At 40.2% G+C, this 140,571-nt stretch overlaps 8 protein-coding genes and 2 long non-coding RNA genes across 22 annotated transcripts in view; 4 read left to right on the forward strand and 6 right to left on the reverse strand.

Annotated features, from left to right (window-relative positions):
* Positions 1-4,171, forward strand: part of chn2 (chimerin 2) — a 23,629-nt gene extending 19,458 nt beyond the window's left edge. The window contains exons 8-13 of the mRNA XM_079343074.1: positions 222-306; positions 1,476-1,649; positions 1,794-1,871; positions 2,055-2,192; positions 2,285-2,390; positions 2,811-4,171. Coding sequence (XP_079199200.1) covers positions 222-306; positions 1,476-1,649; positions 1,794-1,871; positions 2,055-2,192; positions 2,285-2,390; positions 2,811-2,982 — 753 coding nt within the window. The 3' untranslated portion in view covers positions 2,983-4,171. The remainder of the gene's footprint in view (positions 1-221; positions 307-1,475; positions 1,650-1,793; positions 1,872-2,054; positions 2,193-2,284; positions 2,391-2,810) is intronic.
* A 1,863-nt stretch (positions 4,172-6,034) lies between these two features.
* On the reverse strand, positions 6,035-7,891 carry fkbp14 (FKBP prolyl isomerase 14). Its single transcript, XM_079344305.1, has 4 exons — positions 7,544-7,891; positions 7,157-7,308; positions 6,940-7,067; positions 6,035-6,854 (listed from the first exon to the last, which is right to left on the reverse strand). The coding sequence occupies exons 1-4, from the start codon at positions 7,738-7,740 to the stop codon at positions 6,696-6,698; spliced, it is 636 nt and encodes a 211-aa protein (XP_079200431.1). The 5' UTR covers positions 7,741-7,891; the 3' UTR covers positions 6,035-6,695.
* A 161-nt stretch (positions 7,892-8,052) lies between these two features.
* On the forward strand, positions 8,053-16,366 carry plekha8 (pleckstrin homology domain containing, family A (phosphoinositide binding specific) member 8). Its single transcript, XM_079344304.1, has 13 exons — positions 8,053-8,245; positions 8,670-8,786; positions 8,881-9,036; positions 9,823-9,944; positions 10,204-10,362; positions 10,474-10,514; positions 10,775-10,881; positions 11,477-11,822; positions 12,771-12,856; positions 13,746-13,804; positions 14,007-14,208; positions 14,302-14,363; positions 14,449-16,366. The coding sequence occupies exons 1-13, from the start codon at positions 8,206-8,208 to the stop codon at positions 14,644-14,646; spliced, it is 1,695 nt and encodes a 564-aa protein (XP_079200430.1). The 5' UTR covers positions 8,053-8,205; the 3' UTR covers positions 14,647-16,366.
* A 976-nt stretch (positions 16,367-17,342) lies between these two features.
* On the reverse strand, positions 17,343-25,418 carry colq (collagen-like tail subunit (single strand of homotrimer) of asymmetric acetylcholinesterase). Of its 2 annotated transcripts, none has more exons than XM_079343698.1 (17): positions 25,205-25,418; positions 24,514-24,623; positions 24,151-24,252; positions 23,368-23,412; positions 23,162-23,188; positions 22,319-22,390; positions 21,960-22,022; positions 21,830-21,856; positions 21,700-21,744; positions 21,574-21,609; positions 21,403-21,483; positions 21,120-21,216; positions 20,440-20,570; positions 19,972-20,091; positions 19,719-19,845; positions 19,511-19,613; positions 17,343-19,423 (listed from the first exon to the last, which is right to left on the reverse strand). In XM_079343698.1, the coding sequence occupies exons 1-17, from the start codon at positions 25,299-25,301 to the stop codon at positions 19,354-19,356; spliced, it is 1,353 nt and encodes a 450-aa protein (XP_079199824.1). In that variant the 5' UTR covers positions 25,302-25,418; the 3' UTR covers positions 17,343-19,353. The 2 variants fall into 2 exon arrangements, with proteins under 2 accessions (XP_079199824.1, XP_079199823.1); XM_079343697.1 differs by having other exon boundaries at positions 19,719-19,860.
* A 1,059-nt stretch (positions 25,419-26,477) lies between these two features.
* On the reverse strand, positions 26,478-32,601 carry hacl1 (2-hydroxyacyl-CoA lyase 1). The gene is made up of 17 exons (XM_079343857.1): positions 32,183-32,601; positions 31,848-31,952; positions 31,714-31,754; positions 31,547-31,627; positions 31,375-31,447; positions 31,219-31,296; positions 31,001-31,095; positions 30,797-30,909; positions 30,521-30,656; positions 30,102-30,207; positions 29,782-29,865; positions 29,537-29,638; positions 29,297-29,451; positions 28,330-28,488; positions 28,128-28,235; positions 27,843-28,029; positions 26,478-26,699 (listed from the first exon to the last, which is right to left on the reverse strand). Exons 1-17 carry the CDS (start codon positions 32,231-32,233, stop codon positions 26,667-26,669), a joined length of 1,707 nt encoding a protein of 568 aa, XP_079199983.1. The 5' UTR covers positions 32,234-32,601; the 3' UTR covers positions 26,478-26,666.
* Positions 32,602-33,544: 943 nt separating this feature from the next.
* On the reverse strand, positions 33,545-49,635 carry ankrd28b (ankyrin repeat domain 28b). Of its 2 annotated transcripts, none has more exons than XM_079343883.1 (28): positions 49,105-49,635; positions 44,816-44,899; positions 44,183-44,261; positions 43,637-43,707; positions 43,339-43,539; positions 41,938-42,025; positions 41,701-41,843; positions 41,317-41,529; positions 41,021-41,099; positions 40,773-40,887; positions 40,525-40,607; positions 40,297-40,360; positions 40,145-40,213; positions 39,905-40,045; positions 39,160-39,271; positions 39,035-39,061; positions 38,736-38,810; positions 38,441-38,642; positions 38,152-38,239; positions 37,938-38,055; positions 37,495-37,714; positions 37,105-37,192; positions 36,933-37,016; positions 36,523-36,668; positions 36,338-36,420; positions 36,093-36,175; positions 35,833-35,924; positions 33,545-35,142 (listed from the first exon to the last, which is right to left on the reverse strand). In XM_079343883.1, the coding sequence occupies exons 1-28, from the start codon at positions 49,129-49,131 to the stop codon at positions 34,859-34,861; spliced, it is 3,159 nt and encodes a 1,052-aa protein (XP_079200009.1). In that variant the 5' UTR covers positions 49,132-49,635; the 3' UTR covers positions 33,545-34,858. The 2 variants fall into 2 exon arrangements, with proteins under 2 accessions (XP_079200009.1, XP_079200008.1); XM_079343882.1 differs by having other exon boundaries at positions 43,631-43,707.
* On the forward strand, positions 49,441-62,999 carry LOC306823944. Of its 4 annotated transcripts, none has more exons than XR_013779073.1 (7): positions 49,441-49,512; positions 50,049-50,814; positions 50,927-51,077; positions 61,751-61,834; positions 61,929-61,975; positions 62,724-62,865; positions 62,988-62,999. It is a non-coding gene; the product is annotated as an uncharacterized lncRNA (long non-coding RNA). The 4 variants fall into 4 exon arrangements; XR_013779074.1 differs by having other exon boundaries at positions 50,933-51,077; XR_013779075.1 differs by having other exon boundaries at positions 50,049-50,365; positions 50,570-51,077.
* Positions 63,000-68,356: 5,357 nt separating this feature from the next.
* Positions 68,357-104,852, forward strand: hdac9b (histone deacetylase 9b). Of its 5 annotated transcripts, XM_079342705.1 has the most exons (15): positions 68,357-68,397; positions 69,183-69,248; positions 69,453-69,494; positions 72,853-72,916; positions 81,094-81,244; positions 87,988-88,229; positions 88,560-88,725; positions 91,572-91,695; positions 91,828-91,949; positions 97,372-97,503; positions 97,842-97,957; positions 99,495-99,617; positions 100,230-100,407; positions 100,544-100,758; positions 102,931-104,852. In XM_079342705.1, exons 5-15 carry the CDS (start codon positions 81,136-81,138, stop codon positions 103,267-103,269), a joined length of 1,866 nt encoding a protein of 621 aa, XP_079198831.1. In that variant the 5' UTR covers positions 68,357-68,397; positions 69,183-69,248; positions 69,453-69,494; positions 72,853-72,916; positions 81,094-81,135; the 3' UTR covers positions 103,270-104,852. The 5 variants fall into 5 exon arrangements, with proteins under 5 accessions (XP_079198831.1, XP_079198829.1, XP_079198830.1 ...); XM_079342703.1 differs by lacking the exon at positions 72,853-72,916 and having other exon boundaries at positions 80,399-81,244; XM_079342704.1 differs by lacking the exon at positions 72,853-72,916.
* Positions 104,853-121,845: 16,993 nt separating this feature from the next.
* LOC306824483 lies at positions 121,846-128,120 on the reverse strand. Of its 3 annotated transcripts, none has more exons than XR_013779143.1 (3): positions 127,943-128,120; positions 123,203-123,364; positions 121,846-121,876 (listed from the first exon to the last, which is right to left on the reverse strand). It is a non-coding gene; the product is annotated as an uncharacterized lncRNA (long non-coding RNA). The 3 variants fall into 3 exon arrangements; XR_013779144.1 differs by having other exon boundaries at positions 121,846-121,958; XR_013779145.1 differs by lacking the exon at positions 121,846-121,876 and adding an exon at positions 121,975-122,895.
* Positions 128,121-129,476: 1,356 nt separating this feature from the next.
* On the reverse strand, positions 129,477-130,858 carry twist1b (twist family bHLH transcription factor 1b). Of its 2 annotated transcripts, none has more exons than XM_079343418.1 (2): positions 130,293-130,858; positions 129,477-130,007 (listed from the first exon to the last, which is right to left on the reverse strand). In XM_079343418.1, the coding sequence occupies exons 1-2, from the start codon at positions 130,704-130,706 to the stop codon at positions 129,969-129,971; spliced, it is 453 nt and encodes a 150-aa protein (XP_079199544.1). In that variant the 5' UTR covers positions 130,707-130,858; the 3' UTR covers positions 129,477-129,968. The 2 variants fall into 2 exon arrangements, with proteins under 2 accessions (XP_079199544.1, XP_079199543.1); XM_079343417.1 differs by having other exon boundaries at positions 130,174-130,858.
* Between the last annotated feature and the right edge of the window lie 9,713 nt (positions 130,859-140,571).

Consider the following 140,571-nt stretch of genomic DNA (forward strand, 5'->3'; position numbering starts at 1 on the left):
CGTGTATCCGATTGCTCAGCAGCAGATGCCAGACACATTACTGTAAAATCCTTTAATCTGCCTTGTATATACAAATGCTCTCATTTGGTGAGGGGGGGCCATCCACTGTAGCTGTGGCTCAACATGTAATCTCTATCCAGTACATCACAAATGAAGCTTCTTTAATTTGGACTTGACAAAGTAATGACTTATTGTATGATGCATGTCCTCTCTAACAACAGGTACACACCTTCCGAGGGCCACACTGGTGCGAGTACTGCGCGAACTTCATGTGGGGCCTCATCGCACAAGGTGTCCGCTGCTCAGGTAACCACAAACTCATCAACTTTAAAATCACATGAGGCGGATTATACACAGAATGTTACTGAAGTCAAGGGTTACACAAGCGATGCACAATCTGAGGCAGACTGTGTTCTGTCATGCATGTTTCAGTTGCGTAAGTGCATATGTTTTTCCCCTTTTTATTGGCGCCGTGATTATGTCACTTTTCATGCTTATTTCTGTTTTATATCTGTGACAAACAAGTTGAGATCCGCCTGTTTCCCTGCAGGAAAAAAAAAACGATGCACGCTCGGTACAGAGATTTTGTGTATCTGTCATTCTTTTTGAACACCAAGAATATTAAATCACAGTCATACCTCAGTGTAAATAAAAAAGTTAATTAAAATCACCTCATATAATCATGTAATTAATTATGATAACTGAGATTCGATGTGATTGGACACGTGAAATGTTTTGTTATTGTTGATCACATTTAGACGCTGAACTAATTGATGTGCTTCCGAATAGAGTTCAGCTGAATGTTGAAAGCCCCACTGGTCACAAGATTCATTCTCTGTGCACACACAGCCCTGAAACCAATGTGCACATCAGTGGACTCGCTCTTTTTCCTCTTAAACAGTGCGTTTGTTGTTGAGACATTCGGCATGCTGATAAGCCAGAGGGGAACACTGCTATCATCAGACACCTCATGTGCTAGGGGAAAAAACAGGAGAGACTTTTCTGTCCTCGCTTGCTCAGTCTCGAGATTCTATTTTTCCTTATCTCCTGCTGTTCTGTGAGCACCCACTGAGTGCAAGGAACCCAATCAGCCACCCAGTGCTAAAGTCGCTCGGGCAGCAAAAGCATCGGTGATGAACGATTTCAGTCAGAAAGCCCTATCTACAGGTGCTGCTCCTTCAAACTCTCTATTCAAAGTTCCCTCTCTGCGCTTGCCAGCTGTTTAGCCTGATCCATGAGACTAAAAGTGCAACAAAACTCTCGGCCCATGCTGCGTTGTTTGCTGTTACCAATCTCACGCTCATCTCACCGTGACAGCTTAGCTGCGTCTGTGCCGGCTGACAGCGCTGTTCATCACAGACTCTGGGAAACCTTTTCAACATGTGTCCTTAAGCTGCTGTGATGGTTGTGTTATCATCTGTCTGAGATTAATCTCTCTCTCTCTCTCTCTGGTAACCTACCTCTTCCTCCTTCAGATTGTGGGCTGAATGTACACAAGCAGTGCTCTAAACTGGTTCCCAGCGACTGCCAGCCAGACCTGCGCAGGATAAAGAAAGTGTTCAGCTGTGATCTCACCACACTGGTCAAAGCTCACAACACGACACGGCCCATGGTGGTGGACATGTGTATCCAAGAGATAGAGCTGAGAGGTAGAGACACTGAGAAAAGACATCACATAATACACGATCAAGGACTTCAGAGAAAAAGAATATAGAGTGCAGTAAACGGGGAACCAAAAAGTCTGTTACATATGAGAAAGGTTTCTCAATGTTTTTTTGGTTTTTTTTTTGCAGGTATGAAATCTGAAGGTCTCTACAGAGTGTCTGGATTCTCTGAGCACATAGAAGACGTGAGGCTGGCATTTGACCGAGGTTTGTTGACTTCACATTTATGTTCCCATTGAACAGGGTCTCTACGACAAGGAAATGTAGCATAGCGAAAACAGCATTCTCACTTGTTTTATGTCGCACACGAGAACATTCAGCTGGTGTTTTTGATTGGATACAAATATGTAATGACGTGCAAGTTATATATTTTCTCCTTTTCATGGACAGATGGTGAAAAGGCTGACATCAGTGCCAGTACCTATGCAGACATTAACATCATCGCTGGTGCTTTGAAGCTCTACTTAAGAGACCTTCCTATTCCAGTCATTACGTTTGACTTATACTCCAAGTTTATTCAAGCTGCAAGTAAGTGCTCCTCTATATTAATTTATGCCATTACTTTGTCACCAGTTTTCAGAAGTTTTTCTGATTTTAATCATGTTATTCATGTAATGTAGAAATTCCAAATGCGGAATCCAGACTGGAGGCCATCCATGAGAATTTGCTTCAGCTCCCTCCAGCCCACTATGAGACTTTACGATACCTGATGGCCCACCTCAAGAGGTCAGTTGTAAAACACAGGTCATCAGAAAAAGATTCTTATGTTGCTCAAATTCATTAAAAAAAGAATTGCATGCATGATACTTCTCAGGGATGTAAATAAAGACGATAATAACGTTTTTAAAGCCTGTCCCATATATTCTACTCCATTTTCATAAAAACTCAGAAGCTTGGAAATTGGTTAGCCTGTTAAAAAAAGCCTCTGTTAAACAGATGTCTTGAATATTCCAGTCATGGTTTTAGTCTTTTCATGGGGTTGTTGAAAATATCCGAATAGCTTAATGATGTCAGCCTTATCCTTGAATTGAAATATTCTTGAGGTGAATGACGAGAGAAAGAAAACCACTTTTTAATATGTTTCTGTTTTAGTATTTTGCTGACTTCGACTGCTCTAACAGACTGCTTATCTTATCTGCTTCACAGAGTGACACAGTTTGAAAAGGACAATTTAATGAATGCTGAGAACCTGGGAATTATCTTTGGTCCGACACTTATGCAGCCAACGGAGCTGAATGCCTTGACAACCCTGAATGACATGAGGCAGCAGAAACTGGTGGTGCAGCTCATGATCGAGAATGAAGACGTTTTATTCTGAGGACTGAAGCGTGCACGCCTTCTTACAGACACGAAGGACAATTATTTATTCTGTCAAAGAGGAAATTCAAGCCAACTTAATTCTAATGAAGTTTCCGATCAGTTTGTTGTCAAACTGAACTTGAAACACTTCTCTCGCATGACTGTTTTAGTTGAAGTTGGTTTAGTGTTGACATAGTCTTGTTGCTGTATGTTTTGGGATTTCTTTCTTTGGGCAAAGACTATCCTTTTTTTTCTTTTCTTTACTTTTGAAAAGTAAAGTATACTGTATGTTGAACTTCCTACAGTGCTGTTTCTCCTCTGTTTAAATGGAAGACTACCTGGTGTAGACTTAGTTATGACAGCGCTGTGTGAAATCTGCCCCAGGCTCGTTGTCAATCAGTGAAAGTCTGGTGTTGTGTAAACCAACCTCACTGCAGCAGCCAAGCCAACCTTCCCTTAAGACGTGTGTGAATACTGTGATTTCAGTAGGAATGCTGGTTTAATCTCAACTGTCCATAGAATCAGATCAGATCATGTAATGATCCTAATGTTAACTGTGTGTTCTAAAATATGAGCGATGAGACTATTTGGCGCTCATGAAGCACTTTTTTTTGCAACAAGTGTACAGATTAATTTTGTAAAGATGTTTATATTTGTCTTTTGCTCCACACCATGTTCTCTTGTCACACTAATACAAACTGTTTCATGATGTTTGTTGTACTATGTGCTGAATGTCTATGGTTGAACAGAAGGGGGCTGGTGAATGTGCCATTCTCATTTACAAAATGCTAAATGTTATGGCGAAGAATACATAGGTGGTCATTTTAATGCACATGTCATGTTTCAGACTGTGTGACACATGAGAAACATTCTCCTGCAGATAGGTTTGTTTCAACTTTGTGGTATTTCTGTTTACATTCTGTAATCTGACATTTTCAGGTGGAAAATAACATCCGGGCCCTTTTTCTTTTTGTATGCCAGTAACATCGCTCGGTACAGCTGTAGTGTCCTTTAACTTCACAAAGCCATAGAGGTAAACAGTCATACTAAAGCTGTGCCGAGTGTGTTTCTTTCACAGTTCATCAAATGTGATATAGTTCATTCTTTCTACAAATCCATTTTATCAAAACGTATTTTTGTGACGGTTGCAAATGTAATTTATCAAATGATGATTTATTAAAGGAGAGAAAACTTCCGCTTGAAATAGATTGACCTGAATTTCTAAATGTTGGTCTTTATTCAACATAGTCTCACACTGATAGTCTTATTACAGTGTGAGAGCTATAGAGGAGGTGAAATCAGAAGAAAGGCAAAGTGAAAGATGTGAGCGCTACATTGTGACAGCTACATCTCAGTTCCTGCCAGTGATTCTGTTACCCAGAAGGTACATTAAATATCAGTCTTGCGATATAACCTTCCTACTCCTCCAGTTTTACCTGTAGGAGGTGTGGTGAGCATGGTGGACATTTTCCAGGTACTTCATGACTTGCAGAGGGGAAACTTCACCACAGTGTTCACTCTCTAGGTGCTACTCTGAAATATGTCTACAGTTTCTTAAAAAAAAAAAACATTACTGGTGCATGTCAGCATTCATCAAACATTTTAACAGGAAAAGACTGCATAACAATGAATAAATAAAAACTTTTATTGCTCCGAGGGGAATTTGTGTGGACAATGGGCAGTTGCGAAAGTGCAGAAAAAGTGGTTTAATTTTTTGTTTTTAAAAACACAAGCATTGGCTACAGAGGAAAGTAGTGAGTTAAATACTAACATCATTTAAGTGCAGATGTGCAGTATCTCCTACAGTACTGTCTATGCGCCAATACCGGTCACTTATCCTGGTGTGATAGTCATAGATCTCCTTGATGGAACTTACTGTAAGTCTTACTGAGGTATTAGTTCTCAATAAATAGGTTATTACTGAGTAATTAGCCTTGTTTGTCAATGAATTTACTGTAATACTGAAAGTCTTTTTTCTTTATAAACCTATTTTTTGCTTTGTATCAGTTGAACACATTAACTGAGACAGTCTATGGTTGAACAGGGGTAGCTCATATTTTTAATGTCAAGATTCAATCATCCCAAATCTTCCAGGGCTTTCATTTGGAGGCCTTTGCTGAAAATATAATAGAACGAGAGCAGTGACTGCTATCACACATCTCTGGCTTATTTGATTTTGACACTACATGCTTCCTACTGATGCTGCCTGCTATTAGATCAGTGAGTCACCGTCACCATTCCTCTCCTTGTGCCTGTAGAGGATTTATCATAAAGTATAATGGTGTGAGAAACTATCATGTTGTAATGAACATTACTGCAAGCTAAGTCATATACTACAACATTATCCTTACATCCTGCTTGATGAAAGTGAATGGTAAATGTGATTTTAATATCATGTAGATCATTAGGTTTGTCAGGGACAGTATACTATAGAGGCTGTTGTTTCCAATACAAAGGTGTTGGGCAAGACTGCCCTCTAGTGTTTAATAAAGACATGCACAGAAAGAAAAATATCAACCATCTCATCTTCAAGGTTTAGATTCCAGTCATGGGTGTCACAGTGGGAAGAAATGTGAGACTGACTGGTAAGGGTCCCAAAGGAGGAAGAGGCTTAGGATATGTTGCAAGGTTTTTAAACAGTCAGCAAATTCTTCTAGGGGACATTTGCCTTCTTACTTCTGACACTATGTTTGCCTGAATTTCATTGTATTTTTGAAGTACTTAAAAAAATTTGACTGTAGCAAGAAGTAAAATGAATTTCAAGTCTGTGATGGGTTTGAAAAGGACGGATTTTAACAACAACATATATCCATTGGTAATTAGGCATACTATTTGCTCAGTGAATGGTGATACTGCCTTGTTTATCAACAACTACTGGTTTGATTCCATCCTGTGGTGAAAATCTTTTGATATGCCAATTGTTGGGCTGTCATAAACTATTGGAGTAGACAGAGATTTCAATATTTGGCAAAGGTCCACCTTGAATGGTGAGGATTGTGGAGGATTGTCTTTGCAGCTAGTTTATATGGTTAACTCTATAATGAGCAAAAAAGATCTGCACACCAAGAAACTCCTGTTGGAGGATTTATTAACACGTGACATTTTAAATCAAACTGCTTTTCTCAGACTTGAAAAGAGAACATAAAGCAATTAGTTTGTTCATGACTTGAGATGATGCTGACAAAATGAAACACTGTCATTTCTGTTGTCATTGAGCCCCAATTTAAGGTGGAGTTTTTTTTTTAACAGCTTTTCATGGGTCATATGCGTGGTGTTATAGTTATAGTAACTGGGTGGAGGTGGCTTGGGTTGTGGCATGTTGGGCTGGCAGTGATGTTTTTTATAGCGCCCAGAATTTCTTGCGATGCCACTACTCACAGCGCATGTATCACAAAGATAACAGACAAATATAAACTTGAAGTTCACATATATGAAATGAAATAAAATAATTTAATTTAAAGAGAAGCAAAAACTGCAGCCTTAATACATCTGTGGTGACATTGTCAGTGCATGAGGAATGTAGATGTATAAATGTATGGATATCATTTTCTTGAAAAAACCTAAAAAACAATTAAGAAAGTGTATTAGAGTTTTTCCAAAAGTAATACAATGCAGAACAACTGTCATGTGAAAACAGCCCGGTGATCAATTCATATTTCCTTAATTTTTGTCATGTCCTGATGAAACGGGAACAGACACTCTGGTCGATAAAAAAAAGAAAAACAGGTGAAATCAGAGCTCATCATGCTGGTAGGTAAATTCTCTTGCAGATATGAAACCATCTTTATCCTCGTCCTCATTTTTGAAAATGTCATCCACCATCACTTCATGATGTGTGTCATTAGGTGAGTATCCATGTTTCTGAAATTCTTTCTTCAAGTACTCCTTCACCTGTTGTGTGGACAATAATAATCACTTTTAGCAATAATCAAACCCGTCATACAGAAAGGAAAAAGCATAATAAGACTTTTCAAACCTCCTGTCGAGAGAGCTTCCAGTCATCATTTAGATCCATGTCCCGGAAAGACTCATGGGACCTGGGACCATTTTGGATGTCCATGAGCTCGATGTCAAAAATGAGGGTACTACCAGGAGGGATCTTGCCTGTAAAGATGATTAAGGTATGATTTCGGATTAATTTTGAATAGGGGGTCTTTGATGCAAGTATACCATGCTTTTATAAACTATGTTACCTTTTCCTTCCTTGCCATATGCCAGAGATGGAGGGATGGTCAGTTTTCTGCGCTCTCCTGTGCACATGTCTTTGAGACCCTTATCCCAACCTTTGAGCACTTCCTTGATCCCAAGAGTGAACCACACTGGATTCTTATCGCCATCATTGCGACTGTCAAGCATTACAAGGATCGATCAGTTTTCTTTGAGAAAGAAGAGGTCAATGGACAATATAATAATATCACAAACATTTAAAGTAAGGCTAGAATAACAACCACCTTACTTACAAAGAGAAGTGATGAGATGTAGTCCATTAGATACATTTACAGCTATAGTTCTCGTGCAATGTGATAGGCAATTATCATAGGCTATAGATGAGACTTTGTAAGTTTTTAGTGACAAATTACCTTGAATGAAACCTGGTGCCATTGCTCTCCAAGAATCCATCGTAATGAACAAGAAGCATGTCTCCGTATTTTGACTTACGATAGCACATGAAAGGTTTGTGTAAAACTTCTATTTTCACTTCTGGCTCGGGTAGTTTACCCCCAGTGACAAACATAAAAAGTGAGGGCAATATCGAACAAATTGGAAAAATATTCATTTTGATAGACAAAGAAAATACTGACTAAAAAAAAGCATAAAATGCTAAGTTAAGGTTTTAAAATACAGTGACTTAAAATAGATGCATGTTAGGAATGCCAACTACGTGGCAGACAAATTCTGCAATGAACGCAGCCACTGTTTAGTTTTCTGCCCTGCTCCGTCTTCTATTGGATAACGGATTTCTAAACCCCACCCCTTTTATTTACTCTCCTATCCGAGCGGTCACAATTTGTGTCAATCACAATAATCCACGCCCACAACATCTAAGCCCCTCTGATGTAAAATGGGAGGGACGTCATTCATGAAAACTTTACGCACTTTTATCGACGTAGCTGAGATACGGAGCTGTGGACGTTACTCCACAAATCACACTCGGGGGGCCGATGGAGTCGCTGCAATCAGCTGTGCATCATTTTCTTGTGATGATAAACAAGTAATGAACGGCAAAACACGTCATTAAACGATGGAAGGAATGCTTTATAAGTGGACCAACTACATAAGCGGTAAGATGAGGGCGTAGTGGTCGGGTGGTTTGTGTCATGGTGCTCGTCGTTGCTAGCTAGCATGACAACGTGAAAGCGTACTTGTACTGAGTTTGAGATAACTGGCAGAGGGTGAGCTAACGTTTGCTAGTTACAGCTTGTGTATCATTATAAATAATAATAAAAAAAAGCTTCTTTGTTAGTAAAGCAAGTTACTTCAAGAACAAGAGGATAACTTAATTTGTGAAGAGTTCAAAGGTAGTGCTTGCTAGTGAAGGTAGTTCCCACCATCTGTCATTTTAATCTGACTTAACTGATTAGCTGTAGCTAACATAAAGTAAGTAAGGGTAACGCAGTGTTTCCCTGACTTTTACTAAATGATATAGTGATTACTTTTTAAACGGCACCATACAGACTATGTTCAACGTGTTCATTTTTCTTCCAGGATGGCAGCCACGTTGGTTTGTTCTTGATGGAGGAACTTTGTCTTACTATGACTCTCAAGAAGATGCCTGGAAAGGTTGCAAGGGCAGCATTAAAATTTCAGTTTGTGAAATCCAAGGTCAGTATTTGACTCACTTTGACCACTGTGTTTCATCGTGCAGTTTGTGTTTATAAATAACTTGACCTCTTGTGCGGTGCTGTGATTTTCTCAGTTAATTCCTCTGACTCTACACGAGTTGACCTGACCATACCAGGAGAGCAGTACTTTTACCTCAGAGCCATCAATGCAGCAGAGAGGCAAAAATGGCTGGTGGCACTGGGAACAGCGAAAGCCTGCCTGACAGACAACCGGACAAAGAGAGAGAAAGGTATGAAGATACCCTACAACACTGGTGTCCAAACTTTTTGTCTCGCAGGACAAAATTGTTGCAAGAATCACTCGGGGGCGAAAGTTTTTTTTTATTTTTTTTAAAAAATTGTTTAATTAATGTTGTAAGGAACTTTTTCTATTTTGACCTGTTAAAAAGTAATGTAAATACACTAACGAATTACAGTGAGAAACATTTTTTTCTAGTTTCTTTGAAAACATAGTAAGGCTTTGTAGATCAGACTCAAAAGTTCCACAAAAGGAAACCTTAAAGAAAAAGACGTCAACTACCTTGAGTTTTTTGTAGTTTTTAATTGGTCTTTTATTTGTTTTTTCTCAGAATCAAACCTGTAACATGGTTAATTTTTCTTGTAAAAGCTTTCTGTATTTAGCTCAAGCTATTAAATAGTGAAACAGTCTGCTTATTTCCAAAAAGTATGCATAGGTTCATTATCATAGTTAACTAAACTGTGGATAATAAACAAAGCTGTTAAAAAAAGAATAAAAAACGCATATGTTGTACTCAACATTTTCTATTTTAGGAATATCTTTCAGCCCTTGATAACATGAAGAAAAAAAAAAAGCCATCTGAATGAGGCCTTGGGCCAAAATGTTTTAACTCTTCGATTTGAAGTCGGGGGTCACAAAAAAACCCTCTCGAGGGCAGCAAATGGCCCCCGGGTCACACTTTGGACACCCCTGCCCTACAATTCAAATATGAAAAACAAATAAGAAACACAAAATATTGTTAACACCTGTCTTCATGTTGGACCATTTGTTGATACAGAGCTCCAGGAAAACACAGAGGCGCTGAAAACGAAGATGTCCGAGCTCAGATTGTACTGTGACCTTCTCCTGCAACAAGTAAACAGGATCAAGGAGAATGATGAGCTGGGAGACACAGCAGAGGTAAGGTTAAAATGTGGATGAACTGACGAAATAAGAGAAGCTACTGTCTGCGTTTAACTGCTGTATTGGGAGGCTAGCACAGCATTAAATGAAGTGTGCCAGTGCTTGTAATGCCAGAGAGGTAGCAAATGTTAGCACGAGGGCAGTTTAATAACCTTTATGGTTACCCCACCAAATATCATAATTGCGTCCCCCAGAGTTTAGAGTGTCGATTAGATATGTGACAGTGCTGACTGATTTTGTATGATGGCTTTTTCAGACAGGCATAGACACGGGAAACATTGTGAAGTCTACATGCACCACTTTCCTCAAGACTCTAGAGGAATGCATGCAGATAGCAAATCGTACTTTCAGTACAGACATGGCAACGCAGAGTCCACCAGGATCTCCTACAGAAGCAGCCATCAAACCTCTCAAGGTATGTCACCACCCCCGTGTCAGTCTTATAACCCCAAAATATCCAGTATAAGCAGCACGGCTCTAAAGTGGTTATATATTAACCATCTCCTGATTTCTTTATCTTTAACAGATTAAACCTGGCAATCATTTAAATCTGAATCTTGAGGAAAAGTAGGTGACTTTTTTTTGCCCTTACATATTCATGTTACGTTTCTTTCTATCATTTCAAAGTCACTTTGATGTCCAAAGTAGCATTCAGTACAGTGAAGCAGAAATGAAATACCCTCTCAAATGTTTTACTGTTCACAGTAAATGATTAGATTATTGTTTCAATTCAATGGCTGTAGATTAAGCTGCCTGTTGTGTTTTCCCCCCCAAAGGAAAACAATCCAATTTCTACAGCTAACAAATAGTTTTCCTATTCATTCAAGATGGAGAGATTTACCTGAAACAATTGCACATGAAAACCAGAGCCTTGACCCTGGAGCAGAGGGACCAGATGAGCCTGACAGACCGGATCACTACTCCACCCCATCAGGTGAGTCTGCTGTCCTAACAGCCACCCTGAGGTAACAAACCTCACAATATTACTTAAAGTAATGCTCCCATGTATTGTTTTGGTTTAACATTTACATACACTATTTCACCTTCTTCTTTCAAGGTTTTTTTTTTGCTATCGTGCCTTTTATATCTGAGAACAGGTAGAGCTAGTGGGGAATGACATGCAGGAAAGGAGCCCTAGGTTGTACTTGTGCCCGGGCTGCCTCCATACTTGATGGACTTAAATGCTAACCTTATTTCACTGTTCATACTTCTTTGTCAACTTATTTTTAAAATCAATAGACAAGTCTCATCTAAGTCTATTTGGTATGAGAATTTTGATTTAATACAGCACTGTGTCTGAATAATTTAAATTGATCAACAGACTACACAGTGTTCATCTGACATAGTTACATTTTTATTTTAAAAAACTATTTTGATTTGTTTTAAATAAAAAAAATTTGATGTCTCGTTTATAAATGCCTTAGTGTTCTTTGTCCGGTGTTTTTATTTCATGTCTTGACTGTGACTGCTGTAACAGTGTGCTTTTCTTGCAAAGGATTAATAAAGTATCCATCTTCCGTATCACGCAGACAGTGAAGCAGCAAACGGCACTGGCTTGCTCCTCGAGGAGCAGGTCACTCCTTCATCGCACACTACCCAGAATACCTCTGACATCGAACAGTACGAGCAACCGACCGAGGGGGGTGAGGGAAGCGGAGAGGACGACGACGCGAAAGAGACGGAAGAAGAGCAGAAGCACAAAGTGGACCAAAATCAAGATCACGACAACAATCACCAGGAAGTGAATGCTGTGCAGCCTCAGCACCAACAGGAAGCTCTTCCTGACCAAGAGGAGGCTCAGCAGGAAGGTGACACTTCAACAGAGCAAGAAGACACAGGGCAGGTGGAAACTTTCTTCAGCACAATGAGTCACAGGTATGAAAATGCTACTCAGGAAGGTCACATTCTTTAGTTCACATACACACTGTATGAAGAAACGGAACAATGCTCTGTGACATTTCACTCTTACAGTATTAACATGATCCAGTCCGAGCCGTATGTGTAGAACTTTTTGTCTTTGAGGCACTGCACTTTTAAGACGTAGTTAATGTAAAGAATAGTATGTGCTACAGTGTTCCACAGAATATATGTGACATAACAAGTCTGAAAGATTTGAACTGAATTCAGATGTTTGGATGAGTGTTTTATATTAGTGTGTTCTCTCTTGATCACATGACACAGAGAGAGGCCCTCAACTGATAATTGGGTTTGTAAAGCTATATTCTGTTTCACTCTTTATTATAAATATATCAGACTTTCCTTCTTTCTTTCTTTCTTTTTTTTTTTTTAAATTTTGACGAGTGTTACTCAGCAGTGCTCTTGAGTTCTTAAGTCTCTTCTGTATATTTAAGCTAGAGTCTAAACCAGTACACTTTAGAACTTTTCATTGATACGATCCCTGCAGAAGAAGCCCACACACACACACACACACACACACACACACACACACACACTATTATCTATCCAGAGGAAGGGATTTTTATTTGTGTTAATATGTGCAATTCTACTTTTGACAACCTCAGAGAAGACCCCCCCCCCCCCCCCCCCCCCCCTGGATTTAACCAGTCTTTACCTCAAGGTGGGGATCATTTTGAAGCATAATCATGAACAAACAAGCAAACACTGCTCTGAAGCTGTAGACTCAGTAGCTGCATAGTCTCAGGTATGGTCAGGCGTAGGATTGCATGACACTGTGTGAGTCATTTCTCTGGCTTGATTTTGATGCTTGTATCTTTTTCTGTTTGATGCGATCAAATAAAAACTGAAATGGCATACTCGGCTCTAATATATTCTCCTGTTTGAATCTGTTCTACTTTTTTTTAGATTTAGTGATATAAGACTGGACGACGACAGTGGTATCCCTACTCAAGAGTTTTTGGACTCATGCTATGCAATAGTGCCTGTATTAGGTAGGCTGCTCACTTTTAGTCTCCTCATCTTTAACCTGTTCCTCTTCCTCCTGACACCACACACACACACACACAGACACACGTGGTCACCCTGTCAAACGTTTACATGGAACACGTTCTTCTGGTGCTTTCCTATCATCTCTGCATGCTCTGTCATTTCTCTGTATTTGAGTAAGAGCATCCCTTTTCTTTCATCTTGTCATAATTTCCCTCTGCACTCGACTGTTTTTCCTCGTTTCTATTACTCTTTGTGGTCTGTTATATGTTTTATGTGTCCTCGTCTCTGGCCTACACATGGGTAAGGTAAACATTACAGCTTCAGTAAAGATGGAAACCAGTTCAAGATTTTGACTTTTTTTTTTTTTTTTGTAAGCCAGTTGACCAAAAAACAACCAAGAATATGGAAATAAGGATCCTTCCTGTTGTGAGATTAATCAGGCAACTCAAATATATTTGAAGTAGAGATGGAGTAAATATAAAAACTTGGCTGGTTGGGCTGGAGATGCATCTTAACGGCCATCTTTGATTTTTGCCCATGTGTTACATACGATCTCTAACTTATTAACAATCATCTGCACAGGTCCTGGACATACTTAGATACCAGGAGATAGCAGTGTTTGTTTAAAAAGATTGAATTACTCATCAGAAGCAGTTTTTACAAAGGTCCGCTAAATGTATAAATGTCTATTCTCTATTAATATGTATAACACAACTATATATAACGTGTCCCACAGAGAGTCGTACGCCTTCATATTCTCTCATACAACATGTAGAACTATATTTACTGAAGTCTGTAGACAGGATTTCCTCCTTTACAAAAAAGCAGCTTAACATTCTTCCTAGTAACGAAACAGCAACAAAGAAATGATGATGGATTTTATCTCCTCAGACAAGCTGGGCTCCACAGTGTTCGCTCCAGTTAAAATGGATTTTGTTGGAAATATCAAGGTATGTGTACGCATTGTTGATGCATCATCTTAGAAATAACTACACATTTCTACTCGAGTCATTGTCGTCAAGAAATGTCCCTTAAACGATCTTGTTTCTTCACATTGCATAACTTTTATACAACATCAAGTTTAAGCCACGTTTTAAAAAACAAAACAAAAAAACCCAGAAGTGTGTGTGTGTGTGTGATTTCACCCTTTAGAAAATTCACCAGAAGCTGATGTCGGACCCTGACAGCTTCCCCACACTACAGTCCATCGTGCTGCATGAAGTCCACAGAGACGTTGCCAAGGTTCGCAACTCGGCCACCGAGGCTCTGCTGTGGCTCCGACGAGGCCTGAAGTTCCTCAAAGAGTTTCTGTCAGAGGTCAACGCTGGAGAACAAGACATCCAGGGGGCACTGAGTGAGTCCGATTTTTGAAGAGGCAGTCTACCAATACACAAATCTATGTCTATTTGTATCTATCAGGATAAATCATGCTCCGTCCTTCACTCAGATAACGCCTATGGAAAGACCCTCCGACAGTACCACGGATGGGTTGTGAGAGGCGTATTTGCTGTAAGTATTTCTCACTCTGGTCTGTCCTTTGAAGAGGCTGATCTGTGCTTTGAGTTCGACCTAACTTGTTGCTGTGTTTTCCCAGCTGGCCCTACGAGCTGCGCCGTCTTATCAAAGCTTCAGTGCCGCCCTGGTGTCGACAGAAGGTGACGAGCTGAAGAGCAGCTTCATCAGCGGCTTGCACAGAGACCTGGGAGTGTACCTGCCCGCCATGGAGAAGCAGCTGGCTGTCCTGGACGCTCTGTACGATGAATACAACCTGGAGTCAGATGAAGTGGTGTGAACGTGAACACGGAGACCAATCCAGGCTCAAGCAAGAACAGAACCTGACTGCTGAGGGCAGAGTTATAAAAACTGCTGAAGGAAAGGGAAAGATTCATCAGTGTGTGTCTCCTGTATAAAACAGTGTGGGCGCGTCCCTGAAAGGGCTTACCAGTGGTTCTGGACTCTCCCACTGTAGAGGCTCTAGTTTTGAAGAAGGTATTGATGTGGGTGTTTGGGAACCCACAAAGGGGCACAGCAAGCATCAACAATGAAGGCATTAATGGCTGACAAAATGTAGTTTCTGGGTCTTGTTTAAAAGACTCTATAAGACAGTGAAGGGATTAAGCCCTGTTGTGCAGACTCCCACCCTAATGATTCATGGTGACTATTTTGTGTAGATTCTGGTATTGTGGCTTTTTATGGACTGTACGTGTTTTGAGGGTACATAAGCACAGGGAGTTTGGTTCCTGTAAGATCCCTGGAAGATAACGTTTGATTGTCTTTGATATACAACAATTATTTTAGTCCTGATTGTCCTGCCCCATGGTTTTATGAAACAGGGGAATCTTGCAGCTAACAAAAGCGCTATTTATTGAAAAACTGTCAGGTTGTTCCAAAGCCCAATGTATGCCTAAAGTATGTAATGAAATTGCATAATGTGCTAACATTAGGTTTTTTAATTAAGTAAGCAAAATGCACTGATAGTTGAAGTTAAGAGGAAATATTACACAGCTATTATATGATTAATATAATCAATAATAATTGTGTTTTATTCCCTGAAATCTTAGTCTAAAGCCTGCAGTTTTTGGCTGTATTGTTTTATACCGCTAACATGCTATGAGCTAATACTTCAGAGACTCTTCACGGGACCAAAAAGAAACTGTCATGTGAATGGCTTTAGCCCGAGCTGCCTACAGCACCACAACACTTAAGAGTGAAATAACACAGTGTAGCTGTTCAAGTACTGACAACTGCTGAATATTTATGTCGGCATCCTCTGCACAAACTTCTGCATATTATGCATTTTCACAGTGTCTGTTGATCATGTCTTAAGTTATGATGTTTATGTCATGCGGACTGTGAGATATGGGCGGAGCTTTTGAATAAATGTATAGACATTAGTAGCCCTAGAGCATGTGGATTGATTGCATGATTTTATGTATTAAGTAACATAGATGCCATTGGAACATGATTATAGGCAAAGACCTATAATTAATGTAAGTAAACTGGACATCTTAAATGGGACAGATTTATAAAAGTTACCTTTAACCTTAAGGCTGTTCTACAGATTTTCATTTTTCTTCACCATTTCATGGTGGCACTCTGCTGCATTTACTTGAGTGTTTCTACCAGCCATACTCAATATTTGATGATGTCGATTCAACGTAGACGTGGTAAGACTCCACGTCCTGGACAGGTTTAAGTTTGTCCACAAATTCACTGAGCCATTCACACGCAGCAGGAACATCCTCATAGGGCTATTATTCACAAAGACGCACCGCAAAGTATTTTTCACTTTATTTTGATTTTTTTTGTTATTGTTTGAGATGTCTGGAATGCAGTCAGTAATACATTGTCAAGTCGAGAATTTGCAGAAGTTTTACACAGCTGGGATGCAATGTTGTTTAATTACCTTGTTTATCCTGAAAGTATGTTGTTGTAATAAAATGTTTTTTTTTTCTATGATTGTATATAAGATGCTATTGAATTTTTACAAAATAAATTACTAAGTTGTCCAAGTGTGTATTAAGTCCTTTTGTAGTCAAATACATTGTCATCTAAATCTCATTTTTAATTGGCCCTCGCTCAGTTCATTCTTCACTGATCTTAATAACAGCTGCATTTCTTTGCCATCTGTTAAATGGGTGTTTTGCATGTGCTGTGGTGGTGTATCCTCTGCCAGGACTACAGCACTCTGCATGCCAGCCATGGCTGCCTATAGGTCAGGGATTTTCACTCAGCCTCTTCCAACAGCTGGGTCCCTGCCTGCCTGCCTGCCTGCTGTCCCTGTGGCCTCTTTTGCATCGCCCCCATAAGAGTAATCCCACACCACACTACCTGCACCGAAATAATCCTTTTGTTGGAAAAAGTATTTAAATACACTCATCAAGTTATACCTGTTAATACCTGTGAGGGGTCAAAATAGATCCTGCTGACCACAAGCTGAACTTCATGACCGGTGTCTTTGAGAGAGTGTTGATCAATGTCGACTGCAATCAGCAAAAGTTCATAAATTCATTTGAGTGAAAGAGAACTGTTCAAAAATCCTCCTAAACTTTGTGGATTCTTACGTGTGCTTAGCAGATCTTTTCATTACAGAATCAGTTTGGCCTCTGTATCTTCAGCAACATTTTACTGAGACATCTGTGGTACAAATCTGATTGGCTCGGTCAGGGGAATGCACATGATGGGATAAATATGCTAAGGTAAGCTATTACTTGGGCATCTCAGCAGACAAATTGTCCTGATTTGATTTGGAAAAGAAATAGGGCACCCTAATAGGGTTATATGTTCAAATCCAGCCGTGAACATCTCTGCTGTAACAGTGCTGCCTGTGCCCAGCCTGTATCGCTGTGTCACATCTCCAGGCATTGACTCCTTTCTGATGGCTTTCATGGCATGAGAACAAAAAGCTACTATTGCCAAGAGATCAGTGTGGTTTGCTTACTATTCAGCCTAACGCTGCACTTTGAGCGGAGCTGCTGACAGCATCTTTTTCCCACTTGATAGATATCTGCTTGTCTTTTTTTTTTTTTTTTTTTTTTTACAGTTAGTGCGTTGAGAAAAACATCAATAGCATCTCTATCTCTGTCTCTTGGAGTATTGCACAGCACCTAATCACTGTCACCACAGAGAGGAAACAGAGATGCTGACAAACCCTTGACTTCACGGATAAACGAGAATAAAAGAGTGAGGAAAGCTTTTTAGGATGATCATTTTATTCCATTTTTAATTATCCACAACTACTGTATAAATCATATAATAATAAAAAAGACTGTCACAGTGCATACTATGTTTCATTAGCCTTACAGTACGTTACCACATGCAAGTTATGTTTAAGCAGTGTTGTGCATACACAGGACAGGACACAGCACAGCAGCACAGGCCACAGACACAACATTCAACACAGTTCCCAACAGGTTTCTGAGCTTTGTGCATGGCACAGTTCATCACTAGGATATAAGAAGTGTCACACATACAGTACTTCTTAAGACACCTGCTATGCTAACAAACGCTACAATAATTTACAAAATACTGCCTGACAAAGTGGAAGCGTTTCACACATGGTAGCAAAAGCATGCGGAGTTGATAACAGTCTTCATTTTTCAATTGCTTACACGTCACCTGACAACATCTAAGTATGGCTGAGAAAAGTCTCCCTTGGCACTGCGACTCGTACAGTAGCTTATGACATGTCAGCTTATATATCGGAAAAGTCTTCTTTTTTTTTTGTTTTATAGCCCAACACACAGCAGACGACATCTAGACTGTTAAGTTTACTGTTGAGCTTCTCTGTTGCTGTGTACACTGTAAGACAGAAAGACTGGATAAAGAGGTATTAGAGTAAATACAGTAATGACCATAGAGCAGGCTGGAATTGAATTTCCTTCCACCTTTAGCAGCTAAACAGACGACTCCTTGCCTTTTCCTGTGCCGTGAGAAAATTAAGAACGTAACAGTTTTAAGCCTTCACATATACAATATTTCATTTCTGGTTGAAGCGCAGAGAGGAAACTCGATCATGTGGACACTTTAAAGCTTTTTTTTCTGGAGTGTTCCTGTGCGCTTCAGCATACAGTCACTGTCATTTCATTTTACAAAGAGAGTAGAGGAGGTTGCCTGTGAAAGGTGATGTGTGGATCTACATAACCTGTTATTTCCTGAGTATTGTTTATATGTTTTAAATCTTGTCCAGACTCAGTGTTCTTGTTAAGTCTATTACCTCCACAAGCGAATGAAGCCTCTGAAGTATGGCCTCCTGGTATAACAGTCTCACAGAATTATTACAAGTGCGTTATCCATATATCATGTATTATTCCCTCTATTTACACTTTGTATGTGCCAAGTTTTACTTCACAACTGACATTCTGAATTTGATACTGACACTACACAGTTCAAGCCTTGTTGTGGCAATAATAAGGAAAGAGTTGTTTACATGCTTGGAAAGTGACAGCTGCTGTCGTGGTTTCAGTAATCCCAGCCTCATGCAAATGCTGTGCACTCATTCACACTGCAGCTGAATACCTGAGGCCAATGCTCTGGATGCCCCGCTGCCCCACTTTTTTGTTTTCCTCTTTCAGAAACTAGGTCAAGATCAATGCACTTCTGGCTCCTCTGCAACATCTCCATCCTTCGCTTTTTTAAGTCGTTGCCTCGCTGTCACACAACTGTGCATCTTGTTTTCAGTCCATTTAGGCGGGGTGAGGAGGCTGGTCTTGAGCCCTGCTTGTTAAGACAGAGAGCAGTTGTCCTGTGCATTTCCTATGTGTGAGCGAAGGCGTTCCACCTCCACTGATTGGCTAAAACTCCAGAGTTTTACACGAGGAGTTTTATACATGTGTTTTATGGGGGGGTTTTTTTCATCATAGAAATAGAAATTTCATCACTGGCCTCTAACTTCAGAGTCCTTTGCTTGGATCATCAATATTTTTTTTGCATCAATATTCCTGTTATGTGTCAAGCAAATAACACACAGAGGATCCCGCTGCAGCTTTCAGCACTCTCCTCAAGTGAAGTACTTGCAGTTTGTGGAGTCAATAACACAGTATGGTGTGCATTTGAGGTGACCATATGACCTAAAAACACAGTAAAAAAAAGCTCATTTTACCAGGTGTAACCTTTCAAAAATACATTTTAAACATATAGTTTAAGAGTTTGCTTACCCTGGAAGGTATGAATTACATGTCTGATATCCAAAGTCCTTCCCATCACACTCCTCAGCCCCCTCATAGCGGTACCCATCTCCACAGTAGGCATGTTTACACTCTGTGTAAAGGGGAGACAGCAGAGGTGGAGGTGTCATGTTATCTATGTGCAGCAAATTAAAAGCTAGCTATATTATTGACCACCAATCACGGACACATGACTTACTAACGCAGCCGTCAGTGACGACTCGATTTTTGTCATCACACTCCTCCCCGCTGGATATCTGCACAATCCCGTCACCACAGTAACCTTCGTCATCGGGAGCATTTTCCATCGATTGGAACGGTGTCAGCTGGAATGGAAAAGTCTTTAACAGAGTTTAAAAACTTGACCACATTGGAAATAATTGCTTGAAAATGAAAACGTTAAAAAAAAAGACAAAATAGTCAAAAAATATAGATATATATTGCAGTGATACCTGGATTGGCAGCCAGCCATCGATGTCTTTGAAATAGAGAGATCGCTCATCTTTACGGAATGCAAGAGCGTTCTCTATGTTAAGACGCTCCAGTTCTTCCTCATTGCTCACAACAAATATCTGAAAGGAAGCAAAGTGAGGAACTATGTCATGCTTTTATAACTGAGTGCATTTTGAATGAGAAAGTTGAGTGCTGTTGGAGGGAAAAATCTTGAAATATTGAGCCTCAGAATGTAATATCCTGGGTTGAGATACTGTCTCAAAGCAATATCCTTCTTAGTCGTAGTAATGTGATCTTATAGACATTTTTTTTTTTTATCTTTCAAAATGACAAAACCCAGTGTGTCTTAAATGTAGTTAAAGTTGCATCGTATCTGATATTTCTCAAAACAAAGCAGAATTAAATTAATTAAATTAATTAAATATAAATATTTCATATCTGGCTTAAAGGATTCCGATATCACTCACTGCTGGAACTTTGGCATAGCTTCCTCTTGAGGGATAATCATCATATGGGAAGCTACTGAGAGAGCCGCAGCTACACTTTCCAGGAGGCCCTGGTGGACCTCGTGCACCCTTTGTTCCTACCATGTACAGTCCTTAACATAAACAGACAGGAAACAATATGTTACACACACATACAGAAACAAGGCAGGAACAGGTAAGATAGCATGCAGGAGAAACAATGAGCTACAGTGACTGCTGAAGAGCGCTCAGGATATGATGTGTTTTTTTAAATTACAAATAGCAACACACACAAACATCTTAGTTCAAACTTAAACCTGCTCAAAGATATGAAATGTCATGTGCATTATCAGGTGACATAATGCTTGAGTAAGTAAGAGAGGTTGTCAATCTGTAAATCCCTTTTAGCCTTTAGCATGATGTCATAGTGAAAGCATCGTGTTTCTCCTCAGCGGATAGAGTCTCTCCTCTTACACTTGTCTAAGCCCTGCTTCCTTTTGCTGACAGAGAGTTTATTCTCACTCTGGTATCACAGCGTGTCACTTTCTCACTGAGCAGAATACGTGCTGGGTCACACACAGATCCACTTATTTAACAGAGATGTAGAATACGTAAAGCCTTAAATGAACAGGACGTCTGTGTTTAAATCAGCATTGTGTTGAAGCTGTTGAAAATCTTCCCACCTGTAGCAGGTGAACCAGGAGGACCAGGGTGGCCGGAAGGTCCCTGTGGGCCTGCAGGTCCCATGGGACCCACACTGCCCGAGTCTCCTTTCATTCCCTGATACACAATTATAGCAATGCCCAATGTGGTCAGATTAATCACACTGTGTTGTATAAAGTTTCAGAGATCAAAAGTGTGAAAAACTTGAAGTCAATGTTGAGTCCAGAAAAATATTTTTTCATCAATAATACAATTACAGAAACAAACACACACCTTAAAAATATATATAATGTAACTCCTCACCTGCTTGCCTCTCTTTCCTGGTCGCCCAGTGGGTCCTCTGTTTCCTGAGATTCCAGGTTCTCCTTTTGGACCCAATTCACCCTGAAAACATGTAAATCTACTCAGTATTCTGTTTGGTGAGATTTGGAAACATAAACTTTTGTTATTATTTCTTGTTTAAATGTTTCTCACTTTCTGTCCAAGCATTCCCGGGAAACCCATCGCCCCCTGCACATGAAGAGCAATCATTCATAACTTTGATTGCATACAGCATTGATTCACGACAGTGCATTTATCCAAAACATTATCTCTGCCTACCTTGTCGCCTTTGACTCCACTCTCACCACGATCACCTCGAGAACCCTGAAGTAGCACATCACAGTGTGTTACATAACAGATAATCAATATGTCTTATTGCATTTTAAACGTTTCTGAGACAGGTACAAACCTTTTCCCCTTTATACCCTGGTAACCCCTAGAAATAAAATGAGCAGAGACACAAAATGTTCAACTAACAGGTGGAAGAAGTGTTAAGGTAAGATTATGACATATTGTAGAAGGTTTTATGTGGATCGTACCCGGGGCCCAATTGGTCCTCTGGCACCAGGCAAACCCATCAACCCGGGGTCTCCCTTCTCACCCTGAAATGTTAAAAAAAAAAAAAAAAGTCAGGACAGAACATGTGTGGATTGGCTTCGTTGTTTTCTATGACGTTCTCCAACGGTTAATTAAAAGCAGACTATAAAAAATGATTGCAAACTAAAATGCTGAAGGTATTTTTTTCCCCACAAAATGTCAAGCATATGTTACATAATAAAGTATATTATAATATACAGTTTAAGCAAATAATCTACTCTACCTTATATTTGCACTTACTGGTCTCGTGGAGTGTTATATTATTGTTATAGTCTCTCGATGTGAGTCTTGACTTACTCACTTTGGGCCCAGTTGGTCCTGGCCATCCAGCTGGTCCCTGTTTCCCAGGAAGTCCAGGAGGACCTGTCCGCCCCTAAAATCAGACATCAGTTTTCAGCGTCTCAGAAATAGAAATACAAGTTAAGGATAACAAAACAATTGCTGCAACAGATAAAGAAGCAGCTCTCTGTTTATAAATAAACGACTCTAATGCGTGGCTTCTCTGCTGCCTAAGCTTACAGCCTTCTTGCTCCAGTATTTATCAGTCACTGCTGCACATGTAGGGGGAGAATGACTTTAACGAGCCCTGTCACTTTGCTCTCTTTAATTAAATGATGGGCTGTATATAGAACAGTAGCCTGTGCTTGTGGGAAATAAAATGATTTATGACCTGGCTGAAGCACTAAACTAAATTGCACTGCGGTGCTGCAAAGCTGCTCCGTCAGACCACCGGCCGGTGAAGCTCTCCCAGTGGGCCATTTTAACAGCTCGACCACAATGTCTGATCATTCAAGGGGATCAATCGCTGTGCCCTGAGCTTTCAATAAAGCTGTGTGGGTTTTCATAGAGAGGAAGGGACAGCTGACAGGGAGGATGGGTTTCTTTGTTGGGTCAACAGCGAGAGGAGACCTGCATGTTAATCATCAAAACAGTCCATCTCAGCATCTCTGAATCCCCTGCATCCTGTCAGTGTCTTTGCTGTCTCCTGTCAAGGTTGTTCTCTCTCACAATCTCTCTTGTACACAGCCAGGGAATGGCAGTGCTCGCTCTGGAGTTACAGCGAGCAAGCGGGCAGAGGCAATGCATCTCGATTTTGAGTAAATCCACTTAGCGGGAATATGGAGTGATTAATGGAGACTCTCACCTTTTGCCCAGGTCTTCCGATTTCTCCCTGACGACAGGATGCGGAGGAGGGGACAAGGACAGGAGTTGTTTAATGGGCTTCTAGGAAGCATCTTCAAATCATGTGCAACAGGTTTATTAAAGTGAAATTATAAAATGATGTGTAGCTTGTGAAATCCTTTTTGAGATACATAAACAAGAATAATCACGGGGAAGTAAACTGCTTACCTTTTCTCCCTTTGGCCCTCCTATCCCAGGTAATCCAGGTGGACCCTGATGATCATAAAAAACAATACCTGACATATGCTTGTAAATCATGGAGATATTTATCGAAATGAGTTTATTGTCCACATCCCAACACAGAGTCATGCCTGCTCCTTGAAGCCCACAGCTGCAGTTTCAATTAGCTAAAGGCTGAGTGGTCACTATTGATTTAAAAAGTGCCTCGCGGGGTCTCTTCTGATAAACTGGGACTGTAACAGCCTGAGCTGGGCAAAGCTTTGACAATCATTTAGTGATTCTGCATTTCGCCTACAGCATGCTTGGCTTACAAGGAGATTCGATTTATAAGAAACATATTGAACAAAACTGTCTAAATGTCTCTCATCACCAGAGTACACAAACAAACGTACACATGCTTGTGTTGGTAATCCCTGGAATTTACGCAGACCAGTGTGCCTTTCCAGACAGACAGCTCTTTGGACAATTTCTGAGGATGATGTGTGGCGCACTGGCAGGCAGTGGAAAAAGGCTATTTGTGTCCGAGCTAAATGTAGAGCGTTAATGGGTCGCTGTGTTGCATGGGCCAGAGAAATCCCCAACTCCTGCCCTGCAGGAACTCTCAAGTTGGAGAGGAGACAGGGGTCATATAGTGCTGGAGAACTAACCCTCAACACCTTGAAGACTATACAGACCTCAGCATGGCTGGGACGGTCTGACAGGGAATCGTAGCTGGGGAGATGTGAAAGTGGAAATGGAAATCAACGGTAGTGGAAACACTCCTGACCCTACCTCAAGACCAGGGGGACCAGCTGGCCCGGGGAGTCCTCGGACGCATGCAGAACCTTTGTCCTCACTTCCCGACTCTCCACGGTTCGATGAAACGCTTTCCATCTGTTTTTTTTTTTTTTTAAAAAGAAGGTACTTTTAAAGCTCTTTAAAGAGAAGAAAGTCAACAGTTTTATCTTGACATGGTAAACTAAAGTTTGTAAGTGTCTGTATACATTTCAGACATGTTCAGCCATTCCTTCATGTAAGTGCTTTTACTGTGTCATTCAGGGGTCAAAACACACTAAGAGAGGGGGCCGATTGGACGCCATCCAAGGACAACACACTGATATTCCACAATAGACAGTCACATGACTTTTGACTCACATGAGCGTGGCGGCGCCAAAGTGAAGGGGGTGGAGGAAACAGTGGGGGTGGCGGAGGACTCAGTAAACAGCATGGGTTGAACCTCTTCTGCTCCTGCTGCGGTCTGAGAGCTGTGAGATGGGTGCATGCAGTCAGTAACAGGAGCAAATAATCAGAGTCAGAGGAGGCCATGTTATCTGCAAAGTCTGCACGTGAATGATCCCTTTTTTTCAACATCAGTATGCTTAAATTATAATTGCACATGGACATGCACATGACATTAGAATCATCCCATACATATAGAAACTATCTGAGAAATGAGAGGTGACATGCACGAGGAGCATGTGCAACGGGGAAACAGGTGCAAACTATCAGATCCTGACACCCGTCCAGCAGAGTTCCCAGAGTTAGACACAGATATGAAGTGCCTGTGCGTCTCACTGAACGACTGGAGCAGGTCCTGGCTATTTATAGAGGCATTTTTAGTCTCCCTCATGGACAACAAGAAAATAAAAACAAGAGTATTTTTTGCAAAGAACATAAGCTCAAATGAACCCTAAGACTAGACATTTAAGGAAAATGCGTTTACAGCACCACACTTTCAACACTTGTGCATGCATGGTACTGTAGTACAGTATAACACACATACACAAACACACACACACACACACACATGCAGGATCAATCAGTCTCAAGATATAAATGTTCTTACCTGCTGGGAATGAAATAAAGCTGTCCAGAAAAGAGGACTGAGCCAGGCCATAACAGAACCACAGAGGCAGATACAGTCCAAGCGTTAGAGGAGTCATGCTGCTCCAGGTAGTTTCCTGACTTTTATTTTCTGATCCACAGCAGCCCTTCACACACAGCTTTCTTCTCTCCCCCTCTCTCCTCACTGTCCTCTCCTTCTGCTCCCCTCCCTCTCCCCTTCCTCTCCGCTCTGTCTCCTTTACGCCCTCAGAAGAGGGTACGCCGACCAATGCCCATTAAATCTTTCCTCTGCATCGGTGTGCGCTAAAATTACAGTAGACAACCCGCCAGCTGCTTCGGGTGCCAATATTAGATCTCTACTACTGCAGGGGGTGCCTTTTGTTGTTTCCACTCTTCTCTCGGGGAGCTTTATCATGACTGAGCTAAAGGGGACTTTTCTGAGAAAGGTTCAGTCAGGCTTCTGCATGACTATAGCATATGTGCATGTTGATTTTACCCGTCTTCTGGTTGTTTTTATATAAATATTAACACAATACCATTTGTGCATCCCATTTGTCTGTTGTTCATTAAGTGCAGGCGAGATTGGTTTGATTGCCCAGTATGTCCCACAACACTGTGTGCCTTCATTTCTTAAAAATCACTTTCAGTAAAGTCCTTCAGAAATAATTTTTCGGCCATTTACACAAAACAGACATGCACTGTCGTTAAATACCTTAATTTAGACTTAATAAGGGGGTGCATTGTAAAGTACTGATATAAAAGTATGCGTCATAAGTTAAAAAAAAAAAAAGATTACACTGTGCATAACTTTATTTGAAATACACATGCATTAATGAATAAAAAGTTTTCATTTTGTGATATCATTTTGTTACACTCTTATATCTAATCTATTTATAAGTATGTACATATATATTGCTCTCTTTTTAATTATCTTTTTTGTTGTCTTTCTATAACTGACCTCATAATTGAAATATTAATAATTAATAATTAAGACAGCAGAATTCCACTCGCTACTTGTGATAACATGCGTCAGGCAAGGTGGGAAATCAAAAGGGTGTACATTTCTTTTACTGTATGTATGAGAAAATGTAAATACTGTTGACCATCACGTTTTACTTTCCACTTTCCTTTTCATAGTTTAGGGAATCAAAGTTTAACCGTAAGATAAACCTAATACATCATATTAATTAATTGATTAGAGTTCTTATATTTAAGTCATTTTTTAATATCACTGACTTAATTTGAGAGAGAAAAATACAAACAGTGGTCATTATAAATTAAAAAAACATTTATTGATGTTTTCATTGTTATATAAATTTTAGTACAATTAAGTAGTTAAAAAAAAGTTATTTCATGGAAACAATCACGAAAATGAAAGGGCAACTTTTCCACTTTGAGTTAAGAGAAAACTTCCTCTGCTGTTCTGATCATGTTGTGGACAGAGGAGTGGACGCCTCTGCAGGCTATAAATTGGAGCGTGTGAGCCACGGGAACTCCTGCAATACAGACAAAACAGCATTAGATCACTCTGAGTTATATTTCTACGCGCTACTTGTGTATATTAAGTTTCCACTTCAATGAAAAACAGAGTTTAGCGATAGAGCTGAGCACCCCGGAGACAGGCCTCAACACAACCTTGAAACACGTCTGCTGAGGGTTGCGAGGATACATTCAACATAAACACAGAGGGTCATGCTTTCTAATTATGGGGGCTCCGAAATAGAAAGGTCAGATTGGTGTGAGGTGGAGGGATTGTGAGAGGAATACAAGAGTTCTGTGGTGCACCTGGACTGTATGGATTACTGTTCAGTAAGGCATGTCAGTCATTTAGCTCTATAAGGATGAGCTGAGAGTCAAGTAAACACCGAGCTGCTTGTTTGCTCTGCACTTATCATGAGCCCAAATGCAGCTGCATTAATCAGGCTTTGTTTGACTGCTGCAACTGTCAATGTCAATTAAGTTATTGTCCATCTGTATTCTGTTCTGCCTCTTGCGAAAACAAGGTGAAAATGAATCAGAGGCTGAAACAGACTACCAGCATGAAGTCGTAAATTCTGTGACGTGTGATTTTAAGTGCTCATATCAAGCACGCAGGAGGCCCAGGGTGATCAAATGTAGGACTGAACAAGACCAATGATAAGTTTGTGATTCCTCAGTTCTCACTGCAATTCCGCAAAAAGCGTGGATGACCTGTGACTTGGAAATCCTCAGGAGATCAATATTTCACCTGAAAACTTGTCAAAGCTATGAGTGCTCATAAGTCAGAGCATTTTGACTCAGCAATTAATTGAGCTAATGGTTTCTTTTCATCAATCAACATTTTTCTTCTTCTGATCACATGGCAAACCACATGTATCATTGCAAGGACATATATTATTAAGTTGCCTGAACTAAACTCTTTGATGTAGTTGAAGTCATCAAAAAATATTGCAAAAAAAATTAATTTTGCTTGTGTACGACACAGAAACCTCTGACACTCTTTGTAGCGATCTGTAAATATCAAGCATGTAAAGATAAACGGCAGAGCACAATCTTTGACTAAAATCACTTTGATTTGTGCTCATATGAAGTGATCGTACCGTCTGCTACACCAGAGAGCAATTAAGATGAATTTTACCATGTACAGTCCTGACAGTTACCTGCTGTTTTCTGTCTGAGGACGGGTCGATGAGCACATTTAGGAGACTGGGTTTCTCCCAGTCACTGAGGCTGAGCTGTAATGCACTGCGCAGCTCCTCCACCGTCCTCACCAGGAACCCTCGTCCTCCAAACGCTGTCATGACCTCATCATAGCGAGCCTCAGGTAGGAGAGTCACAGGGGGGGCTCTGATGAGAAATGTGATGATGGGGATCATTTTTTTTATGACATCACAATTGATATATTTAGTGTATTGCGATAATCTTCCTGATTATACATGACGCACATTGACGTCAGATCTCCCATTTTGGCCATTTCTTTCCACGTCTCAGGGTCCACTCCACTGTAAATACCGTTATTATTGACCACAATGATGATCACAGGTAAATTGTACCTGTTAAAGAGGAAACAATGTGAATGTGTCATGTAGAAGCAGTGGAGGAATGCAGTGATTGTGTTGAATAAGAAAAGGAAGAAAACCAACACACCGGCACATGGTTTCAACCTCCATACCAGAGAAGCCAAACGCACTGTCCCCTTCAACACAGACGATCCTTTGTCCTTTACTCTCGCTCCTCTCCACAGCAGCTGCTGCTATAGCAAAACCAAGGCCGACGCCCATCGTCCCGAATGTACCTGCATCCAACCTGCACATCAACAGCATAGACTATCCTCAGTCTATTGGAATTTACAAAGACTTAAACACACTTCAGTTAAAAGATCTTTAAAAACTTCCTCATGTGTGAAAAACTTACTTAAACTGCATTTTTGCTATTCTTCTTTAAATCAAATGCTCCTCAACTTGTGAGTATGTTCACGTCGTCCTGGACTTTTATATATCTCTTCATCAGGCACAGAGGCAGTATGAGGAAGGGGGGCTTACAGAAGGGTGCAAAAGTAGCTGAAGCACCTGTTATAACCTGTAAGTGTAGAACTTGATAAAAATGTGCATATTGCACCTTTAAATGAAAGGATTGCTGTCTTCGCTGGAAAGGACATTTAGCTCTCAGCTTTGTAAATATATTTGCTTTGTCATTTAAACGTGCGTATTTCCATTTTTCCAGGTTGTCTTTTTAAAGTTATATATTTTTTTGTTTTCCCTTCATTTACAACTCTCAAGCTTTATTCTGCCTTAGGCTGTTGCCGTTACACTTATAAGATGTCTGAGTCATCAGTTAGAGGTCACTGCTAATGTGCTTGACCCTTTAAAAAATCCCTTAAATTGTATCGATTGAAGTCGTAAACTTGGTTTAAAACAAAAGTCTTAATTTCCCCCCTAATGTCGTAATAATCACTTTTTTACTAATATTTCAGGACATGTGCTTCTTTCTAATATTGCTAATTCACAATGTGTTTTTTATGTGTAAAGTTGTGTTTATAAACCAAAAAATGAAACAGACTTAAAAATTAGATTAAAAATAACTGAAACCAGCAGCTTAAGAGAGGCGGCCTTGCCTGTGTCGAGGCAGGTAATTGTTTATCATGGTGCGTCCTATGTCCATGGTGTTTGCCCCCTCGCTGACAATGATACAGTCATGTGGCAGCAGCTGGGACACATGATGAAACACTGTGTAGTAGTTCATGGGCACTGATGACTGAAGAGCCAGCGCCTGTTGACAGAGAAGGCAAAACTTGTGTGTGAAACACTTTTAAAGTAACCATACACATTAACGTATCACCTCAGTCTAAACCAACCTTTGATATTTTGGCATTAGCAGTGACTTTGTCCTTCAGTGTGCTCCACCACTCTGTACCAGATGAGTATTTCCAGCCTTCTCTATGGACACGCTCCAAAAGCTTACAAAAAAAAAAGTATTTAAGGCTTATTTAATGTCACTGCTTTTAGAGTTTACTTCTAGTAAATCTTCAAATCACAGCCGGATATTTTATCTGATGAAAAGAGACCACATAGAACAGGAGATAAATGAGTGTGCAGTTACCTGAGTGACGATAGCATTAATGTCTCCCAGGAGAGCGACAGCAGGCCTCACATTGTTCCCCATCTCCTCAGCACAAAGGTCAACCTGCGTACAGATGATACTGTGTTATAGAGTTAATTTATACTTACGCACAGCGCAAAAGAGAGACGTCCCAAAGAAAAAGCTCTAAAGTGACAAAATGCAAGTATTCACAACTACGCCTGATTACAAAGTAAAGAGAACTTAAGCTTTGTACCTGCGAGGCAGGTTTATTTTTACAGTCACATAAGGAGATTACATTTTTCTCATATTAAAGATGCTTGATTTACTTATTTACAAACCTGGATTATCTTTACATCAGGGTCAAATCTAGGTGGAAGACCAAAATGCAGGATCCAGTTCAGCCTGGCGCCAAGCAAAAGAACAACATCAGCCTGGAGGAGAGCTCTACGGAACAAAAAAAAAAAGAGAAGTGAGGGTGAGTGAAGATAAATGAAGGAAAAAATAATATACATTTAATACTGTGTTTAATCGTTTATTTAAAAATGTTATAAGTCATTTTTTTTGCAGGGGTTCTTTCCAGCCTGAAATGTTTTCAGGTATTTAGATAGATGATTAGATCACAGATAAATGTACACAATGTAGAGAGGTCCATGTTTGATAATTAATGGAGGTTCAGAATGTTTCCTTCATTTACAGGATGATGGCAAAGAATGCACTCAAATGTCTTCATTTTTTTTATAATGAAAGTGTGACTGACCTGGAGCGAGCAGCAGCCACACAGTTAGGGTGATCATCAGGTAGGACACCTTTCCCCATAGGAGTGGCCAAAAATGGGAGGCCACTTATTTCTACAAACTTCCTCAGAGCAGCTTCAGCTCGGCCATACGCTGCACCTGGTGGCATCAGATAACTCATATCACAAGACAAAAATGACACGCTTCTCTGATAAACAAATAAAAACAGAAATGTAGGCTTTCCAACTTGTTCAATTGAACTACTTTAGAGTCTTTAAACGTTTTTCCTTTGAGCTTACCTTTGCCAATGATAATTAAGGGTCTTTTAGATTGTTTCAGAACTGTAATGGCTTCTGTGATAGCAGCATGGTCAGCCAAACTCACCGGGGGAGACGGACAGCAGGACACAACCCTGCAAAAGAAACACACCCTCTGTCTGATTGTCCTCACACCTGGAGTTACACAAGTGAGACAGAAGCAATGTTGCAGAAATGACGGCAAACCTGACTTTACTCCTGTCCACTTTAGCATTGACCATGTCCCCCGCAATGTCTACATAACAAGCACCCGGACGTCCATACATGCTTGTGCGGACTGCCTATAGACAAACAAACACAATTAAAGTTAATGTAATGTCACCACATGACTGTATATGCATTATATTTTCAAGTCAGCTAAAAACAAACAACGTATCAAAAATCCAGATTATCTGATATTTTACCTTCTCTACCACTGAAGGGATCGCCTCCAGACTGCTGGGTCTAGCAGAGAACTTGCTGTAAAGGCGACATGCTTCCACCTAGAAACAAATGAAAACAGTTTACATTTTAAACCCAGAAAAATGCACAGAAATCCACATAATGCATGTATGCCTTACCTGAGGAAACTCCTGAAAGGCTCCTGCTGTTTCCTGGTTTTGATCTGAGGACCCTCCAATGACGACCACAGGCCTGTAATAATCAGAACATACACTTTGGCATTGTCTGACCAATGCTAAAGGGAGCTATTTTAGAACTGAACAGATATAAGCAGTAGGTTTTTATTTGTACCAGCAGTTTATGTTAGCATTGGCCATTCCACCGAGAGCATGAATGAGTCCAGGTCCAGACACCACCAGGCAGGCACCTGGTCTGGATAAAAAAACAAAAGGAGACATAAACATGTAAGATACATAACTAACACAGCAGCTGCTCATATAATTATTTCCGTGTCTCACCTGCCAGTGAGGTACCCAACAGCTGATGCTGCATAGCATGCCTGTTGAGAGTAAAATGTGCCATTATAGATGTTGTTAGGTAATAAGTCCAGGTGAACAACTGTGAAATTAGATGTCATGAAGTGTTTATTTACCGCCTGTTCGTTACGCATTCCCACATATTTGATCCCTGCAGCCTGAGCAGCCATGGCCACTTCAATGATAGGAACACCAACTATCCCAAACATGTACTCCACTTTCTGCAGGAAAACAACATTTTTTTCTATCAGTTTAAATAATCGTATGACAGCACGCCACAACTATAGTTGTGTTATCTTACACTGCATAACAACGTTTAATCATGACTGCGAAGCGATTGAACTTTGACACACTTAAAGCAGCCCATACAAGGTTAAATGCGACTATTATGCACACACGGCTTATTTTAAATGTTTAAGCTAAACTCGCAAAGTTTTTTTAAAGGTCTTACCTGAGACTTTAAAGACTCTGCAATGAGCTGAGCTCCCGTTACTTCGTCCATGACTGAAGATAGGTTTTTACGCACAAACAGTTACGCTTCGTGCACGTACAGATTAACAAGTGAAGCTACACTGTCATAAACTGTCACTGTTGTAAAAAAAAAAAAAAAAAATACTCGACAAAGTTATTTGTTTACTGCCATCCTTTGCCCCCGAGCGGCCGTGCTTCTATCACTTCCGTATTCCTAGCCAATCACAGCAGCCACAACGTGTGACCTCAAAAAAGGAACATTACACATCTTTTGTGAACACCATGGCTGTAATAAGACCCCCCTAAGTTTTCTCCATAGACATCTCTCCTCTGTAAAGACAATACAAATGGCGGACCTGTGCAAAAGTTTTGCTCTAGGCTAGGGGTGGAGCCAATACGTGGAGATACCAGGGGAGGGGAGGATATTTTCCTAGCGGAATTCAACTTGTGATGTCACAATAATAATAATAATAATTTACACTTTATTAATCCCACAAGGGGAAATTCAGTTTTTACACTCTGTCTAACACACACATAGGCCGAGATACACACTCATGCACAAACAGGGTTCTAGTGACATGCATTAATGGAGAGGTCTCAGAGTGAGGGGGCTGCCCACAGCGAGCGCTCCAGACCAGTTTCCGGACTTGGTCCGTGCCGGGACTTGAACCGGCGACCCTCCGGTTCCCAACCCAAGTCCCTACAGACTGAGCTACTGCCGCCCACAAACTAAGAAAATTAGATCACTTCTCTCTGTGTAGCAAGACTTGGGCAAACAAAGGACTGGATGAATTTATTTCAAATTTTGTGGGTCGATAGACACTCAGGTTATGCAAATGAATGTTCAAAAACTCTGTAAAAGTGGATTTTCATAATATGTCCCCTTTAATATACCCCCACTTATGAGCCTGTTTCTTCTTAACAATACCATGTAATTTAGAGGACAGTGTAGTAGAAGTAAATGCTCACTTTCAAATACAAATCCTTTTAGAGCTGCCAAAAGAAATATACATCGTGATAGTAGACTCATATTAGCAAGCATTTCATGGGTCTCAACATAGCAGACGTGACTTTTTTGATTAGGGTGTTTTAAGAAGGCACATTTTCAAATGAAATTTTAAAGCACTGTTGAATTCACATCCCAGACAATAAGGGCAGTATCAAGTGAGTCAGTTTGCAAGGGTAAGAACCCTGAATCTGAAGCTAACTATATAAAATTAAACTACTAACTATATTGTATTTTTGTGCTCTCCTATTTCATCATGTTAAGCAAATGTCTTATCTGCTTTAAACCTGTCATGTATTTCACAGAACGAAAGACACATTCACAACAATACTCATGTTCAATATTAAATAACTCATTTCTTTATTACTCATAAAATATACAGCAATCTCAGTACTGAAAGAACTCATTGGAGCTTTGAATTCACAGTCATAATTTCTATATACATGCTAGTTTCATCCCTCAAGAGAAATAAAACGAAAAGAAAAAAAACGTTTCCGTTCTAATGAAGCTAGCAAATGTATTTTTTTTTTGTTTTTACATATTTCCAGTTAAATGAATATCAAACAGATCAATAAGGGAAGGTTTGAGTCCAGGTAGGATCAAGTGGTTTCTTTTCTTTTTAAGTTAAAGCAAGCAAAACCTCTCAACAAACATCGGCTAATGTTAGAGCAAAAAATATCATTCAAACAGAAGAAAATCAAAGCTGTCATGTCATTGGTTTACAGTGTTTCTCCTCACAAAGCTGAGCCTATACCTCAGTATTGGATCAGTGCTTCTTAGAAAGAATTCATTACTTACCTAGTGTGCATCACTTTCAGAGCTGCCTCTACAAACCCATTTCTCAGTAACTAATGAAGGCACAAAATTAACATGAATAGGAACCAAAAGTACACAAATAATTTATTCTTGAAGGACTAAATCGAAGCGGACAGATTCATTTACAAAGGTAAGGTTGATCAACTTAAAAATGTACCTGGTGCAAATATCAAATGTTTTTAGATCACCAAGGTCAATAAATCCGATTTTTTTTTCAGGGAAGAAGTTTAAGACATGAACATTGGTTTAATAAAATTTTGATCTCAAAAAATAAATGATTTTTTTTTTTTTGCACTGTACAGACTTGAAGTTAGTTGTGACACATGTGCGATTTCAACCTTGCCTGACTCAAGAAATTTCAAAAATGAAAACCAGCTTTTGCCCCCTCTGCTTATTGATAAACCCCCCAAAACAAATCTCATTCTCGCCTTTAAAACTGGGTTAAAATGCATCCACATCTTTTGGTCCCTGTCAGTTTAGCTCTCTGTGAAGTGCTACCACCCCTCTCCAGCATGTTATTGCTGCACTAAAGTCACTGTCTGCCCAACAAGTATAATTTCAAGCTCTCGTGAAGTCAGTGTTGGTAAAGCAGCAGCTACTGAGGTCCAGTATTGGCTGAAAGACACCTGGTTCTGGGTGAGGTTGGGATGAGTTTGGGCCAGACTAATGCACCTCCTTCCTGTCTTGCTCTCTGGTGGCAGGGGGGTGGGGGTGGGGGGTCTCTTAAGGCTCCTTGTGGGGGCTTTCCTCATCCATTACCCTCCAAAGTTGGCGGTGGGTAACATTTAAGACACAGTGTGTGTGTTTACGCTTTTAATCGCTCCATTTTGTCTCTCAGTATGTCTCAGAATCAGAGTCATTGAGCTCCTCGTCCTTGTATAAGCCGTCGTTGTGGCCTATGTTGTTAAAGCTGCAGTAGGAGCTGTGCTCGTCGCGCAGCACGGGCAGGCTGTCGAAGGTGACGCTTTTAGAGGGGCTGGTGGTGAAGTGGTTAATGGCACTGAAGGGGATGGAAGGTGCCGGCGTGCAAGGTGACACAGGCATCATGGTGGCCAAAATGAGGGCGAGGCAGTCGGCAACATCTTTGTTTGGGGCACAGGCCAAGGCGGGTGTGTAACCTGAAACAAAAGTTACATTAGACACACAATAATAGACATTTTACAACTTTTATTTAATAATCAGAAGTTGCAAAATAGCTGCCGCTTATTATAGATACAACTAAAATAATCAATTATTCCATCAATACATCTTTAATGATCAAATATTTGGTCCATCAAATGGTAATTGTATAAACTGTTCTCAATGACTGACAACATTTCCCAAGCATTCAACAGTCCAAAACAAACAACCGTTATATCATGAATATAAGTTGTACCAATAAGAGGCAGTCTGTTTTTTTGGAATCTGAGAGAGAAAAAGGTTCAACTGTCTTTTTTCATGACGATTCAGATTAAGTTCAGCAAAGTGCACAATGTGCAGTTACAATGAGCGTGAGCACTGTAGCGCTTTGTGGTTCTGACTGAGGGAGAAAAAACTGCAACAAAGAGGCACAGCCAGCACGGGTTGCTTTCTACAGAACATTAGTGGCCATTTTCCCGAAATGAACACTAAATGTTAACAAGCAACAAAAAGTGCCAAATTATTTTAACCAAAACGCAGCAGAATAGAAATTTGAAAGGGCAATTTCATAAAATTGAACCCCTTTATTGTTGGGATCAGGACGATGCATGATGCGATGACACTGCGCTGTAAGAACGCCAAATATAGAAAAGATGATGGCAGCAGAAAAATTAACATTGGAAACTTACCGTTTTCATCGACTGCAAGTACACTGGCTCCCTTTGCAAGCAGCTCTTGCACAACCACAGTTAAACCGTTTCTTGCAGCAACATGTAGAGGCCTTGAAATAAGGATGAATACACCGTTGACTGACATGCAGGTCAACATTTTACAATCTGTATCCCTCAATAAAAGTAATCCCCACAGTAAGCCTTTAACACTACCACTGCATCCCATCACAAATATTAAGCACAAGACAAGTCATCGAATCAAAACAAGTGATACATACGTCTGTAAGGCGGCATTAGTGGCGTTTATGAGGTTTCTGTCTGCAATCTTCTCCAATATCAACAAGGCACTGGTTTCATGTCCCTGCAGACAACATGTTCAGCATGGGGAATATTAAAAAAAAAACAGCTTATGTTCTTAGTGCATTTAATAGAAATGTTCAAAGTATTCAACATGTTGTAGGCTCATGCTGTGCTATTGCTGCGACTAAATAAAACAACAGTGCCACCATGTGGTCGTACACACCTTACTGCAGGCGAGATGAAGTGCAGTGTTCTTCACAGCATCCTGCAGGGTGAGATCTGCTTTCGCACTGCTCACTAGCAGTTCTAAAAGTAAGCATGGAAGTGAGTATTACACAAGACAATGACATGTAGATCCCATAGTGATACATCCCAGTCTGTCTGTAAAAAATAGGAAAACATCCTTACCAACAGCATTTGTCTGGCCGTTTTCAGCCGCCATCATGAGTGGGGTCTTCCCCGCAGTGTCCACACTGTTGACCTGAGCGTTGTGGCTCAGCAGCAGCTGCAGACACTCTACGTGGTCAGTGAAAGCTGCTGCATGTAGTGGGGTCCTGCAGGATGACGTCAGAAAAAGGCTTTTTATTACAAAAAGTAAGCAAATTTTTACGCCCCCAGCAGCTCAGGGGACGCCTCCACTCTGATACATCTCCATCAGTGCACCGGTCCTGCTTGTGCATGTGTGTGATTCAGGCCTGTGTGTATGAGAAGCATGTCTCCAAAACAACAGAGTTAAATTAAAATGATTTGGATTGTTCATTTTTTCTAACTGAAGCTAAAAGTGCTGGTGCGCTTGTCAATTAGTGCGAGCTGTTTACCTGTTTTTACCGTCTTTGGCGTTGACAATAGCAGGGCCCAGAGTGTCTATCAGCATCTCAGCAGCACCTTCGTTGTCATGGATCCTACAGAGGAGATGAGAGCAAGGATTAATTCTTCCGTTCGAGCGTCTGTTCTCACACATATTGATGCAAACAGGAGATTGCATCTTACACAGCACAGTGGAGGGGGCTGAAAGAATTGCCTTCGGACTTGTGAAAAACCTCTTGTTCCAGCAAAACCTCCACACACGTATCGTGACCTGCAGAGAGTGAATGAGAGTAAGCCACAATCAGGGGGTTTCTAAAACATTTATCGCCTATTACATGTTTTGAAAGTCATCCTAGAAGAAGTGCATTAAAGAGTTGCATATAGATCAAGCATTAAATGTAAAAGATGTTATCCATGCCTTTTTTAAATCTATACTTGTGCTTTTTAAAAAATTTTTTTTTACTTTTCTGGCATCTCGCTTGTGCTTAAGAGCATACATTACTGACATCAGATGTTCATTTCATCACTTATTGTATCGCTATTTAGGAGTTGGTCACTCTCTCATCTCTGTACCATTGTAGCAGGCCCAGTGCAATGGGGTGTAGCCTTGGTTGTCTGTTAAGACAGGGAGTGTTTCCACAGATTGGGCAGCATGCAGCAGGCCTCCCAGTACCCCAATGTGTCCACATGCTGATGCCAGGTGGATAGGCGTGCCCCCTTTACAGTCTCGCACCAGGAAATTGGCGCTGTGCTGTAGCAAGGCCTCCACACATTCTTCGTGGCCAGTCACCGCCTGCAGCCAGAAAACAGAAGTTGGTGTTGAGTTAATGAGACCTGATCAATGTGCTGGCTCAGTCCATACTTAGAATACGCAAAGCAACGTGTCAACAAACGAGCTCATTAAAACGTTTCAATGAGCTAGAAAAACATCAGTCAAACAATCCAGATCAGGGTTTAGCGATGAAGACTATCCCACAGTACAAACACATCACATCAGAAGGGATTGATCTTCTTACTCCTCTATGTAGGGCTGTCCTGCCCCACTTATCTTTGGCTTCTACATTCGCTCCCTTATTTAACAGAGAATACACACAGTCCGTGTGTCCACTCAGGACTGACAGCATCAGAGGGGTTCTGAGAAAAAAAACACAAAACACAACAGTAAAACAAATGCCTTGAATATCAAGAGAAAATGGTTAAAAAAAAATAAAAAAATAAAAAATTACTGACTGTCCATTCCCATCTTGAATGTCGACTGCACTTTGAAGATCAGCATTTCCAATCAGCAAACGCAAACATTCTGAATGACCATTAGTAGCTGCAAGAAAAGAATAAAAAACTATTAGCATGTATATCAATGACAACAACTTTTTTTTTAAAGCACCTTTAGAAAGATTGACAACATGCACAACAAAGAGGAGAACAAATCGACAAGTACAAAAAAAAAAATACAGTAATTACAATAAGACACCCATATTTTTACATGACATTGTATACAGGTCAGCTGTAAGCAGAATACCTGCAGCATGGATGGGTGTTCGCTTCAGGGTGAAGTCTTTGACCAGGATCGAGGCTCCCTGGTTGATTAGGACGTCGACGCATTCTACATGGCCCTTGAAGGCAGCCAGGTCTAGAGGTGTGCGGCCTTGGTTGTTTCGAACATCCAGATCCAGCAGAGACTGCACCAGAACCTCCATAGCATGGTGGTGACCATGGTATGCCTGAATGATTCATTACCCATGAATATGTTATCATAAATAACTGAGATCGAGGGAAATAAACATGATGGGACGAGGACGCTGATCATTACTTACAGCAAGGTGCAGGGGACTGACGCTGGCTCTGACATCAGAGTCATTTAGGATGTCTGTCCCGGAGGTCTCCATTAGCTAAACAAAAACAAACAAAACAATGTATTTAGATAGGATACATCATTTAGCCATAAAGCTGTACAAGTTGGGTGGATGCTTGTGACCATCACTCTGTTCTTCTCAAATAAAGAAAGACAAGGATTATAAGCACATTGCTTGAATTTCCCTCGGGATCAAATAAGTATCCATCTTTCTATCTATCTATCTATCTATCTATCTATCTATCTATCTATTGCACTCACCACATCTAGGGGTGTTTCACTTGCAATCTGTAAAGAAGAGAGGGAGGGGTGCATGGAAAATTGTTATTACACAGAAACACAGAGATGCTTGAAGTGCGGTGTGATCTCTAGGATGGAGTTCTCACCAGCTCCAGACAGAGGCGATGTCCGTACGCAGAGGCATAGTGCACAGCATTGTAGCCCTGATTGTCCCGGATCCCTGGATTTGCATCATTACGCAGTAAATATTCCAGGCACCTGCAGAAACAACAACGAGGTTGTAGTCAAGGAAACACCATCATTTTTCATGCTTTAAATTGTGGCTCAGAACAAAACACGATGCAACTCGAACACATCCTGCCTCCGACACAGCAACCACCTGTGTGTCCAAAGGCAGCATTTGTTTTGTTGGCAGCGCCCGTTTTCAATGGAGAACAATGTAGTTCAGCATTTATAGCGCTCACCTGAGCGCTAAGATGCTCTCAGCATCAGCAGGGTTTTTTTTTTCCTAATGGCTGCAATCAGTACAGCATCACCGACCAATCAAAATCAAGAAGGGGCAGGGCTTCTGTTATCAATAACAATGGCGGCGGAGACGCCAGTCTGGCTGTCTTTTTGAAGGTCTAATTCCAGGTCTAGATCTGCTGCTAAAACCAGGTAATGACTCATTAACATTGTTTTCATGGTGCGATTTAATTGAATTTAAGGATTAAGCAGAAAGAGCTGGGAAGCGGAAGTGAACTATCGTTACCTAGCAACAATAAAGCGATGTTGAGCAGCACTCTGAAACGTACGTCGAGAGAGCTCTGGCGCTGCCAGACTAAGAAGTGCCGTCTGTTGACACAGGCTCTAAAAGAAACTGTTTTTTTTTTTTCAAACGTTATGACTTACTTTCCATCGGTGTCAGAGGCAGCGGCGTAGTGGAGAGGAGTGCAGCCCCTCTCATCTAGGTCGTTGACACTGGCCCCTGAGCCCACCAGAGCAAACAGGCACTGGTAGTTACAGTTGGCAGCTGCATAGTGCAGAGGGGTCCTGGAAAAGCAAACACAGCTCAGTTCCTTGTTCAAACTTGACCAGGAAACGAGCAGAGCACAAAGTCTTGATCCAAATCTACAGAGAAATGCTGCGAACCTGCCAAAGCTGTCCTTTCTGTTGAAGTCTGCTCCCGTGTTGAGAAGGAGATTGAGACATTCCAGATTTCTGAGGGGTGAGGAAGATTTAGAAGAGGACAAACGTGGAAAGATATTCTGAAACATCAAAACTCTGCAGTTGTCTTTACTCACCCTCCAGCAGCTGCAGCATGTAAACAAGTCCTTCCAAAGTCATCCGGAGTATCAATATCAAATCCTGCATCACAATAAAGGATTAGGAAATTACCTCTGGAGCCAGTCAAGGATTTGGACTTATTAAAAAGCAAAAGTCAACGGGAAGATTAGAGGCATTTTCTACGATGGTTAGTTGAGTTAGTACTGGTGTGAGTTACCAAGCAACATGAATATAGAGTGGCTCACCAGAGGACAAGAGTTTTCGGCAGCAGTCAGAGAATCCACTGAGAGCTGCCAGATGTAGTGGAAACATACCATGAACCCCTCGTCTGAAAAAGACACAATCTCATGTTGATTTTCCAGCGTCAACCAAACATTTGGGAGCTAAAGTTATGCAAGGACATTACAGAATTATTTGGATAGGTAATGCAATATGGGTGAGGTTTACAGCGTGATGGAACAGTTGTTGAGGAAGGACGGTGAAGTGGACTCACTTGGCGGTGTCAGCTCTGTTAGTGATGAGCGTGTTGATGAGGAGCTCGTGTCCGTATCGAGCTGCAATGTGCAGTGGTGTGTTTCCGTTTTTGTCTTCACAGTCTATCTCAGCACCTTCAGCAGGGGGGAAAAGAAAGCAAACTAAGCACGCATATAGCAGGTGTTACACTGACCAGCAGTTTCGGTTTTACAGTCCAGTGTGACAAGGCAGATTTGGTTTTTTTGTTTTGGTTTTTTTGGAGCTCACCGTTCTCAATAATTGCTTGAGACCTCGAAAATCTCCCGTGGATTGCAGTCATGTGGAGGGGAGTCTTACCATCTTTACTCTGGAGTTAAACATTGACATGGTGATCACAACAAAGGTCATAAAAGAAAAAGTATAAAACTGAAAATAAACAAACTTGAAGAAATAAAGGGGGGGGTGCTGAAGACTGACATTTACAGGATCCAGAGTCCCATATTATACATTTAACTTACCTTATTTTGATTAGCTTGATATCTTTTATATATGTAAGAACAGCTTCCCCGGATCATGTGACTCACCTTGATGTTGACGTCCGCCCCGTTACACAACAGCAGCTCCAGACACAAGGCCCCGTGGCGTGAGGCGGCAGTGAAATGCAGCGGCGCAAAGCCCTTCTCGTTCACCTGGTTGACGTTGGCGCCGCATTCAATGAACTCGTTCACCACCACATCCTGCCCGTTGTAGCAGGCCACGTGAAGGGGTGTGTTTCCATACGCATTGGGCTCATTTATCTAGACAAGCAAGATGAACAAAGAGTAACCAATGTAGCCAAACAAATACGGACGGACGTACCGTCGCTCTTTTTACAAACAATATCAAAGTCACTATCTTTAATAAGGGCAGTGTGCATGTTATTAGATTCCTCCTCGTCTTACAGTCTATAGTTTGTGGGTGGAACTTACATCCACCCCCAAATCCAGGAGGTATTTGACAACACTGATCATCCCACTGGATGCTGCTGCGTGTAGGGGGGTGTAGGATTTCTTATCTTTGCAGGCCACCTCTGCTCCGTGAGACGCGAGCAGCTTCACTACTTCTATATGTCCTGAGCAGGATAAAGAAAAGGTACGTCAACAACGCATCAACTATTATCTCATTTTGATGAAAAAAGTCTTCATGAAAAAAACTTTTTTTTTTACCCATGTAGGCGGCCCAGTGGATTGCACGGCGGTCCCTCTTGTCAAAGGCATTAATGTTAGCTCCTCTGGAGAGCAAGAGCCTCACCATCTACAAGCAGCAACAATGGAAAAGAAGCAATCAGGAACAATGTCATTTTACTGATTCTGCTGCCTTACGCTCAGCGTGGCAACTTGTGTGACATTGTGTGATGTTTATTTAACACCCCAGCACAGTGCTTCTCCTTTAAAAACACAAACAGGCTCATTCCGTTTTCTTTCATTCGTTTGGATTAAATGAGCCTCCACAAGGCGAGATGTTCTTCTGTGAAACATCCGAGCATGTGTGGGCTGATTTGACGAACCCTAAAACTCCATTTTACCCACATACAGCCTCCTGTGCGGGCTGTTTATCAGATAGACTCAGGATGTGCTGTGCATTCACTGGAATATTGCTGCATTGCTAAAAAGGCTGTTTGAACAACATTTTACATTATGCAGAACATCCTCATCTTTAAGATATATGATGTGATTTCAATGATTCATTCACACGCAAACGTGTGCTTAGACAAGCAGTGTCTGCGCACCTCGGCATGGAGGAAAGTGTGACGGTGTTCGTCAGAATGCAAGAAGAAATACATAAGCTGTCTCTGAATATGGTGTTTTAAAAACGAGCTATGAAAGGTTAATAAGGCAGCAGTTGCCTGCTGTCTGATTCATAGTTTTAGCTCCTCTTACTTCAGAGCTCGACACGCTGGTAATTATCATGCTATCAAAACTTCACTAACCCCGGTCAGAACAGAAAATCCGGTCCGTTACTCGTCTAAATGGAATGCAAGAATAGACAACAGGATGTGAGTAAAATAAAAAAAACCCCACCTGTCTAATAATACATGATTTGATGGTGTAATAATAAGCGTGGTTATAGCCTGCACAGCTGTTTACAGTAGGTCGTCGGCAGAGCTATGTGGGGAAGTCGATTGTTTCAGCTCGCACTGCTCCAACGCTCAGAAACAGCCATTGTTTTGTTTGTCCTCTATTTCAGAGTTACAGGTTACAATGCACATTGTGTCGATGCATATTAGACCAGCAGAGACACTTCCTCTCAGCGGGAGGAAAAGGATCATGAGCATTTACAAACAGTCAAGAGAAACAAATGGGACATGAGCCTCAAGTGAATGTATGCCAGTAAAAAAAATGTGGTGCACGCGTGACATGACCCATCAAGTGAAAACTAACTCCTTCTCTGGCAGTATGAGCAGCACACACGTGTTGACTGTACAGCCAGATATTTACTACCACTTCTTCATTTTAAAAAAAATTCTTGTCGAAATGGATTTTTTTCCCCCACCCACAGCTACTGCCAGTTGAAGCACTTATTCGAGTGCAGCTGCGTCACATAAGAAACTAAAGGCTTAGCATTACCTCCAGGTGGCCGCTGAAGGCTGCGTGGTGCAGCGCGGTCCGGCCAGCTCTGTCTGACACATTCACATTGCTGAGCAGTGGGACGAGGGCTTCGGCGCAGCGCACCGCCTTATTTGCAGCGGCGATGTGCAGCGGGGTCTGCCAGTTCTTGTCTCGAGCGTTCACGTCTGCAGAGTGTTTCAGCAGCACCTGGACGGCCTCCTAACAAATTCATCAAATGTAGTTGTTTTCTCTCTTCTCAGTCATACACAAAAACAGAGCGTGTTAATCGAAAGTGTTGAGAGGAACTTACACTTACCTCACTGCAGGAGGCCACAGCACGGTGCAGAGGAGTGAGCCACTTGTTATCTTTGGCATTTACTCTGGCTCCTAACAAGTCAAGGGGACACGAGTTATCATACAGTGTAAGGTCATACAGCGACATGACACCTTGTGCAACATGACAAAAGCCTTTTGGACAGCCATCAGCTCCTGTTTGGTAATATCTCCATCTGCTTCAGCAGACGAAAAGAGCGTACTGTGAAGGGTTCAAACTTGTGGTATTTCACCATATTGATCGCAGATGCATCATCTGGCTACGTAGCATAACAACATTCTGAGTGTCAAACTTGAAAAATGTCCTTGTGCCTTCTAACAGGTTAACTGTCTCCTCTCATTCACCATGACCATCAATTCAAACAGATCACGACCTCTGTGGGAACTATGGAGAATACATGCGAGTGATTGTGAACGTCCACCCTAAAGCCTTTGTCCTTTTACTCCATATATGAACACTCTGATGAAGATTTGTTTCTGCTTTACTTGGAACAGCTTCTGTCTCTGAACCGCGATGTGAAAAACGTACCTGAAAGAATCAGCAGCTCAATAACTTCTGCATCTCCCAGGTAGGCAGCAGCATGTAATGGGGTTCGCTTCTCATTGTCCTTCCACAAAGAAACAAAAAGACAATGAACTGAAGACTGAATCAAAAAAAGACAATGACATACTGAAAGGTCCATTCGGCCCTTTGAGATTTAAACATGTTTGTTTGTTTACACATTTCAATTAGTATTGCTGGACAGGAGAAATGGGCTACATACAAATGCAGTTTGGCTGAAAATGTTCCAGTGAAAAGCAGGAACACAGAGAGAGAGAGAGGGAGAGAGAGAGAGGGAGAGAGAGAGAGAGGGAGAGAGAGAGAGAGAGAGAAAACACCACCCTTGTTTTGAACAAAACACCCCCTGAAGCAGAAATGGTACGGAATGCAATAAAATAAGCAGATCCAGATCATGCAGTGGGAAATGTAAAAAAAGAAAAAAAAAAAAAAAAAAAGAGCAATGTGCTTCCAGTTCTAAGAAACTATTCACTGAAAGATTTAAAAGGGGCCATTCAAGAAGAGATTAACATCACTAATGTTGAATACAGCATGGTAGGGAAGTTTTTTTTATTTATTTTTTTAAATACAGCAATGATATGAGGAGATTCTGTGGAGAGCTACCTGTGCGTTGACGTCCTCTTTTTTGAATATGAGTGAGCGTACTTCATCTGGGTCCACATTGAAAATAGCTTTCAGCAAAGCTGGCTGCAAAAGAAAGGAGACAAAATGAGCTGGATTGTTGGGCTTTTTTTTTTTGCAGACATGCAACACTTTAACAGACTTTCAGAAATACACTAAACGTTTTATACGAGGCCAGTAAAGTGAAAAAAACAAAAAACCTTTTAAGTCAGAAATTAAATGTCAAACACATTAGCTCTTCAGACCTTGGAGACCTTGTGTCTTGGTGAGACTTCATGATCCTCAGCGTCTAGCACCACAATACATACGCGACTCATTTGCTGAGAGATTACACAATCATATCAACCGAACGAGAAAAAAAAAATTGTTTAAAGTCCCATGAAGGAAAAACACAAGACAGAAATGTATATGTCAGTTACGAAGAAAAAAAAAGGTCCAACAGCAGGCTGGCTCCGCCATTAACGTGGACATTTAACAAAATGATGACTTTATGAAGCCAGAAGGATGACAGAGGCAGGCTGTCCTTCTTCAGTAACCACATCCATCTGATGGAGGACAGAGAACAACCACAGTCCATCTTCACTTTCTCCAGACATTTTTTGAACTTTAGTATGACCAACTTCCTGTGACTGTCTGCATCTTCCAAGAAGACAGTGATGGTTGGGGAAAAAGTTCAGGGAGAATATCCACAAAGCTGATCTGCTCACCATATCCAGCAGGACAAGGGGAAAAAAAAAAAAGAAAAGGATTCAAGTGAAAATATGTGATCAAATATAATCTGAGAGAAGAAAGATATTACTTGAAGTTCTTTGTGAAGCTCACTCTTTCAGATTACACAATTCCTACCCAGACCTTTTAAAAAGTCGCTGACGGGCCCCGCCCTTCTTTAGGGGCGGGTACTTAGAGACAGTACTTTATAAGAGTGGGCTTTGCAACACAAGGAAAGAATTATTACTTTTTTTTAAGATTCATCTATGCGTTTGCCTTGTAAGAAACCAAAGCCAGCAGTTAGTGTTTTAGAGATATTCAACACAGTGCATCTAAATCTATGCAGGTACAAGCTGTTGTTCACTGTGACACAGCTGTAGCTGTTTTCACCTCTACCTGTAAGAAAAGGCTTTACAACACTTGTCCTGCTGCCGAACAGTGATTGGATCTGAGAAGGTGACGTTCCACGACAGCAGAGGTGTCGAGGTGTGAAAGGCAACCAGAATAAAACCCTTCAGCAATAATTCACACTTTTGACCACCACAAGAGCAAACTAAAGTCCCTGTCTGATGGAGACAAATGGACACGTTCTTATTCATGGGTGGCTGGGGTCCGACAGAGACCACCATGTAGGCAGCTGATACAGTTGTCACTTTTGAAAATGTTGGCAGGGATGCTTTAAGCACTACCCAGAATGACATCAATATGTCTATAAAAACGTGTTTTGGAAACAGTGTTAAAAAAAAAAAGAAAAGAAAAAAATCAATGGCTCCATCAGCAGTCAATACCGTGTGGCTAAGTGTGCAAAAGAATGAACCCTCATGTCAGTTAAATGCTGCTGCTCTGCCTGATCTGACCCAGCGTTACACCGACAGTCTTTCATCAGTTTTCCACTGCCTGTAGGAGGACGCTGGCATGGATGGGGGGGGACAGGGGGATCCCATCCAGAAGCTGTACCTGGTAACCCATGAAAGGCCTAGATGGAACGTTCCAGGCTCCAACAAATACTTAACTCTTTCCTGACTGTTCTTAAGTTTACAACACACAAAACAAACATCTAAATAAAAAAATAACACCAGCGTTCATCTGCAGTCCCTTTGGCAGGTAACAACATTTTGTTTATTTTTATCAACAAGTTAAAGCTGTGAATTTAGCAGCACTGAGTGTTCTGTTTGTAAGGTGAGCTGTTGTTAAGTAAATGGCATTAAACGTGAACAATCGTAACTTCCGAAAGAGCAATGGACAGCCATGCATCCAAAACAAAAAGGTACAATGAAGATGAGACTTGAACTCAGCAGGTTTAACAAGCTGCTGAAGAGTTTGTTTGGTTGGTTGGTAAGAGTCAGGAGAGAGAAATGCAGACCTTAATGCAAGCAGGGAGACAACACGTTTTCTTTATACTTTAATAATTCCCATGTGTTGGATTTCTTCCTACCTACAGTCAGAATGATGTTGCACGCATTTTTTTTTTATATCTATAAAGCTGTCATCCCTCATCTAACCAGCCAGGCTGTTAAAAAAGTTACTTAGCTGATGTTCAGCCACGTATCAAGGTACAAAACATCTTTAATTGTGACATAAGTTTTAGCCATATACTTGTCAAACCATATATTATAAAACAAGCTGTCTATAGCTGGTCTTCCTGTAATATTTCCAGTGTTCCTTGGCCTGTAAAGCACACGGCTCTCCAGTATCACAACATGAAACTCGTAACCTTATGGGAGCTGAGCATGTTCACCTCGAGCTCACAGACTGAACTTGGACTGTTTGTACTGTATGCAATAAACCTTGAGATAGCACGAAGCAACAGAAAAAGATTGTAATTTCTTCCTTAACTAGAATGGACATTTACTGAGAACAGTTTGTTTTGAATATTTCAAAATGCTATATGGTAAAGAGTACTGCCTTTAAAGTGCATTGAAACGAATGAGAAAGAAAAAAGCTTCAACCTGACCAAAATTTGAGCCACATGATGCGTTTAAGCAGATGGACGGGCGATTAGAATAGGCGAAACAAATAACACAATTCGGGACCAAGTAGCTTATAGTGGCTTGTTTAAAACAACAATTCTCTCATTCAGCAATTATAATGCCCATGAATATCTGCAGTGGCAAGAAGTGGTTTGTGTTACACGCATGAATTCAGAGTTACAAGTAGTCACTTGTGCTTTGTACACTGTTTTAATTCTCTATGCCCAACGAAGTCAAACGGAAGAAACAAATCAGCATTTTGTTGTTTTCAGTCTGCCAGTCCTGCATGACTGGTGCAGGAGATTTTAAATGCCTCTCTAGCTGCACGACTGTGCACCTCCTCTCCTCATACAAGCCAGCCTAGTTAATACCATCACCATGGAGACAGCTCTTTGGCAACTGAACCAGCTCACATGAGCTCAGGTACACGGCCATTCAAGCACACACACAAGCACACACACAAGCACACATACACACACACACACACTGAAAGGCACATGTACGTCCATCGGGTACAAGAATAGCAGCCATGCCCAAAACACAACCCTAAAATGATAACAGAATGCTATTTCTGTAATCTCAAGTAGGTGGCAAGTGTCTAGTAAAGTAATAAGACTTATATCTGATACAATCCCTTTACCACCCACTTAATACATTCATTGTAACTATCTAAAGCAGTTTGCCTGCATGTAAACTATGATACTGTATTCAAACTTACAGTCAATTATACAACTACTTCCTATAAAACTAACGAGTTCCTAAATATCAAACGGTTCAATTGTTAACAGCAATGTTTGTAGAAATACTTCAAACACTAAAGGGCTTAAGATCGACGACAAAGCTCCTCAGTAACTCTTCTATATGTCACATTTAGAAAAAAAAAATTCGGAAAACCAGTAACCTGATCAATACACGTAGCCTATGAACGATACAACACATCGCAAAAATTAAACATTTAGTTTGATGAATCGGTACATGACAGCTTCATTGTTATGTATGTGTTTACATGTTATCTAGTGATTTTTAGTTTTAAAAAAAACCTCACCAAGCTGAGTTTGACGTGAGCTAACCTGGGGATGTCACAGATCTGCCCCGTTGTCACAGTAACGACACCATAAACAGTTTGCTTTTTGTGTTACAGTAATTATTTTTACATTACCACATGGCTCAGAGAGTTAGTTTGAATGTTTAATTGAGTCACTTGTAAGCCAGAACTCAGGCCACTTTTTTTGTTTTGTTTGGCTACAAGATGCTAACAAGTCACTTCCTAGCAGCTTTTCATTGAGGCTCTATCTAACTGCTGGGGATAAAGCTGCGTCTTTATCAGAGGATAATGCGCATTTATTTCACCACAAACATGACTGTATGCGCGATTCAACCAGCAGCTTTACATCTGTATTTGTACAGTTTAAACACAATCTCCTGTGAAATCTTTAAGGTAATGCTCCTGTTTCTGAGAATAGCTGGAGAAACTCGAGCTGCTTTCAGCCTGCGGATGTTGAAATCCGGGCAGCTAATGTTAGCTAACAGCGTCTAACACTGCTCACACTTAACTCTGGTTTTTTATTTTTTTGTAACTGAATGGTCACTTACCTGGTCTCGAATTTTGAGAACCACCATATTTCTGGGCTTTTAATTGTTCTCATGCAGATTCATAAAGGGATATTTCTCTCCTTCCGAATCGCAGTGTTTGATCTTGGTCTGCTGGAGGCCTTAACGTGACGCTAGCTTAGCTTACTTACTAGCTTCCTAAGCTGATGGCATGGAAGCAGACGAGGAGCGGAAACTCCATAACATTGGCGCCACCATACTTCACCACCCACAAAGCTGCAATTCAATTGGTCACGCGCGCTTAGACGTTGAAGTAAGAGCATTAGCGATTGGTTGGTATTAACTCCAATTGGTTAAAGGCGCACTCTGTTGAATATTCTATTGCTATTTACCATATTTACACTTACTGTTTAATATAGATAGATACGTCAACATGAGCGATCTAAACCAGTAAGCTTGATCTTGTATTGATTTAAAATACAGTTCAAATGCATTGCACTGATGAAGATTGGTCGGATTTTTTCAGCAGATTTTCTGTAGCCTATCTACGGTAGCCGGTAGGTGTCAAACGCTCGGCAACCGACTTAACTTTAACTTTATCTGTAAAGGGACTAGACCCGTCGTCAGACCTTAGTCTTGGGGGGGGACCCAGCAATATGACCCTGTACACTAATATATGATTAGTGATGTACATTTTACTTAATATATCTGATAAAATGCATTCAATATAAATGCGTCATTGATTTTGTGGCAATTATTTAAGTAACTTTCAAACAAAAATGTTTAAGATAGTATCTGATTATCTTGGTTGCATTAAATATAATCGATGCAACTGCTGTTAATCTACGGCCAATTTTCAACACTAAAATACTGTTTTGATCTAAAACAGTTAAGAACTGTAGTTAGCAATGCATTGTGATGCTCACCCTGAAGCAAACTGACAAAGGCCATAAACAGTATACTGATGTTTTATTCTGATGTTCTAGGCTCAATCCAGCTGAAATTGGATTTTTGGTTGCGTACACTGCTGTAATGAAGCCTGTTGCCATGGCCCTTAACATCCTCCAAGGGGAATCATCTGTGTATATGGGCTTCCTGCTGCCAACACTTCACCAGTTGCAGGACAAGTTGAAGAAGCTGGAGTCGGCTTGCAAAGTGTGTGGTCCTCTTATTGACGCCCTGCAGGATGGGATCCAGAAATGTTTTGGAGACATCATGAAAGAACCTGAGCTGATTGCTGCAGCTATACTCGTACCAAAATTCAGGACATCCTGGATCTCTGAAGAGAGCGTCTTAAAAGCTGGTAAATATACTTATGTATCAATTTAAATGTGAATTTGTAGACCTTGACATACACTTACCTGCCACTTCATTCAGTCCACTTGTACAATCGAATTTGATCCATTACAAAAACTCTGCCATGATTTCTGTCTTTACAAAGATAAAAAAGTATTTTTTTGATTGACACTGTCAGAGAAGGATTGTTTTGACTATGTTTATTGTTGAGGTTGCACAGTAGTGTTGAAACAGACTGTATAAATGGACGAGCTGGCCCAATCGCACATGGTGGACGCCCAGCAGCAACAAGTCCTGTTATGACAAGTCAGCCAGGCTGAGAACCTTCGACCCAGGACAGAAAGTCCTGGTGTTCCTACCTGGTGATAGAAGTGTGCTGGATGAAGAAGTGGAAGAGCAATACTTCACTCTCTAGTGACCTGGTAGACCATGATCTCAGATGGCAAACTGCTTCAGGTAAGATCTATCTGTAAGTCAGAAGTTTTCCACGAAAATCCCTGGAACAAATATTGTTGAACATGACATTGTTGTGAGAGAAGGTGTAAAGATGAGAGGTGTAAAAATTAAGTTACAGGATCCCTGAGTGGCTGCTGGCCTCACTGAAGAGGGAGGTTTGACCTGATGTTGTCCCTGGGGTTCGAGGTTTTGAAGAGCGAGTGTTGGAACCCAGTTCTACCCATACCAAAGGATGGAGGCAATAGGTTCTGCACTGATTTCAGGTACCCCAATTGATTTCATCATCTTGATTTCAAGTTATATTAAATGGACATCTTTTATATGCCTAGTTCTTAAAATCAGTTTTTTTTATTTTTAGATAAAATAAAACCCCATCTTTTCTTTAAACTTACTCCTGTGTCTCGACAGTGTTACAAGAATGAATGGCGTCTAGGGGATGCTCATTCTCTAACACACAGTGGACACACAGACTATGGAAACAAATTGTATTATTGTATTTTCAAACTATTTTTCCTCTCCCCAAATCTGTCACTACCAAAACCTAGTATTAAAGTATTAAAAACAAATATTATGTTAATGTTTACTTTCCCCGTGTTAACATTATTTTCACAATTTTTTATTGAAACTTTTCACAAAATCAATACATGAATTTTTTTTAACAAATTTCAATATATACAATTCTTCAAAATTGATGTGCAATCTTCTTTCTAAAATGCATGACACTGATCAGATTGATTTCAGAGTTAACGATTTATGAGATCGAACATACAGTTCAGCAATAACATTTTAGTTGATAACTCAATGTATTTATAATCTTTAAAAAACACCCAATGTTTCGGTGGTGACCAGTGTCTTCTTTACAGTGTTTTATCATATTCACTCAACCGTATTGCTTAATATTAACTCACAACATGGCTGATGTTGGGAATATTTCAAACATGTATGCTTTTTGGTCAATAAAATAAATTATTTTTGAAGAACAAATGTTAATCCATGATCATTTATGTACAAATATTACTTATCAATTGCTTATTTGCTATAAATAGATTATTGAAAGTCATAAACTCAGTGAGTTTCTTTAAGATTCATCATTTGAAACACATTTATTTCAAAATGATGAGATTTAACTCACCTTTCGATTTTACATAAACACAGCAGAAATCAATTCTCTTTAAATGTCTACAATGAGTGAGAAGAGCCAGCTGTACTGTTGTCGCAGTCTTGGGACGGTCTTGCGTATAACGTTGTTTTAGTCAAGGACTGGAGAAAATAAGAATAACTGATAGTACGAATTTCTGTGAATACGTTCAGTTTGGTTACACTTTGTAGAGGTGACTTTGCTGTGAGCAGACTACGATCTATTTGGAGAAGCTATGACCATATTTGAAGAGAAGAATGTCTTTCAAGGTTTTCTAAAAGTATAAATGTATGGCCTCAGTTGACAATGGAATGAGGAATTGTTCTTCTAATAGAGGTTTGACATTGTAAGGGTAAAGGTGATGTGATTCTCCTGACCATGTACAGAAGTATCTAAAGTGGGAAGGAATTTGTGACATCTGTTGAACAGTATATAAGGGCTCTGCAAAGAACATTAAAGTGTCTATTTTCTCAGCCTACACAGCGTCTCAGTGTTGTCTGTCAGAATGGAACCACGGCCGTGACATGCTGCATCTTTATCCAGTCTGTTGATAGATTCAGCTTTAGGGACAATTATATTATTCAACCCATCAGTGGCGTCTACGAACAGATTGACGGAGACTTCAAGCCCAGGTGAGTGGTTGATTTTCTTAACTACTTTGCTGGGTGAGAAGTCGATGTCTCTGTCAATAAAGAATCTGTTTGCGGCTGTTTCTATCAATTTTTATTGGAAAAATAGATATTATACTTCAATTTACTTTAAAGTGCTATAATTCCTGGACTATATGGATCATAAAATCGTTCTATGTTGTTCTATGTTGTTGTATTGTTCTTTGTTTTATGTGATATACTAATGACTCATTAGAAGACTTTCTACTATGACAAAGTTTATCTTTGGGTTATAAAGTATTGTTCTTTGTGGAGATTGGCGAGTGGACGCCAAGGGAGTCAGATTTATATGAATAGGCGAGTGGAAGCCTGGAGGCGAGTGGACGCCTGGGTCAAAGCAAATAGTACCTATGAGGAGATCATTGAGTGGACGATGATAAGGAGTTGTATAATGAGGTTCGAATTCTCATTATTGATGATATGGTACGGATATGGTGAGACATCGATGCAGAAAATACCAAGTCTTTGACGGAATGAACCAACTGACTGAATAGGCCTGATTTGTTGTTTGTCGTTCGTTGATTTATGTTGTTGTCTTGTTTTATATATTGTGTCTAAAAAAAGTCTCGAGCAATCCATTTTATGATCATAACATCCAGGAGACAAAATTTAGATTTCAAAAAAAAAATTTTAAAACAAAATTATTACAGACTGTATTTATTATGCAGCATATAAAATGTGCATGCCTGTTTGCTGTTTAGTACATGTCAAAATAAATATAAACATTTAAATATCTTAATTCCTTTGAAATTTTACATTGTTTAATACACCTAACTAACTACTAATGTGTAACATACTAAAATTGCTTTAGATAAGATATAACTTGTACAAACTATTTCTCTTGAAAACTTTTTCATTAATTTTGTTAAACATCAAATAAATTAGACCATGGGGAATCAAAGTAGTAAAACTTCAACAAATACTATACCCAGTATCAAATATAAAACTGTGCTTGATTTACCCAGAACAGAACGTAAAGCTATGAAAGCCTTGTTAAAAGCCAATCCCAACTTAACTCTGTTACCTGACAAACCTGTCAAAAATATGACCCCGAGAGAATGGATTCAGAGCAAAATCGGTTTTTACTATGTAGAACCTTTTTTAAGCACGTTGGCTTCATGGTCTGATAATCGTTATCCCATAGAAGGAAGTTTTGAAAAACACAAACTTGATCTGATTCGCGGTTATCTAGTTGATAACACTTCTGTTTGTGATCCAACGTGGGACAAAGAATACATGCTGTCTGTGTTCAAAGCATGGGAGTTGATGAGTTCTCAGTGGCCTGGCAATGTTAACCTTCATGACAAACAGAAGCACAGAACCAACAAACACCTTGATTTTACGATGGTTCAAGCTGGTGTGAATGACATTCAGGGTGACTTTTCTGACATGAAGGGGGGACCACATACCAAAACTTCAACACATGATGGATCATATGCTTTTGCAGCAGGCCCATCCGACGAAGAAGACATCTGTGACTGGTTTATTGCTCATTCAATAATGGATGATACAGTTTTGGGAAAGAATTCATGTACTCATAAAGTGGTTCCCACAATTGTGTTTCCATTCAAGCAGACGGTGTCAAGTGAAGTAAAAGCCTGGAGAATGACTTGCATTATTTTATGGTTAAAGAATGGTCGAAAGGTTTTTGAATCTATAGAGAGACGACATGCTGGTAACACATCACTCATTATTAAGGAACAAATGGCCTACACCTCTGAATGTATAAGGAGTGAATTTAAAAAGATTTTCTCCTTGTTGAAAACAGGACATGACATTGATCCTGTCGCAAAGAAGCTCTTTTGCGATTTTGATGCTATAATTGCGAGATTTCAAGATGACCAAAAGAAAAGGAGTGATTTTCAAAAACCACTTGATTCAAAACTTCTGCATGGAATTTTATCTACAATTTCTGACAGTGACATCAAAGAAGCTTATGTCAAATTTAAGCAATTGATTGAAGAAGACAAGATGACTGAACAGGTCAGAATGAGTACTGGTAACAACGACTTAACTGGTTCTAATGGTAACACAAACATTAATGCTCCACTTGTTGTATTTGACGATAAAGTTATTAATAAACCTTTGACTCTCGTTGATATCTCTAGAATCACACAAGATGCACCACCGCCATTAAGTAATCCAAAGGGATTTATTAATTGGTGGAGCTCCTTGTTGACACATGGTTCAATGTCTGGGAAAGACCTTCGCTACATTCTCTGTACTTTAATGCCTAATATTAAAGTGGAAACGTTGATGGCTGAATGTGATTCGTTGAGCTATGATTATGATGGCCCTGTGGCTGGTGAAGTGGATTTGGAAGGAAAGTTTCCTTGGTTAACTAGAAAACATAAAGAAACTCACATTCAACAACTGACTGAGTTTTTGCAGAAAAATGCAGCCCAGGATAGGGATGTGACACAAATCTTAAACTGTAAACGTCAACCTAATGAACACATGTCAGACTATGCATCCAGATTCCAAAAATGCTGGAAAGAACAAGCTAAACTAGACATTTCTGATAAAGAGGATCCTTTCTTTACCTCAATGTTTCTGAATGGTATTGGTGATCAATCTGCATATACTCTGAAATTGTCTGCACCGAATGTGTATTCCTTGAGTCCAACTGATCTGTTGAAGAAAATCAGAGAATTGGATGCTATTGGACTGTTTAATTCAGTTAATCCTGGTATGCTAAATCTTCAGACTCCTATAACGGGCGCACACTTAATGGCATACCAGAACTTCCCTCAGAGAGGTAGAGGTATTTATAGAGACTACAACTTCTCACAGACCAGACCGGGAGCGTATCAGATTTCTCAGAGAGGGAGAGGTTTCAACAGACGAGGAAGATTTAGGAATGCATCGGATGTGTGTTCATTCTGTTTTCAGAAGGGTCATTGGGCAAGAGAGTGCCATTTGAAATGGCAAAGCGACAATCAACCTGCAGGAAGATTTTATACTCCACCAGCAATTACAATGCCTCGACAAGATGCAAATGATTCTTATCAGACAGGTCAACCGGATTTAGGTACCAATCAACAGTTGACTAGAGAGGGACAAACAAATAGGACGGGTGACATGATATGGCGAAAATGACGCGACCAGTCTTGGGACATAGATGATAATATTAAGATTATAATCAATGTTCCACAGTTTCAGATTTCTAACACTCCTTCTGAGATACCACAATTAAGCTTGTATGTTTCAGGTAAAAAGGTTCCTTTTTTGGTTGATACCGGAGCGACGCTATCTTGTTTAAACAAAAAGGATTTGATTTGTCCTATAACTTCAAAAACCGTTCAATCTGTAGGTATTACAGGGGTACCACAAACTGAGCCATTGTCTATACCATTACAGATAGAATTGGATGACATACAACTCCAACACTCATTTATTGTAAGCTCTACTGTTCCTATGTCCTTATTAGGTCGTGATTTATTGAGCAAGCTCAATGCTACCATTGTATGTTCAGATGATGGTGTTGAAATCCATATACCAACACACAGAGCATATCAACTATTTTCTGACGTTGTTCATGATTCATATCATGCGACGTCTGTCTTGATAAATGTTGATTTTATAAATGAGCTGTTCACTATGAAAGGACTGAAACAGTTGGCCTCGTGTCAAGCAGCAGTAGCAGCTCAAATCCTGAAAATGAAGCCTGTTGATCAACCCTTTTCTGACTCAAAGATCGATCAAACACACATGAATGAGGTTCCACAATGCTTTTATGTTTCGCCACGTGGTCTTTTGTTGTTGTGGCGAAATGTTTTTGGTGTTGTTGAATTCTTCGTGTGTGCTATTCAAAACAATTTCACTGACCTTGTCTATTTGCTGAATTCATGTTATCAACATCTTAATGAACTTCCAGACAATGAAGACCGAAATAAAGATTATATTATTTGGTCGTATGGAGATAACCCCACACATTTCTTCATAAAGACTCTATCTAATACAATCAAGCCGCAAATTCAACTGGTTGATAAAGAAATTTTGTTAAAACCTCCTTCAATATTGGCCTCTGTTCCATCTGAACTATGGGCATTGCATGCTAATCATGTCGGACCTTTGAATGTTCAGCCATACGAGGCTCACATTAACTATTCAAAATATCCAGTTTATGTGAAGCAATATCCCTTGTCAAAAGAAAAAGAAGAGGGCATCCGACCAGTTATCGCAAGCTTACTACAACAGGGAGTGATTGTCAAGAGACGTTCACAAAATAATACGCCTATAAATCCGATTTTGAAACCTGGTACTAATAAATATCGATTTACACAGGATTTGAGGAAAATTAATGAAGCTGTCTTTCCAATGGCACCTGTTGTTCCTGATACAAATGCTATTTTGGCTGCTCTCCCAGCAGACTCAAAATGGTACACGGTTGTGGACCTTTGTTCTGCATACTTTTCGAGTCCTGTACATGAGAATACACAAGATTTATTTGCATTCACTTATAAGGGTGAACAGTATGTATGGCTGAGATTACCTATGGGTTTTATCGACTCAGCTTCTGTTTATTCAGCTGCAGTAAATGCACATTTGTCGCAACTGAGTTTACCTGGTCCATCTTCGTTATTGTGTTATTGTGACGATATCATGATTGCGTCTCCTACTGAATCAGATTGCATACAAGATTCTTTAGCACTTTTGACACACCTTGCCTTAGGGGGACATCGAGCATCGCTTGCTAAACTTCAGTTTTGTCAACCAATGGTCAATTATTTGGGTTATGTTTTGAAGGATGGGTGTCGATATTTATCTCCTGATAGGGTTAAAACAATTATGGACATTACAAAACCACAGACAAAATCAGAAATGTTGTCATTTTTGGGATTAGTCAATTATTGTCGAGCATGGCTTGCTGAGTACGCCACATATGATTCTATTTTGCGGAAAGCTACAATAAAGGATGCTCCTGAAATAGTACAGTGGTCTGACGACATGAAACATGCCTTTCGGCATATAAAATTTCTTCTTTGTAGTGCACCGGCACTCGGACTTCCAGACTATAACTTGTCATTTCATTTGTATGTTGCAGAGGATGGTCAAGTTGTCTCAGCAGTATTGGCGCAGTTGCATGGTGGTGGCATGAGACCAGTGGCATATTACTCCAAATCTTTGCCAGTAATAATACAAGGAATGGTCCCATGTTTAAGAGCTGTTGCAGCTGCTGCTATAATGGTTGAGAAAGCACAAACCATAGTCCTGGGTCATCCAATGACTTTACACACATCTCATACAGTAGATATCATTCTACGCAACATCACCACACAACATATGACAAGTCAAAGACGCAGTAATTACGAACATATTTTGACGGGTACCCAGAATTTGACTTTGTCCACTACAACGTGTACGAATCCAGCTCTTCATTTAAAATCATTGTTACATGCTGTTCAGCCTGAGGACGATGGTTATGTACATGACTGTATGGACTTAATCAATTCTACATCAAGTATTCGAGCGGATCTACAACAAACACCATTACAACAAAATGACTTTGTTTTTTATTGTGATGGTTCCTCTATGCGCCCAAATGACGCCACTATTCTTTCAGGATATGCTATCGTTGATAACCATGACCATTGTGTAGAAGCATATCGATTGCCATCACTATCTGCCCAAGCAGCGGAATTAATCGCATTAACTAGAGCATGTATATTAGCTGAAGGTAAATCGGTTACTATTTATACTGACTCTAAATATGCATTTTCGGCAGCTCATGACTTTAGCAAAATATGGGCCAACAGAGGCTTCATAACTAATGCGGGTAAACCAATTCTGAATTGTGACTTAATAAAGAACTTATTGTCAGCCTTAATGCTGCCAGAACACATTGCTATTGTCAAATGTGCTGGGCATTCCAAAGGTGATTCTGATATAGCCAGAGGTAATAATTTAGCTGATCATCACGCTAAGGATGCTGCAATGAATGCTTCACTCCCACCTTGGTTGAATACTGAAATGGCTGTTGCAACAATTTCTGATCCACCTTTTACTGTTACAGACTTGATAACTTTCCAAACTCAGGCTAGAGAGTCTGAAGTACAATCTTGGAAGGATAAAGGATGTTATATGGATGATGATGGATTGTGGAAAGATTTACGTCAACGAATTGTTTTACCGAAACTGGCTTATGATACTCTCATTGCCTATGTACATGGAATAAATCATGTTAATTACAAAGCTATAATAGATTATGTTTCCAGACTATTTTATGCAAGGGGAATGGAACAGCATGCCAGAGCATTTACTCAAAGATGCTTAATTTGTGCCAGATGTAATCCACATGTGAACCCACCGAAGCGACAACACTTACTTAAACCAGAGGGACCTTTTCAACACTTGCAGATAGACTTTACACATCTCCCAAAAGCTAAAGGATTTGCATATCTTTTAGTTATAGTGGATCGATTTTCAAAATGGCCTGAAGCTTTTCCTACAAGGAAAGAAAATGCTCAGACAGTGGTTAAGTGTTTAATGGAACATGTTATTCCAAGATTTGGAATTCCTTATGGTATTGATTCTGATAATGGTACGCCATTTACCTCAAGGGTGACTAAACTGCTAGCATTAGCATTAGGTATCAAATGGACTTTTCACATACCATATTCTCCACAAAGTTCAGGACAAGTTGAAAGAACTAATCGCACGATAAAGGAAAAATTGATTAAGATACATCAATCTCGACAAATGACTTGGGTTGATGCATTGCCTTTAACTTTGTTATCTATCCGATCCATGCCTAACAAAACTACTGGATTGTCTCCGCATGAAGTCTTAATGGGACGACCATTTCCTTTGGGTGTGATAATGCACGAAAAACCAGCTTTTGATTTGACGCAATTACAGGAAATGCAACAGACATATGTTAAGCATTTGTTTTCTTTTGTTTCCGAGTACTCTAGACAAGTGACTGATGCTTTGCCCTCACCTCCCGATACCCCTATCCATGATTTCCAACCGGGTGACTACGTCCTGGTTCGCAGCCTGAAACGAATAGAAGGCGAGCCACGCTTTGGACCGCCCACTCAAGTACTCCTTGTTACAAGAACGGCACTCAAAGTAAAAGGTCAACCGCAATGGATTCACGCATCCAGGGTCAAGGCAGTACCGCAGATAACACCGGGAGTTGCAGCATTGGTGCCTGTGAACCCATCGACTTCACAAGACGTAACAGCTGCCAGATACGTCATGGACAAGGGAAGTACAGACTGATTAAGAGATTCGAATATTTTAGAAAAGATCTTGTTCAATATCTTACTATGATATGTGGGGCAATACTCTGTTATCTGTTTTTCTTTTCTCTTCTGGACTCATCCACAATTATGCGTGAACGTAAAGAACGCAACCTTGCTCAGGAACCATGCATTGATTCTCAGATCTGTCAACTCAGTTACTAATTTGACTATGTTTCAACATCCTGTTAGGAACGTGGCCTTCTACTGTCCTCCAGGGGTTGTGCCAGGGGATCATGAATCATACAGCCCGGAATCAACTTCTTCTTCAGATTCTGGTTCCATTTCCTACATCAATAATGTGGACTGATTGTGTGACGATGATGCCCTGCACCTTACACCCTTATATATGAATTGATTGAGGGATTCGTAGTGACCCCAGACAGTGGAAGGGATTCCACGTCCCTTTGCCATGGTTATACACGTGCCGCATTTCCTATTGTAGGTGGAACAACTTTTCTCCTGTTTATGAATAGACAGGGAGGTTAGTATTGTTTTTCTTTTTGCGCGATAGGTAAGATTTTTTTGATTTCTAGTTTACATGGGTTTTTGCTTATTATTTTGGATTTGGGGCCGTGTCTTCCATGTCAAGGAAGGATTTAGTCATTTGAGTTTGCAGTTATGTTTTTGTTTTTGAATAATGAGATGTGACATAAAAAAAAAAAGAAAAAAGTGAGGGATGTGATATGAATAAGTATTACATATTGGTTTCATTTTGTGTTATGTTTTTATTTTATTTACTCTTGCTTATTCATTTTCTGTTTTAGATGTACTATGTACTCACCATAAGAGAAAAGAGATAGCAGAACACGGATTGGGTTTCTCCCTAGAAATAAGCAATTGAATAAAATATAGGGTTTTCCCACCGGTTCTGTTTAGTCAAATAGTACTCAGGAGTTCTTTTCATCCTAATTTCTTTCTTTGCACTAAAACATCTTGCAAATTTAAGTAAAGAGATAAGGTTTTGGTCTCCTGTAAGCGAGTTTATGGTCTATGAGTTGTATCTGTAATTTTCAACCACTCTTCTAACATTTTTATGTTATTTGGGTCAAGTTAGAATAATTTTGATTTCTTATAGATATAAGACATGGACCATACTCTTGTAGAAGGTGATGGTGAGCGCCTTTTTTAGGAAAACCAAGATTTGGTTCCCCTAAAGAAAAACATGTTATATAAAAAAAAGGGGGAACTGATAGTACGAATTTCTGTGAATACGTTCAGTTTGGTTACACTTTGTAGAGGTGACTTTGCTGTGAGCAGACTACGATCTATTTGGAGAAGCTATGACCATATTTGAAGAGAAGAATGTCTTTCAAGGTTTTCTAAAAGTATAAATGTATGGCCTCAGTTGACAATGGAATGAGGAATTGTTCTTCTAATAGAGGTTTGACATTGTAAGGGTAAAGGTGATGTGATTCTCCTGACCATGTACAGAAGTATCTAAAGTGGGAAGGAATTTGTGACATCTGTTGAACAGTATATAAGGGCTCTGCAAAGAACATTAAAGTGTCTATTTTCTCAGCCTACACAGCGTCTCAGTGTTGTCTGTCAGAATGGAACCACGGCCGTGACATGCTGCATCTTTATCCAGTCTGTTGATAGATTCAGCTTTAGGGACAATTATATTATTCAACCCATCAATAACATACTTACTGCTTATTCAGATGTTATGTAAGTCTGTTTAGATATCGATCATTCTGTGTCAATTTATGTTCAATGTGAAGCTATCAGTTAACAGTGTGCAAACATTAACCTGCTTACAATGCAGACCATGGCATTTTGCTATTCAATCAAAGGACATTTTTTTCAACCACCTGGTCTAAATGGTGCTTAATTACAGTGTGTTCAAATGTATTGATCTTTGTGTGAATGTGAGTGGATAGGGTTTTGGAGGTGTGTTGCTGGAGGAGAGCTGAGACTTCAGAATAGCGTAGGTGTTGCTTCAGAGAGGCTTTGCAGAAGAACAGGTACTTACTTGGATTTGCATATTTGGATGCATTTATCTTTTTTCCACTTAACTTTTTTTTTAAAAATTATTATTTTGTCTTCTCTTTCTCACAGACTTAGTAAACAGAAGACGGAGAGGATGGATTTTTCTAATAACGGGGGTTGGTTGACAATTGCATCTGTGATAATTGATGGTGTGCAAGACTCTTACAAATGTGTCACAATAAACAAAAAATACAAAATTCTTTTCTGGAATATTAAGTGTTTCATCAAACATTTTGATCCCACTATCATTGAAGAGCTACTATAGGACTGTTGACAAGCACGGATGAATACACGCTTTTCCAACTGGGTGTAATATCTAGCCTTATAAAGCAACTGCACTGTGTAAGTAAACTCAAAATGTCTTTAAATCTTTATATTTGTATAAATATTTTAAAAGCAACTGGGGGTTTGTTGACCGACAAGGAACAAATATTAAAGTGAGAAAATGATGGTAGTGTGTATTTTACACAATACATTATAAACGTTATAATACGTTATAAACCTGTATATCCTGTTTTGTGTTCTTTCTCAATGCAAAATGTTTTTGTTCGATTTAATACATATAAAACAGAATCACACAAATTCATATTTTATTAGTGTACTGCTCATATATTTCTCACCAGCTGCTCTTTGCTCAAGGTCTCTGCTTCTCCTGTTTTTGCAAAACAGTCAGCAGTTGTGCCTTTCTGTATTAGTCCACTGCCCAGATAGCAGAAGACAGTCCCCTGAAACCATCTTTTCTGTCTTGCTGGCCTGGGTTGAGCAGAGAAATTCTCAGCTGGGTGGCTGTTTGTATTACCTGTGATCAACCTGCAATAAACTGGCTTTTGACTTGATCTCATTTGGTCGCGATCTTCCTTTCAGATAAAACGACACAGCCTAAAAATCTTTCAACTGGTGACCCCGATGTGATGTCTGATTGACAAGACGAGTCTGAAGTTAGGACCGTGTGCGGTGGAGTTGGCGGACTTCTCCGCAGACGATTCAGGGGGCTCCCAACTAAAAGGTGAGCAGAAAACCTTTTGATATAAGAATTTCCGTTATTGGATAATCTAAACAAAATTCCCCTCTCTCTCTTCTGATATCCGTATCTATCCACTTTCTCTCTCTCTCTCTCTCATAATAAAGGCAGAAAAAGCCCAAAATTATTTTAAAAAAAAAAGAGATATCCTGTGACTATTAACTGCAACAGGAGGACGGGGATTTTCATCGTAGCTGGCATATTTCTGACGGCCAGACCCAGAGTAGGGCAATGGCCCTTATAGCACATGTAAGGATGTGTTGTTTTTCATGAAATGTGTTAAAGGGTGGCAGATTGACACACAAATGACAATTTTTTGACGTGTATATTGTCATCGTAGAGACTTCCCAGGGAAGACTCGAATTTGTGTAAATATCACACTGTCAGTGTCAATCATATCGGGAACAAAGGGTGGTAATAGGTAACTAGTGGGATATACATTGTGAATTAGAAATTAGGGTGTGGTCACTACAGTCCGAATTCAAAGCCGATCCGGAGGATCTAAGATTTGAGGGCCCGGACTCTCAAGTTAGTTGAGAGCCCAGAAGCTTGGCCTTTACTCCTTGATCGGTAATGAATCTTCAAATCTATTGATGAGCCATTATTCGGACAGAATTGATTCACACGTGTATGATCTGTTTGACCCTCACATAAATTAATAATGGCAGAAAAAGTGATGAAACAGGAGTTTGAAATGAAAGATATTTGTCAATGTTTATACATATTTTAAAAGCAATTTACACTGTTAAAAAACAATTATCACATTTTAAGCTATATTTTTAAATTTAAAAGCAATTTTTGCACAGTTAAAAACAAACAACTTAAATGTCTTTAAATCTTTGTTTGTATTAAATTTTTTGAAAGCAATGGTTACACTGTTACAAAACAATTAAAATACCTTTTTAAACCTTAACCTTAACCCTAACCCTATATATTTTTGAAAAATGTAAAATGATTTTTTGCATAGTTAAAACCCACAAGTAAAATGTATTTGTGTAAATATTTTAAAAGCAATTTTTTTTAACTATTAAAAACAATCTTTCAATCTAGTGTTTATTCAGTGTTTTGTCAACTGTTGCAATCTCCCAATGATTCAAGAGGTACGTTAAGACTTTCAGACAATTTGTTTCTTTTGTAACGGTTTAGATATTATGCCCAGTTGGAAAATTGTGTGTTCACAAGCACAAGTGAATACACACTTTTCCAACTGGGCATAATATCTAAACTGTTAAAAAGAAACTAGTAAAATAAAAGGACTGAATATTTGTATGTAATATTTTTTTTTCTCTAAATGTTGAAAACTAGAAAGTGAAATGTTTATACATATTTTAAAAGCATTTTTTTGCTCTTGTAAAAAAAACTCTTAAAATATATTTTAAGCTATATATTTTTAAATTTAAAAGCAATTTTTGCACAATTAAAAACAACCAAGCAAAATGTCTTTACATCTTTGTTTGTATTAAATATTGAATATGCAGTTTTTGCACTTAAAAACAAAAAAGTAAAATGTAATATTTATACATATTAATTTTTTTTTAAAAGCATTTAAAATGTTTTTAAATCTTAATATTTGTGTAAATATTATAAAAGCAACATCGCCGCAACCTCTCGCATCCCTCCCTGCTCTCTGAAGGTGGGAGTAGGAGGCAGACGGGACTCAAGTGAGGTCGTGCGAAAAACGTATACATGTATACAGTACCTCTCGCCAGTCCTCCTGTCAGTACAGCTGGATACAGCGTAATGCATCACGTACGTAGCTTAACTTTCTTTTTAGTCAGTCCGTGATAGGCTGTTGCAGTGTAAATTCCCCTCAAACACAATCAGACCATTGTTTCTTGATATTTTTGATGGTTTACTGATAAAGAATGCAACATTAATGCAACATATTTTGCATCTATGACAATATAATAAGTTTTTTTTAAGTTTTTTTTTTTTTTTTTAAAGATTTGTGCCTCAAGTGGGGGGGCACAAGCATTTATGCCCGCACATAGCGACGGGTCTGAAAGGGACCATGTAAAATATTAAACATAAACATTGCCATTTGATGTATTGCACCAGAGTTAGCTCAGAGCTAATTTACATCTGCAGTCCCTTGGTTACAATTAAAAAAAATCACTAAAAATATCACATAGTAATACAAAATATAAACTATGTCTGTAACAAACATATCAGATTATCTACACACACACACACACACACACACACACACACACACACACACCTAAACGACTATTATTTAGAAAGCATTATTGACTTGTACAACCTTTTGTTACCAATGTTAAAATAAACAGGTAATTATTTTAATTATTTGATCAAGAACAGTTATATTTCAAGCTTAAAATCTTTACCTAATAAATTCAAGTTCATTTGAAGAAAATTAGTCTTTTGTCTATTATCATGAGAAAGGGTGTCTTCTCTTTTAATCCCAAAACGCTTTCCCCACTTTTATTTTTTTCCCCACTGTACAGGGAAAATACCATAAAACAGGACTGGCAGGGTTTTCATTAAGGAAGCTTTAAAAAAAAAAATGCTAGTTCACTTTATTAATGTGTTAGTTTACTTTATTAATGTGTATTTTCATGTAATACAGTGTCCTTGAGTGACCTGAAAGGCGCTTCAAATTAAATGTATTATTATTATTATTATTATTATAAAAAGTCTTGGGCACATAACTGAGTGTCTATCTCTGCTGCACCCAGTGACTTAATGATTATGTCACAGCAGCAGTCTGTACATTGAGCTTCATTGTCCACATAAATGCATTTAAGCATTAGATATGCTGCATAAATCACGAGTTGAAAATGTAAATCGTCTGTACAGTCAGATCACTTCTTTACAAGTTATTTACGTTTTTCTCTACAAATAGTCAGCCCAAACAGTTGTTCTTAGAAATACATAAAAAAATTATGTAACTGTTGTTAATGTTCCAATAAGCAATAAAAAGCAGTATGGCAAAGCTACAGTATGTACTATGTGAGGGAGGGAGGTAGCAGGGGTCTTGTGAAAGAATGCGGGATATGCTTGCCAGACAACTTTCCAGTGTCGTCTCACATTTCAAGGCGCTGTAAACAAAGAGAAGGGTGAGGGAAAATTTTGGGGAATTTATGATGATGATTTTGGTTGTAGGTTGGTCGCCTTTGCTGGGGGTAATCCAGCTTCATCTTTCCCTGAGTCCCCTGAATGCCACAGTATCTCGACAGAAATGCCTTGGGGAGGCTGAGTTGGAAAGAGGTTCCCACTGATTAATTTAAGAACAAAACAGAAAAAACATTAGACAAAGGAATAAATATATGAATGGAGAAAACAGATGCATGCACACATATCCCCACCCCTCTTTAAAAATTTCACTCTGACCATTTGTTACACCCTCCTTGTTTACAGGACCCCGAGGTGAGTGTGTAAGGGAAAGGAAAAGGGAGACATAAATGTTGTGTCGAACATTCTGTACTTTCACTGGAGCTTTTTGAAGCTTTTGTCTCTTCTTCTCAGCTCTTTTACTTTATAAGTGATATGTTTAAAAATATGCAACCACATCCAATGAAAAGCAATACAATTGGCTGACACTCACATGGTACATATTTGTGAAGACTGAATCTCATGACATTTTTAGTTGGCTAGCTCTTGCTGAGAAATGACATGGTCCTTAGTATCCAGCTGCCAGCTGTGGGGTCCTGCACAGTGATGAGGCAGATAGTGATACGCATGCTGGATCATCCTTCAGGTTCTCTGAAGCTGGTTTGTGCCCCTGTCTGTCCAGCCGTCAGGATGAGGGATAGCAAACAGCTGGACAGTCGGGGTCCTGGGATGAAAGTGGTGTCACCCACTGGGTCATCCCCAGCTGCTGCAGGACAATAGTGAGATGGGAGGGAATGGAGAGAATTTTAGCAATCCAATCCCCATCACTTATCCTGGAGGGTTGATGTAGAATCAGAGACCACATGTCATCCTTCTATAGGTCAATTTTGAATGATTTATAGGCACATCAAATCATTAACAGAAATAAATCAAAAGGCATTGGTGAACACTGTCAATTATGCATTTAAAATTTAAACACATTGTGGTATAGGCTATTTGTCAGGCGGTGGTATGGGAAATTAGAAACAAAGATACTGTTACAAGACAAAGCACTTTAAAAAATAAAAAAAGGAAGATGTTTTTAATCTTTGCTAAACAGTTAATAAGAGGAGGTAATGAAACATACTTTGAAGTGAAAAAAGAAAAGAAAAAGTGAGACTGTGGACAGCTTTAGATGTCTGACAATGACACATCTGAATATAGTGTTAATCACACTGGCCTAGCTCCTATTTGAGATAAAAGGTTGGTTTTTTTTTTCACCTTAATTCTTTTTTTTAGAATTGTAGGAGTTCGTTTGGTTCATTGTTCACGGAAATGATCTAAGAACTAAGCTTAAACCACAGTCCTAGTGAATGAGAATGACCATTACATGACAATGAAGAATATAACCAGTAGATGGCACTGTTATCATGTTAAAGACCTTTTGGTGCACTTTCCAGCACTACAAGTCTACTATGCAGGCTATTGGAGCTGATAACCACAAGCTGGAGTCTGTTGATGCAGCTGCTGTTGCGATGACATTTTGGGATTTTATAATAATCTCTTTACAAGCAGAGAGCTACTTTAATCGCCTATCCAACTTCCCGATTATCTAATCCTCGTTCTTCATCCACTACCATGTAAACGCTTTCGCAAAGCTGTTACTATAGCAATTTAAAACAGGCCTAATAGCCTATACAAATTTGAGTAAACTATAAGGTAAATGGCAATGATGAAATACATAAGCCATAGCACCAGTAAACATATCTGCAGATACCGGGGAGGTCTGCTTAGTTTTTGACTAACTGAGTGAGCCTATTGGTGCTGAGGACAGAGCTGCCCTCTTCTTTCCACCTGAGAGATAATCGGAGGGACAATGGAATAGACTGAGTGCTCTGTTTGTCACTACCTTGGAAAGGATTGTGTATAGCCCCCTGTTTTTTTGTTTTGTTTTGTTTGTTTGTTGGTGCCCTGTTTTGTCCGGGGCTATTTATAGCTCTATCGTCATACCGCTTCACTCATCACAGCTGCACACCTGCCTCAACCTTTCCCCTTAAGCTAGACTCTACACGTCCTCACTGTAGCTTGACTGTTAAAGATATCTTTGTGAGTGAAACAGGAGATAAATACGAGTGACATGTAGGTAGTCTACTGTACAACATTAGGTTAAGAATAATTTCGCTTCACTTTGATTGGGAAACGTGGAAACAGCAAAACTGTCAGGCAATAAGTAAAGTAGCCTATATGTTTCTTATGAGGCTCATGTCTTTATATTTCACACGTAACATCTGCAATTCTGGGCCCACAGGTGGTCGTGACGTTATTGTGAGTCCGCCTTTAGGAGTGGACCCAAACTGACAGAATATTAACAGGAGATCACCACTCAATCCATGACTGACATCTTCTGAGTGTTTGCTTCACGACTTCCCCATCATCGCTTTCGCGGACATGTTGTTAAAAGATGTGAGTATTAGTTGTGTGTTGTGTGCTAAAAATAGACCTGCTTATTAATGCAATGTTCTCGCCAAACGAGTTTGAAAGTCAGTTTTCAGAGACGCATCACCGTCATGTCACATAGTCAATAAATTGACTGTAAAATCAATTTGAAATAAACTCAGAATCAGTATAGTAGTATAGCTGATCATAACCTCTTACAGAAGGGATGAGGAGTTAAGAATAAAACCACATAATGTTAATTAAACCAAAAGTATCCCACTGTTTCTCTTTTAGGAAAATAGAAAGAGTAGCCAACTGAAATGTTGTTTGTTTTTTTTAAACCAAGATTTAAAAGTGAATGTAGGCCTACTCACAATGCAGAACAACTTCCTTCAGCTTCCTTTCTGATGCAGATGGCCAAGACAAAGCTCTCTGATTCATACATTAGGCAGATAGTTTTAACTTTTACGTTGCATCTTATCCACTACATTTATTCAATGGAAAATGACCAAGAGAAATGTTAAGTAAAATATGCAATAATTCCTCTTGGAGTGTATGCAAGCAGTAATGTAAAGTTTTTAAGTTCAACTACGGCGTGCCATTGGAATACATGTAAATACGGATTATTTGTAATCAAATGTTCTGTCTTATATTTGCTGAAATGTTTCTTTACCATGTCACATGCACACGTTTTAAGAACCTGCCACCATTGTCCATATTTTTGCACATGTTCTGTTCATTGTGAAATATACTGTCAACACCTGAGTTTATGGAGATCAATAGAAATATATGTGCATATGTTCTTTTTGCAGATAAGAAACCAAAACTGAAAATACAAGCAGATGAAGACTTGAATGAAATGTGAAGTGTCAAAACAAGTAAGAATCATATTTCAGTCTGAAATATCTCTTAAAAAACGAGTTACTAGGTTGAGTTACCGTGTAGCTGTTGTAATGATACTTTTCAGTACAGTCAGCTTGGACCGAAGTTGTTTTTGCTCCACGTTGAATCACTTCAAACCTTGAGCACATTTATTATTCTGAAATGGCCGATGGCTTTGATGACAAGTGCTCCTTCCACAGGTGTTGTTATGATGACAACATTTCACTCTTGTCTGAAAAAAGGTAATAAGAAAACACGGCAACCACAGACCCTCAAGTGTGCAAACATGACATTTTCACTTATACAGCCACACAAGAAAAACACGGCTCGTACTTGAAATAAAAGCTTCTTACAGCCACTTCAAATGACACTCAGCTTTCTTTCCATCTCAGAAGATTAATATTTTTACATTGGACTTGTTCTTGGCAGGTTAATCCTCACAGATGTCTGCACTGCTCAGATGGCTTGAGGGGGCAGGTACCATCTGAGCTGTGTCAGGGAGAGAAAGTCATTTTAGCAGCACCTTACACTTAGCCTAACACATCATTTCATAGTACCAATGAATGTGTTAATGAGACAAAATGTTTTTGATAGAGCAAGTCTTGGCAGGCATCTGTGAATTATTCACTGGACCTGATAAATTGGCATGTTGGGCCCTTACGATTGGCAAGCAGTGCTCACAGAAGCAGCGTGTCGTGTGACATCCCTGCTGGATATTGCATGTTAACTTTTATTTTCCTAAAAATTGACAATTCGAAGTCAGATATATTTGACAGAACCTTTGAAATAATCATTTAGTCACTCAATGCGATGACATAAGAAGTGAGAGCGAGCCTGTTTATCGAGGCGAAAAGAATACAATGCCTTTTCCCTTTTTTTCACAACTTAAGTGATGAGAGTGATGAATTGCACTTTGTCACTGCGGATTCATTTCCTGCGTTTGTGTGCCAAACTTGACTGACCGTGACAGTGGGAAGGCGGCTTTCATGTCACTCAGCAGAAATTGCGGCTTCAAAAGAGAAGAAAAGTGTTGCAGTGTTGTTTTGTGATGGGTGACAAAAAGTATATCGTGCAAAAAAAAAAAAAGATTGAGCCAATTTTCTGTTTCAAATGGGAACAAAGGACATGTTGGAAAAAAAACACAATTTGTGGGCATTCTGTGTGTGTGTGTGTGTGTGTGAGTCCTGTGCATGATTTTCTGTGGAAAGGTGAAACGTTCAAAAGTTCAAAGATAGTAGGCATACAATGAAATGAGAGTACAATTCTCTACTTTACTACTGTGTTCATGAAAGACTGTTAGTCCATCGTATTATTTGAATCATTTTCTACTATCTTTTCTTTAGCTCGTAATAAGGAGACTTAAATATAAGCTTTCCATAATCTGTCATGATGCACACATTTCTAGAGTATGCATTTTGATGGAAAAAAAAGAGACTTCAAATCAGTTGGCTTTAAAACTCGGCACCCAGTGCCAGTCTGCATAATGTGCGTTTCAGCTGGATTTCACACTTGGAAATAAGCTCTTGGTCTATCCATCCTTTTCCCTCGAAAACTGACAGATGAATAATAATTATATAATTTCACCAGCGGTTAAAATTACAGAGACAACAACACATAGAACAAATATTAAAACCCATGCTGAAGAGCAAAAAGTGTTCGTTAAACATACTTCACTCATAATCTGTCTCTTAGCTTCATGTTTGCCACGCTTGTTGACAACCTTTCAACTATTTCTGTTCCGTCCAGAATCTATTATTGGCTCTGGCTGTAAGTGTTTTCTGTTCCATAACAAGCTGAATCCTCAACATGGCATTAGGTTACCAGGCAACAGTGTACACTCCACTGCACGGTTATAATTTTCTTTGTATAGTTATGATGTTTAATAGTAAGTGACTTCATGGCAGTCAGCCAAAATTAACCACTGTTAGCAGAACCCTTAGAGCCTGATATATGTCAGGAGGCGGAGAGGCGAGCAGGCTATATTTGGCTGCTATGTTCCCCTCGAAGAGATGAATTCTAGGTCTGGACTTGACATTTCTCTGAGACTGGAAAAAACGGGTTTGGGTCAGTGAGTTTTTCAAGGGAGGAGGGGTGATGTTGTTGATGCCCGGAGGAAGGTGCTGGTCTCTGTTCTGCTGCGGCTCATTGTTCTGTTCTATTCATCTGTACAATCTGAGGAGTTTAAATGTCAGTGTAATCATAGCAATTCTATGTTTTAGAATAAATCACAAGCAATAAATAATAGGTTGGTTTTTTTTCTGACACAAACACATGAGATAACATGTTGGCATTGTGGACACGAGGTGTTGTTTCCCGACACTTGAAACGGCACCTCACCTCGCAGAGACCAATTCCTGTAGTTGTGCAAGCGATCACAAATCTCACGGTTTGGATCACAGATTTTTATCACAGATTCCCCCCCCCCCCCCCCCCATAAAAACAAAATTGTATATACCTTTTCTGCTCCTCAGCTAGCCATGACTCAAACTGTGCATTTTAACAGCCCCCAAAATGCACCTCCAGGAATCTTAGTGAAGTATCACCTCCTAGTTTTCTTCACATATAGGCTTCACAAATTGCTACCAACAACAATAATAAGAATATTACAAGCAGATAAACCTGCTCTCCCTTTTTGTGTTTCTAAATGTGAGAATAACATTCTGTAATCAAAAAGCAGCATCATAATAAGAACAATATTTATTAACCCCCATCAAATTTCACAAACAAAACCTGAAATGTCTCTTTTAATAACAAGTTTGTTTTTATAACCTCTTTGCTAAAATACCGAGCGTTTGAATAGATATGAATAAGACTGTGTTCTGCTTGCATTAGATCGCTTCGGGGATCACAAACTGTCGAAAAATCAAAATCAACAAAAATTTGGAATCAGCCGGTTAGTCTCAAGAAATTGTAATCAGTGCGTCTCTAATCATAGGGATAGGTAACCCTGTTTCACCATGGGATGTTGAGTTCCTGTTAACGGTCGTTGTGAGGATAAAGGACCCTGTCGTTTACAGACTGTTTGTGGTGAATCTAGAAATTAGAAGCCTCTAAACCAGGGGTCTCCAACCTTTTTTTGGATGAGAGCTACTTTCAAAAAATAAAACAAGTCGGGAGCTACTTCTACTCCCCCTTTTTTTGTTGTGTTTTTGCAGTGTATATTAATAATATTATATACTTAGCTTTAATGAGATTTCTGACACTGCATGCTGTCGACTAGTGCATTGTAATCTGGTCAGATAGATCTAGAGTTGTAGTAAATAGATAGTTTGCTATGAGTGAGGTTTTGTTTATGCATACGGTAAACATTTTTATTTTCTTTCTTTAAATTTTTTTTTTATTTATTTGGATTTGCTTGGCGAGCTACTTTTTGCTCGCCAAGCAGCTACCGGTAGCTCGCAGGCCCCCTGTTGGAGACACACTGCTGATCTGCATTCATATGATTTAAACCTTATTTAAGTGACTGAAGATTAAAAATCTATCCCTCACTATCCGGGTGATGAATCACTCATTCAGGATGAAAAGTTAAGAGTTGCATATTGTTTGTGAATGAAGGATTCGGTAGTTGTGTGAGCAATAGTCTTCTGTCTTTACAAACAGTAGGAGCAGCTCAGTGGTCCAGAGGGGGGACGTGGCTCCTGTTGCAGCTGAGACTCAGAGCTTGGTGAGTGTGTTCTCAGTGTTGTACATTCAGCTTCACTGCAGAACCTTGGACTCTCTGGGGAGACCTGCCTCCATTTGTTTCCACTTCCTGTCCAAATGGAGTTGGAGAGATGAATTATTCATGACTTCGAGTTCGAGGGGCCACTTGAGTGGATAAAAAATGGAGAGATTTTCAGCTCCTGTCACAAGTTTTCTAGATTGATGAGTTTGCTTTGATTTTGGATCAACTAAGAACTTTTTGACCTATCCTAGCCTTTTTTGTTGTTGTTGTAATAAACACAGATAGCTTCAAACGTTTGCTGTTTGAGATTACCTCAATTATATATTGACATATCTATTCATCATCCACTCAGTTATTTGTCTGTTAGTTTGCCTATTGATGGGCTCTATGTGTGTCCCTGGCCTAACTGGACCCCGGTCTGTCAGATCAGCATGTTGGAATCAGTGAAGTTGATGAATGAGCTGTGTCTCAGAGCTCCTGGTCTCCCCAGTCTATCAGTCACTTAACTGTCCCGGGATGGGGCTTCCTGATGGCAGAAACAGACCAACTTCACAAGCCCACCAGTCTGTCACTCAATGCAATCCCATGATCCTCTGGGGCCGTGACTGTGCTGCCATGTGCCGTGCTAAACATCTCTTTGTTGTTACCTTTCATCTGTGGGTACCTGCCACTTCTCTCCGCTCATCTTGTGAGTTATAGGGCAGCAGGAGGTTACGGCTGTAACACCCCCACTCCAACTTGGCGTGAAATGTGCAGAACAAACGGATCCCGAAATTACGCAGAGATTGGACTCACTGGCTGGATATCTGAAAGCAGAGCCTCCGTAAAGGTCCCTGCGGCCAGAGAGGTGTGAAAGGTTTACCAGACCCATCTGTTTCCCTATCACAGACTATTTTACCCCCTTTGAGGTGACAACATTCTCTAAATTCTCCCTTTTAGCTTTAACAAGCATTTTCTCTGTGAGTCTACTGACAAGATTTTCCAGTTTACTAAAGGTGAGGCTTGAAAGCTACAGCATGCTCTCATGAGACAAGAGAAATGACAGTTATCACAAAAGCAAGCTTTATTCATGGCCTTGAGATGAATTTACAAAAGCGGAGCGTAACAGCGTTGATGATGAGGACAGCATTTGAGTAGAACAAAAAGTTTTTTTTTTTTCGTTTTTTTTAATTCAGTGGATCTATTTTTCTTTTTCATGAGGAGGGATTTCCACACTTTGTAGTCCAAAAGGAAGCACCCACATTCTCGACTTCAATTTGCACGCAGCTCTGACGAGCTCTCATACTTGTTGCTTTTCTGCTGGTGATTTCTACTCAATGTATTCAAGAGGCAGCCATAGCCTTTCAGTCTCTGCATCATTGGAGGGATTGTGTGGAAAAGTCAGTGCAAAGAAGAGGTGAAGTAAGCTGCAGCTATACTCCCAAGCACAGCGCAGCGACATTTTCAGGTGTATAGTGTACATGTGTTTGCATGTAGTAATCCTACATGGGCCTGTTTTGTTTGTGTGTGCATGTTTATTTGCAGAGTGAGTGCCAGTATCAGTGCTTCTTGGACCTCTGTGCCGGAGCTTCATTTTCAACATCATTTCATGTGTATCGTTGCGTCACCACAGTGTTTGTCTTCCTGGTCCTGGGAGCTTGCTGTGTAAAGTTCATATTAATATCTGCTGCAGCTGTAGAGTTGCTCTTGTTTCTGGACTTCTTGTTTCTATTTTAATCAACCTGCAGGGTGCACTGTTGCTAAAGGATCCACCAGGGGTTTTTTACCCCCGCTTGGACTGTAGCCCACAATTACAAATCCTGGTGCCTTAGTTACATCTCTGCTTTTCAGCCTTATTTTAGGTGATGGAACTCACCAATAGGAAAAGTGGTTATAGAGACGTAAATTACGGGTAAGGGTTTTGTCTTTTATCAGAAAAAACATGACCTGCAATGTATAATTAAAGCGCCAGTGTGGCTCATAATCACCTAATGACATGAATTGAGCTGTGATGATGCAAAGGTTTGTTTCACGTGAGATGACCCCTCCACCTTGTGTTTTCCTCTCGAGGGGAGAAAAGGAAATATGGAGCTGTTCGACTTGTTTAGGCTCTCTCATAGGAATTGCAAAAGTAGAACATTGTCTGTTCAACATACTTAGCAGCCTGTGTAACATCAGCAAGAAACTCCCACTGCACAAGCACATGGTAACCCATCAGGGCGAATATGTAACTCTGCTGGAAAGATGTATAGGATGAATATGATGCTGTTAAGACCCTGAAGCTCAAGGTCACCCTAGTAATGTGTTTAAAAATACATCTGGAGCCCCTCCAGGTTTATGCAGATGGAGCAGCAAAAGAAATTGACATTGTAAGAGAGGTGGGACTGCACTGTGGGAGACTTCCTAGTATGCATATCACTACCTTAATAATAAGAGGAAAAGCTATTTTTCAGAGTTATTGTTGTGTCCGAGACCTTTGAGACACCACAGGAGGAGAGTGCTGTGACTGTGCTGGGGCCAAGGAAAAGAAGTGGTGGCGTAGGTGGAAGTGGCTTGGACAATAAAACATCAACCCACCCTTCCCATAGTAAACTTGAGTTCCTGTTGGACTTCTTTTTTGTGTGTGTGTGTGTGTGTGTGTGTGTGTGTGTGTGTGTGTGTGTGTGTGTGTGTGTGTGTGTGTGTGTGTGTGTGTGTGTGTGTGTGTGTGTGTGTGTGTGTGTGTGTGTGTGTGTGGAAACCTCTAAATTCCATGAATGGGGTTTTATCCAACTCTTAATTTATCATTGACAAATCAAGAACAACATTCAAGGAGAATTTCAAAAAATGCTGCTGAACAACAGATTCAATATTGTTTTGTTGTTGGATCTCGCCTCAATAGCCTTCTGAACATAATCAGGTCACTGACGTGTGATTGGTCCCTGCAGAAGAACATGTTGAACCTGGAGGAAAAGTGCCTGCACTTTCCACCGACTGAAATAACAATGCTGGTATTCAAACAAAGGGATAAAAAAGCCTGGCAAAATGTGATTTCTGAAAAGCTGCGGTAATACCAAAAATATATGTTACGTTGTCATATTAAAATAATAGCTGCAGGCCGCTTGAGAGGGATGATGCTATGATTATCCTCTCATAAACTGGCTCAACTAGCAGGATGTGAATTGCAAGGATGCCTCTGAACAGAGAACCTTTGTTTTTTATTAATACCTCAGGGATTTCTAAGGTCAGCTAAGCTTGGCTGTGCTCCATCTAAGTCACATGCGTCTGTTTGGGCCTGTGTGTTTGTCTGATACAGACGAGGCATTTGACTCCTGCAGGCAGTTCAGTGATGTAGATCTTGGAGCTGCTGATGCAATAACTCTGCATGCTGTGGTTTTACACCGAAAGGTTTGCTCACTCCCATGGCCGTCTGTAAATAAAGCTTGTTCAAATATCAGCTGACATTTAGCATGATCTTTTAAAGGCTGTAATCAATGTGTAGCCCTTTGGTGTTTCAGCCTCATAATGGGGTTGCTTTGAGAGTAGGTGAGAGGCGAGAAGGCCATAAAACATAAAATAGGCTTGTCTTGATTGAATGTAGGGTGGAAGTTGTACAACAACAGCGTAGTCCGTTTGAAACAAACAGCGGATCAATGGTTTCCAGCAGAGATGAGCACATTGATCAGAAAAAAATCTGAGAGCTGCCCTCTGTTTCCAGTGTGCCGTTGTGCTGTCGCTATTTTTAGAAAGCCTATGGCAGCGGATGAAGACACGGCATCAGGGACCTATTCAAAGTTAGAAAGTAAACTGACCTCAAGGTCAGTGCACAATAAGTGGACGCTTCGAAATTGTGTTTATGCCTGTTTGAAACTCTGTTACGGCTCCGCCTGTCTCTGAAATCTCACAGAGTGGGTTTCAAAGCAGAAGAATGAACGCATCTTCCTCAAAGGTTTTCGCACTTTGAAAGATGTACGTACGTTGTTTTTTTTCTTGCAATGGCACCTTCTCTCTCCCACGTTTGTTCTCACAAGAAAAACACACGAGTCGACTTCGGCTGCGTCCGACTATGCTGTATTGCAAAACTTTGACGGCAGTGCTTCAAGAGTAACTACCAAACATGACTCTCTTTAAATGCATTTTCATGTTATTTGATCCAACCTGTTAAGTGCATTCTATATCACCCTGAAGCTCCAACAGGAAATACCAAAGGACGCCAGACAGAGTAACCCAATAAAAGTAAGAGCGCCCAAATCATGAGTGGGAAACACGCTCTCATAACACATCCAGATGTACCGGCTAATTGGATTTTACCATTAAATCAACAGTTGTAGCGCCTTTGTGCTTTTACGAGACTGACCGCAAGGTAAAGGGAAAATGGGCTGTTTGAAGTGACAAAGCTTTACCCGTGGCTTTTAGCACATAGACTGGCTGAGGTTGGTTGTCAACAGAGCATGTGTTTGTACTCTCTAAATGGATCCAGGAACTCTCCACAGTTGGCAACAGTGGCTCATTAGGGGCTGATGTAAGTAAGATAGTGGGCATTGAGGTTGTTGGTGTGGAGAGGTAATTTCCCTCCTGTCAGGGCTGCCTCAAGAGTTGTGGGTGTAGCCGCCAGAGAGATGAAACTCAGGGAACGGGTTGGGGGGAGGGGGGGGGGGCATGGTTACGTCAGAAGTTGCTGTTAATATGTAGACCGTCTCTTGGGAGGAACATCCCCTCTGACTGGAGAAATCATCATTTGATAATGATAACATCCGCCTAAGTCCTCTCAGGGTGGCGTGATGAAACTCTGCTATGTACACAGGCAGGAAGTAAAAGGAAATAATTAAGCACATGAAATTAAAATGTGTGTATAGATATACTGTATATGATAGACATACGTTTTGTTTAAGATCACATAAAAGGGCTAAAACAGTCACTTCAAGATTGTTTTTTTTGTTTTTTTAACAATAGACATCCTCGTCCGAGATGCACACGAGGGCTTTGAAGTTCAGAGAACAAGGAACAACAAAACATGGCTGACTCACTCCCTCCCACACATGGATCATCCGCTATTAAGGGGAACAAAACATTTTCTCGCCAGATCAAATTAGTTAGAAGGAGTGGTGTTTGTCCAGCTCGAGTGTCTTGTTGCAACACTTGACTTCAGCTCCCTTCCTTCTCCCATCTGACTCCCTGCTGGGTTTCATCATTCATAGTGTGTCACAAGACTGGCGATTAAGCTACAGAACTTGGGACTTGAATTGGAGCCAGTTGTACAAATGGGAGTGTTGTGAGTCAGTTTCTTTATTAAAAAAACAACAAGTCCTCAGGTTCTGACTACAGCTCTAAAAGTGTAGAGATTCGTGGCAGAAAGTATCTCATTGTTATATTTCTTGTCCAAATCAGTAAATTAGTTTGACATAGTTTGAGTAATAATTATGTGCGTTTGGATGCATGCGCACAAGTTTGTGTACTGTCACGTCTGGTTGTATCAAATAGGTTATAATGGCCTTTCATTTAAATTTAGAAAGTGCTGGGGGCACTTCACTGGTCTGGCCCACTTGTTCCCTCATCTCTATACTCCCTCCCTCCACATCGCTGCTCTCATGTCACAACAGCCACACACGCGTACACGGACACTCGCACGCACGCAGACACGCACGCAGATTTTGTGTTTGATATGAGGGAGGTGACAGACAGTCGCACCCCAGCCCTGGAGAGCAGAGCGGAGTGGCTCTCCAGCAGGCATGCTGACGTTCACACTTAAATGCTTTAATAGGACTAAAGTAGACAAAGGCCGCCGGTGACGCAGTAGGAGCTATAATGGGCTTGCCACATTGCAGGTTTACTGGACTGTGCCTATCGGACAAAGCTATTTCCAATCCCCCAATCCCTCATCAGCCTCAGGAAGCTAGTTATAAATAAAAAAGTGTAGGTTAATCGCTGCTAACATGCCCCACTGAAATGTCTCGGTTTTGTTGCAGTATGGAGCAGTCAATCAAGGTCTGTTAGGAAGATAAAGGAAAGTAATATTCACTTGGAAATTCTGAAAGAATTATTTGATTTCTAATCAAATTCAATAAATCACATAGATATGTCATTAAACTCTGGAAACAAGAACTGAACATGTGGATTAACAAATTAGATTAGATTGTAAAACACACTCTAAATTTGCAGCATATGCTATGCTTTTGTGCAATCATGTAAAATCACCGTAACAGGAACATTGCAACATTTGCTTTTGAGACTCAGAAAATATCCCAAAGAAAATCACATTGTCAGGTTGTATAAATAGGGAATCCTTTATCATGATAATTGTCATTCATGTGACACAGGCCTACTTCCTCTTTCGATTCATTATGCCTCAGCCGATGTGGAGGTCAGCCTACGGGGTCAGAGATGGCCTGCTCCGACAGATACTGTGACAGATGGAGCTCTAGGTCTTTAGCCATCATTAACTTGGACTTGAAAGCTTGTTATCTCTCACACCATCTGATTACAACTTCATAGCCAAAACTAATTTGGGTGATTAATTTGAGTTTGAAGATTACGGAACAGGAGTATGGATAGAGGCACTGTCCTGTTGTTGTCTGCCTTTATGAGTGTTCAGGTAACACGGGATCATGCGTTAGCTGCAGACGAGCCTACAAGCTGTGCATTTCCTCTTTGGCTTCATGGTTGCTCTGTGTTAAAAAGGATTGAGGGGTTAAATGTTTGTCCAGCTGAAACAACACAGTAAAAACTCCTTCTCTATGTCTCTGTAGCCAAGTCGTCAGAGCTCAGTGACTAAAAATAGCCGTGCTGGCTCCACGCCCCTGGCTGGGGGACAGGTCAAATTATGAAGGAAGATGAAAAATTTAAAGGCACAGGCGGCTTGGCCACAAACCCAGCCCTTCATCAGTGGTCAGATAGAACATTTGACTTGACTTTTATGGACTTGCCAGTTTGGGATGTAATATTAATTTGAAAAGTATTTCTCATATCGGTACACAGTGCTTAAAATATATTGTTCAGCATTGCGGTGCAATGTTGTTTCTACACTATCAAGAGGTAATTGATGGCAATGGGATGTGTAATCTCGGAGAGATTTTCTTGACACAGTTTGTGAGCTTTATGTAATCGACATCACGCAGCTATGGCATCTTACAGTTGGCTTTCCTTGGCTCGCCAAAAGCATGCTTCCTGAGTAGCAGCACTGCCCTGGATCCACACTGAACCCTACACATAACAGTCGGCTAATGCACAGCTTTAAATGAACACAGTGTTTGCGTGTCGTCATGCATTATTGAATTGATTGTTTGGATTTAATTCATACTTTTTTTTTTTTAACCCACATGCTTCCATGAATCTTTCTTTTCCTTTTCTTGAAAAACACCATCATATTTATCATCTTTTAACTTTTTGCCTCCTCGCAAAAAAAAAAATCCCCCAAAACACTGTGTATTGTGAATCATAAAAAAAGCAGCTGTTTAAAAAAAAACCCCAAAAACCCTGTTGACATGACATGCTGCACGGTGCAAACTTTACATCTTCCCCTTTTAGAACATCATGGCAGAAATGGATCATTGCTCCGGTGTACCTGAGAGAACAAAATGAAGACATAAATAGAGTGGCTGAGGTTCAACAAATCAAAAAAGGGAAAGAGAGAAAGAGAGAGGGGAATCAAGCCTCCATCTGCAGAGAGGGAGTCAGGAGACATGCCTTCTGGCAAGAGCCGAAGAAGACAGCTGTGTTTGGTGTGGTATTTTTAAACGCATCAATGCTGCTCCAATCCCTGCGCCTCCCATGACCTATTTTTAGCCAGGGCTGGCCATTGTTCTATTTCTGTCACCTGTGGGCCACGCAGTTGTTGATTCACATGCAAATGAAGCTTGCTCCCTCCCTGGCTTGCATTACTGCCTCAGCGAGGTGCTCAGTGCACAGCACACAGCTTCCTTAGCAACTCCGCTTTACATTTGTCTCACTCTGTAAAGGAAGAAAGCCACACAGACTAAAGGCAGATTTGAAAGAACGCTTGTAAAAAATCTCCTCAAATTGCACTTCAGTGTTTTGAAGCAGGCTGAAACAAGGCACCGGCGGAGTGGCAGCCGAGCAGAGAGAGTGTGCAGTGTTATTGTGTTAGAGCTCCACAGTGAGAGCGGTTTATCAGAGGAGGAGGCAGAGCAGAGGAAGGGAGAGAGTTGCCTGTTGTCGTGGTCTCTCCCCTGAGTGGCTGAGGGGTGGCTCTTTGGTGACAGGAAACGCAAGGCTTGCAATGAGACCTGAGCGCTGAGTGGAGTATGCTGCAGACGATTTACGAGGGCGAGTCAAGTTTCTCCACAACAGAACAACGCGGTGGACACGAGCAGCTCCCCAACCAGAGCAAGATGCACAACGTGAACAACTCAGGTGATCACACAGCCTGGCGTCTCTACTCCCTCTGAGGAAAATCTGTTTTTATCCTCCTCCTATTTCCTTCCCTTTTGCATTCCACACTCTGTCTTTCCCTCTACTTCTCCGCTGTCTTCTGTGCCTCTCTTGCACACATTCACTCTGTCCCTCTCTCCCGTATACTCGCAACTCTTTGCGCTCAGCTGGTCTCTCATTCTGTGTGAAAAGAGAACTCAAAGCAGCAGCGTGGTAGGAGCAGGCACTTCTTCCTGAAACAAGGTATTTGCTTTTACCATGGTTAAGACTGCTCTTATGGTGTGACTTTGTCTTTGTTACCTCCTCTCTTGTATTGTAATAAGCTAAAAGAGATTGTTTTTTCATCATTATGTATGAAACACCCATGCAGAGTTCTTGGGTTTTTTTTATAACTAGAATAAGGAGCTGTGTTAATGTTAATCCCAGGCTTTAGTTGTCTAAAATGAGTCACAGTGAACATGAAGGGGATGTTGTGTTTTGCGAGCTTCCATGTCAGCATGCACTTTACAGGGAACAGGAAAAACGGTGACAGAAATACTGTGGGGACAACTAAAAGGTTACTCAGGATATTGACCACAGACATTGACTGTTCTATTTTTGACCTGAGAATTGAATAGAAAACGCTGATGACATCAGTATGAGTAACCTCCATTCACTGTAGTGACTCAAGATGAGTCACACCTTATTTGTTCAGATTCGTTTTAAGCATGTAGCTATTGATAATGTGTTTAAAAAAAAACTCTCTGGTATTTCATTTGGAATCGAAGTATTTTGCACAGAGGACACATTGTCATGTGAGTTGTTACGGAGCGTTTGTTATGAGACAGTGGAGACTGAGACTGACTGTCATGTGAACGCTTCATTTTTTTTTAAGAGTATGTCAGGAACTTTGTGTTGTTTCTACAGTGTTGACAGTTTGTTATCAGTTAAAGGGGGTATCATTATGTAAAGAGAGTTTTTTTTTAATTGTTAAGTAGAATTATAAATATTTTTTTTCAAACGACAGTATTTAACTGTAAAAAATAAATCTGAAAGTGAAAAGGCAGTGGGCTAAACGTGAGGACTTAAATGGGGAGGATGGTAGGGGCATGACACGCTGCATCTCTGTCAGTAGAACAGGTTATTCAACTATCAGGCTACAGGAGCAGGGCGCTCTTCTTCCGTCTCATCAGCCTGTAAGCCAAACAACAGATATACCGAGAGCCTGAATTTGAGCTCCTTGCTTATTCTGTGGGTCAGCTATTCTTAGGTGAGTTATTTTCAGCTTATGGCATTAGCCTGCTAAGATTAGGAGTCTGTGCGTTATCATTCCATCTCAGCATGCTCCTGATATAACTGTGGTTTGGTACAGATATTTATAGAGAATTCTGTCATTTGCAAGTTTAATTTGTTCTTTCCACTTTTTATAGTAAATCACATGACAGTGACTAACATATGTCTAACAATGCTGCTGCAGGATGCTTGTACGAGTTCACTGGACGTCATGTAAAGGAAGTGTTGGAGATTTTCTTAATGTGCTGTCTGTTGTTATGATTGCAAGAATCTATTTGTTGAAAAGTGTAGACTAAAAAAAGTAATCCTGAAATAGTTGTTTTAAAGCAAACATTTTCCAAAAGTTTCTTTTACATTTTTAAATGGAAAAAAAAAAAAAAAAAACAGAATCCAATCTTATTTTAATAGTGCCACACACCAAACTGTTGACAAAAACTGTCCTCAGAAGGGCTCTTCTACCAGGGAAAACTAATTAGTTTCACATGAGGGCAACATATTATGTAAAATATCGTTCTGGCTTCCATCAAGAGACCTTTCAGACAACAACAGCACTGCACCTTTCAAGTCCTCTCCTCTGTGTGTGTTTATTCTGGTCGCTTCCCTGTGTTTATTCATCGAGCTCATCTCCAGAGATGCTGTGCAAAATTACAGAAATCAGTAATGTTCAACAGTTGTGTATTGCAACTAAAAAAAACTTTTTTATTTTAAATTAGTAGCAGTGGTATAAAAAAAACCAAACAAAGAAAGTAAAACCCCAAAAAATCCTCAGACTTATGTATATTTTTCCATTTCTCTTAATATGAATGTCGTAGGGAAAATTAGTTTTTGAGTTGGGTTGCTTTTTTTCTGGTCGCTGTGGCTCAAGGCTTTAAGACAAGTCATTATTTTATAAAGCGTTTTTATTGATGGTAGGCTCCGGTGGGAATGTTGTTGTCGTAATGATTCAAGTCTTGGAGGTGGGATTTATTAGTTACTCTTCCATCAGATAGAGATTTTGTTTTTGTCATGTGTTTGTTGTTGGATGTATTGCCATGATGTGGTGGTGGGGGGGTTAGGAGAGGGCTGGACTCCTGGCTCTCCTCAGTGAAAGCCTCGTGGTGGTTCAGCTCAGCTCTCTTTGTTAGCAACTAGTGTGCAAGCCGCAGCTTTGGCTCAGCTACAAGGACGAGCCCGAGTCTTAAAAATAAAGACCTGTTTCTTGCTTTAGACATGCCAGCTGCTCAAAATAACAAGGCACCTAATGAGAGATCCAGCACCACATTGCAGTCCCAAGCATCAGCTTATTTTTGCCCTCAAACATCTTCTGTATCTCTGGTTCTATTTATACCACCAGACAGGGAATTTAGATCAACAGCCATCCCTAGTGCACCAAGTGGATTAAACATACTACATGTTCGAAGAGTACGCACAAAGTGTGTTTTGCCAAAACTGCAGCATTATTAATATTATGAAGAATGTGTTAAAATGTTCACCCATGGTTGGCTTCACAGTTGGTCAAATAGAGTCAGCACTGAGTGTGGACACACAACATTTCACTGGAAAACAAATGGAACAACAGGTCAGGAATCAGTCTTTACATAGTGGTGAGGATTTGTTTTGTTTTCTTATATTTTCTTCAGAAACTGAAAAAAAAAGTAACTGTTAAGTCAACGGCCTCAATAAACATTAATGTTGATATTTAAAATGACCTTCTGAGTTTTTACCTGACCTCTTTGTAAGTCTTCAGTAACACTCACTATTTCTTCCGGTGAGTTAGGCTTCACTCCATAGTGTTCCCTTCAATAACAAGGGACACTATTTTAGTGTTGTTAAATCATGAACACGCCTATCAGCACTAAATAATGTGTTTGGAGTGTAAAAGCATTTGTTTTATTTTGTGATAAACTCGGATCTTGATGAGCGTCAGAAAAAGGTTGCAGACGCACTTGTTAGGGTGTGAAAATAGGTGCAGCATTTAAATTCAGTGGGAAATGTTTATGATGATAATAACACCTCTCTGGAAAGGTAGTTGTCAGTTTATGTGCTATCTAAAGAGATAAAAAAAGATTACAAGTCAATGTGGAACGTGTTGCTCTGAACATGAGCCTCCATAACGACTGATCTTGATCATGTTTTTCTCCATGTATTTCAAACACTTCCCATGTAATAGTAATGTCACTGCTGATGTGTGTCTGCTCTGTCTTTGGGGTAGGCAGCCTGCTAATGTGGCCTGAGGTAAAAAAAAAAAAAAAAAAAAAAAGTCATCAATCCAACATCTCAAATTAAAGCTGTGATTGTCACTCCTACCGCCACCGAGGCTAATGAGAGGCAGATCGGTTATAGAAATAAACACTTTGGGGACACTGGCGGTGCGATGCTGCAGTGGGAGCATGGTCACAGGCCATGAGTCACCCTATCCTCCCCCTTCGGCAGGCCCTCCACAGGGAGGAATTTGGGCATGGGGCAGGGTGCTTGTCGCTCCCTTGTGCTAAAAACAAATTTGGGACCTGTCATTCATAAATCTCTTGTTTATCAGTGCCTAGGGACATTTTCCACCAATCAGAAGGTACCTCACTGTCACTGGGACAAAAGGATTCCTATCAAGGGGTCATGATTGAACCACAGGACCAGTGGTCATATAAAAAGAGACCCGAAAGTTACATATATGCAACCTCGCGTTTTTATTTTTGCCCATGTTAAATTGAGCAGGCGGCATCACAACTGTGACAGTCTTTCGCACATTGTCTATATTAAGACCCTTTATATTTAGCCCTAGTTACTGGTGGTTCCGTATTCTCCTCTGCCTGAGGAGTATTCTTGTAAAACAGAAACAGAAGAATCAAGTTTCATGTAGTTTGAGAGCGCATTTGACATAAATAAATTAGCTGCACATTTGAGATTGTAGACTTGTGGCTCTAATGTATTTAGTGGTTGAGTATAGTACCAAAATAGCAACAATATTTAACATTTCTCTGTTACAACCCGCACAGAGAATAATGTCAAACGTTAATACAGTTAGGTTGAAGCTCGAGCAAAACAATGCCTCCCTGCCTGTAGGACCCTGTCATCTCCCCTCAACATTGTCATACCATCCCTAGTTATTCTTGTGGACTCAATGGACATGAAAAGAACGGGCACATGAGGCTGTTGTCGCTCCCTCAAGGCACCAATTCATGTAGCCTCGGTTATCAAAGGTGGCTCAAGCTTTCACACTCCTCCTCCCCCTGCCCATCCTGTTAAAGCACTGTCTGATATTTTTCTGATGGAGACTCAGCTTGATGTGCAGATCAAAGGGAAGATCCTTAATGCCACTCACAGTGAGGGTACAGGATGAAATATGAGATTAATTAGTGGTGAATTCTCCCAGGCAGCAGGTGTTTTTTTTTGTTTGTTGTTGCTATATTTAGGCCCATTAGGCAAAAAAAGTAGCACTAAGACTGTCTGACTCTGTGAGCCCTTCAATGGTTCACAGGTTCACCGCTGCCCCTAGAACAGAGCCTGCTAGCAAAGAGTGCATTGTCAAGTACTTACAAGCTAAGATTAATATTCCCTGTCAGGAGAGAAGGCTCTGTTCTACAGGTGCCTGTTCACTGGGCCTGTAGAGCCGCTGCCCTCCTCCGTTATTTGAAGGTGCTGTTTTTAGATCACAGGAAGAAAAAAAATCACCGCACAGGAGTCCCCGCTCACTGTCTTCTCTCTTTGAACATGTTTTAATACAAGTTATAAACACACCATTGAATATCTACGCTGTGTATGTGTGCATGGTGTTTTTTTTGGAGGATTTTTTGTAATTCTCTCTGCCTCTCTATGCTGGGGACTCCTCGCTTATATAAGAGCTGAGAGGCTGATATAATAGTCAACATGTCATATTGCCACTGTAGGCAGGAGACGACATGCAGTGAGACTCGATATCTGCAGGATGGGGAGACATAATTACGTCGCCAGCGTTGCCATGGCAGCGGCAAGTTAGGGTGGTGGATACTAGGGTGTGGGGGTTGTCACAGACCAGGATTGCGCCACTTGCTTTTATGTTTCTATTTATAATCATCAGCGCCGCATACACATGGATGGTGGCAGTGAAAAACAGGCTTCATGACAAAACAAATGCATCAGAGAACAGGAGGGCACTGCTGCCTTACTGATGGCTACTGAGCACTGACAGAGCTAGTTTAAACTCCTTTTTATTGGCATTTGATTCCAGTTTTATTACAGAGAGGACACACACACAAAAGATTATTTATGTTGGCATATAAAATGTAACATGCTAGCTCATCGTCATGCTTCCAAAGAACAGGTGGTGTAGTAACATTGCCCGTGTTTGTTACCTCAAATGTGACCCTAGAGAAGATTACAGCAATGAATGCACTCAATAAATCTCCCTCCTGCCGCTGGAATTTTAAGTAGCTTTGAATTTTTCTGTGGTCTCAAAATAGAAAAGACATTATACAGTCTGGACGATGTGTACCCTTCCCTGAATGTCACATCATGATCAGCATTGATGATGAGTCTTTTTCCAAGATTTTTTTCACAGCTCAAGCATATGGCTAAATTGCTTATTTGATATCTAAAATGTGGATTTAATTCTGTCGGCAATACATCTCTGATGTAGAAAATATTCAACTAGATTTAGAAATATGGGGGGAAAAAAGCATAACTGTAACAAAGATAATGGCAAATATTGTACAGTCACTAATCATCCTCTGTGGGATTGAGAGATGAAGTAGCCCTGTCTCCTATGTTCTCGACTGGCAATCGATTTTTCTCTGTGGAACAACCTATATATAGAGCTCGGAGACCAAAGGGATGCCCTCTCACTTTGTATCTGGCAATTACTTATAATGGAGGTAGTTGTCAAAGGCAGCCCTTCCCCATGCAAGCATCATAGCATCCGCACACAAGAACAGAGAGACATGAATTCACAAATACATGCAGCTTGCTGGACTTTCACATTTATCTGCTTTAAATGATTTATGTTCAAGAAGGTTATCAGCTATGTTCTCCTTGTACAGGAAACTGAGAGGGACATCTTTTATTTATTTTTTCAAACAGTGGGAAGATAGGATTTATGTAAATACTCAAAATGACCACTTGAACATTTCGTGCCAAATGTCCATTTGGTCTGCTATACAGCTGCTCCCAGTAGTCTCCATGTTAAAGGATGTGAGTCCATGTTTGTTTATAGAAACTGTTATGATTAAAGGTTTCTGAGGACCATGAGAAGGAAGGCTGTGCTCTTCATTTCTGATCTTTTTTTCTCTGCCTTCATTCTTTTTTTGTTCTTCTTAAACTCAATGCTTCACTTAAAGAATCCTTGTTTTGACATTCCTGTTTAACTGTGAATAACATGTTTTGTTCTATGGCAATATATGTACTGTTCCCTTCACTGCCACTTCTTTTTTGATGATTTGAAGAGTAAGGTGGCAAATAAGGGACTGACAAATCTTTTTTGTCCATTTTCCCTCCATGGCCCACAGTGGACAATAAGCAAGACGTTCCATTGACTGTGGATCACGTGTCTCCGTTGGACCTGCGCACAGACCTGAGGATGCTAGGGCCAGGCTCGGACCCGGGACTGTGGGAGAGGCAGCTGCAGCAGGAGCTGCTCCTCATTCAGAAGCAGCAGCAGATCCAAAAGCAGTTACTAATCAGCGAGTTTCAGAAGCAGCATGAGAAGTTGACCCGTCAGCATCAGGCCCAGCTCCAGGAGCACCTCAAGGTCATCATCACACTGAACATTTGTATTGAGGACAGCACAGCAGTGAACCCTGCAGAGCATCACACTACAGTTTAGAATAACAGTAGAAAAAAAATATAACACAGGAAAGAAATAACAGAATGCATAAAATAACACACAACTCAGCAAAGCAAGAAAGGGAGTTGAGCCATACATTAGAGAACATCATGAGGTCTGTTTCCACAGCCATTTACAGAATACGCCATAACAGCAAAATAAAAAATGCAGAAGTTTACATAAGTCACTGTCGCTTCCAGATCTATTTTTTGTTGCACTCCCTCCATGTTGACTTGAAGCCTTTATGTTTTTCAGCTCCAGCAGGAGCTCCAGGCCATGAAACAGCAGCAGGAACTTGCAGAGAAGGAGCGCCGTCTGGAGCAGCAGCAGCAGAACCAGCAGGAGAAGGAGCAGGAGAGGCATCGGCGAGAGCAGCATGTTTCCAGCCTGATCCTCCGGGGAAAGGAGCGCTCCCGTGAGAGTAAGAGCTCAACACCATCATCACAACCATCTTCTTAGCATGTTGGGGTATACTATGTATTCTAATGGCCCTTGGCAAAAACAAGCATGGGGCTGAAAACCGTAACCCTCCCTTTTTGCAATCCATGGTTTTGTTTTTTATAAATTACCAAACTGTGCAGCTCGAATTGTCCATTGGATAAGATTTTTATTCCACTAGCTGACTTCTCCACTTACTGATAAAATGTGAATTTATTTGCATGTGGTCATCTACTTATTCTGTCGTCAGTATTATAACTCACATGTAAGCCTGCTAGCTGTTTGGCCGGGTTGCAGTAAAGATCCCCTATAATCTTTGTAGGCGTTGTAGTCATTAGTAAGCCATAAAATGATATTTTGCTGTTGAATAAGTTGTTTCCATTTGCTGTATTTAGGGCTTGCTTTTCCTGATGCAAGTCTCTGTTAGCTGTTGCAACACTAATAGATACTCATCATGACAACATTTAACCCATTATTGCCCATATTTTGAAATTTTTGTTTTATTTTTTTAAGATATCTTTGGCATATGTTTGCCTTTATTGGATAGAATTGTTGAATAAGGAAAATAAATGTTGGGAGTGGAGAATAGGGGATGACTTGCAGCAAAGGGCCGAGGTCAGATTTGAACCCACAGCCATTGTGTGAGTATCACCTCTGTAAATGGGGCGCGCAACACAATCGTTATGCTATCGTGACCCAACTGAGTCCCACATAAACGTGTTCTAAATTTCTTCCCCTAATCTTCTGCTCTTTTTTCTAATTTCACTGAGCGACCACTGGTGTTGCCAGTGGCAACATACCCTTTCCAGTATTTACCTCTTTAATAGTGATATGAGAACTAAAGCACCAACAAAACCTCACGTTATTCTAAGGGTTTTTTTTGTTTTTGTTTTTTTTAACAGAACTGCCTTTCAATTTAAAATGTAAATGTGGACAACACAAATGAACATCGACTTATAAAGTTCAAACAATAAATACAGATATTTTGGCCTTTTCTCAAATGCTCCTTTTTTTTTTATCCCGCGGCCAAAGTAGACAACACTGAGTAGTTGACTGCCATTGACACATTATTTTGTGAAAGTATTATAATTTAAAATAGATGTACTTTGACCAAAGAACTTCACTTCTAGATCTTTGTTCATCGACAATAGTGTCCTCTCTGTATTTGACATGATCCAGTTCATTGGGTTTACTTCACAGTGCAGAGCAGTCAGTGCTAACATTAGCTACTTTAGTGCTAATAGTTAGTTTTTAGTGACTGCTAGCTAACAAATACAAGCATGAATGTTGGTTACAGCTCACATTGTCACTGGATATCAGATCTTTAGTAATCTAATGTTAGTAGAACCACATTTTTTGAAGTGCTAATATTCTACTTACTGGGTGTGTTGACTAGCAGCTAACTGAAACTGCTGCTGTACTGTGCGGGGTAGCCCAAGGGAAGCATGGGGAAAGATGTAAACATTAACATCTTTAGTGCCATAAAGGGTTAACATTTCTGGATGGATATGGTACACCACTCTAACTTTAAAAATTAGCAAAATAGGAGCAATCTTGTTAATTGTGTTTTCACATTGTTTATGGGGCATCTGTCTGGCTTGGACAAAAAAGTGTACAACCAATGTTATATTTGTGTTGTTTGGCTGATTCTTGAGACTTTCACGATTAAGAATATACACTGTATGTCTGTCAACAAAAAATCAAACCTATTAAATAAAAAAAAACCTTTGCTTGTCAATGCCACATACTTGGTAAAATGGATTAGAAACCCAACTCTCCCTTCACAGAAAGTGCATGGATACTTTTTTTTTCTTAAGACTGTTGTGTAAGGTGACTTACATGTCATTGATATAAACAAACAATTACACTATTTAAAAAATAGTTATAAGTGGAAAATGACAATCAAATCCTTCAGCAACTATTGGTGCTGGTAGAATGGGTTTTAACATCAATCCAATGTTTCATAATATAATGAAAAATTCTGCAAACGCTCTGCAAATACTAAAAATAACAAACTTGTTTTGTTTCATGATCTGCTCATTTTTGTTTTTAAACTTCCTTTTACTTAACCGACTAATATTTCTTTGAGTCAGCTAATGTTAAGTGATGAGTCTGTCAGTCTCATTTCATTATAATGCTACAGCACATAATACATGTTAGGTAATTTATTCTCACTGTATAACAGCATTACTCTTTACAAGCAGGTTGAACTGTTCTGATTCATGTAGCAGCCTATTGGAGGCCCAGTTTTTCAACATTTAATATAACTCGTATGAAAGAACATGGCAAGAAATTACTACAGTCATCAGAGCAAAAATATCCAGCAAATTACTGCTGATTTTGATGACATGTTACTTAACACTTACTTAAGCAGCAAATGATGACAGACGGTTAGTCTGTGACATTTAAGCTCAAAATTTAGGAGAAAATCTATTTCAATAGTGTGATCAAAATAGCTACAGATATAGTGTTTCATTTCTGTTTTTACCTTATGGCTAATAATAGAAAAGATTTATGAGCTGTCAGGTCAGGTAATTTGAACTTGTGTCCTGTAACTGTGACCCTGCAAAGGGAAAGAACATCTCTCTGCAGTATCACTTCAGCAGTTTGAGACTTATTTAGTGGTCCCAGACCACTAGGGGGAGATGTCCCTGCATGGGTTGCTTTTACTCTGACAGATAGTGTGTTATATCTAAGAGTTATGATTAAATAAAAACGAAATTTAAAAATCTGGAAGTTTGAAAAGGTGTCAGAAATTGATTTGCTTGATTACAGTTTGTTGCCTTAGGGTAACCCCAATCCCTTTGTTTCGGTGTGTTGGTCTCACAGGTGCTGTTGCCAGTACTGAGGTAAAGCAGAAACTTCAAGAGTTTCTGCTAAGCAAATCAGCCAAGGACCCTTCCATCAATGGAGCCAACCACTCTTTCCTCCATCACCCAAAACTCTGGTACACGTAAGTATTTCCTGTTTTTTTTTCCTGAGATTGCGAAGCTAATAAATATTCTCTTGATACATCTGATAGAACCAGTATCTCTATCCTCGTATTGCTCCCTCTTGTATATCAGATTTGTTTTTATGCCATCAGGTCCTCTCACCACACATCGCTGGACCAAAGCTCTCCACCTCTGGGTGGCACATCCCCCACCTGCCAGTACACTCTGCCATCACCCGTAGAGAGCAAGGACGACTTCCCCTTGAGAAAGACAGGTATTCTAATTTACACACAGGCACACATGCACACGCACACACACACACACACACACACACACACACACACACACACACACACACACACACACACACACACATACACATACACACACACAAGCCCGACCACAAAAACACAAAAACAAGGCACAGACAAATATATTTGTATATTGCATATTGTTAGTATTTTCCATTTTCTTCTTTAAGTTATAAATACTGTGAATGTCTTTTTGACCCTTGTCAATCAAGAGGTCAGTATACCCACTGAGTGTTTCCTGAGGTTGCTGATGACCTGTTAATAACATCAGTTAGGCTTGTTATGACCCCCCCATCCCCCCCAACCAATCCTTTCCATCCCTCGAGGGCTCAACACAAACTCTCATACGGGGTTAGTTTAGTTTATTCATTTATTTGAAAGGGGTCAACTGTCGAGTAAGAGTTAGCCACAAAGCCTATTTACATCTGTGGTCCCGAGGCAGGATCTAACAAACAACAACAACAAACAATACAAACTTCACAAACAGTATACTGTCTAAAAAACTACACATCTCAAAGTGCATTATATCATCTTTGAAGGGGTTGCTTACAAAGGTTTAAATCAATAATGACAATTGATTTGCCATTTGCTCACAAATAACGAATAATTGGCAGCCAAAACATCTTTCTATATCCTTGACTGAATCTATAGAATAAGTAATAAACAGAACGAAGACAATCTAATTTTACAGCAAGGCATTCCATCTCCATAATGTGGATAAATTCAATTTCTTTGCCTTTAATGAAGTTTTTCCCACAGGCCTCTGTGGAGTTTTAGTTTCTTTGTTACGTTGGTAATGCTGGGTGATGAGTCTGTTAGTCACATATTAGCCATGTGGATTTTTTTTTTCCGAGGTGCTCAGTTTTTGATGGGACCCTTCTGCACCACCACCTAGTACTCACTGGTATCATTCCTCCACCCTCCACCTGGTGCCAGAAAATGAACTTTAATAGCTTTTCTTACTCATATTTGTATGAAGCATAAGCACAAAAGCTAAACACAAGCGGCAAGACATTTATGACGGAAGTTACCGTTTCAACTAATGTTATTTACTGAAATTACCTTCCCATTAGCAAAACAGAAATAATTTAGTTTCTTTGCTACAATGTTCAAGCCTATAGCAAGGCGACTTTCAGCTGTTTAGTGGTTAATGAGAGAATTAAAGCAGATTAATTTCTCCTGAGTTATTGGATTTAAAAAGTATTTTGAAAAGACACAGGTTCCCACCAGAAAGCAGCTCAGGTTTGTTGGTTTTAAGTTGGCGATCCCTTCGGGGATGGCTGTGTAAATAAAAGTAATTCCCGACCCTTGCTTTGCATGAGCACGAGCGCTCGCCAAGCTTAAAACTTCATAATTCAGCAATGAGATCACCAAATTACATTATGTTCTTTTCCCCTCTGCGTCTCTTTTAATTACGTTGGAAAACAATTATACTTGTTGAGTGTTTTAACTGCAGGCCTGTCATTTTGCATGTATACACAATTTACAGATCAAGCAAAGGAATGTTTTCCTGTAAAACAAAGTCACTGCATAGCGGGATAAGTACAAGCAAGGTAACTGAAAGCTCTGGGAGTTTTTATTTATCGTGGTCTCTTTCATTTAAACTTTCTTTTGAGCAGAAACAAACCTCTTGTAAATTTGTATTTATACTTCATGGTCCTGCCTTCAGATCCATTAACGTAGGAGCTACCTCACAAGTGTAATAACCAGTTGGAGACAGTTTTCTAAATGAACAGAAACTGTTCCATGTTGCATCGTCTGACTAATTCTGGTAACACAGAAGACAGCTTTAAACAAACATCTGGATGCATACAATTTCAGTCAATGCTGCTCAAACATTAAGAGTTAAATCATTACCTCCATCGCCTGGCTCTTTCACACTGATGAAACTATCTTTTGCTCTTTTGAATTCCTGAAACTCTATGTGGTCATTTCCTGCTCAGTCCTTCCTCCCCCACTTCCTGTCTGTCTTCATTAAAGTCCTCTGAGAGCTTTGCACCCGAGGGGGACGCACAAAGGTAGTGTTGTTCCCCGGTCACTAATAGCTGATTGGCAGGTGTTGCCGAGTTAAGACGGGCACATGCTGAATGAACCCGACAGGACTGTTTGTTTAAGCAAAGATAGCGCTCTGAAAACAAAGTGGAGATGACTCGAATGCTCCGCATAAGACTCCCCTCTGCTTCATAAGGCCTGAGGGCAGAGACATCTTCCTCTGGTTGAATGTTAGGTTCAGAATGAGGTTTTATGATTTTCTAGGTGGACAAAAACATTTTACAGGTAATGGAAAATTATTTATTTTAAGTGATTATGTTTTCCCAATTAAAAAAATGCATTTATAATAAAGTTTACTTACTTAACTCACTTTTTTAAAGTGCCATGTTATTATAGAAGCAACACAAAGACTATGCAAAACAAAAATACAAATTACATCCAGACATTATTTTGTGGACTGTATAAAAATCTATCTGGGCCCTGGTTATATCATCTCTAAAAACAAGAATAGATGCAATGTTCTGAGCTTTATTTTACTGAGTAGTTTAAAGAATTTCACTTGATTAACTTCTTTACTTGGTACACATCCTCTTTGTTTCACTTCCTGGGACTAGAATAGAGTTGACCGGGTGCACGCGATAGTCTGTGGCAAGAATAGTTGCAGCTTAGCTTTAAGAAGTGCAACAGCCTCTCTGGTCTTGACCCAGTTACCAAACGGGTGCATTCAGCAGGTGCAGGAAAGATTTTCCAAAATAATCCTACAAAGGTAAAAAAAAAAAAAATTATAATTATATTCTTGCCCTTGCAAGTAAAGTTTGTCTGAACACTTGATGTAAAAAAAAAAGATCTGATCATGTTTGTCAGCAGTGCGAATGACAGAACTGATCATTTTATGGCCTTATGTTTCAAGTAAGATTAGTAAATTAAGATTAGTTTGTTTCTTTAAAGCAGCAGCAGCCAATGAGCTTGTCTTCAGTTATTATGCCACCAGTTTGAACAACACTGTCAGATCGAATGCATAGCAGTTCCCTTATGTACAGAACACACACCCCAGCTTTTCACACAGCCATCTGTTGAGGTCCATTTTTTAATGGGCATGGGCCTTCACAGGAGATAGCTCAAACATTGACTTTTAAATGTAATAAGATGATTGATTAATGTATAGTTCAGTCGTTACTGTACGTTTTCATGAAGTGACCCAGGTGTTCAGTGTATATGTTTTGCCTCTGCCATCGTTGCCTCCTGTTGCGCCAAGCACAGGGGCATTTTTTTTTCCATGGAGACCAGCGCAAAAGTGTTTGTTCCCGTGCTGCTGTCTGGCGTTCCCGTGGCGACCAAATGGGATGCGTAGCTTGGTGGCAGCAGCGTGTAAAAATAGAAAGCAATCAAGGCAGCAGGGCGTGAAGCAGATTCATACGACTCCCAACAGCGTTTTCTCTCCATTTATCTCTTCTGCCTCCTTTCTTCCTCCCTCGCTCTCTTTCACTCTACCTCACACCCACAGGATTAAAGGTCTGTGCCACGTATTAGGGAAAAGGGTTGTTGCTGCTTTTGACAAAAGCCAGAAATAGCAGCATCTGGCCCACTCTCCTAGCTGTGCCCCCTTCATGCCCCCCCCCCCCCCCCCCCCATCCCCCCTGCATCGCTCCCACGTCACAGCCCCACTTTATCATGTCTAGCTGTATGTTGTGCACAGAGAGAAGGACCTATTTAATTATTGATCGGAACTTAATAATTGAAGCAGGTTGGCTATTGTGTAACAGTTTACATAACTTCAATGCAGCTTTGTGTTCTGGCTTTCAGTCAAAACACAAGCCGATCTATTTTGCTTGTTTGTTTGGGAGAGCAAGGCTCAGTGTGGGATCTATGAGACCTGATGACCTACTGAGTCTCTGTTAGTGTGACATCACTGTGATAAGTTATTCTCATTACACTAATGAGTCTTACTTTGTCTTGCCTTATTCCACCTGCACTTTATTGTTCATTCTTTGTATTATATAATCTCTTCATACTCACAGGTCTGTAACACACATTTTTTTCAGACCCGTTAACCACTTACAGTCGTCCTGTTCTTATGTCAGAAGTTGGCAGGGCTGTACTTGTAATTATCTCAAACGACGCAGAGCTCATACGCTCAGTTATTTCTTAAAGGTCTTTTTCAGTTAGTTTTTATTCTCAGTAGATCATCCATTCAGAAACATACATTGTTGTGACACACTGTTTTATTCTAAAGCCTGCACACATGTTTTAAACATTTATGTAGGTTTTAAAGTATAAAAACATTTGATATTGCAATGTCCACATTTTTATCACCTATACATAATTTGAGTTGCAAAATATAAAGACAGCAATAAACCCTGGGTGGCATGTCACCTCAACTTATACTGAGTCTCTTCAAACTTGTTATGGTAAAAGTCCCTGGTTATGCCTGGTCACACTTGGTGGTGATTGTTCAGAAAAAAAAAACACAACTTTGAAAATGAATTTACTTCAACCTTTATGTACAATATCATCAAACGTAACTTTGTACCCCGGGGAGGCTATAATCAGCTGTGTGTCACAGAGTTAGTGGGGATTAGAGAGTTCCTGGAAAAAAAAGCTTTCATGCTCAGTAAATCTGCTCAGACTAAAAAAGGTTACAAAATGATGAAATAGTCTACTGGGAAACAAAACGGCAACTGTTGACAAACACTCTTATATCCATGAATAATACCAGTTTAAAGGTTTAAAAGCAATATGTCTGTTGGGAAAACATTAGCTCAGCAGTTCCATCAACACTGATGTACTGGATTTGTAAGTCTCAATCAGTTAAGGCCATGCAGTGTGTGTCTGTGTGTGTGTGTGGCTGTGTGTGTGTGTCCTCAGTGTGTATCGGTGTATCTCTGTTTTGCATTAGGAGTAGGAGGTGTGGAGGGAGGCCTGAAACATCTGCCATGTTTTTGTGTTAGTTTAACTGTTGCTACTGTATCAGACTGTGGTCACCAGGGTGGCAGGTAGCGGACTATTTCACTTAGAGCCTGTGTGTTGCTCAACCTAATTTAATCCAGATGAGGTGGAAATGGGCCCAATCCTTCCTCTTTTCATTTATGTGAAACCTGCTCTGAATTTCACTGGAAATGAAATTGTTACATGAAGTGACAAAATGGAATTGTTTGAATTGAATTGTCCTTTATTTTATGATGGTATTGTTGTATTCATTTATTTCTCTCAGTCTGATTAAAAGTACTATTTTCAATCTATAACATATATATATATATATATAGTTATATATATATAGTTATAGTTATATAGTTATATTTAAATCACATGATCCTGAAGTTCATTCATATGTGATGAGGCTTCTTTATGACTTCTTGAGTTAACAGAAACAAAATCTCCTTTTTTTTTAATCAGCGTCTGAGCCCAACCTGAAGGTACGATCCAGGCTGAAGCAGAAGGTGGCAGAGAGGAGGAGCAGCCCGATGCTAAAGAGAAGAGATGGGAACATAATGACTCCTTACAAGAAGAGGGCTCTGGAGCTAATGGGTATGTAACACTGCTGCTTACATTTTTGTCTTTTTACCTCTTATAACATGTGCAGTAAATTGTATAGTTTTTTAAAAAAAACTCCCTCAAAGCATAAGCCCTGATCTTGTCATGTTATTAATACAGAATTGCATATAAATGAGCTGTTTTGCAATGCAGCCTCTTATTATGTTCATTAGATTTTCATGTAAAAAAGACCATTGTAATCATGCAGCTGTGACCACACACATGAAACTGTTGTTAAGGCTTCAAGTGTTCTGCCCAGCCTCCATGTATGTGTGTTGTGTGTAGAGTGTGAGCATGCATACTGTGTCATAACTCCTTGATGTTTTTCATAGACTCGACGCCCACCAACAGTGCCCCTGGCTCCGGCCCCAGCTCTCCCATAGGGGCCTCCAGTGCCTTGGGTGCTGAAAACGGACCCTCCTCTCTTCCTACTACCACAAAAACTGAGGTATGTTTATAAATAATAAGCACTGCTATTGATTTGCCCAAAAAAAAAAAAAAGGAAAAAAAAGTCTTGCTGCAGCATGTAATTCGTATGGGTATCAGTGCTCCGTCCTTTTGCTCACATCTATAAAAACAGGCAGTTGTCCTCTGTCTGTTACAAGTGGAAAGTACTCCCCAAACTGACATTAAAGCGGCACAGCTTGACCCACATTCTTGAATTCAGCAACTTCTTCTCTCTGAAGAAGACACATAATGGAGGAAAATAAACATCTGCACCACTGAAGCTCACCTGGTAGCTCATGCAACATTAACGCTGAGTGTTCAAGGCAGCTTCTGATGTTTGCTTTAAACCCTGGACCTTTGTGCACTACTACCCTCTGTGTTGTTTTTTTTATCTACTATTTTCTTGTGATCAAATAAATGCACACCAAAAAAAAAAAAAAAGAAAGTAAACCATTTCATAAATATTAAAGAGCTGCACATTTTTCTTTCTGCATGTACTGTACAAAGAGTTTTATTATTTGCATAGATCCAAACATCTTTAGCTTGGCTGTAAGGTTGCTATTGGCTCTACGTTGTCTTTCTGTCATTGGCTTGGCAGCGTGCCTGTTCTGAAAGGTTCTGAGGCGTTTCCCAATAGATTCATGGCTGAGTTACTGACCTGAGCTCCCCTTGGACCCCGCACACAAAGCAGACTTTTATAGAGGGTGGCAGATATGACACATCTCTGAACAATCCTAACAGAACAGCTGTGTTTTCCTTAACCGTCACTGTTTACGCTCCCTGGGACCTCCAGTGACACAGGGAGGGGAGAGACACCCTGACGGCGGGCTGTAAGGTTGGGGCTCGGTTTAATTGATATCCCAGCCGCTGGTAGCCAAAGACATCCACATGCTAACAACATAAACACAGAGTATTGCTATTGCATTGTGCCTAGATAAGGCTCTCATGAAAGTCATTGGTAGACTGCAGAGCTGCCTGTAGACCTCATGCCTGTTGCAAAAGCAAGGCATGTTTGTGCACCGTTACATTAGGTATCCTTTTTCAGAGGGAACGGGTCCCTTGGGTCAAATATGGGCCGGATATCCACACACAGGTCACTGAGTACTGGTAGGGGTTGGAAGGATAAACATGGCTGTTCCAGAACCACATGCTGCTCCGCTGCTCTGCTGGGTACAGGAAGTATGCCCCAGTGCTGATGTTCTCTGAGGGGGTGTGGACTGTGGAGGGAGAACAGGCAGCAGGCGGGACGGGGACCGAAGAAGTGAGGGTGGAGCGGTAGATTTATAGGTTTGAAATGTTTTATAATGGCGTGAACATCTCACTGGTGCCATTCTGTAAAGCTCCAGGAAACTTTTGCTGCGTCCCTCCTTCATACCATCTAAAATAAAAAAATAATGTCTGTCCATATGTTGCAAGCAGGGCAGGGCTGTTGCATGTCATGGTGCATTGACGTTTGGGCCATTGTTCGTGTTGTCTTGTGAAATTGTAAATCACTAGAGTTCTAAAGCTGTCATGTCCTGTCTCTGTGTTTGCTGCAGAGATGGCCTTCACAGCCGAGATTATTCCGACCTGAGGGCTCTGTGTCCATGCTGAGCTTATACACCTCTCCATCCTTACCCAACATCTCCTTGGGGCTTTCAACTGCATCCTCACCGATAAGTGTGAGTACAATTTCTTTTATAATTTATAAATACACCTTGAGAAGCTTAATTAAGATTGTGTTTAATGCATCAGTTTAGTGGTTCAGTGTTTGGATGATTTCCTACCATGCATACAAGTTTGAGAAAAACAGCTATCAGAGGCTGTGTGGGATCTTTGTATGACCACGGGTCACTGACCTGCAGCCCCAAATGATTTTATCGCCCTTAGATAAATATTGTTCTGCAGTGTCTCGTGTCAGGCCTGCTCCAATCTGTCTCTAATACCTCATTCATCACAATTTAAAAAAAAAAACGTCCACTCACGTGCAACTTCTGATAACACAGCATGTGATAAATCACATTTGAGCTCTCTGGCACATTCCGCAGAGACCGGTTCATCAGCTGCACGGACTTCAAACCAACGATGAGCTCAACAATCTCTAGTTCCAGAACTGAACTGTTTCTGAATACGAAACCTTTTTTCATACACAAGAAGCCCAAATTCATGATAGAATCTTACATAAAAATTCACACTTTGATAAAGTACTATAAATAATATTCAACCTAGATCAGAGGGTATTCAGTTAACTTTAAAATTGACAACTACTTTATCATTTGTGTCTCTTCTCTCAGGCTGCCATTGGGTTGAAGGACAGATCTACAGAAATAAGACATGGGCTTCCTGGGCACCTGCTGGGCCCTGTTCCCTTTCAGACAGGCCTTGAGTCCAAAGTGAGCCCCAGTCACCAGGCGCTCCTCCAACACTTGCTCCAGAAGGAGCAGATGAGGCAGCAGAAGATTCTCTCTTCTGGTATGACGGCCTTACATTACATTTAGTTAAAAAACACTGCATAGACATATCCGTTGAGTTGGATTTTTCTAAGTAAATGTTTCTAGATAGAGGATTCAAGGCAAGGTTTTTAAATGTTATTTTTTTTTATGTCAAGGCCAAGGCTCCATGTCCTCCCACCCTCAGTCCCCTCTGGCTATGAAGGATCGCCCATCCAGCAGCCGGCCAAAACTACCAAAACACAGACCCTTGAACAGGACTCAGTCTGCACCGCTGCCTCAGAACACGCTGGCCCAACTTGTCATCCAGCAGCAACACCAGCACTTCCTGGAGAAACAGAAACAGTACCAGCAGCAAATCCATATAAATAAGGTATTGGGGTTTTTTTTGGTTTTTTTGCAATACTCACCACAGGAGAGGATTTTGACTTTTAGATTTTGTTTCGAAACCCTGTCTATTCCTTTTAGGTCTCGTGAGGCTTTTTTTTTACTGCAGGGAGTCCGATTTAATCATTTTAAGCATACAGATGGTGATCTATTTTTAGCCTTTTGTAAAAGCATCCGTGGTAGCTCAGGTTTACAGACCCTGCTGTTGTCTGTTTTTCCCTGGAATCCTGGTGTTATTTCTGCAAAGGGAAGGACTTCTGCCTGACTTCAAATGGCGAAGAACTGCTTCCCCTGCACTAATTCTGTTATCGTAGCTTAAGGCATCAGCGCCGTTCACATGCTAACTCTGTGAAATCCAATTCAGCTAAGTTCAAATGAAGGAAAAGTGCCCAGAATACATTTTGTTCCTCTGTGGCAATATTTATGTTTCTGTTAGTTGGCCGGAGTGACCTCTCTATACACAGAGTGTAATTATTCTGGTGAGGGACGTGTGTGAGGTGGCAGACACTGTGAAAGGCTGCATTGTGTGAGCTTACATACTGATGTGTCCCAACGCTGGGCCCTGAAAGAGCCATGGGAACCATCCAACAAATCATACCTAGAAGTAATTTAAAAGCACAAAGAACCATGAGGACTTATTAAGTTTTACTGTGCGGATGTCCAGCTTTAGCTAGAACCAACAGTTTGGTTTCAACTCATTGCTTTCATTTTAAAATGACCAACATGCATCATTGTCAGCACCTGAAACTAGTTTCAGTATCAGATTTAATTCTCACAAAGGACTCGAAGAAGTTGGTTTGATTTGACAAGAGTTGTATAGTGATTGTGACATCTTGTCTAGGAACATGCAAACAGGCCACGCTCTAATCACTTGGGCCAATGAGATCGCAAATAAAGCCTCTTTAACTGGAGGTTATAAATGGCCCCTAATCAGGGATGAGCCGTCAGTGTTTATTGAGAAGGATCTCCGAAACATTGCCCTAATTAATTTCCTAGCAGAGGCTTGTCTGCGGTTGTTTTTAAATGTCCTTCAGTGCCTGCAACAGCAGGGGGAGCTCATGGAAATTTACAAGAGCTTAGGGATTTTAGAAGGAGGTATGAACAATGTTTGCTAATACCAAGCTAAGGAGGCTAATTCTAATAGTTGGAGGGATATTTATATAAGACCTAAATTCTGCAGACCTTAATGTGGCTGCTTACGTTCAGAGATCTGGGCTCCTCATTCCTGCTCTTGGAGCCCTCTTGTGGCAGAGCGATTAAATCCTGGAACCATTAAAGTAGTTCTGATGGAGGAAAGCTGTGAGACACCTAAACATCTTTTAAACACACACTCTCTTTCTATAAGAAATATTTAACAATGGAATTGTACTATTACCCTTAAAATCCTTATTTTAAATAGTCCTTTTAAAGTAGGAAATTTACTGTACTTGTAATGACAGAATTTTGTCAACACAAATTAAAAGAACAGAACTGTAGCTTATCTGCTTCTGATCCCTAACCTCTAAAAGACGTTGAACAAAGCCTCCAGTTAGAAACTATCAGTTAGAAGTTTCCCTTCAGGTCAGGTTCTTCAGGTTCTTTTAGGTTAAAACTGTTCAGCTGCTGCATTTAATAGACCAGTTTAAAAGTACAAAAATCAATTTGTTTTACGAAACAAATTAGTGTTATTAGTGTTTGGTATATTTGTTAGTAGAATAACTTAGTTTCTTAAAGATGAGATTTACAACAACATGAAACGTCTTTAACTTTAACTTGTGGCTTGTTAGTTAGTCAGTCAGTAACATATTTTATTATCTCTTGACTTCAAATTTTATGATTATACTTTTTGGTGGGCTGAATACATGAAGTATTGAGAAGAATTAAGTTATGAAGTTCAGTTGCTGTTACAAGCTTGATGTGATTTATTTGAATAGATTATTTGTTTGAGATTGTATGTTTTTGAATTTTTAGATAGATTAAAAGTCAGACCTGGACCTCACATTTTGTTTCTAAAATGTAAAGCAATCATTGTCTTAAGCTCTCTCGTAATCTAATTGTTGTTCATGTTTTAGAAACCTCTATTGGATTATTTGTTTTGCTCTGTTTGGATTCAGTTTGATTGTTTAAGACCATTGGCTGCAGGATGTCATCATTAATGTGGAGCAAATCTGTTTTGCAGCTGTTGTCCAAGTCCATCGAGCAGTTACGTCAGCCCAGTGCACACCTGCAGGAGTCTGAGGAAGAGCAGGAGGAGCAGCAGCGCAGAGAGCAAACAGAGAGCATGCAGGAGGACAGGCTGCCCCCTGGAGGAGTCATCCGGAAGCACACACTGAGGAGCAGCAGCAGCAGCAGTGGCTCAAGCGCCGAGCTCCCAGACGCCCACTACGGGGTCATTAAGGTGAAAGATGAGCCAATTGATAGTGAGGATGAAGCCCTGACCAATCAGAGCTTAGCGTCCGAGCAGAGCACCTATCTGCACCAGGTCAAAGGCAGACTGGTGATAAGAGCCATGATCTGAGAGCGGAAGAGGATGAGATCACACACTCGCAACATTCGCAGATATACAAGTGTCTACATATGCTGCAGTTCTGCAGTTCACACACACAAACACATGCACAGTGGGCCAGCCCTCTCTGCCATGGCACACAACCCGTTTTCACTCAAAGACTCTCTGTTTGTGATCTTTGTCTGGTGATCTCTGTAAAATATGTACGTTTCACTTCTGTGTATATACTATGAAGACAATTCAGACCTTTTTTTTTTTTTTCTTTTAGAGCTGCTTTGGTTGTCTCCAGTCTGTTTGTACATATATTGTTGATTTAGCTTTGAAGATGATTTCTAGAGGGACAGTTACACAGGTGTACAGCTTTAAGAGCCAAATTATCGTTCCATTCTGTACATTTTTGACATAAAATATTTGAATGCTCTTGTACCCACTTTAAGAGTTATCACAAGGTCGTCACAGCGTGATAAAGAACTTAAAACACCACGCTCTCCTTCTTTAGAGGTGTCAGAGCTGAAATAATAATGAGCATCCGTCTTAGAAAGAATGTAATCCTAACAGAGGACGCTCCCTTCAGGTGGACTTTTTCTGCACATGAAGGGATATTGGCACTGGAGCATGGTCGGCTGTTAATATTGCAAAGTGAAGGATAAAGCGCTGAACCCTTGCCTCAATGTGCAGGATTCTCCCAACACACCCTGAGTCTCCATGTCTCTCTCTCTCTCTCTTTCTGAGCAGTCCCAGAGCTAGGGCCTTGTGTTAAGCAGCGCTCTCCTCCCTCTCTCCCTCTGGGTCCAAATCAAAGCTCGGCGGGTTCCTGCCCAGCTTTCAGCAGAGGAGTCAGAGAGAGAGAGAGAGAGAGAGAGAGAGAGAGAGGGCCGGGCAGGAAATGCCTTCTAAAAGCCAGGACTCGGAGTGATTCATGTGTGCAGGAATGTTGAGAGAGGAGGACCTGGGGTTGGAGGAGTCCAAGGGGCCAGGCTCAAGAATTGATTTACTGTCAAGGCGAATTACAAAGTGAGTGGGGATATGGTTAAGGGAGTCCCTTTTAAAGGGAATCGCTTCCTTCGTTTTCCCTTGTGGCATGCTTACCTCAACAGGCAGGTTTGATGTTACTTCAATAAAAAAAACCCTGGATGGGACCTTGCGTCGTCTTTCTTCTTTTCGAGCCTGTTTTTTTTTTCCCCCTAAAAGTGCCCATTGCGACATGTATAGTCTGTCTTAAAGTGATCAATCAAATGTATTGCATAGCTGTAAACCTTCCTGTTTCATTTGTACCGTCGACTAAATGTAAGACAAAATTCTAGTATCAGGTTCTGTGTTTGGATTCATGTGATGATCAAAACTGTCTGTCTTATACTGTACATTCAGATTGTCCGGTTTTAATGTTTCTAGTGTAAGTAAACACAATCAGAACAATGTGAGTCTTGTTGTCTTGCTGCTTTGATTTGGTTGTAACAAGAACCCCTTTGCTGCCAGTGGGGGGCGGGCAGAGGGGGGTCGGGGGTCCTGTGGTCTTTTCATAGCAGTTTGCATTTCTTCTTTTTTTTTTTGCCTTGTGTGAAAAACTTTTCTTTTTTTTAAAATAAAGTTAATTTACCTCTGACCTTTGTTTTGCATTTTAAGTTATTTATACAAACATCCATCTCATGAAAAGATGACATGCATATCAAAAGTTATTTCTTAAAAAGCTATTCAAATCAAGTTTTCTTTTAACTCACAAATGTGGACATCATTTAAAATCAACTGCCTAAATCATTAGCCCTGCCGTTTTCCCACACTGGGTCCTTAACCCTTCATTTTTAGGCGATCTTTGTAACCCTTTAGGGAGCTTAAGAGGCTTTCAAAACATTTCTTTGATGTGAGTGAGCGAGGTTTCTTGTGGCAGCATTAGAACAGTTAAGATAAGGTGAGCTGCGAGGGAGTGATATATTACTTGTGCAGGTCCTTTCAAACCTAGCTTAAGCAATTTCACAGCAAGCTTAGGCCCTGGGAATGGTCTGATATGCTATACACGCAATGATGGGACTGGAAAAATTCACTCATGATCTCACACAGCTCTATCCAAAACATCACTCTGAGAAGAGCTACAATAGTTATATTAACTTGTTCTTACACATTTAAAATGTCCATATGAAACATTAAAAGGTGTACAATTACTTTACATTAGCAGGTAACTGACCTCAATTAGACACTGGCTCTCTTCAGTAGATTCCCTCTTTCTCAGGCTTCAGAGTCTTGTACTGTATTTGGATATGAGCGGGTACAAAGGCAGGAGAAGTTATACTAAAGGAGATTTAGTATAAATGTAAAGTGTGTTATAAATACAATTTATTATTATTATTATATATTCAACAAATCCAATAAAACCCAAATCGATCTTTAATGCGCCTCTTAAGACAGTTGTAAAAAAACAAACAAACACAAAAACAAAATGTTCAGTAAGGAGCACAACAACAACACCTATTACCTTAGTCTCACTTTTAGACATAATTACTGATACAAAAACCTGGCATTTGGATGCAGTATTAAAAGATGAGGAATGTGTGAGAGAATTTCAGATCATGACAAAATGTGTAATGCTTAAATCAGAGTCAGGGAAAAGGCACATGAAGCCTGTATTGCCTTTTAAAACTTGAAGCCAGTTTATGGAAGTTTATTCACACCATACACAATCCAATGTAATCAAAATTCATGAATTGAGTTCTCTGTTAAGGATTCATCAGGACCTTTGGAAAGATGCCATAATGTGACTCTAACTTTGTCAGTCTTATTAAAGTTCCCCCGATAAGACCTAAATATGTACAATGAGCAGGTTTAGATCTTTTTGGGGGTGGTAATAAACCAAGCTCAGGAAGAAAACAGTCAAAACAAACTGTAGGTGCAGATAAAAGTGAATGTGAGGATAAACTGTTGAATCAGAGTCATGTGTTCCCCTGAAGTTTCCCAGTTCACCGAGTACAGCTGGTAGATTACTTTCTACAGTCTTTATTTAATACATGTCAGTTAATGATGCTCTCAGGTCAGTATGTGCCACTAAAAACATTCCAGTACCCTCTGGATTTTGGCATAAGTTTAGCGAACACATCTTTAGTAATTACGCAGCTCAACTGAAGAAAAGGGGAAAACCTGGATGATCTACACCTGTGCTTTCTTCAGCCCCCTGCTCTCGACTCCACTCACAGATCACAACCCCAAAAAGCTAAGTCCTAAAATTACCAGTTCTTCAACAACTGACAAAAGTCAGAGTAAAACTGTAAATACATATTTGAGATGTTGAATGATCCAGACCAGAGTGTTTGAGGTCTTTGGACTATCATTTCTTTGTGTTTGGTGTTAAAGTAAAGACGCCAAAATTAATCATAATCATAGACGTCTGTAAAAACATATGACATACATAGAGTAACCTACAATAGCTTCAGATAAACCACTTTAGCATGTTGCTGTTTGTACTTTTTTAAGACTTCAAATACTCTTTCTCCTTCTTCTCTCTCCTTCATTGTTCTTCTTTTTCTTTTATTAAAAGGTGTATCAGTTACATATGGTTTTCTGATTATTGCCAGGTGGGAGACCAGAACTGCCACTGTCTCTCATTTTTCTAAACTGGTCAGAAAGAACACAAACATATAGCAAATAAATTGATTTTTACCAGTATTTGAATGTAGCCTTTGTTTCTCAGTTTCTTTTAATAGTGTACAGTACAAATAACAAATAATGTGTTTAATGCCAGCTGTTAGAAAATAAATAGTTTTTCTTATATTAAAAGTTATGATGCTTAAAAATATTAGCATTATTGGAATGTAAAAGAGGATACCATTTATATTAGATAAATCTCAACGATTTGAACCCTGCCCACCAACATTAAAGATGACAGAGCGCTACAACAGCATATCAAGGTCGTTTTCCAGCTTTCTTGGGAGCATGTCAGCGTTTAGGATTCTGGCATCGAGTCGTACAGTGTGGTGTTTTTCTTTCCATGTTGTTAACCATTCTTGAAGTCTTGCACATTACAGAACTGGCAGCAAACAGAGGAAACTGTTTTGTTTGCTGCTTTGAAACACTGCAGCTAAAAAAACATGCTCATGGAGTCAGAGATACAAAGCAAAGTTTTGAAGAACAAAAAAAGCTAGAGAGTAAGTGGTATAGCATTGGAGCATGGCCATTCTTATATTCAATTGCCATCGATGGCTGTCGACCAATCAGTCCAGTTTTGCTCGAGGTTTCTGCCTGTTAAAAGAAGGTAGTTTTGAACTACTGCCAACTGCTTACTAATTGTGAATTATTGTTGGGTCTCTCGAAGTTATAAAGGCCTAACAGAGAGTATATTTATTCATTCTCTTTATGTAAAGTGTTATTAGTTCCCTTTTGTTGTGATGTATTGATTGACTACTTAATTGTTGCTGTGAGCATGTTATTATAAAGATACACAAGTGCAAGGGAAGGTTAATAACTTTGTGTACTCACACCTACCTTGTTTGCTTCACTTGAAACGAACTAAAACCCTGGTGCGGACCTTTTGGGTAGGTGTGAATACAAACCATCGAACTCAGGTGTGCACCAAACAGCCGGACCGAGACCCAGCCGAAGAGGTGGTCTCGGTACGCTTCCAAACGAACCTTGGTACGGTTCGTTTGAGGTGTGAAAGCAACCAGACCTCAGTCCGACCCAGTTCTAAAATCGTACGCATAACAGACATAACAGGCTCCCGTTGCCTCGCGCATTAAGGGAAATAATTGTTTGGTTAGCAGCACAGTGTTCTTGTTTGTTTCTATTGCCTACTTCTTTGATATAAGACACGAGGAGGTAATCTTCAGTTTATCTTTCAGTAACTTTCACTGGTGTTTCATCGCTCTGTTCTCCGCCAAAATCAACACAGGCACGCAGGCCTGATGATTTCTTGATGAAACAACCAAACTCAGGAGAGACTGCTTTTTACAAAAAACAAACAGAAGAACACAACCCAAAATGTCTTTTCTCTTGAGATGAAACATTGATGATCCAATGTAGATAATGTTTGTCTTACTGTCACTCTCTCTGACTGGTGTCATCCATATTGTTTTCTCAGCCTTTTAAAGGATTGATAAACCTTTCAAGTTTAATGAGATAAGGAACCTGGGGGAGTTCTTCTTCTGCTGTGTTCAAAGACAATCTGACCTGAGGAGCTGCTTTATCTCAGCCGCTGATTGACCCGGCTGATAGGTGATACTGAGGAACCACAGTAACCCGGGGAAGTGGCCTCTGCTCTAAGGAGATGGGGACCAGCAAACTTGGCCTCTGCTGTTTGAAAAGATCCCATAAGAGGGGCACTGGCGTCCCTGGGATGCTGTCTCCTTTCTTTGATTCCTGTGAACTGGCGTTTTTACTTGCCTACCTCCCTCACACTGTCAAATCCAGAGCCCATAAAGCCAGTCTGCCGCTCTGCAGCTAGTTGAAAAGGACGTGTTTGTATGTGTTGCCTGAATGCACCGCCAGGCCAAATGACACCCCAAGGGCTCATAAGATTTGTGATTTCTTCTCTGAGCTCATTCCAGGAGACCATTTTGAGTTCCAGCCCAGTTCTTCTAAAATGTTGGCGTTTGTAGGACAATGGACCACTGGGGTTTGTCTCGTCTTGACACAGCCCAGCAAAGCTGTGTTTTAACTACAGACAAAATAATATGGAAAACACAGAAAACCAATAATGACCTACGTGAAACTTTTCATTAAAACCTTTATCTTCAAAGATGGATCGAATCTCAACAAATAGTCCGATCAAAATCATACTCCAACCTACAAACAAAATAAATGTCAACTTTAAAATTAACTAAGACAAAATACATGTCACACCTTTTAGTAAGACAAACCTACAAAAACCTTTTAAAAATGTTGGGATATTGCAAGGGATTCAGACAAAAGATAAGATGGTGTGAGGACTACAACTCTGGGCAAACATTTTTGAGCATGGGTTTAAGGGCTCTCTCATCACTATATTTTGAGAGAATAGGGGTCTCAGGCCACCTTTTAGGGGCCTGAGGCCCCTAAAAAGGTCCCTCAGGCTTCTGCATGCAATGGGGTTCATGCCACACAAATCACAGGCTAATCTCTGTGGGGATCACCTGTGTCTGAAAACATGAGGCATGTGCTGGTAAAACTTAAAAAGAGCATAGCATCAGAGAGAGAAATCAAAGCTCCATTTATGTTACTGCTGCCAATGATATCAATTTAGATATGGCTTACAGCATATATTTTTTTTCCATTTTATTGTATTGATCCCCAAAAGGAAATGAGGTGTTTACACTCTGGTGAACATAAAACACACACTATGCGCACAAACAGGATCCCATGGACATGCACTGACGGAGAGACATCAGAGCTGCTCCCGGCAGGCTCTCCGGAGCGAGAGGATTCGATGCCTTGCTCAAGGGCACCCCAGCAGTGCTCAAGTCTGACACCTCCCTAGCTACCAGACAAATTTCCATATGTCGTCCACACCGGGACTCAGACCAACAACCAACAGATTTGAGCGGTCCCTACAGACTAAGCTACTGCCGCCTCATATCTCTCCATATCTTTGAAGCATACGTAGGGAGTCCTGCATTACATCTACTTTGAAAGAAAAATGTAATGATGGTCTGAAACACAGAGGCAATTTTAAAAGGAGTAGAGATCAGAACTTTGACTACACCAATAACACTCGAAGTCAAGCATTATACAAAGCACTGGACTAACGTAATGCAAGAAGTTCTCCAGTTCTGTTCAAAACACAAAACAACAGATTACAAAAAACGTTCATTAAGCTTATGATATAACATTATCTGACTACTGACAGTGAAACAAAAGTAAAGGAGTAAGGAATAACTGCATGTTTAAAGGACAGGCTACAGCAAAAAATTAAGTACAAATAACAAGAACAAATGCAAAGCATGATGGGAAAAGAGGCGTGGCAGACATTTCAAAATAACCTACATCTTAGGAGATCTTTGAGTACAGCCCGACGTTTATTATCAATTCAATTCAAAAAACTTTATTTGTCCCATGGGAGCAATTCAAGGGCACACAGAGCAGCAAATCACGTCAGTGCAACTATACTAAAACATTTAAACAATAAAGAATAGAGCGTCAAAGAAGAATAAGTGTCAAGCGTGAGTGAGTACAATAATTATTACTATTAATTATTTATTACTATGATTTGTAAAACCCATCATTAGGTATTTTGACAGAGCGATAAAATGAAACAACACCATGATACAATTAAAACTATATAGTTGAACATATAGTTAGTCATTTTAAATATTTTTTGTCACCGTATTAGGACCAGAGAGGCCCGTAAAAAAAAGTACAGTAATGGACCCGGAAGTGCGCTTGCTTACGTCTCCCTGGCACAACTTTCCCGTGAGTCTTACCTGTCTTACCTTCAGCAGTGGTGTATGAGGGCGACTAACTGGAAATCCCCTCTTCCTCCTGTAGCTACAGATATGAAAGACGTCCACTAGATAAATAAACTACACATAGGTTTTGTGATAGGTAGCCTAATGAATGATTGTCACTTTGAACATATAGTCTTTTATAGTGGCTATAAAGCATTCACGTTTGGTCTTAACCTAATATTTAGACATCACAAGGGAATGTGATTAACTTATCATTTCTCAAAACTAAGTTTTAAACTCGACAACAGGCTCATTTATGCTTAAAACCAAATATATTTAAAGGCTGTAAATAAGTTAGGCTAAATGAAATACTGTAGATAATTTATGTTTTTCTGAGACAATGAGTCACAAGTTTATTCAAAATATCTTATTTTAACATGAATTGTCATTGGTTGAGTGAAACAGCTGTACGATCCTGAGGGAACAGCAATGTTAAAAGTCAACATGACATTATATGAGCTCTGAAAAGTCTCCACTTTATAATTCACAAAGCTCATATTTAGGATTGAACAACCATAGTTTGAATTAGTGTGACTGGTTTGAATCGTGGTCAGACTGTGATCAAGCACAGTGACAAATCAACGCCACTACATCACAGTTTAACAGAACAGCACAGTGTAGGCACGATGTCCAACGAACGTATCCCACCACGAATGTAATGTAAGAATGTGTTACCCGACCAGCCGGGGATGTGTGCCCACGCTGGTGTTAAGAGTCGTGACGGAGCATTTCTTTCGGAAAAGTGGGAAATCACCATCTACATGAGGGGATCATGTGATTTAAATGCATAAGATGCCGCAAATTGTAGTGGCCTGGAGTTAATGTCAGTTCTGCTCATGTTTTGTAGCTCAGCTGGCACTGCCACCTCGTATGGCCGGGTGTTAATCTGCCATGAACAAGCCTGCATTATGCCGGAGAGTCGTAGAAGTGAGTGGGAAACAGGTGGCCTTGACTTTCTCTCATTCCTGGTCAGAGTGCTGGCTTCTGGACACGAACTTGGACGGCTTGCATTTCTTTGGGGGGAATTTCCTTCCAAGGCACTTTATTAGTGAGTGAAAATAAACCTCAAATATTACTCAAGTGTTTACATTTGTGGATTTTTGTCAGGCTATAGTTTTCAAATGTTTGTAAGGCATATACCGTAGTTTTCATGTTTAGGGAATTGGCTTTGGTGAGTTATTTTGGTAAATGTGTGAGAAAATGATGTAATCCTCATGTCTGTATACTGCAAACAGTTCGTTCTTAGCTCAGCACAAAGACTGGAAATAGGTAATTGCTTGTGTGGCTGTTTTCCACAACAAAATATGCTACGGGACATCTGAAGAAACTTTTTTTTTTTTTTAAAGTGTGGGTCTGCTTCTTTTAAAGAAGTCCACAAGGGAGCTTTTTAAGGAGATGAGTTCACCGTTGTCATTGCTAACCACCATATTTACTTTAATAATGTTGTTAGCCAATCTGGTAGAGATTTTCAAATGCATTTTTTTCCCTATCCAAGATGGATTCCCATACCTCGAGCTGATTTTGATGTGGTGAATACTGTGCTAGTTTTGGTTAACCTCGTGCATTTTTGTTGTTGTTTATTGTTGCTTGATCATTTACCAGACAGCTGTAGTTTTTTTAGTTTTGTATCGAATGGATGCATTGACTATCATACTTGCTTAGATCACATTTCAGGCGGTCTTGAAGATCCATCATAATACTGGCATCTGTAAAGGTAGGGGTTGATTTTGCCACTAGTCCACAAGACTATTGGCTGTTCAGGATCACTGGCCACACAGTTCTAACCACTGGCCTGGAAAATTATTATTTTTTCCTTAGCAAAACTGCCCAATATTTCTCTACACAACTAACTTGTCAGCATATGTGGACATTGATCAGCAGATTTGGCAAAAGACTTATGTTTTAGATGTAAGGTGTTCGGGCCAACTCCAGCGATCTCACCAGTGTGGTTGGAACGTTTTCATACTCTGTAACTCCTTCCACTCTTTTGTTGGTCTTATTTTCTGTGAGTATTTTTTTTTTTAAATAGGAACTGTAGCAAGCTAATAAGAGAGAAAAATCCCTCGCTACTATCTGTGTCCAGGAGTACAATCTGAGGGTCGTGAGCATGTGAAGCTGGTGGCGGCGACTGCCTTTCAAATATTAGAATCAGAAATATTTTATGAATCCCAGGGTGACATTTTCGGTGAAATACAGTATGCTACATGCGTGTGCATGGGTGCATGTGGCATGTTGAGGCTGTCAAAAAGCAGGCCAGTGGAACATGCAGTGAGATGAGTCTCCCAATCATGCATCCGTGCCAGTGTGAGCCTGAAATAATGAGGAGCCCTGGTGTAGGAACAACTCAACTTGTTCAGGGCTCTTCTTGCTTAATGAGTGCTGAGTTCACACATTATACATACAGGCATGCAGCCACATTATCATCTCGGATGGATGGATGGATGGATGGACGGATGGATGGATGGATGGATGGATGGATGGATGGATGGATGGATGGATGCTTTATTGATCCCGAGGGAAATTCAGGGCATCCAGTAGCAGTATACAGACAGGCAGGACACAAGACACAAGCCACAAGACATTGGTTACAGTACAAAACATCGTTACAATACACACCCGCTGTCCCCCCTCCCCTCTCTATACAATAATCCCCCAAACAAGATTTAGCAGCCCCTATGTGACTAAGAGTAAAGGTTAAACCTGTGCAGTTGGCATTAGCATTAGATTTAAAACTTATATAGCATAGTGTACCTAACCTGTGAAGAGAGAGAAGCATGTGTGCTGTGTGTGCTGGGTGTATGTACAGAGGTCTTTGAGCTTATGCCCGAGGTGTGAGTACAGTCGTTAAACAGTCGTTAAACAGTCAATGCATGAGTAGTGAGCAGTGATTTGCATTAAGTGTCCTAAACAAAGAGGTGAGACCAGGGATGATTAGGGTGATTGCCATTTAAGTACCCAACTATTGAGGAGCAGATTAGCATTAAGTGTTGAAGACAATAGAGTGAAACTTGACCTAGTTAGGGTGATTATGTCAACCATTACAGATGTAGCATAACACAACAGTAGGATGAAACCAGACATGATTAGGGTGATTATCATTAAAGTGACCGGTGCTCAGTAAGGTGACTATCAATATGCATTAAAGTGTCCAGCTGGGGGCTGACTCTGAGGTCAGCAGTGTCGATGAGGAGTGAGAAAAAAGTGAAAAATGAGTCCAGGGTTCACCGTGTGCTTCTTCCCTGTCGTGACAGTGAAGTGTTGTACAGTCTGGTGGCCAGGGGGACAAAAGAGTTCTTGAGTCTGTCCGTGGAGCACGACTGTGACAGCAGTCTGTCACTGAACATGCTCCTCTGCCCGGTGAAGGTGCTGTGCAGAGGGTGTTGTGTGTTGTCCATGATGGAGAGCATTTTGTCCAGAGACCTCCTCTCTACCACTGTCACCAGTGAGTCCAGCTCTGTGCCCACCACAGAGCCGGCCCTCCTCACCAGTCTGTCCAGGCGTGCTGCGTCCCTCTTCTTGCAGCTTCCTCCCCAGCACACCACGGCGTAGAAGAGGACGCTGGACACCACAGACTGGTAGAACATCTGCAGCAGCTTTTTGCAGATGTTGAAGGACCCCAGCCTTCTCAGGAAGTACAGACGACTCTGTCCCTTCCTGCAGGTAGTGTCCATGTTAGGCGACCAGTCCAGCTTGTCGTCCAGCTGCAGCCCCAGATACCCGTAGGTCCTGACCACCTCCACGTCGACCCCCCCGATGGAAACAGGTTCTAGATGTGGTTTGTTCCTTCGGAAGTCCACCACCATCTCCTTGGTCTTGGAGGTGTTTAGCTGCAGATGGTTGTCACTGCACCATGTCACAAAGTCCTCGATCAGGCTCCTGTACTCCTCCTCCTGTCCATCCCTGACACAAGCAACTATCGCAGTGTCGTCCGAGTATTTCTGCATGTGGCAGAGCTCAGAGTTATACTGGAAGTCAGAGGTGTACAGGGTGAACAGGACGGGGGAGAGCACGGTCCCCTGTGGTGCTCCGGTGCTGCTGACCACAGTGTCAGATGTGCAGTCCTTCAGTCTGACGTACTGTGGTCTCTCGGTGAGGTAGTCCGTGATCCACCTCACCAGGTACGAGTCCACCCTCATCTCGGTCAGCTTGTCTCTCAGTAGGAGGGGACGGATGGTGTCGAAGGCGCTTGAGAAATCAAAGAACATGATTCTCATCACGCTGCTCCCTTTGTCCGGATGAGAGTAGGCCCTGTGTAGAAGATAGAGGATGGCGTCGTCCACGCCCACCTTTGCCTGGTATGCAAACTGCAGGGGTGCTGGGGGGACAGGCACTGGCTGCAGCGACGGGGCTGTCAAACCTGTTAAAAAACAAGTTGAGCTGGTTTGCTCTCTCAGGGTCCCCGTCTTCTCCGTTGTTATTTTTCTTCCTGATAGATAGATAGATAGATAGATAGATAGATAGATAGATAGATAGATAGATAGATAGATACTTTATTGATCCCGAGAGAAATTCAAATGACAGACAGACTTTTTACAGGCCTGTGACTGTGACAGATAACAGATTTTTTTCAGGACATTTCCTTCCACATAGTTGTTTAAACCCTTTCGAGGTTATAGTAAGTAAGTATTTTAGGTTAGCTGTGTCTCAGTCTCCCCATTTACAATACATTGGATATCATGGTCCTCTCTTGCATTTAACTTTGACTTCTATATGTTGCTCCTCCCATCACACGCAGATTTCACAAGCGATCCTAACCTTTCTCAGAACAGAGCTCTGAAAATCCAAATGTGACGTTTGTTTGTGCGTCATGCAGCTCTTTCTGAAGAAAAGTAGCATGATCCCTCCTGGACGTCGAAACGCATCTTCAACAGCGCTTTATAAAACTTCTATTGTTCCACCTCAGATCAAAAGAGAACATAAATAATTCTGTCCGTAAACGACTCCCTCTGTACATTAGAAGACAGCAGACAGTCTCTTTTGAAGGAATGTCCTCGTCATATCTTCAAAAGACCTCGAGCACTGTTATCACTTATGTCTTGGCTGTAGTACACTGAGAGTAATTCTGCTGATTCGCAGGAATTGAAAGCAGATTGTCTGTGAGACTTGAAAAAGGATAGTCACACATCAAGACTGAGGGTGGAACAACATAGAAGATATGGCATTAAAGTGTCCTGACTTTTAATTGGGGGGGGGGGGGGGGGGGTGAGAAAGCTCATTCAGACTATGAAGTTGAAGAACTGTTGCTGGGTGGAGTTTCAAAAAGGTTTCAGGCAGACCCGAAGAGCAAGAAACAATGTTTGTGTTGTTTATTGAGTGAGACTCACATTAAGTTCCACCTTTGGCTAACATCTCATTTGATTGGCTGCAATGCATTAAGAGGAGAGTTGCTTTTGCTTTGCTATAGATCACAAGTCAGGTGTCAGTTAACCATACCCAGAATACGATGGGAGCCATGGCAGCTCTATTCCTCTGGTGTGCTGCACTTGGACAGAGATGAGAGAGCGCCGGGAGAAAAGACGGAGGCCTGCTTTCCATAAAGTTCTGCAGCTCACTTCATAATCATAAATCGTCTGAGTGGAAACCGGGGGGTTCGTCGTATCCCAACATAACAGGAACATTTTAAAATCAAAAGATGAACAGGCGGTTCTTGGGACACTTTAATATCAAAGGAACATTTTTGAAATTTCTCAAGGTTTCTGTTAGCTTTCGCACAAAAAAGGCAGCTGTGGAATGGTTGGAGTTCAATGCAAGTTCAGTTTGGAAAACATTTCTTTTCCTCTTGTGATGGACATAAATTACAGCTATGTCTCTTATCCTCTGAACTAATGCTGGAAAAAAAGTGAATATTTTGGATTACAGGTTTCTTGATGGAACCAGCTCCTTCATCTTTGTCCTGCAGGCTGTCGACGACTGAGGTCCTCGGCCTCTGCCTGTCTCGAGCTCCGTCCAGCTCCAGCCCATGCGTGTAATGCTGTTTGTAATGAGAAATCTAAACAGGGAGCAGCAACCAGGCATGACAGGAATGTGTTTCCATTGGAGAAGAGAAAAGAAGGGGGGGAAAAAAGAATAAAAAAGAGACGTTAAGGCAGAGTTTTGTCCAGAAGGAGCACAAACTCAGGCCAGAGCGGAAGACTAATGTTATTGTACATTAGCTGTCACTCTGCCAGTACTCCCTCACCAATTGGGTCCCTGTTTCTACCCCCCCTGCCTCCCTCTCTCTGTCTCTCCCTCGCTCTCTCTCTGTTTCCCCGGGACTCTGTTTGCTCAGGTGGATAGTGACATAGTTCTGAATGAGCCCCAGTTGCGCCCCCCCCCTTTTTTTTTTTCTACTTGCATGGATGTAGACTGTGTCATCGAGTCAGGGTCCGGAGGGGCCTGCAGAGAGCTGGAAGTCGGAGCTCCATCCCAGGTTAACTCTGGAGAAGGAGGGCAGGAAGCAAACACTCGGAGGAACACAAGAAAAATTGAGAGAAAAATGCCAATGCAAAGAGGGGAATGAGTGGGATATGGGGGAAGTGAGATGAAGAAATATACGACCACCCATTTAGAAAATTAGCAGTCTGTGGAGGCTGTCTAAGTTTATGGTCCACGGAGGATGTCTCGAACCAGCTCTGTTTAGAGTTTATTTTATCATGCCACGCCGACTCAGAGCCTCTGTCAGGAATCTCATTCTGCAAAGTCTAATTACAGTGTAAACACAACATTAAAGTCTGCAGGCCACTCAGCTTCACTATTTACCTTTTCTTACTAACAATCCTGACGTCCCTCTGCAGATTGATTTTCTCCTTCGAAACCACCTCTGCTGGTGTTTATTTGTTTTGAAGCTTGCATGCAATTCACACTGAAATGGATGGATCCAGAAAGACCGGAGCTCAGTTTCAGAGAGGGCAGTAAGTCCCACCTGCTAACTGTAACTTTATTTCACTCTATTGGAGAATAACCAGGTTTTACAGAGGGGGAAAAAAAGCGAAGAAAATACCAATGTTCAACTTGTTAAAACACTGAACAGATATAGTACATTACATATAAGTGGTGACTGTCAAAGTGAGCCTACAATGAGGGGAAGCAAAGAGCACAAAAGTGAATATCAGACTCAGACAAGCAGGAAACTGTGCTTTATTAGCACATGCGTGCTCGCTGAGGAGTGGTCACTCAGTGTCAGTCACCTGCATGGCAGAGCCGGACGGCGTAATTACAACCACATGGAGCCAAAGGGCCGGAAGAGAATGCTTTTAAGGCAGCCGGTCTAATGGCCTCCCAGATCTTTAGAATATAAAATAAACAAGGGAACTGCTACTGCATGCAAGTGCGCATGTCATTCCATTTTGATTTCATTTTTTCCTGTTTGATAACCGATTATGTCTGACTCTGTCTACTTCCCTGAAACCCTCGTTGTGCCTGTTGATGGAAAGCAGTTCAAGTTTCAGTGATACGAAACGTTTAATTCTAGTTGTCAGAAGAAATGCTGACATCTCTTACGACCATGAAAATAGATAATGCTGCTCATTTTTAAGTAAAAATACAGCATTGATAAGATGAACACTATGCAGAAAAGTGTTGAAATTACAGAAGGAAACGCGATCTTTCACTGACCAAAAGGCTTCATAAGTGTTTCAGTATTTTGACTTATTGTTATTTACTGTATGCACATTGATATCGCTAGTTGACGTGGAGCTAATTGTAACTCCATTCACTCGTTCCGATGCATCATATCTAATGAGCTCATCTGTTTTAATGTGGGACCCAAAAACGTACAAAGTCTGCATAAAGTGGAATTACTTGAGTAAAGTAAAAATGTCCTTTTTGGAAAGTACATGTTCTTCTTTCCTTTCCAGCTCTGAGAGTATATCTAGGAATGAATAACGTAGATTTAGGACACATTAACCTCCTCCGAGATTTGTCAGTGATGAAGATTAGGATTTAAAAATAGGAGTTTATAGCATTCCTGTGTGTTTTGTGATTCTTACACTGACACCTGAGGAGTGTAGATGCTGAGGCGGGGCTGTACGCCCGGCAGCTGCCTGGGAGGTGTAATAGGTTGTCTTACAAAGCACAGACAGGAAATGAACCCTGCTATCAAGCCTGAATCAGCCACATCTGGACTCAATTATTCATTCTGGTTGGTTTTGGCTGGTGATAAATGATTTAGTCACCTCGCTGACACAATTGCACAAGCCCGAATATATCTATGATATCGCTCAATTTATGATTGTATTTATGTAATATTTAACGCTTGACAATACTGTTATTTTAAGGATTGTATGGCTTATTGTTTTTTTTAAATATTTGCAGGATTGCATCGCCAGTAAAAGTTTGTTAATTCTTCTTTTTTTATGAGAAACCGTTCACTTGGACAGTAAAATCCACGCTGAGCCTCCTGTAATTCAGAAGTAAAACCAACACATTATTATCCTTATCTTGACAAAGTCCTCTGATGGTGAAGATGATTGTTGTAGTCTGTTGCACTTTCGCGCAGGGCGGAGAAGATCATAAACATTCAGATATCTCTCCCGTCCAAATCAAACACAGGCATTTCTGGAGTAACCACAGGAGGACGTTTAATAGCTCCTCAGAGGTTATGAACTGTTGACAGTTAATAAGTCATAAAATGTTCCCTTAAAGAGGATGCTAGATCCCATCTGCAGGGCACCAAGTACAAAGAACCGGAAAGTAAATATCTGCCGATGGAAGTGGACTGGAATCTCTCACTGGCGGCTCATGGAGTGTCTCTCGAGCATGTCCCTCAAGGTTTCCTGATTTCTAGAGGCATGAAGGAAAAATGACCACATTACTAAGTCATTTTCCCTTAATGTACACTGGCTTTTTTTCACTTTTGCAGAATAGGGGACCATGGGAATTGAGGCAGCCCATTGCAGGCAACTGACCTTTGTGATTGCACCACATAATATTGTGCTTGTCATCTATTTTCTTTGGCCCTTGGGATGTTTGCCATGGTAACGGCACACAGCGGGCTGTCTCGGCTGACCCACGCTGTCCCCTGAATTTCTAAACCTGGCTGTGATGAAGGGAAGTTTCTGCCCACGATCCCTAACCCCTGATGAGGAGGCGTCTCAATTTCAGCTCCAGGTCCTGCCTGGGCCTCATATCCCTCTCTGGTGCTTTGCCATCAGCCACCACCTCCTCCAACCCCTGGACCGAATTCTACTTGAATGCCATCAGGTCTTGAATATGCAACGATTTTGTATAAGGTACCTTTTTTTTTTTTTACCTTTTGTCAAAGAAAAAGTGCTGAAGCTCCTACAGTACTGCAATGTGAATCCACACGCTGGGACATCTATATATTACGCTGTTGTGGATACACTGTGTAAAACTTAATGATGGAAGAACTGTTTATGGAACTGTTGGACCGCAGTCAGTTCAAGCCTCATACGTTACCCAGTTACAGTCTCGTCACTGTAAAACATAACATGCTAACCTGCTGCATTTGTTCCTCAAAAAGATGGTGTGGATTAATGTTAACTGATGTAAGTGCATAAACATATTCATACAAACACTTTGCTCCAAAGAAATGGTCAATCATTAATCAGTGTAACACTGTAAAGGACTGAGTTCTTACTCTTATAGGGGCGCTGAAAGGTGTGATTTATTAAGCTTTAGATGGAGCCAAGCTAGCTGTTCCTCCCTCTTTTTAGTCTTTATGCTAAGCTAAGCTTATTGCCTCCTGGTTCCAGCTTTATATTGAATGGAGCAATCTTAGAGAATTCAATCCTTAACCCAAACTTTTAGACAGGAAACCAGGCTCATTTTGGTAAAAAAAAACATTTACTTCTGTGCCACCAATATTTTTGCCTGAGTAGAGTCTTCCCATCTTTCACTGTATAGTCATTCTAATAATGTATTTGCAGTGAACATGCTGCTTTGAAAGGTTTCCGTGCTAGCTGACAAGACTCTTGACTTGCTAAGTGGACTAGGCAATGAGACAAGCATGGTCCGGTCCACAGCGTTGATGAAGAGTAGCCACAGGTTCAGTGAGAGGATCTCAACAAAAGTGTTCAGACTTGCTCGTGCAGCCTCACCTGAAAAACAAAAGCAACAATGTTTTGTCTGACTCCTCAAAATCTCTGACATCCTTACGCTGAGATATCCGTAGAAGGAAAGTTGTGTTTTTTGTGTCCTGTGGGGTTGAAAGAAGAAAATCTATTTACAAAAGCATGAAAATATTTGATCACGAGCAGCAGGGGCAGGAGTGTTTAAATGACCTGATCCACAGGCCCCTGGCTGGCTGCAGGCTTTCTCAAACTGCAAAGAGCCCACTGGTCTGCCTGCCAACGCTTTGGGGCAGCGCTGAGATGAAACAGATAAGATAATTGTCTCTAATGAAATCCAGAGCTCTACATTTGTCTGGACCAGGAGTAGCTGATCCTTTTTCTCTTTTTCTTCTTTTTTTGAAGGGAGTGTTGCATATTGATCTTGAATTTGTAGAGAGAGAGAAAGACTGGAAGTTTAGTCCTTAATTCAAACCAGAGCTTGTGTACCAGCCCTGGTGGAGCTTTGATACCGTTTGAAGTTCTGCAAGCGAGCACGGCACCGTCAGCCTGCTGGACCAGTTGTCATGACAACTCTAATTATCGTCCTTTACGGCCTCGTTTTTACACAGGAAGGGAACCATTATGTTCTTTGGGCATTTGCATTTCTCTGGGGCAAGTGTTAAAGGTCAGGAAAATGAACCAAAATAACACATAAGAGGAAGACAGCAGAGCAAACCTTTGCCTGCATGTACTTTGGAAAAAGTTCTTGAGTTACTCACTAAACATGTGTTCACAAGGACAGCCAATTCTGCAGAATTCTGTTTTTTTTTTTTTTCAAGGTTAAAGTGAAGTACATCAGCGTGCTATTACTATTGTTTTAACCGATTGTGTTGCTACTTTTGCATTAGTGTCTTGGTGCTTTGTCTTTCAAACATCAAAACTCCTCTCAAACCCACATACTCTGTTTGCGATGGGGGTTTTTAATGCAAAGTGTATTCTATTTACACTTTATATTTTGTCTTACTGTGTAATAACTGCAGTCTGAACTGCCCAGATTATTCATTTGTTTTAATGTGATGATACAGTTGTGATACAAAGTCAATGCAGTGCTCTTTTCCTTTTATGATTTTCTCTTGTGTTCAGCCTTTATCCATGGAAAGTTAACGTGCCATGTTTTTTTTCTTTCACTCTTTAAACATTCTTTTTAGTACAATGTCAGCAGACTTTCTGATGCAAAACAAGCAGAACCCAGTTTTAGCTGTTGCTTTCACACAGTACGTGTCGTGGGTGTAACATCTTATTCATAGTTCTAAGAAAGAAAAAGTCAATAACTGCCAAACATCTTTTAAGTAAGTTGTACAAATGACAAAAAGGGATATGATTCATTGCATCTGTGATTAAAGTTTTATTTTGTCTTTCACATAAACAGGATAAAACCAAAAGTCACGTCAACAATTCACAACGGCCACTTCAGACAGCAGGTATGAAAGTCATGCAAGAAGTTTTAATGGGATCTTTCAGACAATATTTAAGCTTTTTGTATTCTTTTAGATCGACTTTAATCATCAAATAATTAACTTTTTTGCAGTAAACTTACAACTGATGGTTACTTCAGTTTTACACTCTACAGTGAGACTGTTTTGTGATTGCCCAAAGGACATTTTAATGTTCAACAGTTTACAAAAAGGTTTCAAATGATAACAAAAATGTTCCAGGGACCAGAGTTTAAACATTTAGTCAGTTTTCTGACACAGTGGTTCTCAGCTCATCCAGCCTCTGGACCGACCAGCAACACCTCCGTCAAAAAACGGACATTTCAGAAATGTTTAAACTGATCAGATTTTTTTTGTTGAAAAACTACGCAGTTTGGATCTCAGACGTTACAAAACATGTGACAGATGCAAGAAACTGAACCAAATACATTTGCAGTATTATTTTTTTTTGACACTGTCGTCACCCACTGAAAACAGCTCCACGACACACTTTGGAGTCCCTACTGGTCTAACAGATGATCTTATCAGATTGAGCAGTGTTTCTGAATGAAGCTTTAAGTGTTGTCACTCTGCTCCGTGAGGGGTCATAAAGATCTGTGAATCAAAGAGGGAGTCAGAGGTCGACCAAACACACACTCTTCTTTCTCTGCCCTGATGGAAAAATATCTGCCAAACACCAGTGGTCCTCTTTGAACTTGATTTAGTACTGAGGTCACAAACAGCCGGACCTCTGCTGTGGAAGATGAGCCAGCACTGATGAGACGAGATAAGAGAGGTTCATGTTATCTTACGCTCAGATTAGCATGTGGCTCTTTAAAGGGGTCTCAGACAGATTTTTGCTTTTGAAGAAGTTTTCCCCTCATATATCTCTTTCGTAAAAAAGGAGCATTGGTTGCATTTGTCTGTATTTGCAATTTGTAGATATGCATACGTCACAACTCTGTAAAACTGTAATGCTGTTTTTTAGTAATGTTCCTGTGCAATCAGTGAGCGAGTTTTATTTTGATATTACAAAGTATATAAACGCAATGACATGACAACATTATCTAAAAATCTTTACCATAGCTGCTTGAAAACACGAATCAAGTTAGTTTGACATATTGTTACTATTGCTCCTGATGTCTTCATGTGTTTCTTCTGAGCGGGGTGACTCCTCCATCGTTGGACTGAAGTATCCTGGTGCCTGACCTGTGAGCAGCCGATGTTCTGCTGAGACGTCCTGCTGGGATGACAGGCAAGGGAACACATGTCTGAGTTAGTCGTCCACAATTCTTATCTTATTTGCTTATTCTCCAAGAGTAGTTCAACCACACCGTTTATTTTTTCTCCATTTTGTACTTCTCAAGCCTGTGAAGGGTAAACACAATCTTCTGCACTGTAAACTCCAGTAACAAATTACCTTTTTAGTTTCGCTGACAGAGAGGAGGGGATTTTAAACGAGTGTCAGAGCAAATTGGCACGAATTATGTCCAATTCTGCTTACCATAGCCACCTAGATGAACTGTATGTTTCTCAAGTTCCATTTTTAACGCTGTGTCTACTTGCACGTTGAAGTGTGTATACTCAAGTTTGTTGAGTATCGTCCTAATATGGCTAACAACCACCACTTTGTTTTAGAACAAGTTTTTGTGCTTATTTTAATCGTCCCTGCACTGACAGGATGAAGATGCTACTTGCTAAAAAAATCCCTCAATCGAATAGGAGCGGATTGTTGTAAGCGAATAAGGAAGTCATTGTAACTCTCGGTAACACCATTTATCAGCGTGACATTAGAGTCCTGGTATTCACTGTTGGTTGAATACTGGTAGGTCTGCAGGTTAATGAAGCCAATGGGATTAATACCCGGGGAGGAAAGGAGCGCCCTCAGGGATGCTGCATCATTAGAGCCAAATTAACCCCTCGAGTCATTCACAAAGACAGCATGTTTCACTGAGTGCTCCAATAAGGGAGGGATTGTCTTCTGCATCTCATCACATCCAAGACGAGACGTCACTTTTCACAACTTTTTGTGACATACTTCAAACGCATTGTATTTATTTTCAGAAAAGAATACAGAATTCATGCACATGTAAAAATGTTTCACTCTGTTGGGACAGGATAGAGATGTGGTTTGCACTCATCACAAAGTTTACATTCTGCGCTGATTTGTTCTTTTTCACTCTGTCCTCAAAAACGACTCCTGTGATTTTCAACCCAAATTGGCTCTACAGTTTTATATTTATATATGCTCTCCATTTTGATTGAACATAAACACTAATGTTTGAAAATTGCATCGGACTACAACACGCCTCCACTCCGTCTGTGTGTTTATACTTCCTGTGAGAGGCCCTCTATTTATGGACAACTGAAGAACACAAATAATCTCCCTCCTCGGGTGAAAAAATCCGCTTTTATTATCTGCAAACTTTTGCGATGCCTTTGTGTATGCTCTCGCTGCCTTCTGATTGCCTGTTTATTATTACAATGTTTCTGCTCAGCCAATGGGGATCGGGCCAATTCTGGAAGGTGCCAAGCCTTCTCCAGTCCTTTTCCTGTGTGTGACATCATTGTGTATCCCGTAAAAACACTGATCCATGTCTGTCTGCAACTTGGGTGGCACACATGAAAAAAAAAAGAGGTATAAATAAGGACTGCACACGTTTGGACTGAAGATTCAAAGGATGTTACTGGATAAAGGTTGTTGTTATGCCTTCATCATGGCATCATTCTTCATGAGCCTCTCACTGTGATGTAACACTGACATGTCATGACTTCTCATTTACGGCAGAAATCTGTAATTTGCCAACTTAAACATAGTGTGTGTCCACAATCCTTCAGCCAAGTTTATTTAAGCATCCAGTTAACATTTCTCTATCAGCCAGAGACATCAATTAAGTCTGCTGTGTCCTCCTTTAGCTTAACATTGCCACTTAGTGATTATTTACCTCAAGTTTCATTCAACTTTTCCGAGCGTTATGCTTTCCTGTGACGTGTAGTGCTCTTTGAACTCCTAATCAGGAACTGAATAAAGTATCGATTTTCTACTTTTGAATGTGAGAAATAAATAACAGGGAGAGTTTTTCCAGAAAGAACAAACATACAATAGTAAATTTTAGTTTGCTAATTATTGTCAACCCCTGGAACATTCAGCTATGTTCAGTTATGAGCACAAAGGTGTCAGTTTAATTAAAAAGTGAAATGTTTCTGAACCTGCACACAAATGTTTCTCATGCTTATACAGCATTTCTTTTCAATGTGCGGTGAGAGACAATTTATTTGACTCTGATGGAAATGGAGACACGCTTGTTTGTAAGAGTTGAATCTGTGATGGTTTCAAGAAAAATATTCTGTTTTCTTAATTAAGTAGAAAAGAAAGACCAAAACTATTTCTTAACGCACATCTTTAGTGGGGGATTTAGTACAGTTGATCCTGTCTCATTTTCCACAAAGTGAATTTCCCACTGTCTGCACAAAGAATTCCCAGAAACACACCGGCATAGGGACATGAAAAGAATATGAAGCATAAACACTTCCAGGTTTTTGATTTACTCCAGGCTTTGAACAAAAAAAAAGCTTACAGAACAAATTACACCTGCAGCCTGATATGAACAGAATTTCTGCTAATTTCACTTTTAGATGTTTTATGTTTTAACAACTCTTTTATTCTTTTAAACTCTGTAGCATTTTGAGATTCACTTTGCTTTACAAATAAAATGTATTATTGTTATAAAAAAGGATTCTTTAAGTGCCTGCAAAACTTCCAGTTACATTTCAGTTGCCAAAAATGTTAGATGAACCTGACTCTCATAGACTTGATTTTCTCTCCTTTTTAAAATTCAAACTGAAATAGATTAAACCACATGTTGGTTTTGTAAAATCTCCTAATGGTTGTCATACTTTATCAAAGAGATCAAAGAGGGATTTATTTTTTGACACTGATCTATGATGTCTGATTTTATGTTGCTGTTTTGTGAAAAAGTGAAAAAACGTATACCGTTGCAGGTGGGTGCATTAAAGAACAGTGGACCAAACAGGTACCACAGCTGTCTGCTCACAATTTTTTTTTTAAATCATTTTCCAGACGAAAACATCTTCATTTGTTCCCTCTACCTTTTTTGTTTGCTGAAAATTCTCCTTAGTCTTATTTATGGCATACTGGTATGATAGAGGCAGTCACACACCACTAATGATTTACATGTAGTACCAAAATTCAAGTTCCAGTTTTTAAGACATTGATTTATCATTCATATAAATAACAACCGTGTCCACAGAACTTTTGGAAACTTACAAAAGGGATGGTGTGCAATGTGCTTTTAACTGAATTTCAATATTGTTGTGCACTTTAACTGATCAAACTTTTTAAAAGTTAAAAATACAATTGCCCCATGAACATTATAGATACAAATATATATATGTTCAAAAGTAAAATTACAGATGCAGGAGAAATGCCCGTTTTCTTCTGTTTCCTTAAAATGTAGCTCCACGTCCTCATTTGATCTCCATAGCCTCTGTTTCAATCTCTCTGTTTTGATGGTACTGTTAAAGGTGTGGATGAAACTGTGTGTGGGCCAGAAAAAGGCTGATTATCAACTAGAGAGCTTTTTATGTCTCACTGAGGCTCAACATGGAAAAATCTGGAAAATCACTTGGAGTGTTGGAGCTGACTGTAAAGTCTGCACCTGCTCCGTGTGCTAACTTAGAAATAAACGTTTAGATGCAGCATCATTTTAAAAACTTCAAAAGTTTTATTGAAATTATTAGATGTTTCCAATTATTATTAGAGAAACCAGGAACTTCACAAAATTGAAGGAAGATTTAAAACTAAATTAAAAGATAATAAAAACAACACATTTAAACCGTTCTGTGGTAAGAAATACACTTGGGCTAACGAAGGAGGCAGTTTGGAGGAAAAAGTAACGAACGAAAAACATTATACCGTTTTTGATTTTTTTAAAAACGAGTCATGCACAACGTGGACGTTGTGTACGTGAACTGCTCGCGACAAAAACGAGAAGTTATTTCATATTTCTCAAGATTAAGTATCGGATGTTTTTTTTTCGCCAGCCAATTAACGGGTTTATCCCAAAAAAAAACGAAGCAAAAAAACAAAACAAATGCATTGATTTATTCCACTATATTGAGGTTATGGTAACAACAAGTAGACTAACATTGATGTGTTTGACAACATTTGCAGTAATTCAAATCACGTAGCTATTTAAACATGATAGGAATTATAGCAACTCACACTTGAAAACATTTTTTGTCTGGTTGTGTGTATATTTGTACAGAGCAGGGGGAGGTTGGGGGGTTTGAGAGTACTTTGATAGTGCAGTTAAGTTAGTCACTGTTTTTTACTCAACTTATCGTCCATGTGTGACACAGTTCAGACTCAGTCAGAGGAAAATGTGTGTCATGCATTTCTTTTTCTCCCAATAGCTGGCTGATAAATTATCGTTCTCTTCCCTCCTCCAAGCCTCCTCCCTATACCGCCCCACACACATGCATTTACACACACACACACACACACACGCACGCACACACGCACACACACACACAGACACACGCACACACAAACACACACACACACACACGCACACATACATACATACACACTCACACAAACATACACACACGCAAGTTCAGTTAGCTTCAAAGTCTGAAGCTTCGACGTCAGTAGGCCCGTTTGTAAAAACAACAACAACACAAAAAACACACCCTTAACCTCACATACAGCTATCACTTCCCAAAGAAACAATCAACATGTTCACATTTTCACAGTAAGAAGTGCTGCAGACATGTTGTCTTTCCCCCCTCAGCTTACCTTTCTCTTAGCGCGGTCCATTCAGTAGAATTCCCCCCCAAGTGTCCCTCTATAAATCCGTCATCAAACTTAGAGTTAAATAGTTTTATAAAACTGCAGAGTCGAACATGTGAACGCAAAGTTCCTCATAGCTCTCCCTCTGCCTGCAGAGCACTAACGCACAGCAAGGCTGCTCACTCTGAACATCTGCTCATTTCACGTGACTTTTAAAAAATACTAACATCTGTTCTAAATAGGTTTCATTCTGTGCCTCCACATCGTGTCAATTGCCAACTCTTCTCTGCTGCAGAAAGAGAGAGGAAACTTATTTAGGCCTGTTGCATAAGTTCTGAAAATATATTTTTTAAAGAATACCTGGACTTTTTTTTATAGGCCACTAATAGGTCACAGCTAATAGTAATGAGTAAAATTCCTCAAACGTTAGAGTTTCAAGAAAATATGTTTATTGATATAGACTGTGTGTGTGTGTGTGTGTGTGTGTGTGTACTGACCTGCAGCCTATACCTTCACGGCCTCCTCCTTAAATTTCATAGACATCTGGGAATTCCATACATGCCTCGCAAGCCAATTACACACCTTCAAACGGATACACACTGTGGACAGTGAGAAACACTTTCCCAGATCACTGATCAATCACGGCACGATAACGCTATGAAAGATTTATTTAGTGACAATAATCGGGTAGCCTCTTTGTATATGTGTCATGCGCAAATACGCACAAAGCCTTATGACGATATATTGTGCAACACACATTCACATGGGATTATTACATTAAAATTGGCTGGTTTACAAAATGTAAGATTTTTGTAATTTTTTTATCGTTTTTTCGAAATTGGCAAGCAGTTTTCTGCTGAAACCAGAAAAATAGGAAACGCAATATCTGAAAGAAAAATCACTGATTTATATTTGTTAACATGCCGAAGTATAGGCTACTGCGAGCATGGTTGGCCCTAGTGTGACTGATTAACTTGGATTGGTGAATTTAAGGTTTAGTCCGTAATCCAACTGTAAACAAACTCTGGAAAAGAGAGAGAGAACCTGGAGACAACATCTTTAATTAAAATGGAATTTTGAACAAGTTTATACAGACTAGCGTTGTTGTTTTTTTCTACCACAGATTTTTCTTTTTTCCTTTCTTTTTTGCTGCAATACTTTTTTTTTGAAATCTACGTTTATAGTGTTCCCTTTGGCTCTTACTTGTTGGTTTAAGTTTGAAATGAAGAAACACTTGTATCAAATCCAGATTCCCTTTTCTACTTTGGACATGTAACACATTATAATATTGTAGCTTTTTGTCTCCAACGTGTTGAAGTGTGCCAACAATAACTTCGCATGTTTTCCCAAGTGACTGACGCTTTTGTAATAAAATCTCATGTGAATTTTAGTCCACGTATTTCATGCAAGAAGGTCAATTTTAACATTTATTGTCTTTACATTTTAGTTTGTCCATCAAATCCCGGTTTCATTATTTTTAATACAAAATACTTTTTTTAAATGAGATTTAGTCGGTACATAAAAATTCAAAAACAAGCACTTTCATCGTTATCTTTTTTTAATGCAAAAAAATGTACAAACATTTACAAAAAAAAAGCCATAATAAAAAATAGGAATGTATTTGATTATTTCAGGCACAGGATGTTTTCCTCAATGTGACACGTCCTACCAATAAATAAATAAATGTAATCTGAAAATACTTGTATTTATTTTGCACAGGTTTGATCCACGCAGACAGCCTGTAATGTGAGCTACACCACCAGTTGACAGTCTCACACCAAACAACAAATCCTTCAAATGCATTTCGGAGTAAACCCAGGAAAAAAAGCCCAAAGGCATGCATTAAAAACACAAGTTATTTTAACATTCGTCGTCATCAACATAAAACACATCAGAATGAGGGGTTTATGGTGTAAAATGGCTGAAAGACCCTATCAGGCCTCTTGGAACAAAAGAAAAAAGAATCAGTCGGTTTTTTTGTTTTTTTGGTTCAAATGGAGTGATCCCATGTATCCAGCATTGGACTCCAGATTTATCCCGTCAGAAATTGAGAAGTAGAATCAGCAGTCACCTGTAGGTTTAAAAAAATGCATTAGGCTACTTATCACTAAACTGTGCAGAAATCTCAGGTTGCACAAGTCCACAATGGAAGCGGAGCACAAATAGTTCTAGTGGGTTATTTTATCGCATGTTGTCAAGGTTGGATTATGCATTTGAAGTCTTAACATTAAGCGTACCATTTAGGGCATAATTTGTCAACATGTTAGTGAGATGTTGACATGGACCAAGCGCCCTCCATCCTCCACACAGAGAAGGCGTAGCTCAGCCTCTCATGAGCCACATAACTACAACTTGCCATTTTGGAGTCCAGCTCATCGCTCTGCAACACCTGGTACAGAAAGTCGATGTATCTTGCTGCGAGTTTTAGCGTCTGTATTTTGCTGAGTTTGTCCGAGGGCAAAGTGGGGATAATTTTCCGGAGCGACGCGAACGCCTCATTGAGAGACTGAGTCCTCTGGCGCTCGCGCACGTTGGCCATGACCCGCTGCGACTGGAGGTCCTCGAAAGACTGGGGGCTGCTGCTGTTAGACTTCTTCCCTCTTTTCCCAGGGGTAGGGCTATCTGAGTCCTCCCCGTTCTTCCTGCTCGGTCTTCTCTTCCTCCCACATCTCTTCGGCTCTCGGTCCAGCTCCCCCTCGCTGTTGCTTAGGCTGTCCACAGGAGAGACAGGCGAACTACCCGACTCTTCCCCCAGGTTCTCCTCAGACATCTCCACTCTGGGTAGATGGCGCCCACAAAAGTGTCCACCCCCAAAAAATTATTTCCCTCTCATGAAGTCACGGCGTTATGGTCCACCTGTAGGTCCACTGTCTTCATGTGAAGACATCGAAGTATCCATAGATGGGATCCTGGGAGGACAAGTCTTTTCCGATACTTGAGAAACTTAGGCTCTTCTTATAGGCTGCATGGCGTAAACTTTTTTTGGGGGAAGGACATGATTGGCTAAGAAGATGAATTACGTGAGGAGAGGGGGTGGGAGCAACAGAGGAGCTATCACTAAACCTCCTGATACAGAGTCTGAGGAGAGAACACAATAAAAACATGATCCTTTTTTTTAAACTGAAGCAGTAGAAAACATAATACTAATTCTTACTTTTTTAATGTTCTTTATTTAAAGTAGTCTATTTCAGTGAAGCTCTGGATCCCTGACCTTGAATAGCGACAAACAGAAATCCTTGAACAAAAACCTGATTAAACGTAAATAAAACGTATAGTTGATCTGATGTACATTTCAAGAACTACCATGTCATGCACAGGTGTGATTACAAGTACAATAGTAGCCTACATGTTATTTTAAAGCTCATTGCATTTGTGCGAATTAAAAGAACCTACTCAGTGTAGAGCTTTAACGCTCTTGTTAATGGTCTAAGAACTGATTTAGAGGTTTTGACAAAACAATTTTTTACTTTTGTTGTCATAAGTGAGCAGACGTTGAATGCATTGCGCAAAAATTTTGCTAAAATGCCAAGTCAAGTCACATTTAAAGACTTTTTAAAGGCCATTTTAGTTTCAAGTAACTTGTTACAGCTTGGCATTTCTCGTAAGTACGAAAGCACACAAAATGTTTCTATCCTCTCTCCACATATCGGCAGAGTTTCTCTTAAACTTGTGATACATGTTTGCTGTAATCTCAGATAGTTGACTAAACATTTATTTACAGTAAGTACTGTGCAACTTTGGCACATCCCTGTAGACATGGATTTTTGACTGTGTTTCCATCCTAGTTGTGTACAAGATCAAAGGACTGTCATACAGTATAGGAAACTTACAACCCCAATCTTTATACATTTCTGACATGCAGCCAGAACAATTCTCTTTGCAGAACTCCTGTATGCTGTAATCATAGTCTCCAAAGATTGGCATGTGTTTCTATACAGTGCTATTCCACAAAGGTTATGTGAAACTGTAAAATAAAGTTTCTTTGTTCAGACATAAAACACTTTTAGACTTCATCTTTCCCCTCATAGGTTCAGACATGAAGAGAGAGCAGCTCTGTCTTTAAGAGCCTCTGGTATTTACTTGGTTGGTGATACAATATCCATCTTGTTTAGTGGAGGATTACTTTGTTTAGGTTGAGAAGCCTGTGGTCCACAGGAGCAGCATCTGGTTCAGGAAACAGGGGGGCAGTAAGGGTCAGAGGTCACAACACCAGTGAACATTTACATCCTTGAGGAGGTCTGAGAGTGAGGTATTGTTCTAGGGGAAACACAAGCGTGCTTAAGTGTTTCTTATTAAATAAAAAATATACCTTCAGCCACAGTAATTACCACTTTTATTGTGTGAAAAAAGTTCACATAGTTACGTACATCGCTTTGCTTCAAACTCAATGTAAATATTTAAGCTTGGACGATTGGTAAGTTATAATTTCTGCAGAGATTGATGCTGACCAAAATAGCTTGGAAAAATAGCAGCTGACGCCTCTTCAAGGTGAGAGTACCTGCCCTGGATCTGTCCATGGTGCTGATCTCAGCTCTCCCTACCTGCTACAGCGCACAGGTAAACAGGTACATCTCAAATCACCTGATTTTGACTCGTTTCTGAAAAAAAGCAAGAAGTTAGTACATGTACTGTACAAACAGATACTTACTTACAATACGTACTCTTATTGGAGTTATTGATGTGGTTCAATACATGCAGATATAAGACGAGGCGTAACTTTTATTTAGTTTGATTTGATATACCTTTTAAAGGATTTTGTAGTTTTCATGATTTGATTATAGTAACACAGTGCTTACAATTTGAATGTGTATATAAATTCACCTGCCCTAAACTTAAGCTGTTAATGATACAGGGTATAAAGATAGGTCATTGTATATTTTTAGAACTTGTACGTTTAATATTGAAACGCATTTTGTAAGAATTCTAATTCTAATAATAGTTCTTTTACTCATATTCAGGACTTATTAGATTTTTTTTTTCAAGTAAATGGATCCAACACTTCTTCCCACTTCTTCTAGGCGCTGCGCCTAAAAGTAGATAAGTAGAATGTTGTTTCCTTTTTGAGTTAAATTTTTGAGTCTTTTCCCCTCTGTTATATGCGTTTGTTTTTTCTGCCCGATTTTAACGACTCAACTTTATAGATTTTCTTTTAAGGAGTGTGGGGGTTGTAGGAGCCCTCAGGCTTCCTTCTTGTCCTATCAGCTGAGCTTCATGATTTTATGTCTTTCATCATGATTTGCAAAAATAAGCAGCAGTATCAGCCAATTTCCAGATGCCGCATCTGAGTTAATGATGTATTTTTGGCAAAGAGTAATGCAAAAGCTTGTATTGATACCTACTCTACATTTACATCTCTTGGCAGGTTGCTCTGCAGGGATCAGCTCTTTGCTGCTGAAGTGACTATGAAAAAACACAGCTGCTTCTCGGGAATATGATGTCATCACAGGACAACTCCTCCTGTGTTGATTTTAATAAAGACGAAACCTTCATCAGTCTTCAGTGCCTGAAAATCAAGAGAATGAGCAGAGGGGATAAACAGTGCTGAGTGTTTTTTTTACTGTGATTTATTTACCATGCAGTTTGTCTGCTCAGCTAACAACAGATGAAGAAGCCTTTGTCCTTATCAATGAGCGGTGAGTGGGTGTTATGACAAAGTCAAGTGTACATTACTGACTCATGCAACTTGACACACCAGTCATGAGTGACCCCAGAGTGTCATTAACCGAACCCTCCCTGAAGTCACATCAAGGCAGACACAACTCAGGCTCTCACTCTGTAAGTTCTGTGCCAGATCCACATCCACAGAGACCTGTCCATTTTTCTCTGCTAGAGCCCTGCAAGGCACTGTTTCTTTATCACCCTACTCATATCTATTGAAATAACAAACCACAGTCCTCCACATGTACAAGTCTCCCACAGTTGACAGTGATATTCATGTTCACTCCATTACAAGTTTAACCGCAATGAGTGCAGTGTCCGTTCGCCAAGATGGATAAACTGCTCTGTATGAGAAAACCCAGGGAGTGCGTTCTTCAAAGAGCAGTCCAAGATAGCCTCTAATCAACCCCTCACAACTAGCAAGGTCATCCAGCAGAGGTGGATGACAGCATTTTTTCCTTGTTTAAATATCTCATACCTAAGAGAAATCCAGACTTCGTATCAGGGGATTTCTGATAATAGCGGTCGAGTGTTGGCCACAGTAGATCTGGAGTGTTGAATTGGGAGGTGAGGATGAAAACAGCTCTTTATAAGCTGTCTGGACACATAGGAGCCAAGTCTCCTGAAGCTTGCTGTAAAAGAAAGCCTTTGAAAGCTGGCTGCTTTGAAGTTGCAGGTTCTAATTGTGGTTTCAAGTCCTTATTCCTGCAACAGAGCACAATTGAACTTTGTCAGAGACCAAAGCTGACCAATTCCTGGAGTCTCGTAAAACGTATGCATTTTTGTCGATGAAATGTAGATTTTGTGCATTAAAATAAGCCCATGTGTATATGTGCATGTGTTTTCTGTTGAATATATTCATGTCACCCTAATGACTCTGTGGGATATCAGACACTTCTACCACACAATGACACCTTATTAGCAACTAAGAACCAACAAACGTCCAGTATGTTTTCACAGCTTGAAGCACAGGGTGATTTGGGGTCTGTGGAAGACCTGGCATCCCAGCAGTATAATCTCTGTTTTACTGAAAGGAACACACACACAGACTGACATACACACAAAACAAACAGAGGGCTTCCTCCAAGGCTTTGTGAAAGAGTTCACTACAGTAGTTTAACTTCATTCACAAAACAAAAACACGATACAATGGAGGAACAATAAAAACTAAGTCAATCACTGAATTCTGTTTGTGACCAACATAAAGTTACTGTCTGTTCAAGAAGATTTTAAGATTTGAATATCAGATTTGAATCATTTGTGCCCTTGCCACTGCTAAAACTTTAGCTCTACAGTCTTTTCGTATCTGTGATGATAGTAGGGTTTTATATGCCAAAGTTGGAGGCCTCTGTTTCTCGGATATGTGTGGACATACTTACACAATGTTATTTTGTTTGGGGTGCTCATAACATTGTGAAAAAAAAGAGAGCAGCGACATGACTTTCTAGAAACAGTGCCCTGGTTACTTCTGCTAATCCGCAGAAGAACTCTGAAGAAATCGGCCAAATGTCACATTTTTTTAACACAAACAAAAAGGTCAAAATATTGCAGTTATTTGCTGCAGACCATTCTAACCTTATAGTAAATGCATTTTAATTGCAGATAAAACATGCTGTAGAAGGGAACCAACACATGTGAAATCTGGCCTTGTACTTTATGACTGCACTTTGCCTTCAATTGAAAGTGTTAACATATTACATCCATTAAATAACAACCGATCAGCCCAATGTGGGTATCTTTGGTCAAAATGTTAGGATTTGAAATCGGCCTTTCGGGATCTGACTTTCAAAGTTGGGAGTACACTCTAACCAAATATTGTGATTAGACTTGGATCCCAATTCAATACCAAGATTTTATATCAGCCCATGTTGGGGTTTATCATTTCTCATCATAAATTGATGTCAGCCCAACATTGGGTTCTTATAGATATCAGCCCAGTTGGGATCTGACTTGTAAAACTACACCACATTGTAAAACTTTAAAGGTAAACCATGGCATGTTTGGAACAAATGGTGGTTACAAGTGAATGTCCACAGCCAAAAGGGCTTTGCAGGTGTATTCTGGGTGACAAAGATACACATGTGAATAGATTATTCTTAATACACTGCTGTCAGGCTCCCACAAACTAGCTCTTGTAATTTATTGTGTCACATATTGAGCATACCTGACTTGGCAAAGACCACCCTGTTGGAATACTCCATCACTCATGCTCCAAGTAAAACAGGATAATAAATTAACTTTTGAGAATGTAACAGCAGTGTCTTTATCTTCAACTGTGCCCAGGTGAAAAGCATTAAAACATGCAGTGTCACATTAACTTATGTCAGTGATGAGCTGCACAATGTCTGTAGTCTGGTGTGGTTCTTTATTTTCATCCACTATAGTGCTTCTGGGACTCGTAGCATAGTCCCTGTTAATAAGGGCTCTGTGAGCAGAAGGGAGGTCAAACAGAGTGCTCCAGCTGCGCACGAGGATGAATAGTGTTCAGGGGGATCACGGGCAGAGGTGCGGGGGCGACAGGGGTGAGGATATTGGGAGTGATCAGAGGACTGAGGAAGCGTCTCGAGTTGTCTTACAAAAAGAAAGAGTTCGTAGGACCACACTGGCCACTGATTGTAGACACGAAAGATAAGATAGAAAGATGGAGACGTAGGGTTAGGAGTATGTAGGTGGATAGTAAGTTAGCGCAGTTCTTTGCTAGATAGATTTATATAAAGGTTGCGAACTAAACAGAAAGATACAAGGATAAAAAAAAGTAGATTAACAGTTACTACAGATTGACTTCGAACTAGCTAAATTGTTTTCTAGACAGAAATAGATTTAGCTCGCTTTCCAGCTATTTACAGATGTTTTTTTGTTTGAATTGTCAAACTTCTTTAGCTGTATTATGTACATCCCTCACTATTAAATATTAAGTTTGTAAATTATATTTACAATGTATAGCTAGATAGTTGGCTGGGTGGATTCCCCATTACCCTGTCAGAGACGTTTCTACTGATTTCCAGCCTCAAATGCTCACTGCGCAGTAAATTTGAAGACACTCACACAACCTTTGCAAGCAGTCAATTCTAAATTATGTGAGGTAACAGCACTAACTCTCCTCTGAACCACAGCTGCATTCCCATCTCCCCCAGATTTCTGCTCACCTCTGCTCCCTCCCTGTGTGTCAGTCAGAAGCGACCTCCTCCTCCGCTTTCAGTCAAAGTGATCTGTCAGGACACAATAGGCTACCTCTCCAGCTCTGTTATTTTTGGAACAGGAACCCTTCAGCAAGACTTGTTCTCCCCTCAATTGGTTGACAGAAATTAGCCAAGAAGACGCTCTTCTGTGAGGGATTTATCTCAGCACTCTCATCACAGTGTAGTTAAATTGTCATGTTTTTTTTACTTTAACTTATCAAAGTGGAAGTTGTGTGGTAATGGCCACCCAGTGTAGGATATCTTCAAGATGCCCATCTCTCCACTTAAAACAACATTGATAAGTCGATACCAGGGGTTCTCAAACTTTTTTTTAGAACAGGGACCCCTTTCAGTTGAGAAATTCTTCCAAGGACCCCCTCATTATTGTCACGTTGATAAGCACATATTAGAAAATATTCCGTGGACCATAGCCTGGGGGTCCCCACTTTGAGGACCAGTACTAACTTCAAGTGTTTTCTGTAATTCCCAAAAAATTAAATAGGTTTCCTCTTCTGTATAATGAGTAACCCATTTGAGAACTTCTCTATCAGGATTACCTTTAGTGCTGTTATATTAAGTTGAGTGGACCTTGATTGGATGGACTTGATCCAGGTACTGAGTTCTCATATCTGTTAAAGACATTATGTTCTGTTGTAAAGTGTAGACACCTGCAGCTTACGGCTGCTCTCACCATCTGCTGGAAATTCTTTGAGTTAAAGGCAGGTAACAGGAATGTAAAAAAATAAATAAAAATGCAGCAGCAGTTGTGGTTAAAACTCTACCCTGAAACCCTAATGTTTGATTTTATACAGTTTAAGAAAAAAACATTTAATATTACCACTAATATTTTCTGCAAACGAAGCTGAACAGAAATATTACACTTTATGTTCAAGTTGCTTTTCAGATTTTCAGCCAAAAAATATGACTAAAATATAGGCTACATCATTGTATAAAAGGAATGCTGTTGGCTTGTGACCCACTACAATGTAGCAGTGTCTGCTTTGGGGCACTTGTGAAGTTTAGGATGTAGACTTTTGGAGAGAATTATTTACATGACAGACACCAAAGTGACTTTAATGTATGAAAGGGGCTATAAAAAAGCTTGTTGCTTAATAAGTTGTTAGCAGTTACACCAATCATGAGTTCAACTTTAAGGAATGTCCACATATTACATTACCATAATGTAATGCATAAACCTTCAGATATACCTAACTTTATTTAGACTTACATGTAGTTTAGTGTCGGAACCAATAATCCAAATGCCACTGTTAACAATGTGAACCACATGTTAAGGTCCTGTGTGACATTTTGGGAGCCATTAGATTTCAAGTGTTCTGTCACTAATGAGAGGGGGGAGGACAGGTTGCTGCCGGACGAGTCGGATTCGACTGGTGGCCTTATGTAGGGGCCAAACCTCTATGTTAGGACTCACTGGACTAAACTCCCAAAATGTATACAAACCTAAAAAATGACTCCTTAACCTGCAACATAAATTCATTCTGCTTACACATGAATGCATTATTTGAGTATCTCTAATATTGTATTCAATAAGTCGAGTGGCATTTTTTTTTCTTCCAGAATTGAGTAGTTGTACTTTGAAGTACTTCATGTAAAATTTATTTTAGCTACTGTACCTTGCAAAGGAAACACTTCTTTTGTTGGATTCTGTATACATGACTTTATACTTCTCATACATTTTTGGAAACAGTGCTTTCATTGGTAAAGATGCATGTTCCAACACAGTTACCCTGATGGTATTCAGAGTAATACTTTGAACAGAAGCCTAAACAGTCTGTTAATAGGTTAGACTTTTGGAGAATAAATGATTACTTGAGGCCCACTTGTGAAGTGGTCATTATCACAATGTTGTGTTGAAATCCCCAACATTCCCCTGTCCGATTCCCAGCCCTCCTCCATCTGTTTTTTGGATTATTTTCGAACTAGGAATGTCACGGTTGGTACATCAGACCTGTCAGCAGACACCCTCTCTGCAACTCCCCCGAACCATCATGGTACAGCTGACAAAACCTCTAACTGTGACATAGGATGTGATCACATCAACACAAATAAACTGTCTGCTTAGAGGGGGAAGACTTTGCCCTCATTCCACTGACTGCAAAGAAATCTCTTGATTTGGGGCCTTTGTTGTGGTCTGAGGTGCAGATGCTTCCTCGGATGTTTGTAAGAAATTTTTTTAGGGCTTGTTTGTGTCTTTTTGGTTATCCTCTTAATCTTTATTACAAGACTCTCTTTCTGTGATGTTCCTTGATGGAAAAAGTGAGAGTAAAAACAAAGTGAGGTGTCCAAGGATGTGGATGGTGATTACTCACAAAGTTGCTCTGAACGCTGCCAAACACTCCAGGTTGTTTCTTTTTTTTTTTCTTTGTGTGAGTCATTTTAGTAACAGAGCTTCCTCCTTCCCAGCGGTGGTCATAGGAAGAGGCTCCAAACAGGCTGTTAGTCAGCACAAAGGCATTGAACTCTGGGCAACATTCGACACCTTGTAACACACACCACACAAACATTTTCAGATAAAATTGGAAACACTGAAACTACTAAAATCTACAAAACTAGAACAGGTGCTGTAGGTTTGTGATATGAACAAACTAGATCTAAGATTCAAGTGTTTAAAAAAAAAAACTGTTCAGGAAGATTATCCATCCATGTTTTTAAAATGTATCGTTTTACCTCCTATTTAAAAAAAGCCACTCAGTGAAAGGCAACTGAATTATTGGTGTCAGTTCCTAAAACACCACTGATAAATGACGTGCAGCTCTAAAAACTGTAAACCCTTATTTTTCAGACTTCTCTAATTGCTGAACTCTCTCAGCCTTCACATCATTTATTACCACGTTATTAAGGTGCAATGAGAAAAAGGGGTGTAGGGGGGGTTGGTGAGGTGCAGAAGACAGCAGTAGCACCTTTGCAGCACACATAAATCACCAGGCTAATAAATTGAAAGCTAAATGACTTCTTGCCCTCAGCATATATCATGGACGCAAACCAAATGAAGCCTTATATACCCAAGAGGACAGAGGAATGCTTCTGTTCATAACAGTGATTTGTGGATCGCTCCCCTGGCTGCTGGCTGCCGAATCACAGTTTAACTGTTTGGATTCAGACCATACTATACAGCTGTTTATACGAGACCTATATCAGCATATGAAAAAAAAGAGAGACCCCTTACTACAACAACATCTTTTTCTACAGATAGACCTATCCACCCTCTGCATTTGCAGTTTGTTATTGTTTTTTTCCCCCCCACTGTATTATCTTCTAAAGTATTTAAATAAGTATCTCATATAAGGAATGGATTATTGTTTGACATGCTACTGTGAAGTTCAGGGAATGCATTGCTTTTTTTATTGGTTTAAAAATTAAATGAAACAATTCTTTATCTGTTAAAACACCATGATACTTTCATCTTGTTTGTTATATCACACTTCCATCTCCTTTTAATAAGTGTTGGTTAACAAAAGAACATGAGATTTAACTCAAATGGGCATCTGTGCCAAGCAAATAAACTCGCACATAACATCAATACAATGGCGCCACCCAGTGGATATATGTAGGATCATATGCTCTGTGTCTACTTATCTGGACTAAGGATGAAAAATCTAATTATTAGGTTACGATTTTAAACTTTTGATTTACTGCAACGTTCCTGATTTGAATGTTTGTCTTTTTAGACTTTTAGTATTCCCTGAATTTAAATTATGAGGTGCACCCAAAAGGGAAGCTGATATTTATTTATTTGTTAATTTGTCTATTCAGTCCTGAAGTCACAATAAATGTCTG

This window comes from Symphodus melops (assembly GCF_947650265.1).
Source record: "Symphodus melops genome assembly, chromosome: 5".
NCBI lineage: Eukaryota > Metazoa > Chordata > Actinopteri > Labriformes > Labridae > Symphodus > Symphodus melops.

Bases quoted from the DNA above. Each gene is read 5' to 3' on its own strand.
- fkbp14 (XM_079344305.1), bottom strand. From the start codon at position 7,740: ATGAATATTTTTCCAATTTGTTCGATATTGCCCTCACTTTTTATGTTT. The intron at 7,309-7,543 runs GTAATTTGTCAC...AATGCTTGACAG, and splicing joins GGCACCAGGTTTCATTCAAG to TCGCAATGATGGCGATAAGA. The intron at 7,068-7,156 runs GTAACATAGTTT...TCATCTTTACAG, and splicing joins ATATGGCAAGGAAGGAAAAG to GCAAGATCCCTCCTGGTAGT.
- plekha8 (XM_079344304.1), top strand. From the start codon at position 8,206: ATGGAAGGAATGCTTTATAAGTGGACCAACTACATAAGCG. The intron at 8,787-8,880 runs GTCAGTATTTGA...TGATTTTCTCAG, and splicing joins TTCAGTTTGTGAAATCCAAG to TTAATTCCTCTGACTCTACA. The intron at 13,805-14,006 runs GTATGTGTACGC...TTCACCCTTTAG, and splicing joins ATTTTGTTGGAAATATCAAG to AAAATTCACCAGAAGCTGAT.
- colq (XM_079343697.1), bottom strand. From the start codon at position 25,301: ATGACTCCTCTAACGCTTGGACTGTATCTGCCTCTGTGGTTCTGTTAT. The intron at 22,023-22,318 runs GTGAGTAAGTCA...TTAACATTTCAG, and splicing joins CAGGACCAACTGGGCCCAAA to GGTGAGAAGGGAGACCCCGG. The intron at 20,092-20,439 runs GTGAGTGATATC...GCTTCCTTTCAG, and splicing joins GCTATGCCAAAGTTCCAGCA to ATATTTGTTGTGAGCAATGA.
- hacl1 (XM_079343857.1), bottom strand. From the start codon at position 32,233: ATGGACGAAGTAACGGGAGCTCAGCTCATTGCAGAGTCTTTAAAGTCT. The intron at 31,448-31,546 runs GTACAAATAAAA...TGATTATTACAG, and splicing joins AATGCTAACATAAACTGCTG to GCCTGTGGTCGTCATTGGAG. The intron at 28,236-28,329 runs GTGTGTTGGTTT...CCTCTTTAACAG, and splicing joins GAGGTTGAAACCATGTGCCG to GTACAATTTACCTGTGATCA.
- ankrd28b (XM_079343882.1), bottom strand. From the start codon at position 49,131: ATGGTGGTTCTCAAAATTCGAGACCAG. The intron at 37,193-37,494 runs GTACAGAGATGA...CACTCTCTGCAG, and splicing joins GCACTGGGCCTGCTACAATG to GTCACGATACGTGTGTGGAG. The intron at 37,017-37,104 runs GTAAGATGCAAT...TCTCCTCTGTAG, and splicing joins AGCCCCCTCCACTGTGCTGT to GATCCATGACAACGAAGGTG.
- hdac9b (XM_079342705.1), top strand. From the start codon at position 81,136: ATGCTGCAGACGATTTACGAGGGCGAGTCAAGTTTCTCCACAACAGAA. The intron at 97,504-97,841 runs GTATGTAACACT...TGTTTTTCATAG, and splicing joins GAGGGCTCTGGAGCTAATGG to ACTCGACGCCCACCAACAGT. The intron at 99,618-100,229 runs GTGAGTACAATT...CTCTTCTCTCAG, and splicing joins CTGCATCCTCACCGATAAGT to GCTGCCATTGGGTTGAAGGA.
- twist1b (XM_079343417.1), bottom strand. From the start codon at position 130,706: ATGTCTGAGGAGAACCTGGGGGAAGAGTCGGGTAGTTCGCCTGTCTCT.